The sequence below is a fragment of the Dipteris shenzhenensis genome, chromosome 11 (genome assembly GCF_047967505.1).
Source record: "Dipteris shenzhenensis isolate YYH24624 ecotype China chromosome 11, Dip_SZ_1.0, whole genome shotgun sequence".
NCBI classification, from domain to species: domain Eukaryota; kingdom Viridiplantae; phylum Streptophyta; class Polypodiopsida; order Gleicheniales; family Dipteridaceae; genus Dipteris; species Dipteris shenzhenensis.
In genome coordinates, this window is record NC_141606.1 from 79773 (window position 1) to 223951 (window position 144179).

The following is a 144179-nucleotide window of genomic DNA, read 5'->3' on the forward strand; positions in this document are numbered from 1 at the left end:
TTTCATGATAGAGCAAATCACTCATGCCATCGAAACATGCAGTACGTTGTTCTAAGAGCTCCAATTTGATTATTGTTTACGTTCTACATAATCTTTAGTGTTGATACCCATATAATAAAGGTTTGTTTTTTTCTAGGTGATGAAAGTTCCATTTCAATACTTAGTGATTTCATTTTTGCACATTATGGCAACAAAGGTGATAGAGAAGAATCAGAAATCTACAAGGAGATTGATGTGAGTATTTTATGTTTGTGATACTTCGTATTTGCTCTACAAATTCTCCTTATGAGTGCGGGGTAATGATTATATTTGTTTTCTTTTCACCCATCAAATCTAAACAAGATGAATGCTCATAAAGCATTCAAAAGGCCTACCTCAAATGCGTAGCTTGGAAGAGAGAGAGAGAGAGAGAGAGAGAGAGAGAGACGACTTCAATGTGCATGAAGGAGAAGAGGGGGAGAGAGAGAGAGAGAGGGGGGGGGAGGGGGGCTGGGCTTGCCTTCAAATAGAAAGAGAGAGAAAGAGGGAGGAATAAGTGGAGATAATCAATCATAAAAAACTAAAAACACACAAATGGACCAATTAACAATTCACAATAAAAACTTTAAAAATTTCTGAATTTTGCCCATCTCAAAACTGAAGCCTTCACTAAGGCTACCTATGGCAGGCCAAAAACATACATCATAGAGAGCGTAATGACTTACCTACTTACGTAAACTTGTATATATATATATATATAGACACATGCATATGCACTCATATGTAAGCGCACATGTTTACATTTACACATGCATGGACACACATGTACATAATATATATAGACTCCCATGCACACACACATCTATCTACCACTACCACATACCTAGGTATCTATGTGTATATATGAAAATATAAATATAGATGTATGTATGTATGTGTTTTAAGAGAAAGAGAGGGGGTGGCAAGGGAAAGAGAAGCTAGAAGAATGGAAGATAAGTGAAAAGGAATGAGAGATGGGAAGGAAGAGTACGAGAAAGTAAGAAAAACATAGAAAAAAGGAAGAGAGATGTAGTGAAAGTGGAAAAGAGATGGAGGGAATAAGGAGGACAGAGAGAGAAACAAAAAGGAAGGGTGAGGAAGAGGGAGAAGCAACAAAGGAGAGAGAAGATAGAAGGAGATGAGCGGGCATAGTAGGATTGAAAGGGGAAATGGGGTTCATTGAGGATGTGACATTGACACAAGAAGGGAGGTTGAGAAGAAGAGCTATAGAGTTAGAGATATAGAGTTAGAGAGTAACAGTTGGGCGCATCACCTTATATTGTGCCTCTATAATGTCCCAAATCCCATGCCAACTCGAACATATATCCCAAACCCAAATTGAAAGCTAAAGTATGTATAAGAAAGTTTCTGTTTTTACAATCATCCTTACCCAAAGGAATTTTGTCCTCAAAATTGTAACATCAAAAGCCCCTCTTAATCCAAAAATGGTGCAGCCAAATCCTTGCCTAGAAAAGATGAATGTCAAGATGTCATAGCTCCTACAAGATGCTAGAATCTTTCCTTGTCATTGTCTTCATCAAAAACAACTCCCTAAGCTGGCTTACTTTTATACACATTATCTGAAGCTCCTCTAGTAGGTGAGGAGGTGGACGCATGGATTCCAAAATGAAACAGATCCAGCGCTAACTGTAGCTGATTTAGGCTAAATGGACATTCTTAGCCTAGACCTTCTGAATCTTTAGAACAAAATGAGCAATTCAGTAAGGAAGGCCTTAGCGTAGGCTAGAGCATTTCCATTCATTAGCTTAGAGTTCATTGCTGAAAGGAACAGAGAGGTACCTTTTAGAGTCGGGGGAAAAGTAAGCCAGGGGCTGGACTTAAACAGAGACTTGTGAGGGGTTGCACAAGGATAGTCAATGGTTATTTCCTTAATTGAATTACAGCTTGAGCAGTAAGCTCTTCCGTTCAATTGTGATTTGGCATTACAATGGTGTTGGGTCACTAATGAAGTACAAATGGGACAGCCATTCCTTTTATAGAATGAAGGCAGGCTGTCCTACAATGTGTATATGGGATAATACCCAACTAAACTAGCCTCTTTTGTTACAGTTCTCCCCTCCCAAAGAAATTTTGTCCTCAAATTTTGAGTAATCACTAGAATAGAAAAGGGAAGACAGTGAAAAAAATAGATGGCACTGGATCATCTCGATGCAGCAATGATGATGCCAACACCTTACAAAAACTGCATCAACTGAGTAGGTCTGGGTACTGCTCCACAACAGACGAGGGCTGCCAAGTGAAGGCACATGGTGGAGAGGGAGAGAGAGAGAGAGGGTAGGCTAGGGAGAGAGATAATGATACTCAAAGAGAGACATAATGAAATGGAAATGAAATAGCAAGAGCAATGAACAAAATGAAAGTACTCACATATAGACCAAAGAGCTTATACCTTGATACTTGATTGATTTGACACTAGACAAGTACAGCTCTCATATAGAGCACACACACACATATGAACACCAATGCATATGGGATAACTCCCAATGTGACACTTGGCATCCATAGGACACACTAGACTAGAACTCACTAGAACACACCAAACTAACTCGACTCCATTTCTTAACAGCCGCCCATGGAGGAAAGGTGAGTGACTATTGGAATGGAACCAACAACATGACAATGACAATCATTGAACTGTGCAATGACGGTCTAGAACTAGACATGGCTCCCATGCTAACTCAAAGGCAAGTGAGAATGGCTCAGAGCTCATCAAGCATGGATGTATGACCAACTCAGATTTTATGCTCTAGCTGAGATAGCATGACCTCGGAAAGGTCGGTGGGCATTTTCCCTTAGAGGACCGACTTCTGTAATATTTTATGTGCATAAATAAAATGTTCAAGGGAAGTAACTGCCAAGGTCCTAGGTGAGGGTGTATTGGCATCGACTAGGTGGTTCTGAGTGCTAAGGCCTAGGTGCACCTAAATGTGTAAAAATGCCAAGGGGCAAATGTATTAATTGTGCCCCAAGAGAGGGGTAAATGGTGTACCAAGTTACAGGTCTAGAATGATGACATGTGGCAGGAGGGAACCATCTAGGGAACCGAGGGCTTGTGGATAAGCATGAAGGAAATAAAAGTTACGTATCTTTTGTACATATGATCCATGAGATAGGCTGGGAGGATATTCAGTACGCCAACGCCTTTGAATTTGAATCCGTGAATATTCAAAACGAAGGAGAGATTAGTTATGGTTCGTTTCATTTGGTATCAGAGCTTGTAGGTTTGACGAAGAGGGAAGAACTCTTGAAAGAGTCGCAGGGCCTGGGCCTCCCTGGTGGTCCGACAACTGTTGGTGGGATCGTCACGTTATTTTGGTGACCCCTTTCGATGCATCCTCTGGCAGGAAACGCAAGGCTGCGGTTTTGCAAAATGAGGAAATAGGTTTTGGAGCTTGTGATCACCCTGTGCATAAATTTTTGCGCAAAGAAGGGCACGTAGGTCGCTTCACTTGTTGGAGAAAAACGAAGGAGAGGACGATGCTTTTTTGTCCTTTGCAAGAGCTTATCCTTTTTTAATCACCAAGTTGACCAAGGCATCTGAAATTCAGAGTTACCCGACGGAGATAGTGCCGAGGCTTTTATTCCTGGGTGATCTGAATCATGCGAAGGCTGAGAAGCGGTTGAAGGATTTTCAGATTTCTCAAGCATAGCGATGGATGATGCACGGGCAGCGGTATGGTCATATGGGTGACTCGTCGACGATGCGTGGTTGACGGGTCCCCCGCTTCCAAATTCACGCCGAGGCCTTCAAGTCATCTAGCAGCTACTCAGAGCAGTAGATAGCGTATCATTCCGAGACAGAGAGCAGGCTTTGAGACATCTACGTTACGTGGATATTTCAGGGAGCAGTGTGAAATTAGAGACCGTGTATTAGTGCTCTAATTTTTATTTACCCTCTGTTCACCAAACCAGAGCCAGTTAGTCCAGTTAGTGTAACTAGTCAGTTATCCATCTAATTACTGGGGGGGGGGGGGGGGGAAAGAGAGAGTTTTTTGGCCACCAGTTTCCACTTATCTGCTGTCAGTTAATTTCCTGTCAGAAAGACAGAGTTTTGCAGAAATCTAGAGACTTGCAAAAGGCTTTGGCAGAAGAAGGAAGTCCAGGTGATTTGCGCTACGTGGAGCATCCAGGGAGCATTTTTTTTTCCCTTCTATACAACTTTTCAGTTGCAGTCTATTATTCCTGTACAGCAAAAGGGGAATTCGAAGTGTGATATACTTTTGGGGTTTTGACGTACGGAAAGAAGTTGAAAGAAAAATAATAATAATAATAAAATAAATAAAAATTTTGTATTTTCCCTTTTGAAAGAATGGAGACAGAGGGACAAGATTCCAGGGTAAATCCTGGTGAATCTAGAGCGTGATCTATGCAAGAAATGTCTCATCATACAACACCTACTCTGGTGGGTAGGATTTCTGTATTAGAAGATGCTTTACAGTAGATCATGAACCAGCAGCTTCAAGTGAATGCTGGTCAAAATGAAATTAGGGAGATGGTGCAAGCCTTGTCGGCTAGACCATCCAGAAATGAAAAGGGCAAAGCTCCAGCAGAGCCAGAGCCCAGTATACACTCATCAAAACGTGCAAAGGTCAAGGTACCTAATATTGCTAATTATAGACCGAAAAAGTACGCTGGTCGGATGACCGAGCGCAGTTCTGATGTGATCGAGGTTTGGTTACACAAGTGGGAAGAAGCCTTCACCATTTGTGAAATCAGAGCTGATTTAAAGAAAATCCGCGAGACCACTCACCTGTTTATTGAGGCAGCGGATAGATGGTGGATAAAGCAACAGAAAGATCAAGTTGCCCCTACCACCTGGGAAGGGTTTAAAGATGAATTTAAGAAACACTTTCTTCCACCTGACGAAGAGTCCCGAGCTTGGGATGCTTATAGAAACCTTCGCCAGAGGAATTTGTCAGTGGCAGAGTACACTGACAAGTTCAGGGAATGTGTTATGAAGATAATAGACCCTCTCCCTATGTCGGTTCAGTTAAAAGACTATATCTATGGACTGAACGACAAGATTAAAATGGAAGTTCGGGCTAAATATGTGACTTTATTAGATGAATCTATTGCAGTAGCCCTGAACTATGAGGATGCCAGAGGCAGATCTAGTGGATTTGTGTAGGCAGGGACTCAGCATGAGCACCCGAGGAAAGGGGGATTTCAAAGGAAATGGACTTCAAAGACAAGTGTCTCGCAGCCAAGTGGCCAAACCAAGCAGGTGAAGCCAGTTGAGGGACCAGCAAAGACAAGTACCGCTGTTGGGGTGAAAACGAAAGTAACTCCAATGGCAGCCCGGGCTTGGTCAAAGTCCTCGTTGACCCTTGAACAAAAAGAGAAAGCTAGAAAAAAAGGATTGTGCTTCGGCTGCCTTCAACGACATCAGTGGAAAGATTGTCCACTAAACAAAGACCGTCGCACGGCCAACATGATAATATCTGAATGCGACACGAAAATGCAAGAGAGTCCCAATGCGGAACATATGCAGATGCAATTAACGGGACCTTCTCATAGGTTAGTACCTGTGTTGTTAAGTGTGTCTATTACTAAGTTAGTAAGTGGTGCACCTGATAATATCCTTTCAAAGCCCGCAGCAACGGGGTATACGGTTTTCGATGAGCCCGAGTTGATTAAAATGAAAGGGCAAGTAGCCAGTCATGGTGTGATTGTGTCGTTTGACTCAACGTCAACACACAATGTAATCAACTCGAAGCTTATTAAGAGGCTCAAGTTAAAAACTAGTCCGTCTGACTATGCTTATACGGTCAGGATGGTTGGCGGATGTTAGTTCTCGCAAGTGCTAGCATCTCCCGCATCTGAACCACAAAGTTCGCGGCACTAGGCACTTTCTGAGGTACTCCAACTATAGTTGGATTCGCTGGCCTATAACCATAGTTTAGCTCAAACGGACTGAACCCTGTAGAGGAATGTTTTCTATCATTATAGGCAAACTCCAACAATGGCAACCATTTGTCCCATGTATGTTGCCTCCAAGCATATCCTCTAAAATCTGGTTGATTCTTTCTGTCTGACCATCCGTTTCTGGATGATCCCCACTACTCATTCCCAACTCAGTCCTTAGTGTCTCAAATACCGTAGTCCAAAAATGACCGGTAAATTTGACATCCCTGTCTGATACTATGGATTTGGGTAATCCATGCAGACGAAATATATGTCTAATAAACAAATCCGCCACTTGTGGGGCACTAACAGACTCTCTAGTTGGAATGAAGTGATCCATCTTGGTAAGACGATCAACCACCACAAGGATAGAATCATATCCACCTTGTGTCGTAGGCAGTCCTACAATAAAGTCCATGGAAATGCTCTCCCACTTACTTAGTGGTATCTCCAAGGGCTGTAAAAGGCCGGGTGGCTTCACCCGTTCTGCCTTACTTACCTGACACGAAAAACAACGTGTCACATATTCATGAATATGCTTTTTCATCTTTAGCCAAAAGAAATCTCGCTTCACGAGATCATATGTCTTCTCGACTCCTGGATGTCCTGCACATGGGCTGTCATGGCACTGTCGAATGACTCTCTGCCTGAGATCATTCTGGTTAGGTACTACTATCTTGCCATTTCTTTTCAGCATACCATCCCTTATGGCATATCTTGCATACGTTTGGCCTTTTCTGGATGCCAGGTCATCATTTTCGTTTTTCCCGGGTTTTAATACATGAGCCTTAGGCCATAGGCTCTGGACAAACTCGTCCACCTTTTGAGTTTCTATAATCTCGGCCATTAGAGCACTCTCTAATACCATGAAACTCATGTTATGCATAACGCGTGACAACGCATCAGCAACTTTATTATCTTTTCCTCTTCGGTACCGAATCGTCAAATTAAACTCCTGCATGAGTTCTGCTGGGCGAGCCAAGGAGGGTGGGGTGGAGAGGAGTAGGGAGAAGTGCAGCAGTACCAAGATGGGTTGGAGAGGAGAAAGGCGGGGTGGAGAGGAGCAGGGCGGGGTGCAGCAACAGCAAGACGGGGTGGAGAGGAGCAAAGCGGGTGGAAGAGAGCAGGGTGAAGTGCAGCAGCAGCAAGGTGGATTGGAGAGGAGCAGGGCAGTGTGGAGAGGAGCAGGGAGAAGGGTAGCAATAGCAAGGCAAGGCGGAGAGAGCAAGGCGGGGTGGAGAGAGAAAGAGAGAGAGAGGGAGAGATCCCCTGCACGTAGTTTCCTGCTCTACCTTCATCAAGGGATCACCCCCCTGGAAATTGGAATGTTACTGGGAGAGCTCACCTATGCTCTAAGAGTAGACTCAACTTTGTATACTGAAGGAGGAGGGGGAATATGCATGTGCACCTCAAGTGCGTGTTGTGCCTAGCACTTTCTTCCTATTCTTGAAAATTGAGGGGATTGGATTATTCTAACCTTCTATGCTATCATATGATGTAAGAAGGAAAATTGCTGAAAGTGGGAGATGGGTATGACACGTAGCCAGAGAGAGCAAGAGAAAGCGAATGTCTTTGGGGAGAGGTTGGAAGATCTGTAGTCCGGGCTTTGAAAAGAGGAGAATGGGCATCACATAGAGGGAAACTGAGGGTGTTGCTACTCTAACTGGCTGCTGATTGGAGATGTAAGGACCAATTACAAGGCTTGTACAGTTTGCCTGCGCTTGTCAGCCAAAAGGCCATGGGGATATCAAGCTCCCTCCCATGACATCAATACTAAGGGGGGAGGGGATCCCTTCTAGTTGCTGCATCAGTGTACATGGAGGAGGGAGCCACCTCCTGAGTTGCTGCACATGTCAATGCAGTATAGTGTCTCAAGTTAGGCACTGATTATCTGAGGATGGACATAGCACACTACGCCTTAGTTAAGGTTTTCATGTATTGCATAATTTGTGTGCTGATACGCCCAAGTAACGAATAAGAGTTAATGAAACAAAAACCCTAGAAAAATGGCACTCACTTTTCATCAAATGGTCAATGCTTTGTTTGTGAGCTGATAATACATTCACATCATGCTTCAAGAAAAGTACACACTTGCACACAGCTGTGAACTCCTGTACAAAATCTCCACTATCAAACCAATTATGTTCCAGGATCTAGCAAAACTATGGTATTCATCATTCTTTGCCAAAATATGACATGATGTGAATTTGACGAGAGGCTAGTTTGCTTTTCAGTATGTTACAAACCTTCAATATTTTTTCTAATGGTTACTATTAACTATCAGGATGAAGAGGGCCTGTTTTCCAAGTCTCATACTAGAGAGGAAGCTGAAAAGAACTTGCTCGAGATGGGGTACAAGTCAAATGAGGTGGCTCATGCCATCAACTTCTGTGGTTAAAGAATCTTACCCAGCTATCTTCTCTGATGTTTATCTAAGTCAGCATACGAGTGCTTAAATAGGATCTAAATTTCGATATTCTTTTGGCGTTGATGCATGTATCTCACTTGACTAGGACATGGGGAGCCATTACTTGTGCTTATAGACTTTATTGAGGCATACCGTGAAGATCATCATGAACAATGCAGATTGATGAATATCCTTGCTAATCAAGATCAAGTCGGTGTAATAATTTCTGAACTGCTACTTATTTTGTTTGAACACATTTATTATTTTCCCTTTAAAGCTAGGCATCCTTGGCCAAATTGATCATTCCAAGCTTTAGTGAAAATCACTCATTAATGTTGTGGATTTGGACTGCACATGAATACGTATGCATTAGGTCTGAGGGTCCTATCCAAAATAGGGGAATCCATTGTTCTTCTTTAAAACATGTCTTGACTCGAAATTTGGAGAGCCTAGTTTGCGTTTAATGTGTGACAAACCTTCTGTTAGGATTATTACCTCTCACTCTTACTATACATTATCAGGATGAAGAGTGCAAGTCTCAAGCTGGAGATCAGGCTGAAAAGAATTTGCTGGAGATGGGATACAAACCATTTGAGGTGGCTCATGCTGTCAACTCGTGTGGTTAGAAGATCTTACCCGCTTATCTTTTCTAATGATGCTTAATTTGTTATACGGGTCATTAAATGGCAATCTGATTTGATTTCCTTTTGGCATTGATGCATGATCCTCACTGGAATCATATAAGTACAGATAAAGGAGAGCCATTACCGGTACTCATAGATTTTATTGAGGCATATCGTCAAAATCGTCTTGAACGAGGAAGATTAATTCACCATCCTGGTAATCAAGATCAGGTTGGTAAATTTCTGAAGGGCACATTTTAAGTGCATGCAAAGGCTAAAGATGAGAGCTTGATTCAAAAGAGTGAATTTTCCATGAGAATTGACTTCAAATTCAAGTGCCATTGCTTATAAAATTAGCTTAAGAATGCAGGAGAGAGCTGATGTGTACACACAAGTGGCTCCATTTTGGAGCCACATGTCATGCAAGGGACACGAGAAAAAGAGGTTGAAAATTGATGAAGATAGCATACCCAGCCCTACCACTTCATCTAATTCATTTGAGGATGATTATGATGCCATCCCACTGGGGTACCAAGAATGGATGGCAGATTCTGCAAAGGAGTATGACATGCCTTTGGAAAGCAAGAGGTCAAGGGACATTTCAACAGTTTCATGCATGGTGTCAAGAAAAATGAAAGGATTTGGATTACCAGGAGCTCCTATTTTGCAGAATAGAAAGTTGAACCCCTTGATGCTAGGTCCACCATTCTTTTATTTTGAGAATGTTGCATTCATGCCCAGGTCAGCATGGGACACCATCAAAAGGCATTTCAATGGAATTGACCCAGAATTTGTTGATTCGAAATACTTCTCAGCTTGCTGTAGACCAAGAGGTTATGTTCATAACCTGCCTATTGATGGAAGAAAGTTGATAGAACCAATGCCAGCCATGACAATCCAGGATGCTCTTCCACAAATTAGGAAATATTGGCCATCATGGGACATCAGGGAAAAGTTTAACTGTATCACAACAAGCAGGGCATCCAATACAATCTGTAGTGATGTAAGTACCGTGATCGCTAGATATGGAGATTGTTATTTGCCAATGAATGAACAGAAATCAATACTTAGGTTGTGTAGAAGATGGAACTTGGTGTGGGTAGGGCCAGGCCAAGTAGCCCCGTTAGAGCCTCAAGAGATAGAAACACTCCTTGGTTTTGATCAAGATCACACACGAGGTGCCTCTAGTATGGGAGACAGATATCATGCTTTGGCAAACTCATTTCAAATCAGTACTGTGGCTTACCACTTGTCAGTATTAAAGCCCCTGTACCCCGATGGAATAAATGTTCTTTCTTTGTTTTCTGGAATTGGAGGTGCTGAAGTAGCTTTACATAAAGCTGGCATTTTCTTGAAAACAGTTGTCACGGTGGAGTTGAATGAGAGGCGTAGAAGTGTGATTGAGAGCTGGTGGAGAAAAACAAACCAAAGAGGAAACCTTATACATAAAGAAGACGTGCGGGATCTGACTACTGATGTTCTTTCTTCCCTTATTGGAGATATTGGTGGCTTTGATCTGATTATAGGAGGAAGCCCTTGCAACAATCTATCAGGCCTTAATCGAGTTAGTAGAGATGGCTTGAATGGAGAAGATTCTTCTCTTTTTTACGAGTTTCCCCGAATACTCAACATAGTGAAACAGATACAATAAGACAATAAATACTTTGTTTTGCCTCTATAATTGACCATGGAACTATTCTGATAATGTTCAAAAAGTTCTATTTTTTAAATTTTACTGAATTTGTTTTGGTATATGCAAATGGAATCTTTGTGAAACGTTTCTAACCTCTATACTTCAATAGTGGAAGTATATTAGTCCCAGCAATTGTGGTTTGAGGGTTAAAAGAACTCTTCTGCATGGATCAAAAGAATCAATTTATGTTATTTCTTCCCCCTTTCTAAACGTGACTGAAATCGCCCTTCTTTTAATCTTATGAATAATTAAAGGAAAAGCTCAGCAGCTCCTCTCCCACCCTCTAGCTCCTCGTCTAGCTCTTCTCCCTCCCTCTAGTTGTCCCGTCTACCTCCTCCTTCTCCCCCTCCCTCTCCCCTTAGCTTCTCCCTTCCAGCTACCCCTTGTTTCCAGCTGCATCTGTTGTTTTGAACCAGGCCAGGAGTCGCGACCAAGCTCACCATCATTTTGTGATTCCTGCTGCATTTTTGCTGCCAGCTCCTACACTAGCTTAAAGTCTGTGACAGCTGAAACTTGGTGGGAGAGGTTGCATGTGCAAGATGCCAAAATAAAGAGGTTGTATAGATGGTGATACTGGTTAAGGCCCTCACATATAAGGGAATTAGCCAACTGGGAGAAAGTGTTTGGAATCTGGTGAGCTGAGCGGCTGGAGACCACAAATTGTATTCAGAGCAGTGTTTGACAGGAAAGTGTGACTACAGCCCACCATTCCTCTAAGTGGAGGGCTGGAAGGATGAGTTAAATAATTAACCCTAGTGAAAATTTTAATTGTGGGTGGTGCTTTAGGTGACATGTCATAGTGGGCGGCTAAGTTAAGTTAAATTCTATTGTGGGGGTTAAGTTTAGTTTAATATTTTGAAATGTAGTCACTTGATGTTTGAGGGGGCACTTTTCATCTTTTAATGTGGTTGCATCAAACTATAGGATTAAATCTCTATCGACCTCAGACCTTTACGTTAAAGAAGGAGGCTCCTTCATGATTAGCTAACAAAGGAGATAGCACAACAAGTGGAGATTCAAATTCCTCTCCCAAAAATCCTTGCAAGAGTATAGTCTACCTTTCAAGCTCGAGTGCTTTCAAGTTAAAGCCCTTAGGAATTTCAGTTAGTCACATTCAATTTCTTCACAGCTCCCATTCGATTGCATGAAGACTGGGGGGGTCTAGGTGCCAACAAATGTTCATTGCTTTGATTGAGATGTTCCATTGAGGGGACATCTTGGTTAAAAGAGGGCTCTCTTCTTTTATTGGGAGCCCCCATAGGACATGTTTGCACCGTAGAGAAGAGCTCGGTGGTCTCCTATTGAATTTTTCAAGCTGGTTCCTCGATCTTTCCCACCAGGTCACTTTGTGGTCCAATAAATTTGAGATGTATTGATCAATCTGAATATTCGGGATGATCATTTAGCAAGAGGGTAATCAATCTACTAGGCTTATCTCCCAAGTGCCCAAGGCCAAGAGGGTTTGATTCTGTCAAGATTTCCTTCTGGAAAATCTCTCTCCATTGAGGTATCTTAATTGGACCATGTTGTTTTGGCCGACATTAATCACCTGTATTGGCTCTTGCCAATGGCAGTGAAATATGTTAGGGAATAGCTCATGCCAAGAGTAAAAAAAGAGGAGTATGTCTCATTCCTTGATCTAGAAGTTGAGAGCTTTCCTATCATGATATTTCTTTTGCTACTTCTTATTGGCTAGAGCATTTAGGTAGGCCCATTCCCTTTGTTCAAGAGCAGATTGTGATTTAATCCCTACCTCGGCTCTCCGAGATTGTGTTGCAAGGCCACTCTGAGGGCCATGATCTCCATCTTAATAGGGATTATATGCTCCATACCATAGATTAAGAAGTAGAGAGAGAATCCAATGGCCTTCTTGTATGTGATATTCTAGGTCATTATGGCCCTCAAGACTTTCTAATCCTAGCTTGAAGGGTGGGAGCATAAGATCAAATGGAGGATTTGATCGGAGCTCTTTAGTCCATTTGATTTAGGTTATAGGGTGTGAGCACAGTGGACAATAGGGAAGTGACCGATTATCCCTTTGATGAGGTCATTCATAAAATGGGTGCTTCTTTCTATTACGATCTTGTTCGGGGGCCCAAAACCAATAGATGTCTCGATCTACCAAGAATTTAGCCACGATTATTGCACCATCCTTATAGGCAACATTCAAAGACAAATTGCAACTAAGGGGTTCATTCCTTAGTTCATAGGCAAACTCTTGTAGGATCACAATCCTACATCATCAGTCTACCAAGAGGCTTACATTTGTTAAGCATGAGGCAATATGCCTCATTCTCTATAAATATCACTACCTTCATTCTTAGAATATAGTCTCTAAGCTTTTGGGTAGACAATATTAGTATCAAGAATAGACTTTCAACATGGGCATAGCAGATCTCTACGAGAAGCAAAGCTTGTTTCAAATGACCAAGGGGTGGTGTAGCTTATCCTCATGCAATTGCAAAAGGCAAGATGCCAAATGTTTTGGCCCCTGCAAATTGGGAAAGATATAGAACTCTTGATTGTAGTCCACTGGGGTGAGAATGGGAGCCCTATGAGCATCCACTTTGTTTCCTCAAAGGCTCCCTCTTGCTTCAGGTCCCACTCATAGTTTTGATCTTTTTTCAAGACCTTGACCAAGGGTAGATTGCGGGCTACATAATTCAGAGTGAATCTTTAGTAATACTCTACTCTATCATGAGGAAGCTATAGAGTATCACATGTCCTAAAAGTGCCCTGTAGGGTAGCCAAAGAAGCAGTTCTTAGGTTTATAGCCATGGAGTGCTCTCTACGATTAACAAAGACATCATATAACTTCTTTGTTTGAGGAGGTACGGTTGTTCCTAGCATCAAGTTGTCCATGAAGTCTTTTAGAACTTTGTAGAGCAAATTTCCAAAAGGAGTCATTCATGAAGCACTAATACGTGCCCGAGACATTCCAAAAGAAGTCAGTCATGAAGCACTAATAGGCATGACTCCTAAGGATACAGATGTTGAGAGTGCTCTCAATGGAAGCAAGAATGGAAGAGGGAGAGAGAGAGATAGAGAGCCACACAAGTTTTGGTGGGTGCAGAACCACCCTAATCTTCTTTTTCATTCATTTATATATGTGTTTGAGTATTGTACATAACCGGGGTAAAGGCACAATGACCTTTAACCCCCACAACCTCCCACTTAAAGGACAATGTGCCTTTAAGGGAGAACAACCAGTGAGCATACTATCCAATGCCCATCAATACACGACAATACTCAAACCGCTGACTAGGTAGACTCTTCATCAGCATATCTGCAGGGTTATCATCTGTATGAACCTTGATAAGCTCTATGCGCTTGTCCTCAAGTACCTCCCTGATGAAATGGTACCTAACCTCAATGTGTTTGGTCTTAGCATGAAAGACCGGATTCTGTGCTAGCTGAATAGCACTCATGGAATCACTATGCAATGTCGGTACACCTGTACGAATCCCCAAATCTCCCACTAGCCGATCAAGCCATATAGCCTCCTTGCAACCCTCTGTGGCTGCAACATACTCAGCCTTTGTGGTAGACAAAGCAACGCACTTCTGTGCGCGAGACATCCACGACACTGCACCACCTGCAAAGGTGAACACATAACCAGAAGTGGATCTCCTACTATCCACATGCCCTGCATAGTCTAAATCTGTGTACCCAAGTACACGCATGTCTCCTTTACCAAAGCAAATGCACATCTCCTTGGTACCCTTCATGTACCTCATGATGCACTTAACTGCCTCCCAATGCCTCTTTCCTGGATTAGCCATATACCGGCTAACAACTCCCACTGCAAATGCAATGTCTGGTCTAGTAGCTATCATAGCATACATAAGACTCCCAACTGTTGATGCATAAGGAACCTTGGCCATCATGGCCCTCTCCTCATCTGATTTGGGACTATCTGTATGACTCAGTTTCACATATGGAGGCAATGGAGTACTCACTGCCTTCCCCTCCTCCATATTGAAACGCTGCAATACTTTTGTAACATACTCTTTTTGTGAAAGCCAAAGGAGTTTCCTACTCCGATCATGCGTGATGCGCATACCAAGAATATGACCTGCAAGTCCCAAATCCTTCATATCAAAGGCCTCATGCAACTTGGCCTTTAATGCATCTAGCTCATAAGTATTCTTGCTAGCCAATAGCATATCATCCACATATAGTGCCAAGATTATCAGGCTATTATCCTTAGCCCTTTTAGTGTAGAGGCAGTGATCAATTTCACTCCTCCTAAAATCCTGGGACCGAATGAAAGCATCAAATTTCTGATACCATTCTCTAGGCGCTTGCTTAAGACCATAGAGACTCTTCTTTAGCTTGCAAACTAAATGCTCTTTGCCCTTTTCTTCAAAGCCTTCCGGCTGCACCATGTAAATTTCCTCATGCAAATCCCCATGAAAGAAAGCTGTCTTGACATCCATTTGCATAAGCTCCATATCCTCTACTGCCACTAGTCCAAGCATGCATCTAAGTGTGGTCATCTTCACAACCGGAGAGAATATCTCATCAAAGTCCACACCCTTCTCTTGCTTGAACCCTTTAGCAACCAAACGGGCCTTGTACCTAGGCACATCATCACCTGTGACCTTCATTTTGTAGACCCATTTACATGGCAATGCTTTCTTTCCATGTGGCAAAGAAACCAAGTCCCAAGTCTTATTCTTCATAAGTGAACTCATCTCTGATTGCATAGCATACTCCCACTTGCGTTGATCCTCATGCATCATAGCCTCTCTGTAGCAAGAAGGCTCCCCGCAATCAGTAAGCATCACATAGTCTACCCCTGGAACAAACCTATCAGGCGGTCTAGACACTCTAGATGATCTTCTCAATGGCATTTCAGCTTGCTGTCCCACCTGCATATATCAGCCACATTTGGCTCATCATTTCCACCAATGGATGATCCATCATCTACCCTTGATTGTATACCTGTGGGAGTACTTGGTGATACCATTTCTTGTACATTTGGTGCATGGACAGCTTGTTGTCTATCAACATATGCAGGTGGATTCACATCCTGGAAAGTGATTCTCCTCATTTCCACATCCCTCATGGGTGCCTTATGCATCTTCTTCTCATTGAAGACCACATCATGGCTGCGTATGATCTTCTTTGCTTCTGGATCCCAGAGACGATAGCCCATCTCTCCACTTTCACCATAACCCAGAAAGATGCATTTCCTAGACTTAGGATCTAGCTTCTTTCGAAGCTCTTTTGGCACATGTGCATATGCCTCACACCCAAATATACACAAATGAGAGTAAGAGGGCTTCTTGCCACTCCATGCCTCTTCAGGAATACCACCATCCAAACTCTTACTAGGTGATCTATTGATCACATGCACTGCAGTCTTCATTGCCTCAGCCCAAAAACCACCAGAAAGACTTGCATTGGAAAGCATGCATTGCAATCTTTCTTGAATGGTACGGTTCATCTTTTCTGCAACTGGATTTGGCTCTGGAGTTCCCTTCCCCCTGAACTGTGACCTACCCCTTTGCACATTTAAGGCTGCATCCTGCTTGTTGCCATCCATAGACTTCCGTCTAATCTCCTCGGCCAACAAGCTACCCACAACATCATCAAATTTCAGTACTCCACCAGGTGCAGAGTTACTGACAGCTGTACGGAAGGTATCCCATGAGGATGGCAATGAACATAAGAGAAATATTGCCTTAGTCTCCGCATCAAAATTCATTTTTTGAGCCTGAAGCTGGCTGAAAATAATATTAAATTCATTCAAGTGAGAAGCAATGGAGACCCCTTCCTTCATCTGCAGCTCAAACAACCTCTTCATGAGGTAAACTTTATTAGAGGCAGTTTCCTTCTCATAAGTGGCACACAGTTTCTTCCACAAATCTTCCGTAGTCTGCTCATTTACTACTGTGAAATAAACTGACTCTGCAAGATGAAGTCTAATAGTAGACTTTGCTAATGCATCCAACTCATTCCAATCATCCTCAGACATATTTGCAGGCTTAGCTTCAATCCCTGCCAAGGGTTTAATCTGCTTCTTTTGAATAAGCACATCCCTTATTTGTTCTTTCCACAAAGAAAAGTTTGTCCCATCAAACTTTTTAATGTTGAAAAACTCCTTTTCAGACATGGAAGAGGATGCCATGATGCAAATAAAGAAAAATCCCAAATGCTAGTGCCTCAAGAGAGAATCACACCAAATACCAGGTGCACTTAAATATGTATGCCACAATAGAGTGAAATATCACCAAAATTCAAAGCTCAAAGCATCAAAAGATCTGTGCATATACTATGCATCTATATGAGCAAATCTGGCCCAAAAGAAAATGCCAATAAGTGCCAAATGACTCAAGCATAAACACTATCCACTGGCATATGCATCAATAATATCTCATCCAAGAGAGCATAGCACTATCAGTGCATCACCTACAATGTGTCAAAGCTGTCCCTCAGCATAAAATAGCATCCATGTGCAAAGCGTCCATAAAAAATAGCATCCCACAAGGCAATTTGGGCCTATCAGCGCATCCAATAAGGACCGCAATGCATCCAAATGGCCTATAAATCATCCACTGCAACCCAATGCATACCACGAACGAGCGCACACTACTCAAACTGCAACCAGAGTGATCTGCATAAGGTATACTCAAGAAATCATAGTCCCACGATAATGACCGCTACTGAAAATAGAACCTGAGATGCCTCAAAACATGAGCGCCATTGCATAATCGGACTCAGCAAGAAAATCTGCAAATATCTCTCTTCTGCCAGAACTCCAAAATCCCAACCGATGAGTGAGAAATGGGAGTCAACACTTATCCACTGCCATGTGGCATAAATCTAAGGTTTCAAAACCTTAGAATGAAAAATGCATAACAGAGAGACGAAATCGAATACACAAAGATCTATAACTCTGAAAATCCTCCACCGAATTGCGCAAGAACTGACAAGTAGGGGTTTTTGGGCATCCGGAATGCAATGGGACAGACGTTTTTGGAAACCATGGTCTCAATCACTGGGTCCAACACACGGACTGAAAAACGTTTTTGAAAACAAAGCTGTTTGTAAACTCCACCAGATTGCGAATGATGAGCAACATAGAAGTCTTAGAACCTCCTGAGTCCACTGGAACTGACAGATCTGCAAATGGTTGCTCCAAACTTGAGTTCCAACACCCGGGCAAAAAACGCAGGAACTGACACAGTGAGTCAGAAATCCAATGAAATGATCCCATATTCAAGAATGAAGGTGTTTCCAAGCTCCTGAAGTGAAGTGGACACCAAAAGCAAGCAATAGTTGCCTCTACAAGTCAATATGGAGTCTCTGTCATCGAACGGAACAGGGAAAAGCTCAAAAAACGACTTTTTCTTTGAAACCACTTAACAGGCTCTCAAAACCACTTTGCAAAGCCAAAGTGACTTTTCCAAAGGCTCCTCCAAGATCTCTGCGCACTCGGATGCAAGTAAAGTCATCCACAAAGCTTCCCACAAAGCTTCTCCTTCCTCCCATAAAGCTACTGAGCTTCCAAGCATTCACGCACGCTCAGCTAGATCACCCGGGCTCTGATACCAGTTGAGAGTGCTCTCAACGAAAGCAAGAATGGAAGAGGGAGAGACAGAGACAGAGAGCCACACAAGTTTTGGTGGGTGCAGAACCACCCTAATCTTCTTTTTCATTCATTTATATATGTGTTTGAGTATTGTACATAACCGGGGTAAAGGCACAATGACCTTTAACCCCCACAGATATTTGATTGTACTCCAGAAAACAATCCATGAAGTTGTAGAGTTCTTTACCATAATTTGATCAATGAAGGGTATTGGATAGGAATCAAGAATAGCTCTCGATAGTCCACACATGCTTTAACTCATTTCTATGGTACTACTACCACCATGGAGCATCGTTTGGGCACATCCATTGGAGAAACTAATATAACCTCTAACCATTTCTTGATCTTATGTAGCAAACCACTTGGAGTTTATTATCCAATCTCCTGTAGGGTTGCACGATTGACTTAACATTGGGTACTAAGGAAACTTGATCTTCCACCAATAATGGGTGGAGCAATTTGAGTTCCATATATGACCACACAAAAATATCAATGTATCAACACACAAGTCGACTAGTTGCTTTGCATACCGAAACCCAATCCAGACCCAATTTAAATATTCTTGGGCTCCTAGATTGTGCCCATGTCTATCATTCAAACATGTGCATCTTAGCATATGAGATCCTTATCATGCAGTGTATTAAAGGTCATTTCTTCCATCTCTTCTTGGAAGATGTAGTAGACATCACATTGAGCCTAGAACCAATGGAGGAGGCTTCAATGCCTTCCTCTCCCTTTGTTAACTCAAACTTGGATTCACCGACTCTTTCAAAGCCTAGCATTTCCATATAAAGGTTAAGGATGATCTGTTTGTTCCTCTTCCAAACATGAGCCTCTCAAGGAGGACTAGGTATTGAGCTTATATTCCTTCCATTTGGAGCACATGGAGATGTGCCCAATTATCATTAGAGCAACGTCATCCATATGCGATAAGATAGGAGTCCCAATTTTTCAAACATTACACATCAAAAAAACCTCTGCATTGATTGGTGAATGTTTGGAGAAAACATCATAGTCTGTAACATTGTCATGGACACTTCCACTTGTGCTAAATCTTCAACAATGTTGTTCAGATGAAATCTAGGAGAGACTTTCTCTTATATTGCCATTTGGGCTTCCTATTCTAAAATTAAAGGGGATATGTTGTGACTATTTTCTTCTTCTAACTATGACTGGAGGATCCCCTACATGATTCTCATTCAGTTCCTAATTGAAGGGTATAATTTTGGGCACTGGGCCCTACATATTGTTTCTTGAATCAGACTCCATAGAGTCTTCTTTGGATTCTAGCAACGAAATTGGTTGTGGTTTTGGAACTCAAAGTACCTAGCAAGATCTTGACCTAATCCAATCATCAAGACTATGTAATAAGTCCTACTCATTAGAGTTTGTCTCTCATATTGACATTTGGGCTTCTTATTCTAGAATTAAAGGGGGTATGTTGTGACAATTTTCTTCTTCTAACTATGACCGGAGGATCCCCTACATGATACTCATTCAGTTCCTAACTGAAGGGTATAATTTTGGGCACTAGGCCCTACATATTGTTTCTCTAATCAGACTCCATATAGTCCTCTTTGGATTCTAACAACGAAATCGGTTGTGGGCTTGGAACTCAAAGTACCTAGCAAGATCTTGACCTAGAGAGGAAGTGGTTGAATTTTGACTTTGTGGCCAGACTATGTAATAAGTCCTACTCATTAGAGTTTGTTTTTACATGGTAGCTTCTAAACATTTTGAATTGAGAACCCTATATTCAAGCTAGATATGACCTTTGTGTAGGATTAAACAAAACCTATATACCCTTTTGCTTTTCAATCTGAGAGCAAGTTAGAACATATATGTCAGATTCTCAATCAAGTGTGATGGGTTCACATGCCATACATTGTGGGTGTTGTGGGTGCATTTGACTTGATAAGACATTCTTGGCATTCTCCTTGCCTTTTTCTATGACATGCACACGGTCTTAGAGGAAAAACTAATGTTTGTGTGAGTGATCAAACCCGGTCAGCATTGTGTAGCTTCTTCCTAGTCCCCAACAACCTTAACATGGAAGTGAAAGCTGAATTGCAAAACAAGGAGCTGGAAGATGCAGAGATGGCAAGGATCAAGAGTCGACAACTATGGTTAACCGTGGAGGACTACCCCTTGAAGGCTTTTTTCCAAGCAGTCAAGCGAAAATAGACTAGGGACAAGATCGACTGGGTAATAGATGTGCATCGTAGGATTGTTACTGAATACTAGTACATTGCAAATACATTTCTTCAAGAATTGGTGGACATACTCAGCAAGAATGAAGATTGGTCAAAAAGTGTGAATTCTATTATGGATGGCCTTGTCCCATGGGTCTCAAGCTATCAAAGAGCTATCTTAGCGAGACCATTCACAATGGTCAACTTGGAAGAATCCCTTAATACTATGGAGGATGACAAAGCCCCCTTCATGTACCTCATGATGCACTTAACCACTACCTCCCAATGCCTCTTTCCTAGATTAGCCATATACCGGCTAACAACTCCCATTACAAATGTAATATCTGGTCTAGTAGCTATCATAGCATACATAAGACTCCCAACCACTGATGCAAAAGGAACCTTGGTCATCATGACCCTCTCCTCATCTGATTTGGGACTATCTGCCTGACTCAGTTTCACATATGGAGGCAATGGAGTACTTAATGCCTCCGCCCCCATATTGAAACGCTGCAACTCTTTTGTAACATACTCCTCCTGTGAAAGCCAAAGGAGTTTTCTACTCTAGTAACGCATGGTGTGCATACCAAGAATATGACCTGCATGTCCCAAATCCTTCATGTCAAAGGCCTCATGCAACTTGGCCTTCAATGCATCGAGCTCATAAGTGTTCTTGCTAGCCAATAGCATATCATCCACATAAAGTGCCAGGAGTATTAGGCTATTATCCTTAGCCCTTTTAGTGTAGAGGCAATGATCAATCTCATTTCTTCTGAAACCCTGGGACTGAATGAAAGCATCAAACTTCTAATACCATTCTCTAGGTGCTTGCTTAAGGCCATAGAGACTCTTTTTCAGCTTGCAAACCAAATGCTCTTTGTCCTTTTCTTCAAAGCCTTCCGGTTGTACCATGTAAATTTCCTCATGCAAGAAAGTTGTCTTGACATCCATCTGCATATGCTCCATATCCTCTGCTACCACAAGTCCAAGTATACATCTAAGTGTGGTCATCTTCACAAAACCGGAGAGAAGATCTCATCAAAGTACACACCCTTCTCTTCCTTGAACCCTTTAGCAACCAAACGGGCCTTGTACTTAGGCACATCATCACCTGTGACCATCTTGTAGACCCATTTACATGACAATGCTTTCTTTCCATGTAGCAAAGAAACCAAGTCCCAAGTCTTATTTTTCATGAGTGAATTCATCTTTTATTGCATAGCACACTCCCACTTGTGCTGATCCTCGCGCATTAGAGCCTCTCTGTAGCAAGAAGGCTCCCCACAATCAGTAAGCATCACATAGTCTGCCCTTGGAACAAATCTCTCAGGTGCGGTCTAGACACTCTAGATGATCTTCTCAAGGGCATTTCAACTTGTTGTCCCACCTGTATATTAGCCACATTTGGCTCATCATTTCCACCAATAGATGATCCATCATTTGCCCTTGATTATGTACGTGGGAGTACCTGGTGGCACCATTTCCTGCACATTTGGTGCATGGACAACTTGCTGTCAATCAACATATTCGGGTGGATTCACATCCTGGAAAGTGATTCTTCTCATTTCCACATCCCTCATGGGTGTCTTATGCATCTTCTTTGCATTGAAGGCCACATCATGGCTTCATATGATCTTCTTTGCTTCTGGATCCCAGAGACGATAGCCCATCTCTCCACTTTCACCATAACCCAAAAAGATACATTTTCTAGACTTAGGATCTAGCTTCTTCCAAAGCTCTTTTGGCACACGTGCATATGCCTCACACCCAAATATACACAAATGAGAGTAAGAGGGCTTCTTGCCCCTCTTTAGGAATAGTACACTTTTGAATGATTAGTTGCTTACATGTATGTGTAGAATAAAATTTTTATTTCTTTGAATAAATTATTACATCTTATATACATGCAACATAGTGCTTGTAATGATTTAATGATCTCATTGAAAATTTTAATTCTATATTTCCTTAGTCTCATATTCAAGCTTGGAATGTGTACTACTGCTTGGAGCCCAATTATGTCAAACTCCATTAAGTAATGCATAAATTATGGGTCATGCAAGTTGCCTACATACAAAAAATGTCCGAAACCTCACAAAAAGTCGCTACACCCAAGCTTACATTCACCCATATTTACATCACTGCGAGAGCGGCTTAGTATAGATGTGGAGCTATGTACATCACTGTGAGAGTGGCTCCAAGCCTCACTTGTAGGATATTTCTAGATGAGGAAAACTCAAGAAAGCCAGAGAAATATTGATGTGAAATGGATGCTTTACCCGAGCTCAAAAGGATATCCTACAACGAAATTGGAATCGTCTCTGAGCTACCGATTTAGCTCTTCTTAGACTTAAATTTCTTTCTTCTCCTTGACACCTTTATCAAGCCTTGAGGTTTCTTGTCTTTCAGCGAGGAAATGAATTTCGACACTGCCCTGATGAATCAATTTTGGGGGCTCGCCATTGACCTATCCGTAAGCTCTATATGTTGCTCTTTGCATCTTGACAATTTCTATGACTTTGCAGGGGTCTTGCCTAACACAAATGAATATGTCTATGAGGTGGATATTAGATTTCTTCTTCCCCTTGATGTTTTTGGAAGGTTTTTTTCTATTGATGACACAATTGTTTCTTCCGCTGGTGGGCTGCTGGTGGCTACTTCTACGGATTTCTTTTTCCTCCACGATACTTTGTCCGAGGGTAGAGGGTTTATGTCTGACTTATGATGAATCTATATTGTCTGGGGATTTCTTTTTCCTCTATGACTTTTTCTCTGAAGCCAGAGGGTTTATGGCTATCGATAATGAATCTATATCCCTGTAGTTTGATTTTTTTTCAGGTAGGTGATGCTGTTCATTAAGCTTTCTATTACCTTGTGGATTTCTTTCTCCAATATTGGCAACGTGATGGAACGTGCACATGTGGGAGTGAGAAACGATGAGTAAACGAGAGCTAGATCCCAGTAACCAGGACTGTGAACCAAAAGATGGGATAACATGGATGGAATCAGATATCATGGACATTTTCCGTCCATCTTTTATCTTTTGCTTCACAAATTTTTCATCTTCTTCACAAAACTTGTTGCGCATCCCACCCTTGTCATATATCGCAATGCCTAATCCTGCTATCCGTGTTTCTTCCTATCTTCCCTTGCCCTTGCCCATTTCTTTTGCTTGCATTGCACCTGTGCATCATATTAACCCAGGTGGAAGCCCTTACTCTCATCATACTACCAGTTACATACTTTCTCCATTACCAATGATAATGGCCTTCAAGCCTTCAACTAGCCTTGCATTCATGAATGCTAAAGAAGAGGTAGATTGCACCTGAGTATCACTGTAGGGATATCAATCATTGCTACTTCTCTCATCGAAGCTGGCATGACTTCAGTGGTGCAAGGTTCGATTGAACCAGAGGTGCAAAATCATGCGCTAGAAGTGGGAGAATGATGATGCAAGCTATTGCATGATGGATCACGGAAAGTGCTCTAGCCTCAGTAGATGTGAGAGCTAGAAGACCTCGCAATATCCAGAGGATGCATCAAGGACTGGTTGGTGAGTATCTGCTCGATCCATGATTCTCCAAAGTTTATGGTCTAGACAACTCTCATCTTTGCGATCTCGGTGGGAATTCCTCGTCTTCTCTTTTTCATACTCTTGGGAATCTTTGTGGTGCCCCTAGTACTTTTGCTTGTTGTTGTGTGGTCGCTTACGGATTTAGGCGAAGGACATCATTTGGCCTTAAACACAGGATGAGGAAAATAGAGATGTCAAACTCTTACAATGGAATAGATTCTTGACAATGGAATAAATCTCAAGAGCCTTGATGGACAATCTGATGCTATGCTCAATGTACTACATCCGATTCTCCAATCAAAAATCACCAACCAAAGGCATAGACCATTCTAATCATTGCAGATGAAAATATGAGAGCATTATCTTACATCCTTGACATGAATAAAGATGCAATACTCCTATAGGGCTCACTTAGATCCTTCAACGCCAATCATGAAGTTTGGGCATATTCATGCTCATCATGGCCATATGCATTCTGAAGGCCTAGGGTGGTGAACAAGGCTCTTGAAATTCAACATGTGTGCAAATTCACATGTGCAAATACATTCGTGTCTATATTTGCATGTGCAAATACATTCATGACTATAGTTCAGGGGCACTAGGAGGATGAATAATCCATGTCTGTACAATACTTTGATAAAGGTATCATTGGCTATAAACCGACCTATAACAATCGGAGGGTAAGAAATCCATGTCCCTATAATAGTTTCTAAAGATATCATTAGCTATAAACCCATGTTATAGGCCCGTCATCAAAATGAAGAAGTGACTTGCAAGACTAAGATATCTAGTTCGATGGTGACTATCTAGTTCAATGGCAAATAGTTGACCTGTTCCAATGGATGCTCTTAGTTCAAGTGAATCTAGATTAATAGCCTCCCAATGATTTGCATATTTGGTGAAAACAATAGCTAGCTCTTGGCTCTTTCTTTGTGCATGGCCCATAGGGAGTGGCTTGTGACCTGAACTTCAAATTGAAGACCAAAGAGCTTCAAGGCCTACTCCTCTATCCTAAAAGCAACGTATGTGAATCCCCAAAATGTGCGTAAGGAGTTCCCACCACCACCCACATGCCATTTTTGGAAGATTAATATGACCTTTAATGCATAACGTAGTTCTCAGGAACCTACATGTAGTCCAAGGGCCCATGCATCAAACTTTGCATAGAGTTTCGATATGGGCAAAAGAAGGCAAAAAAGTAGAAATGAGAAATGTCAAAGTATAGTGAATGATGAACCTCCCTTGAAGCGGGATGTAGTGGAAGGGAAGGAATAAGGGTGGGTTTCAATGCAATTTGACAGAATCTGAGAGAAAGGTTTGGCAAGAGGGGATTGAGAGGACAACTTGGAAGGACAAATATGCTATCAAGGTGCTTGCTAAGGGAAGTTGGGGGATTTTTGGGGAGGAAAGACCCTTGGTGGCAAGCATACAAAATTGGGGTTTTTGCTCTCCGAGAAGAGATAACTAGGCCAGACTTTGCTCCTTGCCAAGTTTTGCTGATAAGTTGGAATTGATCTCATCCTTGTCCTTTGTATTTGATGTGCACACTTCTTTTCATTCTTGGATGTCTACCCACTCCTCGTATCGTGCATGTTACAAACACCCTTAGAGGCAACCATTAGGTTTGGAACATGGGAGGGATTGTGTGGTGAAGGGGTGGTTCAACTTCCTTGCTTACAAGGGGGCATCTAAGGAGCAGAGTGCAAGCCTTGGCCAAGTGGCCAAACTCTATGCATTAGAATTGTTGTCCTTGCAAGCTTGGCATAAAAGGAAGTGAGTGCAAGCCTTGGTAAATTGGTTAAACTCTATGCATCATAACTTCATCCACAAGCTTGCAACATCTACCCTTTGGCATAACTCTCCTTCAATCAAAATCCCCAACAATTTCTGATGGGAGTGAGTCAAAGTCCTCTACCACTAGGCATAATTGTCGGAGGTCAACATATCCTAATGTCACTCTAGTTAGAAAGGGCCTTGCTTGTGGCTATGCCTACTTGGAGAGAGGTTAGGATAGGGTATAGAGAGAGGGCCTTATTGTGGGTGTGCCCGACCCCCATGAGGGTAGAGTAGGGTAGGGTGTAGATCTACCCACCTGTATGCTTTAGCCCAAACCTATGGTCCTTTATGGGCAGAGGTGGGCCGACCTATTGGTTGGCCACCTATTCCTTCTAGTTTGGTTCATAAGCACGAGTCAACCCCTATGTGGCTCTTGTATAGCCCCTTTACAAGGCATGATGGGGTTGGAACCTTGGACCAATCCCAATCGGGGCATGTTAAAGGGGCTACAACCCTTATAGGGCTACCTTGTAGCCCTTTTGTAGGGTTGTGTAGGTCGATTAGTGGAGCCCCTAGTCAAGCTAGGCATAGTGGGGGAGTAGCCCCTTTATAGGGCCATGTAGCAGAAGCCCTTGGAGGCTAGTAGGTGGGTCAGCCCACCCTAATTGCTAGTTAACCCTAGACCCATGGGTTAGCTCTATTGCTACAACTAAAAGAGGAAATGGCTGTGGCTATATATAGGCCACCCTCCTTTTCTTTCAAGTTATCTCAGTGTGGTGCCTCTTGCAGAGGCTTGAGCATCTCTGATTGGAGCAGTTTAGCCTATCTATAGTAGAGGTTATTGACAAAATATGAAGAGGGGAGAGGAGAAGAGTGGAGATGAGGAGAGAGGGCACAGCTAGAGAGCACACCACAAATGACTAACTGTACACTAGATTTAGTTGAAAAAATAGAATATATACAAACCCTTTTAGGGTTAGGGTTAGGGGATCTAACCCTTTTCTTTATAGCACTCTATAAGGTTAGTGCTATGCACATATGATCACGTGATGGTGCTATGCACACATGATCACATGATGTTGAGCGTGAACTCTCAACACCTTCCCTCAAGATCAACATCATGATGTAGGCCTTCCCTCAAGATGATGATTCTAGGGAATCGAAGAAGGACTGAGCATTACATTCCATCACACCTCTTTAATGGGAATGTCCTTCCTCTGCGTCAAACCAAGAGCTAGTCGGTGTTTCTCGAATAGCTCTTTACCGAGTGGTTTGGTAAAGATGTCTGCAACATTTTCTTTGCTATCACAATGGTGCAGAGTGTGATGTCACCAAGTAACACTCTTTCTCTGATGAAGTGCTCTGTGACATCTGTTAGAACATGAAGTCAAGTTGAGTGTTCTAGTGTGTACTAGAAACTAGTATTTGTGTGAGAGTGCCACGTGTCATATTGGGAATTATCCCATATACACTAGGTACTTTAGTTTGTGTGTGCACTCTTTAAGAGTGTTGTACTTCCTTGTGTCAAATCATAGGAGTCAACATCTACATCAAGCTTTCCATCATGTGAGTACTTTGGTTATCTTTGCTTTGCTCTAGCATTTTCATTATGTCTTTCCATTCCATTCTTGCACCTTCATGTGGTATCAGAGCCAGGTCCCCTTCCTCCTTGCCTTCCAAGGAATTGAGTTGAGAGAGGCCAGAAAGGGAAGCTTCTCTCTCTCTCTCTCCTTGGAAGGCTTCCCTTCCCATACCCCTTCATGTGGAGCTGGAGCTTCCCTGTGGTCTTCATTAACATGTAGCTGCCCACGATTTCCCTCTTCATTTGCCATCTTCTCCTCCAAATCTGGCCGCCCCCCTCGTGTTTGCTGCCCGCCACCTCTTCTCACTTACCTCGCCATTCTCTTGCTGCTGCCCGCCACCTCTTCTCACTTACCTCGCCATTCTCTTGCTGCTGCCCGCCTCTACATCAAGCTGCCACTACCCTGCTGCTACCGGCCTCTACATCATGTCGCTCCTATTTGTCCCTGATGCTGCTCAAAATCTGCGCCAAGTTCTGTCCCATCCTTCAGCAACTGTCTAGCGGTTACTTCATTCTTCATGGCCATCATTTGTTGCTATAGTTCTGCCCCGTCATTTGTTTCCAATTCAGCACACCAACTGTTGCTAAATTCTGAGTAAAAGTGCGCCCCATTCTCCTGCATCTTCCCATGAATACTCACGTTGCCATTGACAAGTTCAATGGCCAAGGATTCCACACCTGGCAAATGAAGATCAAGTTCCACTTGATGAAGTACAATCTGTGGAATCTGGTCAAGGGAACTTCTTCATCAAAAGAGAGGGAAAAGGAGCCTCAACGTCTCGAGCAAGCATTCGCAATCATTGCATTGGGTCTTGGAGACAATTATCTGCATCACATTGCCAATCTTGAAGATCCTGCTGAAGCTTGGGCTGTGCTTGACCACTTATTTGGTGCAAGTAGCAAGCATTCTAAGCTGTCACTCAAGATTGAGTTCTTTGAGTTAGAGCTGACATCTGGAGCACCTCTTGATGCTCACATCAACAAAATGAGAAGTCTCATGAACCAGTTGGCTTCGGTTGATTCACCGGTGATAGAAGATGATTCTATGGCAGTGCTTCTCAAAAGCATGCCAAAAGAATACGACAACCTGGTAACCACGCTGAAATATGGTCCTAATCCTTCATTTGAAGGAATCATAAGTGCATTGCAGGAAGAGGAAAGGAAGAAAGAGAAACAGAAGGATGAGGGAGAACTAGCTTTGGCAACCAAGTTCAAAAGGATGAATTTTAAAGCTTGTAAACATTGTGGCAAAAACAATCATGATGAGAAAGATTGCTTTCGCATCAAGCCATGTGGGATTTGTGGCAAGAATGGCCACTCTGAAAGTAACTGTTTCTCAAAGAAAAATTCAGCAAATATGGTGGAGGACACAAGTAATGAAAAAGCATATATGGTAGATGATAAAGATTTTTGTTTCTAGGGTTCCTTGCCTGGATCATGTTTCCAAAAAGGATTTTGTAAACCTGTTGCAACCGCTATGAGTATGCAAAGGTATCTTGTCTTAATCTGTTTGACCTCTTAGAGGTATCTATTATGTTTTGTGTGTTTATCCTGGTATATCCCATATTATGTACCTACCCAAGGATGTCCAACTTGCATGAGAGACTAGAGCCGTGGATTCATCCTTGACCAGAGACCCTGGCATGAGAGACCATGAGCCTATGATTTATCCTTGCAGTATGAGGCATTTCCTTAAGGGGGGATTTGTTGGGAATATCAAGGAGCTGCATTTTTTTATGGACTCATGCTATCACTCACCTTTCCTTCATGGGGGGGTGTTAGAACATGAAGTCAAGTTGAGTGTTCTAGTGTGTACTAGGAACTAGTATTTGTGTGAGAGTGCCACGTGTCATATTTAGAATTATCCCATATACACTAGGTACTTTAGTTTGTGTGTGCACTCTATAAGAGTGTTGTACTTCCTTGTGTCAAATCATAGGAAGCAACATCTACATCAAGCTTTCCATCATGTGAGTACTTTGGTTATCTTTGCTTTGCTCTAGCATTTTCATTATGTCTTTCCATTCCATTCTTGCACCTTCAACATCAATGTGCTTTGTCCTGGAGTGATATACTGGATTTTTGGCCAATGCTTGAGCCGATTCATTATCACAGTATATTGTTGGCTTTGACTCATCAAAGTAATCTATTTCTGACAATAGTCCTCTGAGCCATATAGCCTCATATGCACTTGTAGTGAGTGCTCTATATTCTACTTCAGTCGAAGACAAAGAAACAGTTGGCTGTTTATTTGACAACCATGATATAGCACCTTAACCAAGGAAAAATGCATATCCCTGTGTCGATCTCCTGATCTCATGATCTCTGGCATAGTCACTGTCACAGTATCCATGCAACCGTGGATGACTTCCTCTGTATTCTATCCCAAACTATCTTGTACCTCGGATGTATCTCAAGACTCTTTTGGCTACATTCCACTGAGACTGTTTTGGATTTGCCATAAACTGTGCTAGTGAGCTTACTGCATAATAAATATCTGGCCGTGTGATTGTCAGATATATAAGAGATCTGATGAGCTGCCTGTAGTATTTGTCATTGACTGTAGGCTTTTTTGAATCTTTAGTAAGTTTCAAACTCTGTTCCATGGGAGTGGCTGCAATCTTGCAATCTGCCATATGAAATTTCTTCACGAGACTATCAACATACTTGAGCTGACTCATGAATGTGCCATCTGAATCTCTTCAGAACTCAATTCCAAGACAATAGTGTATAAGTCCAAGATCTTTCATGTCAAACTCTGCAGATAAGTCTTGTTTCAATTTTCTAATGAAGCTATCCTTGCTTCCTGTCACACTCAGATCATCTACGTACAAAAGTGCAATAGTAATGTCTTCCCCTTGAACTTTGTAGTAGAGAGTATGATCTGCATTAGACTTCATGTATCCCAGATCAGCAAAATACTTGTCCATTCTACTGTACCAACTTTTGGGTGCTTGTTTTAAGCCGTAGAGACTTTTCTTGAGATGGCAAACCTTTTTCTCCTTTCCTGGTTCAAATAACCTGCGGGTTGTTGCATGTAGACTTCCTCGTCTAGATAACCATTGAGAAATGCATTCTTGACATCGAGCTGATACACATTCCATTTACTGAGCGTCGCTAGTTATATCAAAAACCGTATGGAATCCATCTTTGCAACTGGAGCATAAGTCTCATCATAGTCTTGACCATATTGTTGTGCAAATCCTTTTGCAACTCATCTGGATTTATATCTTTGAATATTGCCATCTGGATTGTACTTCACTTTGTATACCCATTTGTTTGCTATGTCCTTCTTTCCTAGTGGAAGGTTGCATAATTCCCAAGTATTATTCTTATACAAAGCTTCCATTTCTTAATTCATAGCAGTTTGCCATTCTGGCTTGTCTACTCTGTCTTCAAAGTACACTGGCTCTTCTGTAGCCATGATGGTAGTCATAAGAGCATAGTTGGTGGTTTCCACCTGAATTGCTTTGCCTTTCTGAGCATATGTGAATCTGGCTGGTGGTTTGCTTTCCCTAGTAGACCATCTGAGCTGCTGTGGCTCTGCTTGGGGTGTTGCTGGCAATTCTTACTTTTCTTCATCAACATGTTCTATAGATGACTGTGAAGTTGATGCTTCTATCTCCTGTGTAGGTGAGGTTTTTCATTCTGATTCCTCATCAAAGATTACATCTCTGGAGATAATGACTTTGCGGTTGATGGGATCATACAATTTGTATGCTTTGCTTTCTACACTGTAGCCAACCATGATGCATTTGCGTGACTTCGCAGCGATGATCATCATGTATGTGGGCATATGCTATGCAACCAAATATGCGGAGATGCCCAATGCGTGGCTTATGTCCAGTGAATGCTTCATAAGGAGTCATACCCTGTATCGGTTCGGTAGGAAGCCGATTAAGCAAGTAGTTAGCTGTAGCTATTGCTTCTGCACAATATTGATTCGGAAGATGCTTTTGACGAAGCATTGCTCTAGCACTGTCTGCTAAAGTCCCATTCTTCCTTTCAGCTATTGCATTCTGCTGAGGAGTATCTGCACATGTGAATTGTCTTTGTATGCCATGATTTTTGCAAAAGTTCATGAATGCTGAAGACGTATTCACCTCCTCTATCTGATCTCATGACCTTGATCTTTCTGCCTGTCTGGTTTTCTACCATGGCTTTGAATTCTTGAAATCTGGAAAACACTTCAGATTTCTCTTTCAGAAAGTAGACCCAACAATATCTGCCGTAGTCATCGATGAAGGTCAAGTAATAAAGTGAACCATTAATGCTGCGGGTCTGGGCATAACCCCATACATCTGTATGAATTAAATCAAGAATACCTCGTGCACGAGTGGTACTTCTAACAAAGTTGGTTCGCTTTTGTTTGCCGAAGCAGCATGCTTCACAAACCTTTCCAAGAAATCGTAGCTTCGGAATCCCAATTACCATATTCTGATTCCTTAGATCTAATAAGTACTTGAAATTGACATGACCATATCTCTTGTGCCATTTTGTAGATAGTGGCATCTGTTGCATTTGAGCTGACATGGCATGCTTATCTAGTATTGTAGCTAGCATTCTGTATAAGTGTCCTTCCTTGATACCTTTTGCTACTAGCTGACATCTTTTGGATTTGTCTCTGATAGTGCATTCATCCTCGTCGAAGATGACTTTGTAATTGTGTTCCGTTATTTGACCTACTGACAAAAGGTTCTTGCTGAGCTTCGGAACATAGAGCACATCTTTGACTAATCCTTTTGTACCAGTGAAATTGTTCATAGGGATAACACCTGTCCCTTGAACTGGATTCGGTGTATTATCTGCTGTGTAGATGACATTTTTCTGTCCTTCTAATGGCTTCATTTCTGTGAACCATTCCATATGAGATGATGCACCGCTGTCGATGTACCAAGGATCGTGTTCCACTTGGTCGCGACTTGATAGCTGAAATCCTCTTTGGGATTGAAATCAGTGTCTAGGTGCATTGTATCAGTCTGATGCAATTCCTCACTTGCAAGAAACATATTTCCATGTTCATTTGCAAAATGACTATGACTAGAATGTCCACCATGATGATTTCCTCTTCCTCAAGAATTCCCTCGATTACTGCTGGATTGACTGCCTTGGTCGTACTGCTTCTTGCAGCAATCTCTTTCATAGTGTCCAAACTTGTGACAGTAGTCGCACTGAATGTTTGACACATTGGTGGATGCATTCCCTCATCCTTGGAATCTTCCTCAATTGGAATGATTTCCTCTTTGCTGATTCTGATTTTGCTGAGGATGATGCTGATGCTGATGTTGATGTTGATGTTGACTTTGATTTTGTTGATGATGACCACTTTTCTGGTCTGATCTACCTCTGTTTCTACCTTTGCCTCTACTTCTGTGTGAAGCTGTGAATGCTGATCATTAGAATGACCTTTACATGCTTGAATGGCCTGAGTCCTGAGTTCTTCACCAAGTAGAACTGACTGAAGTTCTTCTAGTGTTGGAATTTGTTGGATGGCAATACTCTGGACTAGATTCTCGTATCCTTCTCCTAGTCCATTCAGGATTACTTGAACCATTTCTATGGGATTCATAGTCTCTCCTATTGCTGCAAGTTGATTGTTGTAGTCTTTGATGCGGAGTACATAAGCATGACCGGTTTCACTGTTGTTGTAGAAACTCTGGCTGATCTGGTTTCTCAGGGTGAGAATCCTGGATGTGTTCTTGGACTCGTAGAGAGCTGCAAACATATCCCATGCTTCTTTTGATGTCTTGACTGTGTTGAGCTATCCTAGCATGACACCTTGCACATTCTGCTTAATCAAGTGATAGGCATACTTATCTTTCTTATCCCATTCTGCTTGAGCTCGGGCAATGACAAGATCTACTACTGGTGCGGAAACTGTTTGTATAGTTGTAGATCCCGATGTAGATCCCATTGCTGGTGCTATGACAACAGATGGAGTAGAGCTACTGGTAGCTGGATCAGCCAATGGTGTAGGTGTAGACCCATCGACATACTCCCATTTGTCCTGAAGCACAAGAATGGTCTCCATTCGGTATTTCCATGTACCGTAATTGGAGTTGTCTAACTTAGTAGATGCCTCCAGATTGAGGTTGCTAGTCGACATGGTGCAAGAAATATACTCAGAAGTGTCTTGAAGATCTCTGTATGAATCAACTGCAAATACACTGAATATGCCAAGTGAAATCTCTGTACCATTGGTGAAGATAGAACTGCAATATATAAAATCTGATCTGTATTACAAGGCTTGTGGCAATGATGCTAGGAATAGCCAAGAGGCTTTACAAGGCTGAAATGATGTGCACGATGCCGTGAGATAGCCAAATAGGCTTTACAATGGTAACATGTGTGTGTGAAATCAAGTGCTATCTGCCCACTGGATTAATCTGCAGTGCCTCTGAACTCTGAAGTCTGCTCACTGAACTGATGAACGTAAGGTTTCACGTAATGTAATGGACTGACTTCGAGTAGGTACTAGTCGGGAATTTCGGGCATGGCTTGGATTGGCAACTTGGGGAAATTCAAAGCATCCCCTCTATGGCGATCTAGTCTACTCTGATCTAGATCTAAACCAACCGTCGATCGATGAAAGAACAGTAAATAATTCCTTTTCTTTTGTTCTTTTTAAGTGCTGGGTCACATGCGTCGATGTAGAGGCAAATGTGCGTGAAGGAAGTGGTTTTGTCGGCGAGGCTCAAATGTGAGTGTAACTTGCACTGAAATGTGCATGTGATGTGATAAGCGCGTAGAGCATGAAAAAATGAGCGATTTTCCTTTTTGGAGCGCCCTCAAATTGTTCCTGGATCAAGAGATATGACTTGATCTAGGTGGAGGGGCAAAAGGAGTGCAAATGGTGCTCAATGATGATGTGTCACTGTGAGTCTCATGCAGTGATGCTGTGGCACTGTGCTTAGCAAGAGGTGTGCCTGTGAAGCTCTATGCTGAGGTGGTAGGAGTGTGCACATGCAGTGTGTGCACAGTGTGCCTGGCAAGAGACTGTGCCTGTAGAGGGTCAATGCTGACTGGATTGCTGAGGTGGTAGTGCTGAGGTAGCATAGATGATGTCAGCAAGGTGACATGGCAATGCTGATGTGGAAGCAATGATGTGGCAACTGATGTGGCAATGATGACGTGTCAGTTGACGTGGCAATCGGTGGTGACATGGTAGGATGATGTGGCACTCAATGGTGACATGGCAGATAAGGTCTACCACGTGGTTGGTCCTTGACCAAGCCCTGGTGTGGTGACCCTGAGGATAAGGTTGACCAGGGTAACTGCCACGTGTCGTAAGGACAACGATCGAAATCTTTTGAGATTCTGACGAAATCTCAAAGATTCCGTCTTCTTCTTCGTTGGAGCTTGTTCGAGAGCACGGCTGGAGCTCGTTGACAATAAGTCCTTGCTCGCTATTCGGATGCTGCTGGTCGATGGCTTGCACTATGCAAGCCTAAGCTTTGTGTGGAGAAGCATGTGTTGGAGCCGCTTTGTTCGTCGCATTGATTGCGGGGAGCTTAGTGGCTGGATCGTCGATGGGCTGCAGGTCGTCAAAGATGGAGGAGCTGCGCCTCTTGATGCTCGCTTTACAAGGGGGCCTTGGAGTGTCAAGTACCGTAGCGCTTTGGAGTTTGGAGCTTACATTTGGAGTTTACATCGGGAGTCATGGCTGTTGTCTCATGGTGGCTGCTTGGAGAGGTGGCCGATCGTCGTTAATGGAGACGTAGAGTTCGTTGCTAGTCGTCGAAGGCCGTTGGAACTAGCTCGAGGAGGAAGGCTACGGTCAACACCACAGACCTCTCAACATGACCGATCTTGCCAAGCTCAACAATGGAGCTATCGGAGCTGGTGGCACGGCTGCATGCAGGCTGCACTGAATAGAGCCTCTCTATGGAGGTCCAGTTCGTTGATGAGAAAGTCGCTGCTGGAGACTTGTTCGGTGGCGCAGGAGGCTACAACTACTGTAGGGAGGCGACGGTGGTGAGCTTTGTGTATTTTGGAGCCTGTGTGCTGTGTTGAAGAGGCTTGCGGGTCGCTTTAGAAGTCTATGGTCATGGCAGCCCATTTGAAGGAGTCGCATCGAATGGCTGCTGCATAGGAGAAGTCGAGGAAGTTGTGTAAGTTGCAAGCTTTGGTCGTTGGAGACTGAAGGTAGTCTTGGAGCGCCAGTGGCTCGTAGTTGGAGAGGTCCGTCGTGATTCTAAAAATCTTGGTGGTTGACTATGCTTGGAAGTCACAGTTATAGAGGCGAATCTGCAAAAAGTGTTGTAGGCTCCCTTTGTTGGAGCTACCATGAGTGGTTCCTCAAGAAGAGTGGTTCCTCTTTCATCCAAAATTCTCTCAAGGAAAAAAAAAGGAACTCTCAAAGAGTTCTCTCTCAAAAAATGACAGAAATATCTTTCTCAACCTCTAAAGATCAAATGACAGAAATCTGAAGAACTCTCCCTCACAAAAGGATCTCTCAAACTCGCAAAGAAACAATGAAGCGAATGGAAGGACATTAACGAAAATCTCTCAATCTCTCATGGACGAAATTCTCTCAAATGGACGGAATTCTTTCATCAAAGAAGAAGTTCTCTCACCGGAAGTGGACTCTCACGGAGAACACTCAATCTCACAATCTCTCTCACACTCTCAAGAATCACAATGCCTCAGCGGAAGGCAAGGGTGCTCTGATACCATGACAAAATATGAAGAGGGGAGAGGAGAAGAGTGGAGATGAGGAGAGAGGGCACAGCTAGAGAGCACACCACAAATGACTAACTGTACACTAGATTTAGTTGAAAAAATAGAATATATACAAACCCTTTTAGGGTTAGGGTTAGGGGATCTAACCCTTTCCTTTATAGCACTCTATAAGGTTAGTGCTCTGCACATATGATTACGTGATGGTGCTATGCACACATGATCACATGATGTTGAGCGTGAACTCTCAATAGTTATTCCCACCACTTGGGGGGCTTTCTTGAGATCACTTGCAGTTCTCTCATCTCTCTCTCTCTCCTTTCTTGTTTGGTGTGTGTGAGGTTGGATATATATATATATCTCTCTCTCTTCATTTCTATTTAGTTCCACTATAGGTCTCAGATGGTATCAAAGCCATAGTTGGCTAGAGACCCAAGATGTGGAGGGAGTCTTGAGCTAGCACATAGAGAGGAGGCTTAGGGATGTTATTTAGAGGTATTCATGAGGAGGATTGTGTAAGGTGTGGATTTTTTGGGAGTCAAGGAAGGTACGCAGACTTTGAAGGGCGAGGTTTTCTCAAGCGCAAGACAACAAGATGTGAAGGTCTTAAAGGCTCATAGCCTCTTCATCACCATATCTAGCCCCTTCTCCCCTTCTTTCTGTCCATCCCCTTCTCTCCTTCTATCCCATCCACCCTCTCTTCTTAGTTTCATTCCCTCTTCACTCCAACATGTCAACCCTGGACTCAATTATTGTGTTTGGTGGATCGTGATGGAGTCTTTGCTATAATCATATGGTTTGGAAGACTTTGTTTTGGTGGGAGTTGCCAGACCTGACCCCTTGCATCCAACCTTAGCATCCTTGAGAAGAAGGCGAAGTCCATGTCTCAACTCTGGGGCCATTTCAATGCAAGGTTAAGGTTGTTTATCTTTGTTAATTGTACTCTTAAAGTGATTAATCACATGAAACACATGATAGTGGCCAAGAGTATCTGGAACCACATGGCATCTCTATACAATTGAAGCTCTCCCATGAAGAGGGTTTCCCTAGAAGTCCATATGAGATTGTTGGATCCCAAGACGTCTTCATTGATGTGGTAGCTTCAACTAGTTACAAGAACTTCAGTAGGAGATCCTCCAAGCGGGGAAGTGGATCTATTATAAGGACATGGCTACAACTCTACTTCCCTAGTTATCCTCTCAGTATGGTGCCTTCTAGTCATCCTTGATAACCAATGGAAGGATGAATGCATTAACTTGGGAGGAACTAGTCCCAATGGTACCTGACTAGAAGGAGAGATTTGTAGATCGTACCTATGAGAGTCAGCCTGAGGCTTTGGTAGCCCAGCAGAAAGGATGGAGGCTGATGATAGCTGAGGAACTCAAGGCATCACATACATATAACTGATGTGGCCAAAAATGTCACTATTGCTAGCAATGTCCTCAAACGAATAGTGAGGGGACCAGTACCCACCACCAAGACGAAAGTGTCACCATCACTACGACGTATACTTTAGTCTTCTAGTAGCACGTGATAGGATGTGCTACTAGCAGGCTTTTAGGTCCTGGTGTAGGAGTGCTTGCTTGTTTGTGGCAGCAATACCTACAAGACAGGTGTAGTGGTGATGGAATCTCTAATTGAGGTAGGCTTTCAGGCAAGACCTCGAGCCACGAGGAATTGTTCCCACTGACTCAGGTGGCATTATGTTACCAGTATGTATTTTTTTTGGATGTTATGACCTAGAAGATCTAGAGGGGGTCTTCTAGTGTTTTGTTGTAACTATTGTTTAATGAGCTACTAGAGATTCAGATGGGACAACAGATTGTCAGTGTGGGAATCCACACATGGTTGATTGATCCTTGTGAGTTGTTGTATGCCCATCATCATTGGAGCACTAAGGTTCATCGATTTGGTGACAATGTACCACTTTGGATGTGAGAGGGGGCTGTATAGATCTAAGATACAGGTGCCCAAGCAAGGAAGCAGACCTTGCACTAGGGGCAGTATCAATTGGATTATTGTTTCAGTACATTCTATTGGAGTTATGTACTAGCACCAGTAGTTGAATTGTTGTACCATATGACTTGTACTACTAGTACTGGCTAGAGGAGTGTATCTCGGACCTATGGCCTAGGAGCAATTGTTTCAAGTTTTCAAATAGATAGTTATCATGCTTTGCATTCATGCCTGGGCATTGAAAGATATGGTTATGCTTCTATAATGCATGATGTAATGCATGGGCATTGGAATAGATGGGTCAATAAAGCCCATGTGTAACCTTGTTGTTTTCACATCATAGAGACCTCATTAAATACAAAAGCTATTAGAGGAAGATTCATACATGGAAAAATTTTTGGAAGGTCATTAATGGTGTGTCAAGCAAGCTTTACGTATTGGTAGAATTTTCATAGTGAATATTGAGATCAACAAAGCTAAGCTATAGACTTTTATTTGGTTAATTTTACTACATAAAAGGAGTAGATTGATGAGGATCTTCTTGATGATTGGAAAAATGTCATCAATAAGGGATCTTATATCATGAAGGGGATGTTTTACAAACAAACAAAACTACTCTTCCTTTAGACTCCTCACTAATGAGCCTATAGACCACATACTTCCCACCTTTTGTATTGTATAAGACACCCATGGAGGGAATCACAAAAGAAGGCAAATATTTTCAATCACTCTAGAAACCTGAGGCCATATATTAACATTATGCCCTTTGATATTGACAAGTAATTTCTTGCATTGAATGGAAATGATATTTGTATTTTATATGATTCTACTTATTTTGCTGACTTATAACTTGATATTGTGCTACCAATTATTATAGCCCTTTCCTTTGTTGATCTATAACCTGACAATTATTATATTGCTTTTCTTTTTTTAAATCTATAACTTGCTATTATTTTAGCAATTATTACAGTGCTTTTCCTTTGTCGATTTATAACGTTCTAGTGTTATAAACTTATAGCATACATAATCATTATAGCAACTTGAGATATTAGTAAGACTTGTAACTACATTGACACTACTAATTGGCACTATAGTTGTAATCTTGTATTACAATAGAGAGAATAAACTCGTACAATGCTAACTGATAACTCTACCAATTCAACTAATAAGTAATGCATGCAATCATTATAAACTTATTACAACATACATAGTACAAATATCTAGGCTATTAGAATACATAATCATTGTAGTACCCTAAGTGATTAGTAAGACTTGTAAGTTGTAACTGCATTGAGACTTGTAAACCTATACATAATCATTGTAGTAGCCTAAGTGATTAGTAAGACTTGTAACTGCATTGAGATTGTTAAACCTATATTGTAGCAAGGAGAGAAAACCTAGTATTGACATTGCTAACTAGCACTACAACTGATAAGTAACACCTACAATGATGCTACTAGCTAGCACAACAATTGATAAGAAAAACCTAAGAGTTAAATAAGTGATAACTTACTTTGAACTAGATGCTATCTATCTCCTTCATTTTACACCAAACCATCTTATCTTATTAAGTGTTATAAGCAAATGGGTGGAAAAGAGAAAACAATAAGCACGAAGCAATTTGCATTGATGGACAAAGATTTACAATGAACTTGTAACAGATGGAGATTGTTTGATTGATTGTGGTACATGGTCTGGATCCACTATGCCTCATTAATTCTATAACCCTAGTTCTTTATTTTCATATAAATTAGATGGGGATTCTTAGTTGTCGCCAAAATGGTTGCAAGGTTTTTGGGGCCATTCATCCTGAGTTCCGGATGCATGGTAGCAAATTTTAGGGTTTTGTGTGTGTGTGTTGATTCGGCTGTGCTTTCCAAGCTCCATATATTAGCTAGTTTTTATGTGTATTGGTTGGGGCCGAGCTGTCTAACTTCTACACGTTATCTGATTTTCAAATCTAATGAGATCTAGGCTGAGCTGTGTAAGTTCCACATGTTAGCCAATTTTTGGGTCTACTAGTCCAAGCTGAACTTTCTAAATTTTGGATGTTAGCTGGTGTTTGATTGTATTTGTCTAGACCGAGCTTTCTAGGTTCCATAATGAGCGAAAATTGTTTAGAATTCCTCGGCATTCTAGGCCTCTGCTAGGGTAATCATGGACAAGAATGGTATGTCTACATCCAAGATGCAGTGATTGAAGTGGGGAGCGAGCTAGCTAGCTAGCTTGGTCTAATCACCATGATGCCTTGGACGTAACTTGCCTGAGATCTGAGTTGTTAGCATAGCTTCGCTATAATACAAAGAAAGTCAGATGCCTGAGATCTGAGTTGTTAGCATAGCCTGGCTATGATACAAAGAAAGGTCAGAGAGACATTTCACACAAGGTAGCCTGTGCTAAGGCAGCATTATAAGAGTTCAGCATGTCCATATGGGCACCATTGGTAACTATAATGTCCAAAAATAGGAAAACCAAATTAATTACTAGTATGTCCACGCCGCTGATGCTAGAAAAATACAAAAAACAAATTATTAGCTCTCCTCCCATAGATGTGATTATCATTAAGCTAAGGCAGATAGGAATCACTTGATTAAGGTAAGCAAAAGAATTAAAAAATTGTCGATTGCTTTCCCTCCCTAGATATTTCTAGCTCCTTTTGGCCCTACTCCCCTTTGCCTTTCTTCCACTCCTCCAACATCTTATTCTTGCAGTAGACCTCTCTAGACGATGTCATAGTTATTCATGAAGGTGCAATCTCACATCTCGCCTCGATCTAGAATCTATGGAAATGAGGTTTCCAGCTAACCCATAGTGATTCGTACTACATTGGGAAATGTAGATTTCTAGGTATGATGGTGCCCAACATAAAAAATAAGGGGGAGCACCATTTTGGAAGAGTAGGTTAATGAGCCAATCTTTACCCTTGTAGAATTACCATATTAGCTCTGCTGCCATTTTCAAGGCAAACTTATCAAATTCGAGGCTCTAGTAAATATTATCAAATTTATCAATTTTGAAGCTCTAAATATTAGACCATCCAATGTGGAGTGAAATTGGGCTCTATAATCGCCATTGGGCTAAAATTTGCCCCTTATTTAGTTCTCATGCCGATGCAAATTGTCCTTGCTCAAATGGAGGAAATGCTCCCTACATACATATTGGCTCTATGCTCTTAAAAATTTCATAACTTTCATATTACAATTTATATGAACATGATTATATTTTTTGTTTTCTACCTAAAAAGTTCACATGCCAAAAATCCAATTTTGCATTGTATTTTGATAGTTGACTAATCAAGTGGAAATTATTAAGCTAAGACTTATACTTAATTAAAGAGACCTAATATAACCTAATCTAACTTTAACCTAACCTAACCTCATACTTCCCCAACCCTCCCTCTCACCTCGCCATCTTGCCCTCTCTAGTAGGCTGCCTTGACAACCATCAATATTCAAGAAAAGCAATGCGCTAAGTCTTCAAGAGGAAGCTAATGCGCCTCAACCTTAGTTTGGTGCAGTAGTAAAACCAAAGGACCAGGTTTTTTGCGAGCAAGGTTTTTCCTTTTTGTTGTATTGAAATTGAAAGTGCCAATAATGCTCCCATACGGGGTGACCAAGATAGAATCCTTAGGGCTTGAACTTAGGACCCACACACATACACACACACACGTTTTAGCCGCTTGGTCCAAACGATGTTGCCTTTTGCGAGAGCAAGTTACATTGGTGCATTCCCGCACTGCAACTTGCAAGCAGACAACCCAAAAGAGCCCACACCACCAAAATTCCCAATCATCTCGTGCGGAAAAAGCATGAATCATGATGTGGCTTAGCCTTAAATGAGATCGCAACTCAGCATAGGAGAGCAAGCTTCTTTCATGTTATTCCTTGTACAACTCCTTTCGCCTAGTGATCCATTGGGTTGATCTGAAGAATCCACTAGTAAAACCACCTTTGTGTATAATAGAACATATCACCCTTCTTGCGACTCATCGATGTGAGTACTTGAGCAGATATTGACGAGCCTCCCAAGAGTAGTACTTTTCGAAAAAGAACGATTGAGTGGATTGCACCAACTCCAAAAGATTAGCCATATTATAGACTAGATGAAAAAGATGATCTCTAGGTTGATAGGAAAAACAAACCTCTGTGTTGAGATCTAGCAACCATTTTGAGATGAGGGAAGGTGTGGAATTGAAGGTACCAACATCGTCAGCTAGACGCATGTGCTCCACAAGGCTCAATCTGGCAGTGAAGGGATGCAAACCCAACAACCTCCTTTTGGACAAGCAAGCATATGACATGTAGGACTTGGTCGATCTAGATATGATGGAAGAGGAAAGTCTCTATCTCTCTCATTCTCTTTAGTCCCCAAATCCCTCTTTCTCCTTGGCTCCTATGGCAATGGTAGAGTTGACAAGAACAAAGCTAGGTTCTCTTGCGCTCTCTCTCTCTCTCTCGCTCTGGCAATCATGAGAGAGCAATCATAGAGATGGAGCTGAGCAAGCCCTTCTCTCTCCCCTCTCAAGCTATGGAAAGGACTAAAGCTGGAGCTACGGCTATAGCCATGGCTAAAGATGCTAGAAACATGAGGCTCGGGAGCGAATCAAAGCCCTGTTCCATGCTTTTCCTTCAAGGAAACAAGGAGACGTCTTTTGAGACAGACAATGAAATGCTTGCAAACAAAAATATGGTGGAGGAGTGGAAAAAAGGCGAGGAGGAGCAGAGCCAGAAGGAGCTTGACACATCTAAGGAGGGAAAGCTACCTACAATTAATCGATTCTTTCGCTTACCATAATCACATGATTCCCATTTGCCTAGGCTTAACATTAATCAAATCTATGGGAGGAATGGCTAATAATAAATTTGTTTTTTTAAATTTTCAACATTAGGGGGGACACACTTGGTCATATGTGGTTGCAAGGGATACCCTTGTCCTACAGACGTATATGCCATGTTGGTAGATGATCTAATAATGAGTCCCCTATTATGCCAATGCAACAAGGAAACATCAAGTTACGACCATACACGATTGATATGGACACCATGCAATTGAAACCATCTTGAGACTTGTTTACTAGCATGGCTCATCTCCCTTAGCTCAAACCTACATAAACTATGAGAGGCCCTCAATGGTAGTCTCCCTCAACATGCATCTATCCAACATAACTGTTTAATTTGGTCTAGATATGTAATGGTCTAAAATAAGGCTTCTATGTGGAGTCGTCTCACTACATATTGTGCTCGGACAATGCCCTATAATACATCTTTCCAAAAATATACATTGGCAATCATGCTATATTCATATGAAACTTGCTTTATGGTATTACTATCCATTCAATTTGTGGCCAAGATTGACAAGGTTACTTTTCAATTGTGTTTGCCTCACTAAGACAGCTTGTAAGACTCCTAATCACATAAGCAACCCAATGTTAATTACAATGAAATTCTAGTTTTACCAATAAGATCCTTGCAATAGACATGGTGTAAGCAAATATCTTTCAACCTTTCGCATTATATAACTAGATGAATATGACTCATTTATCTCAATATCCTCATCACCTCCACTTGTATGTCATGATTTTTGCACATAATCCATCTCCGTGTCAATTCCAATTCCATACAATCGCTTTAGTGATGGAGAGAATGTCCAAAGGCTTGTAACCACTTCATTTTCCATTCAATATATTTATTTTTGAACAAATTATTTTTGCATATGCTAATAACATCTACAAGAGTTGAATAATTTAACCTCCTCTCATCCCATACGACTACATATCCTCATAGGGCTCTTAGCATGTCTATCAACATTTCTCATCTTTGCCGTGAGGCTAGCTCTACGCACCATAAGCACTAGATTATTTTAACACCATTTCACTTTAATACAATGAGTCACCTAGGTAGAATAGTGGGAGCTACTGCATGCCCTGCCGCTGATTCACGTTTGGGTTGATCAACAACAAGCTTCATTAGATATTCAAACTCCAATAGCATCAAATCACCCTCCTTCATGTCATAGGTCATCTTCATGTGAACTTCAATAACTTGAAACTAGTTTAGATTGTGAAATTCACCTTGTGTCATGCTTCTAAATCAAAACCATGACACTGGTTTTCACTAGCTCATTTTCAGATTGAATCCCAAGTTATGAATCACGAGTTGTATGGTGTACTTAAAATGGAGGCGATTGGTTAGAAGATTTAATGGATATCATAATTCAACTTAATATATATTTTGTTCCATCTTGAAAATTTTACAAAGTTTTGATATGGCACATCCTATGACTATTGAAATCAATATTTTGGGCATTCTACATACTTATTGCAAACCCTTGGACTCCATTCAAAGCTTATTATTGCATACGCACCTTTATATCTCTAATGTAATAAGCAAAATTGCAGCAAGGATTCAACCCCTTACCTTTTACTACATCAATGGTTCTTTTTTGCTCAAAATCCTACCTTGATTGCCATAATGTGAATGTCTATTCCAACGTTCAATTTTAGTTACGCAAATTACTATCTATTGAGTCTTTAATAGATTTCCAAAGGCTTCTACTACCCTGGTTCTAGCATAGTGATGGTGAACATTTACATTTTAAGAGACCAACATGGCAAGATCTTTATGACTCCAAGACTCACCCATGACATAGCATAATTACCCCTAAAACTCCTTGTTGTCAACCCTGGCACATTCCAAAGCTAAAGAAATCAAAAACCTGAGCACATAACGAGAAGTATGTCCAATGCAAAGAAAGCCTTAAACCACTCACATGAATATATAAGTGGATCTAAGAAGTGTTGTGGAGTGTGAACTCCTCGCAACTCAAATTCTATTCATAGACCTAAAACTTTCTCCATTGATATGGCAGTAACTTGAGCGTGTTACTGCGATTTGCTCACTATTCCGATTGATCTGCCCATTATCAAACCTTTATGCGCCGGTAGCTCACTAACGCTATCAGTGCACTAAAGAAGATTTGAGCCTCTAACATTAGCGGTAGCTTCAATTTAGCTATCAGTGCTTTTGGGAGTGTGGGGATGAATTAATCAACCCCCACCCCAAAATAAAGAAATTCAACAAGACTTGATCGATATGAGCACTTGAGACCCTCTTCAATGTAGATATCTACTCAGATTTTGTCAAGTCCAGCTTCAAAATTGTATGATAAAGTTCTAAAGGAATATACTATCACCAACACTTCAGCCTCACTAAAATGGGCATATCATTTAGATCGACTGCCCAGAAATCACACAAAGACCTGCATGAGCTTTCGCCCATGACATAAAAGTGTAGCACTCCTGCTTTATATGATGGGGTAAATATACAGTCGCCAACACTTCAGCCTTGCCAAAATGGGCATATCATTTGGATCGATGGTCAAAAAATCATACAACAATCTGCATTAAGCCTTCATCCTGAAATGGAAAGTGTAGCACTCCTGCTTATATACCAATTTACATAAGATCAGGACTTTTGCATCTATGAACGCACCTCATACAGCTCCTATTACAAGACCTGATTCGCAAACATATCATGACATCACAGACTTGTGAAACTTTGGAAACTACCAGCCTGCATGATACAAAAGCAGCAAGTTCTACTGTCACTACGCTCTGACATGTAAAAGAATCTCTCCATTAACTGAGAAGGCTCATCAGCCATAAATATGGAAAGGCCTTATGACCAATTACCATTTTCTAACGGCGGTATCTGTACCGCTTGAAATTAAAATACACATGCAAGATACCCCTCTCAAATGTGCACTTGAAGCCTTTCTTATGAGAATATTCCCATTCTTTATTAACAATACGGAAAGCCTGCAGGTGCACAAAGAACAAGTAACATCAGTGATTTTCACTCAGTACTGGAAACCACATCACAAGCTAGCGACTAAGGAATCCAAGAAGAGTGCAATGAAAACTGACGAGATTTAGACACATACAATATCTTCATAAGGAGGCCCAGCATGAAAACGAATTAGGCATGTCTCTCCATTACTTCCATCTTTCTCTATGTAATAGATTGGAGCCTTAATCTTATCGACAAGATCAGGATAGAAAATGTTGAACTTATAGCCTTGCACTATTTTCGGTGGAGGGTTGTCATGATCATAATGTGTCTGATTATACTTGTTCCACTCATATCCAGTGTGAACACGGTTAAAGTATTTTGGTTTCCTCGGCCGATACTTGTCATGCCACCAGTAAACCTGCATGAAGAAGATTTCAACGAGAAATTGCTTGCTTCTCAATCTCAAGTAAAACTAAGGGACGCACAAGCAAAACGTGAAGGAACACAAAAATCACCTGTGATTCAAGGTTAACCTCAGCGCCGGAACCAAGAATAGCATCCCCTTCTTCCATACCTCCCATAGCTTTCAAAACCAGATCCTTCTCATGTATTGTAAGTTCCATGTTTTCATCATCTGCTGCACCAGACCCTGTAGCAGCCTCTTGCAACCTGCGTTGTTGCTCTTCCAACACCTCAGCCCGTTTACGTTCCTGTTCCATACAAAAACATATTCATGTGCTCACACAGTACTTTACCACAGTTCCACCAATTTTCACAAACCTCAAAACCATTTTACATACCAGGTCGGCTTTGTCACCCTCTGGATCTACAACTTCTTCTCCCTCATAATCATGAACCAGCTCAGGTGAAAATGATCCTGGCTTATCTTCAGCCTCTTCTGCTGAAACCAGATCTGGTGAATATGGCCTTATCTCTGCAAATGTGATAGCAATTAGTGGCAATACACGTATGAACACATATCCAGCACATACGCGAGAGAGAGAAGAAGAAGAAGAATGTATTACCGTCCTCTGGGGGCCGAAATACCAACCCATGGGACCCATAAAAGTCACGATACAAGTGTCTCCTTCCTTTTATGGAAGGGGGGGAGAACAATTATTTTGAAATACATTGAGTAATACAACATTCACGATATTTAAGAACCTTGGCAATATAGTTACCCAGAGTGGCTATATGGCTATGTGAGAGCAAGCTTGCTAGGGTGTCATGTTCCTCTGTAATATTGTTAAAGTCCCTCCTTATGCAGGCATACCGTGTGCATGTAAGGAGGACATGTTCTCTGTCTCTACTTGTTCTTGGTCACACAGCTTGCAAAATCTTTGTTCCCTTGAGACATCTCCCCAAGCACCTTTCTCTATCTCCAAAGTGTGTGATCGGGTGCGGATGAGTGCAATGCTTCTCCTTGCATTTGCAGGTATGGGCATAGTTATGTATTTTTGTGCATTTTCTTCCTCCTTGGAGTAGGAGTCCCAATAAATGGGATTGACATGCGTACAATAGTACTCATACTTAGCCCTTTTTTCAGCTGATTGCCATTTTTGCTGCAATATTTCCAACAAAGCTTTATGAAATGCCTTCTCATCCATTTCCCCGGATGACATCTCCAGGTAGGATGTTACTCTCCATCTTTGGAACCATCTCTGAATGTCTTGCCACCAACCAGATGATAGCGTCTTGCTTTTGTTTGTCTTTTGAGGCCTTTTACTTGCTTCCCATGCTTTCATTGGTAATCTCTGCGACCCCATGGACTTGAACTTCTTTATGTATTTGAAAACCCTTCGTAGTGCTCTCAGTTCAATGGGCCTTGTACCAGTCTCAATAAGCATGATTGAGTATGGTGTAGTAATTTTAACTCCCAGATGCCGTCTTAGAAATGATTTCTGTATTTTTTCAATATCATTCCATTTTGATGCTGAGATGGTACCTCCCCATACTTCTACTGCATATAGGACTGTTTGCACCACATAAGCATCCAATAAAATCCGTCTGATGCTCCATCTCTTAGTGTCACTATTTCTGCAATCATTTTCAAAATGATAATATTTTCCCCACCCGGCATCAATCCTTGAAAGACTTTGAAAGAGAGAGAGAGAGAGAGAGAGAGAGAGAGAGAGAGAGAGAGAATTATTAAAGTCTTTGAAAGATTGAAGGGTGTATTTGAAAGACTGAAGGGTCAGTCTGACAGTGAAAAGAACCAGATACAATGTTAAGAATGGGTGGAGCCACTAAGCAGGCATCCTTGCCCAAGACAAATACAAACACTGCATATCTCTGAACCCATGGATATTAAAGTGAAAGAAATAAAGTTAACTATCTACAAGAGGCCAAATTGGCCTATGAGGCCGAAGAGTTACATGAATGTCTCATCATGGAAAGAAGAAACACGGAAACTAGACTGAGCTAGGTACAATGTAGGAACTGAAACTAATAACCCCAAACAAGCTCCTTGTGATTAGAGGCAGCTGATGGAGTGCATTGGGGCAGTCCAAGGCAGCAGTGAGGAGGCCTCCTAGATCCTCCAGGTTGGCGCCTATGAGAAAGTAGCCTGATGCCACTGTAAAATATGCCAGATCTGGATTTCTCTCTGATCGTGCATTCATCTCCATCGAAGATGACTTGATAGTTGTGTTCCGTCATTTGACCTACTGAAAAGAGGTTCTTGCTGAGCTTCGGAACATAGAGTATATCTGTCACCAATCCTTTTGTACCTCTGAAATTGTTCATAGGAACAATGCTTTTCCCTTGAGTTGGATTCGGTGTATTATCTGCTGTGTAGATGACATTCTTCTGTCCTTATAATGGTTTCATCTATGTGAACCATTACTTATTCTTTGTCATATGAGATGATGCGCTGATGTCAACATGCCAAGGATCCTGATCTACTTGGTCGACTTGATAACTGTATTCCCCTTTCGCATTACAATCTATGTCAAGATACATTGTTTCAGTCTTCTGCATATCCTTGCTTGCAAGGAACATGTTCTTAGGTTCATTGGCATAATGATTGTGATCCTTTGTCGTGGGGGCTGGGGTCCCCTGGCACGCTGGATGGTAGAGGATCGCTCCAGTGTGACACCTCGTTGTATGTCTTGGTGGAACCCCTCTCCCTAGTGCTAGTGCATCTACAGGATCGTATTCATCTCAAAGTCCCACCTATTAGAGGTGATGAGATTGCGCCTAATTGAGTTCCAAAAAAAAGGCTTGAAGGAAGACAAATACATGTGGAAGTTGCTTAATGTAAAGGGGGACTTGCACTGATTAACACGTGACTTGGGGGACATTAGTCCCATATACAATGTTGTGAATCAATAAACCTTGAATATAATGCCCTGAAAGAAGTCAATCCTCTCATCCCAACTAGCCCTTTTTGGGACTCGAGGAGGCTTGCATGGCTAGAAGGCAGATGTTTGGGACCCTCCATACCTGAAGCACCCTTAGCATCCACTTGGCACCCGAACATGGTATCAGAGCAAGTGAAGCCATTGAAAATTCAACGGACGGCAAATTGTGTCCTATTTATGTTCACGACGGATTGTGCATTGTAAATTATTTATGTTCGCTGCGCATTTAACATGCTTGGTTTTTGAGAATTCGTATAGAAGGACCATTAGTCATTTCCAGGTTCTGACATTAGTAAAGCTCAGCAAGCGCAGCTTATCATTGTATTGGGCCAATGACAGAAGTTGGCCTCCTATATGTTGTTTAGGGCTTTATTTAGTTCTAGATTGTTAGGGAAATTCAAAGTAAAGGAGTATTGTGCATGTGGGCTTGCAGGTGTGCGCCTGCGTGTATCTCGTAAGTGTGTCATAGTAAAGGAACTCGCTCCTAGGACTAGATATTATCATTTCTGCGATGGAGACTTCATCTCCTTTGTATGGCTTCTAATTCTTTATTAGGTTGTATCCCTAATGCATATTTAAAGGCTCGTATGCTAATGTTAATCCACAGCTTGCGCAATATGTAGCCTCTTGTGCATTTCTTCTTATCTAAGTTTCACTTTGTCTCTCCCTGACCTCTACCTGACATGTCTTGCTTCTATACTATCCTGTTCAGCCATGTTGTTGCCTAAAGTGACCTAGACCTTCCAGCAACTCCTTGCTTGCTCGTGCCTCCTCTGTCTACTGCCCTATCTATACACCCTCAACTTTGGCCCCTAGTGTTGATCTGCCCTGCCAATAGATCAAAGTCCCAGTTGTAGGTACTTCTGGAACTATTGCACGATGATGGCAAGCAAAGTTCCACACTCATGTTGGGAGCATGTTAGAAATATTAATCTCTATGGTAGTGGATGATGTAAAATTAAAGGCACTTGTTTCCTTTATAAGGCTTTTCCCCCTAAAGTTGAGTTTGTGGGTGAGTAGTTAGCCACCACACATGTTTTGACCCTAGTTAGGGTCCATCCTAGGTTTTTTGTCTCTAGCGTTGTACTTCATTCTTGTTGCCGCTCGTTGCTTCTATGCCAATGGATTGCCATTTGCTCTTGCGCGGTCTCCATATTTCACGGGCATGGTAAGTGCAATTGCTTCATTTGGAAGGGGATATAAACCTCCAAACTATGAGAAGCTCTGTACGTCTCTTTTGGACAAGGAGAGAGCAAGGGTGTCAAGGAGCCTATCCACGGTTGAATCTACTTGGCCATACTATGGATGCTCTATTGTTTCTGATGGCTGGACCAACACTGCAAGGAGACCTCTTCTAAACATTATGGTTTGCAGTGCACGAGGAATCGTATTCAAGAGATCCATAGATACCAGTGGAGATGCAAAAACAGAAGAATACATTGCAGCTGCATTAAAAGAGACTATCTTGGAGGTGGGTGCTGAACATGTAGTTCAAGTTGTTACTAATAATGCCTCGAACTGCAAGCTAGCTGGTCATCTTGTGGAGCAAGAGTTCAAACATGCCTTTTGGACCCCTTGTGCTGCCCATTGTTTGAACTTGTTGCTGAAGGATCTCTCAGCCCTGGCATGGATGGAGCTGGCAATCTGCCATGGCAAGGAGGTGCAGCAATTCATCTCCAATCATGAGGCACCGAGGGCTATGCTGTCCAAATTTTCAAAATTGAAATTGTTAAAGCCCGGTGATACTAGATTCGCATCAAACTTCATTATGCTCCACCGCTTGGTAAAAGTAAAGGCGGGCTTGAAGCAAATGGTTGTCAGCCAAGATTGGGATGATTGAAGAGGTCGAAATGATGATGGCATTGTCCCCCATTTCTCTTGGACCCTTTTTTTTTTTTTTGGAAGTTGAAAAAAAAAAAGAAAAAAAAAGTAGTAGCGAAGGTGACGAGCGGGCTGAGGCGGGAGCGGGCTGAGGTGGTGAGGCTGAGCGGAGGGGAAGCAGAGTGGATGAGGGGTGGCTGAGGGGGGGAGGCTGAGCAGAGGGGCTAGCGCACGAGGCTAAGCGGAGGGGAGGCAGAGCGGGTGAGGGGTGGCTAGCGGAGAGGTTGAGCGGAGGGGAGGCACAGAGAGAGAGAGAGAGAGAGAGAGAGAGAGAGGCCAGTGTGAGATGCTATGAGCACACAAGGAGATGTATCAGGCTGCCATTTCAGGAAGAGCACAAGCAGCAATGCCAAAATTGGAGAACAACATTTGATGCCAGTGTAGAGATTTGCAAGGAGGCTTTGAGGAAATTGTGGACGCCTTTGCATGTGAAAGATGGTGAGTTCCTTCACCTTGAGAATTCGTTGGAATTAGTCCAAGACCAACCATTAGAGTATGCGGGCTAATCATGGGTATGCTAAATATATAAGCTTGTATGAGGCTAGTGCTATAGACTTGGCCAGCCCCTATCTCTACCTCATCCTCAACTCCTGCTATAGTTTCAGTTTCGGTTTCAGCTCCAGCCTCATCTCCCTCTATCTCTATCTCTACTTCGACTTCAACCCCCGCTTCAGGCTCAGCTCTAGTTCCAATCTCAGCTCCCTGTACATCTACGATCAGTGACATACTTATGCCCATGGCGCCGGTTGTTGTTCCCTTCCCCTCCTCTCCTGTTACAACTCTCGCACAGCTTATGACCCCTACATCGGAGGTGTCATACACTGTTCCACATTACGCTTCACTCTCCCCTCTCCCTCTCAGTCAACCCACGCTCCCACACCCCGTTGGGACTGCCTCATCCATTCCATTGTCATCTCCGTTCCTTACCCAGTTCACCCAGCCACCATCCAGTTTCCGGACTCAGTCCCACATTTGCATGCCATAGTCACCACAGTTTCAGCACGGACATGGGTGGGCTGATACACCAAAGGCCCGTGAGACCTTGCTCATGGAGATACATAGTTTCCGTGAGCATGAGATGGAGCTGAGACTCGCTTCGCACGGGAGCAGGTCTGCTTCAACCAGGAGCAGAGCCGCATCATACAGGAGCAAGCTAGGGCCATTCGGGAGCAGGCGGGTCTTATTCAGAGACTCAGACATGATATCATGCAGCTCCGACAGGAGGTCACAGCCATACACTCTCTCCCAGGGAGTACCCCGGTGGTCGAGGCACAGATTGCGAGCATGCAATCTGCTATTGAGGAGACTTCAAGATGGGTTGACGTGGCCAAATGGGAACCCGCAAGGGTAACCGTTTTGGCTACCCTCATGGAGCAGCAGCAGAGAGCCAGTAAGGCTCTCAACATCAGAGTACGAGGGATCCCACGCACTGAGGCTACACCGATGGTAGATGCAAATGCATTCGTGGCCGCTACCCTGGGTGTGGCTGAGCACAGGATAGAGACGGCATGGCGGGTGGGGAGAGATCCCAACCAAGAGCAACCCCTAATCATACGGTCCCATGACACTCAGGCACGACTTTCAGCTCTACGACACAGGTCAGTCCTTCGAGATCAGCCAGCGATCTCTATGGATGAGGACCTCACACCTCTACAGGATGAGGACCTCACACCTCTAGAGGTGCTCTTTGCTGCAGCAGCGGGATCAGGCTCGGAAGGAGGGGAAGTGGGCAGTGGTACGAGAGGGAACGAGAGGGACGACTTCTTACAGGCCCCCGTAGGGCACTTGTCCCCTCCCCTACATAGGGAAGCGGGGTCTCTGAGACTCAGATATCCGAGACCCTGTCATGCACCCTTTGGAACTGTAATGGTACCTTATGGTCAGAACCAAAGAACTTCTCGGAATCCCATGCAGGCCACAACATAGTCTTTTATACAGACACATCAGCGCGCCCTCTTCCAATAGTCAGCGGGTATACATGGGAGTCTGCCTACAGAGATGAGACGAGGGGTACAAGAGGAGTTCGAGATTCAGGTGGAGTTGCAGTCCTTTTCAGATCCACACTTCGGGGGACCATTTCAGAAGAGCAGAGAGATACACATTCCAAATTTCTTTGGATCCAGATTTGACACATGGACAGCCGGGATCTGTTTGTCACAGTTTGCTACTTCCACCTTGAGACCTCCCACTTTGCCAGAGATACTAAGGTGATGATGAGACATCCCCATTTGCTGCCCTTTATCATTCCATCGTTGACTTCTCTAGCCGCGGAGAAGTCCTTCTAGTGGGGGACTTCAACGCAAGGACAAGGGCCCGTCGGGTACCACTTCTTGACTTCAGAGATGATTCCACTCTACTGCCAAATATTGACCTTGAGGAGGCACGTATGCTACGGGTTTCAGCTCATAGGCGAGGTCCATTCTCATCTTATGGGCAGTCCCTATTAGACCTTGGCAGGATATGTGATCTCATTATCTATAATGCTCTTGACAGATGGCTTGCTTCAGGTGGTTTCACATGCTTTCCACATGGGGGGGGGCTCCAGTGTTGTTGATTACATCATGGGATCCCCTGTCTTCACATCTCACATTACTTACTTCACTGTAGCACCTCTCCCTCCAGGGGCTGATCATACATACCTGTTCTTTAGCATCTCCACCTCCCTTCACACAGCACCTTCCACCCCACTCAATGATTACTCCACCTACCAGGATATATGCTTTGATCGGGATCACTCACCTTCTTACTCTAGCCGTCTGTGCATACCTCTCGCTTATATTGACTTAATACCCCTTTTAGAGGATCGTGCTGCCCTTGTCACCCGCTCACTACACGAGGCTGCCATTCACACTTTCCCCCACACCACCCGCTCCACCCGGCCCACAACCTCCTCGAACCGTACCCTGTAATAGTTGGTATGATGATAAGTGTAAGGCTTTACGCCGTCAACTCAGATTCAAAACCAAAAACAGTCTTCCGAGCGCACCAGATACGCTATGTGAATACCGTAGACTGGTACGGAGGAAGAAACTAGACTTCGTTCGTCGGAACGAGAAGAAGCTACTGAACATTTTGTTTAGTAACAACTCTAAGCACTTCTGGCGGAGATTTCTAGAAGGACGGTCCCCTCCGCTACTCACTTACACTCAGATCTGGTTTGATTATACACGCACACTTTATGACATCCCAAATCAACCAGTCCCTAACCTCTCACACATGCCTCGTCCCACATCCTGCACCCTCTTTACTAGAGGAGGGGTAAAGGATGCCGTAATGAAACTTCATAATGGCGGAGCGAAGGATCATGAGGGGCTATGCACTGAGTTCATTGCATATGAGATTAACCTCCTAGTCCCGATCTTAGCAAAGCTGTTTAATGAAGCTGTCTGTTTGGGATTTCCACACACTTGGACCATTAACACTATCTCACCCATCCACAAGGCAGGGGATCCCATGAGCCCCGAGAACTATAGGACCATTATGATTGGACATGTCATGTCCAAGATTTATGCATCAGTACTTGACTCCGAGGTTAGCAGACTTGGAGAGTGTCGAGGACTTAGAGCAGCAGGACAAGCCAGATTCTGGCGTGATCATGGAACCATGGACCACATCCTCACACTCAAATGTATCATCCAAGAGGAGAGGTTACAAAAGTAGAGGGTTTATTGTTGCTTTGTGGATTTCCGCAAGGCATTTGACACGGTTCCGAGAGCCCGCCTCATACGGCGCCTACAAGACTTGGGCTATGACAAGGAGATCATTTGGGCTGTCATGGCACTTTACGAGAGAGTTTCTGGTAGAGTTCGGGCACGATCCGGGTGGACAGACGAGATCATGACCACCATCGAGGTCAAACAAGGATGTCCTTTGTCGCCTACCTTGTTTGGCCTCTACATTTACGAGCTTGAGATAGTGATGCAGACACAGGGGGGTGTAGGTTGCTCTCTTGCTGGCACGTTGATCCAGATTCTGCTCTATGCAGATGACATGGCTCTCTTGTCCTCCTCAACAGAGGGGCTTCAAAGACACCTAGACGCACTACAGTCCTTTTGTGAGTCTCATGATTTGAAGGTCAACTTGGATAAAACCAAGGTCATGATCTTCAATACATCTCGAGCCATCATGCCTCAGGAGCAATTCTCATTTGCGGGGTCATCTGTTGAGATAGTTTCATCATACACTTATCTTGGGGTTATCTTCTCCGGACCCAGCTTCACTATGAGACCCGCGATGCGGGCACGCTTGAGTAGAGGATATGCTTCATTGGCCAGACTAAAGAGGCAGTGCTAGTACAATAGGGGAAATCAATCACGAATTTACATCAGACATAAGGTAGAAGCCCATATAGTGTACGCAAGACGAGAAGGCAACACACAAGAGCAAGAAAAAGAATGGGGCAAAGGACTGTTGAAGGGCTACGCTCTCGCAAAGCGTAGGTACAAAGCTTACGGGCCGAAACACAGAGGAAGGGGAGGCGACTCGTGAGGCATTTGGCATTTCGGAAATGACATCCCACCAGTGCCTCAACGCAATCATTAGTTGGCACGCACAAAGGCACTACAACTCTTTTCCCGGGCCCGCCGTCCTCAGATTTAAATCCCCCTTGAATCCCATATTGTTAAAACGAGTACAATGATCGGTCTACGACATGTTAAAAGCCCCCCTCTACTGAGTCTCCAGGTGGGGTCTTGAAATGTCTTTAATTTCAAGAAATAAACTTTCAAGTTTCTAGACCCCTCCATCATAGGCGCCGCTTGGGTCTATGCTCAGTTTACTCAGCGATTTAGCTAGGTGAGCGGCTATGTTGACGAGGGGCAAAGCATCTGCATAACCCCCCCCACACGTACACACGCACACACACAGGCACTAAAATATCTCTCTCTCTACGTGTGTGTGTGTGTGTGTGTGTGCACGCGTGCTAAACATCCATATGCACAGATATTTTACACTTATCACATAGATAATCTCTCTCTCTCTCTCTCTCTCTCTCTCTCTCACCAGATCATTCAGGCTGAGTTTGGGTCACCCCCTTTACAGCTAGATGCTGCATTTCAAGTCATCACATATCTGTACCGAGTTAGGGAATATGGGGATCATACCTCGGGGCGTAGCAGGCTACCATGGATAGCTCTATTCTCTTCTATGGCACTTGCAACAGGAGGAAACCAGAGCTGCTGGTATGCACGTACAGAGAGATGGTTTGAGTGGTTGGGGCTCCACATGGATAGACTACCTCCCTTCCAGTATAGCATGGATGCTCCGTTTTCTCCCCTCTTATCACACGAGGTCAACCAGGTTATCCATGAGGATCCACTACAGCTACACACATTTCGGACCTGGTTGGGACCGAGTGAACTCCCAGTGAAGCTTAGCTTCTATAGAGATCGCTTCTTACATATCACAGTGGAGGGTTTCATTGACCCACCGGGATACACGCATATTCACCTACCCCACTCACTGAGGATCTCTCTTCAGCAGTTCCAGGTCTCTTCACACAGACTTCGCATCAAGAGCGGCAGAGCCAAGCGACTACCCAGGGAGAGGCGCATATGCACACTATGTGACATGCAGGAGGTTGAGACAGAGGAGCATTTCATCTTCAGGTGTCCTGTGTACTATGAGATCCGAGGGCGTTTCCACTGCCTCTTCAAGGATAGTTATGGGATTTTGGCCTGTTTCCTCTCCTACCCCCACCAGCGGTGTTTGGCAGGTTTCATTCATGAGGCACTTAGACACCGTGAGAGGATACTTCGAGCACGGGACAGGAGCAAACTTTTTCCTCCACTGATCCCTCTCAAAGCTCTATCACGGAGTTCTTTCAACTAGATCACATGGACCCCCACGAGACGAGGCCTCGACATGACCGTGACCTGGAGCCTGTGACCCGACAGCTCAAACAAAGGGTCGACACACAGATCACACTTGGGGACATCCCCTCCTTGTTTAGAGTCGAAGCCCGACCGACGGGGGTCACAATAGCCCTGGTCAGACGCAGAGCTACGACCAGGAGACGTGCCAGGACCGCACCTCTGAGTGGCCGACAACACTCTATTGCCGACTTCATGCCTCCACTGCCTCATCCATCCTGATATCTTGCTGTTGCCGATGATGATGATGAGATTGATGGCGATGCTAAGACTAATATATAGTCGACCATCGACATGACTATGTTGTACTTAGGACTTCGTACTGCCATTCTGCATTTTTGCATTTTGCATTGGTATGGACACTCGTTTAGTAGCTCCACTACCACAGCTTGTTGTAACAGAATTTTCACAAACTCATAGACCCATCGGTCTTCCGAAGACTTTAATAAACTTTCTTTCTCTCTCTCTCTCTCTCTCTCTTTGCCCACCTCTCTCTCTCTCTCTCTCTCTCTCTCCAGACTGGCTGATATGCTACATAGCGGGTCACCCCCAGCTTTAGGAACGTTTGTCTATAAGCTTTTCAAGCACAGGAACTCACCTAAGACATAAAGGTAGTTTCTCTTAATACCCTCCCCTCCAAGGGAGGAGTCTTTGTGTACGAGGATTTTGTATTGCTCAGGTCCCATAGGCCGATTTTTTGGTCTTCAGAGGACGATAATATATTCTTCTTCTTCTTCTTCTTCTCTCTCTCTCTCTCTCTCTCTCCCCCCTCTCTCTATTTCTATCTCTCTGTCACTTCTCTCTCTCTCTCTCTCTCTCTCTCTCTCTCTCTCTCTCTCCACCCCCCCTCTTACTCTCTCACTGGCCTCTCCTCTCTCTCGCTCTCTCGCTCTCTCCCCCCTCCCCCCCCCTCTTACCTCCTCTGTTTCTCCTCCTCTCTGTTTTTCTCACTTCCGCTCCTCTCTCTCTCCTCTCACTTCTCTCTCTTCTCTAATATATATATATATATAATAAAATATTTTATAATATTATATTATATAATAGAAGATATTATACAATATCTTATTTAATATAATATTTTAATAAATATTAAGTAATATATAATAGATTGTCTTCATCTCGAGGAGGGGGTGTTTATATATATATATATATATATATAATGAGAGGAAAACATATAATTTAATATATTATATTATATTATAGTAAATATTAAATAATACATATTTTAAATAATCTCTCTCTCTCTCTCTCTCTCTCTCTCTCTTCTTTCTCTCTCTCTCTCTCTCTCTCTCTCTCTCTCTCTCTCTCCTCTCCCTATCTCTCTCTCTAGACTCTCTCTCTCTCTCTCTCTCTCTCTCTCTACACTCTCCTCTCTCTCCTTGCGCGTCAGACTGTGTCTCTCTCTCCTTGCGCATCAGACTGTGAGGAGCGCACCCACGTGTCGTCTCCTCATCACGCCATCATCATTAACCTTTACTGGTAATTGGACCGCGCACCATCCTCGCGTAGCTTGCTCAGCCTTGCTGTGACCTGTCTGCCACCACCAATTCCCTGCGCTCTCCTCCGGGTCCTCCTCTCGTGGAGCCACGGCACAGCAGTCTGTCCCGCATGCATTTGTCTGGACTCTGCACTGTCTGCAGTCTGCCACTCAGTCCGTGGCTTTGTGCGACTCATCGCAGTCTGTGCGACCGCGCCGACGCTCCCCACACCTCGTTGCCCGCGCTGCAGGATTTACTCCCGAACCCTGCTCAGTGCTCTCTACCAAGTCCTGACCCCCTCACGTGCCGGCCAATGCTATGCTGCCATGTGGCAATTAGAAGCCACCCAATGTGGCCCTCTGAGTCCGCTCGCTGCTCTCTGCCACCCAAGCCTCTGTCAGCAACGCCAACTACTGTACATCTGCCTCCACGTGCCACTCAAGGAACCTCCACCGTTGGACACGTGGCCTTGTGAACCTCCAGTCCATCCCGAGCCTCCAGTCCCTCCCAAACCTCCCTCTACTCCCTCCCGAACCTCTCTCCTTTTCCAAACCTCCAAATTCCTGCCACGTCGGCAGGTCTGGTATTTGTCTCCTTAAAGAATAGTAAGAAGACTGCACTCTTGAACGTGGGACTCCTGGAGGTGGTTTGTGTCTCTTAACCCATGGGTTTTGTGGTAGTTGGCAAGAAAGACGAGGTTTGCAAGTTGAAGGCCTTGTATGGCTTGAAGCAAGCTCCGAGAGCCTGGTATGCAAAAATTGATGCCTTTTTTTCCAGCGAGGCAATGCAGAATAGTCCAAATGAGAGCACCCTCAATGTCAAAAAAAAAGGGAGTGATTTAGTCATTATTGTTTTATATGTCGATGACATGCTACTCACGGGTACAAATGCTGCAAAAATTGCAGATTTCAAGGCTGAATTGCAGAAGGTGTTTGAAATGTCTAATTTGGGACTGCTACATTGGCATTCAATTTGTGCAAGATGACAAAGGCATTGGTTGTTGCAGTCCAAATACATTGGGAAACTGCTTGAATGGTTCATTATTCAGAATTGCAAGCTCGTTTCAACTCCTGTGGATCCAGGGCTGCATGATGCCAATAACTGTTTGATGCCACCATTTACAGCCACGCTGAGGGATGCGTCAGCTTCATGTTCTCTTGAACTCTTGCTTTCTTTCCAACAAAGCACAACCCAGAAGTTCCTCTATTTTTTAAGTAGCAATGAGGTCGAATTTCTCAAGATCCAAAAAAAGACAAATCAAGGATTGTGCCACTTTGAATTATTTCTTGATGTTGGTGGCCGCTGCCCTGCACTCCCACCTGGGACTTCTGGGAGCACAATCCAGAAGTTCCTCTATCATTTGAGTAGGGATGAGGTTGGATTTTTCAAGATCCAGACAACTTTGGGTTATTTCTTGCTGCAAGAGGGTGACCTCCCATCACTGCTACCCTGCACTCCCATGCCCTGCCCTACAATGTCTTTGCCCTAGCATAGGGAGCGTCTTCTCTTTGGTGCACATCTCTCTTGTGCGCTGCTCTCTTTCACATAGCATGGATGGTGTTTCTGTGGCCCCACCTGCTTGGGATCCAATTTAGAGCTTCAACATCAAACCACCAAATCTTGAGGTAGCATCTAGCAATGCAAACATCTGTTGCATTCTATACCTTGGGTCATACATCAGAGGCTTTGTCATCAGCAAAGAAGGGCATCGAGGGGAGTTCAACCATCCTGTCACAAGTCGACCAGCCCATCGTCTTCCTTCCGAGCCTTGTTAATGGACAATAGGACCTCTCTTCGGGGTTCATGTTCCTGGTTGGAGGCATGAGAATCATATAGTTGGACCTTACCATGAATTAAAACCAGGCCAAGAGCAGGAAAATTCAATGTAAAAGAAGTATTTTATGTATGTGTATGTATCTCAAGGGAACCCCTTCTGAAGCAAGTGAGTCTTGGTATAGGAACTAGCTCTTACGACTAGATATTATTATTTGTGTGAGGGAGGCTTCATCTCCTTTGTGTGGCTTGTAAAGCCTCATAGGCTCTATCCCTAATGCTTATTTAAAGGCCTGTATTCTTATGTTAATCAGCTCTTGTGCATTCCTTCCTAGTTAAGATTCATCTTGTCTCTCCCTCTGTGTGCTTCAGATTTATCATAGATAGATCTACGCCAGCTTTGTGTGTCTCTTTTACACACTTTTGTATATGCTACTCTCTCCATTGTGCGTGCTTCATCAATGAAAGACAGCTTTTTCCCCATTCTTCGCATTATTTTCTCTATTGTGCCTTCCAACAACCCATCAACACCACGCTTTGCAAGATACAATTCTAATATCTCATTCTTATTACCACGAAAAAAGCAAAATAGCTCAATCATATTATAATTGAATGCTGGAAAAAAATAAAAATACCATCAAGCCCTCCATGCAATTGCTCAGACTCATCATCATCATCGTGAATTGATTGTTTCTCTTGGTCTTCCAGTTCTTGAAATCTATTCAAGTGTTTCCGCAAAAGATCCGCATGTATTTCTTTGAGACGTGCCTGTAGAGAGAGAAAATCCCATTGCACTATATAAATACCTTAGGTGTCAGCTCAAATGTTAGTAAACAAATACAATCTAACTCTATCAAACTACAAACACACAAAAAGTTCATGATTTTCTCTCAAACAATACAGCTATTTAGAAAGATGTAGGAGTGAGTTCCTTACATAACAATTAGCCTATTAGGTGGGGCAAGAACCTAGCTGACCTATTTACAAAATTAGGAGGAAGCTTGTACGATAACAACAAAAACAATAGGAATTTAAGACACTCTCATAGAATTGCATTAAAAACGAAACTTGTATGATAACAACAAAGACAATAAGAACTTGTTTTTTTTCCAAGAAAGGAACCTTCTATTAAAGCTTGAAAGACTTCATACCAGACAACAGCCCCAAAGGTGCTGAGTATGGAAAAAACTAGAAAAAGGCTAAAAGGAAAACCGGCGAAACCCAGCTCACTGCCTAGGGGATCTCTGGTACTCGGGCTAACAGCCAAGTGGGGGGACTATACAACTAGTGAATCCCTCGTGGAGGGAAAATGTAAAAAACTCCTGTAGGCCAAGCCTTGTAGAATCGAGCACGCCTCGCGACAGTCACCCTAGAGCCTAGGATCCCAAGTGGAGCAGAGGGTGTAAATGATATCCTACCAGATGGCGACCGATGTAGCCGAGAGTGGAACCAGATGCTTACCCATCACCAGACTGCAGCGAGCAACCCAAATGTTCCACGCAGTGATACATACCAAGCCGTGGAAAGAAGGATCTGGTTTGCCACTAAGGCACGACCTGCTAGGGTAAGTTTGGCTGAGCTCCATTAAAGAAGCTTGTGCCAAACACTCTCAAGGACCGGGGCGATCTGTTGCTCTGCTGTAATGTCAATACCAACCTAGCATCCGAGGTATCTCCCCGTCTAGCCCCGCAGTATCCATCTCAAGCCAAAGTCGCTCCCCCACTCACAAATCTCTTGTGTCTCCTCAAATCCTGTATGGACTTTGTCTAGTTGATCCGCGCACCCGAGGCCTCACAGTAGATAGCTAAGGCTCCCCTGACTCTCTCCACACTCGCTGTGGTGGCCCTCTACATATAAAGCCGTGTCATCTGCAAACTCAAGAGTCCAGTAGCTGCTCCTCCTGCCTAATTAGGAGCCTCAACCTTGTGAGGCCCGCCACCTGTGATCTCAAGTAGTAGCCCAAAGCCTCCGCCGCAAACAAGAAGAGGAAGGGAGCGAGGGAGCAGCCCTAGCGGACCGAGTGAGAGAGAGGAAAGCCCTCGCCCGTGTGTCCTCCGATAAGCATCTGGCTAGAGCTCCCCACATAAAGCGCAGAAACTCCTCTGACCCATGTCTGAGAAACCCAATCTCCGCATAGTACCCTCCAGGAAGAACCACTCAACCCTGTCGTAGGCCTTCTCAAAATCCAAGAGGACGGCCAACGGCTATGACTCCTCTCTGAACCAATCCACTGTCTCCCAGAACGTGAAGATGTTGTCCAAGATGTTTTGCTCCTGGACGAACCTGCTGGTCTGTGTGTAGTGAATGATGTCAGTAAGATGAGGCCGTGACCGCAAACTCAAGACCTTGGCGAGGATCTTGTATGCAGTATCAAGCAAAGTGATCGGTCTCCACTGCTGGATATCTGACCTATCTCCCCCTTTCACGTTCAAATAAATCCACCCCCTGCTCAGAGACTGAGGGAGGGAGCCCGTGGCAAAAATCTCTCAGCAAGCTAGTCCAAAAGGGGTGGAGATGATCTCCTAGAAATTCCTAAAGAAGGCCGGAGTCACGCCATCCTCTCCAGGACACTTCTAGTTTGGGAGAGCCTTGAGGGATTCCCACAGCTCCTCCTCCGTGAAGGCTGCTGCACAAATCTTGCGAGACTACCATCAGAACGTGATCCCAAACTACCTCCCGGATCACAAGACCAACTGAAGTCATCCTCTCTGTCTGAAAGAGCTAGCTGTAAAAACATGTGGTCAGGTCTGAAATCTCCTATGGGTTAGTGTGTATGATGCCCTCTGGATCTCGAAGACGCTGCAGCTGTGTGCCTGTCGATCGAGACCTAGTGGTCTGAAAAAACTGCTTCATCATCCTATCCCCCTGTTTTAACCACCGGGCCCGGGTAGAATGATAGGAGAACTCAGCCCGCCGAGTCTGTGTCCTGAAGCTCAAGGCAAGCGCTCTCAAACCTATCCCTAAGCCACTGAGATCTTGGGTCCTACTCCCAATGCCGCTCTATGGAGGCGAGGTCTCTCCTCAATGCCCGCTCGAGCTCCTGAAGAGTTCTCCTCCGCCTGAGGGCAGAAGCCTGCAACTCCTCACTGCTCCTCTGGATCGCATCGGCCACCCACAAAGCCCAGCCCTCACACGGTGTCGTCTCCAACTGCTGCCAAATCCTTGCCATGACCTGCTGAATCTCCTTGTCTTGTAGGAGGTCCTCCGAAATGCGGCACCCCTTTTGGGGAAGACCTCTACGAGGCTGCTCTAAGTAAAATACTACTAGAGAGTGGTCTGATATCGTGGTACCTGCCAAAATCCCATAGAGCCGCCTCTATGTAGTGCCCAATCCCCGACGTAGAAGCGGTCTAGTCTCTCAAGCAGTCCATCACGTCTCCTCTGTCCGAAAGAGAAAAGGGTTGGAGGTGGGGAGGGAGTAGGGGCAACCACAAGACCCCCCTGCTGATCAAGCTCGCCGAGGCTCTGGACTCGCTCCTCCTCAGCCGCTGCTGGGCTAACGTTTGCAGCTTCTGCCATTGCAACGTCGGGAGCTCCCGAGTGCGGACGCTGAATCTCCATCACGGGAGGATCCTCTGGCTGGGCAGTGACCCCTTCCGCTGGGGGAGGTGGATCTCCACATAAGGACTCCTGCTACTCCTCCTCCTCAGGTGCCTCTCGAAAAGCCTCATATCTCTCTCTCTCTATGTCTAGCCCTCTGCCTGCGATGCTTGTGGGCATGTTTGCTTGGTTTCTTTTTCTTTTTAACATGGGTCCAGTCCCCTTCTGAGGGGGTCACCCAGGGTGTCTGAGACTCCGGTTCCTCTTGTCTGGGTGGGTGCTGAGCTCTGGCCTACTAACTCTGCCTGCTTTGCGGGAGTGGGGAGGGAGGAGCTCGGCCTTGGCCACGGGGGCAATCTCTCGCTGGGTGACCCATCTATCTGCAACAAAGATATTGGCCTGGTAAACCAGAAATCTCCACTCGCTGGCGAAGTGTGCCCCCTTCGAGGGTCTCTAGAAGAATCAACTCTAGGAGGGACTCTGGGCTCTCAACCACCAGTCTGATCTTGGGGATCCCGTCATCTATTACCACTGAAGCAGCCGAATCTGGTGGAGACTCGAGAACGGTGCCAAATGCCCGACCAATGGAGGGGAGGATGGCTCGATACTCCTTTGGGATCCCTGGGAAGCGGAGCATAACCGAAAAACAAGGAACATGATGTGTCGTGTCCATGTCCTCCACACTGTAAAGCCGTGGTACCAAGGAAAGAGGTACACAAGATGCGGACCAAGGAGGATGGGGCTCTGCTCCACAGTGTCGAGGCAGTGTCAAGGGTTCTCAACTGGATGAGGAATACGTCTCTTCCATAGATGGTGACCTCCTGAATGTTGTCACCCTCTAGTGCCAAGATCGCCTTGTCCTGGAGGGACTAAACTGCTTGTTGTACTTGTTGCTTATCGGCTGGGAAAAGAAGAACCTAACGGCTGTGGGATTCGAGGGTGCTGCAATAGAGCCCCTCTTGCCAGACCAAGGGTCACCACCAAGATTTTCTTTCGCTGAACAAGCACAAATGCTCCCGCTGCAAGGAGGAAGAAGATAAAAAAGGGAGGGTGAGGCGAAAAGATATAAGAGGAGGTGGACACGAGGTGAGGCGGGTGCGGACGAGGGCAGGCTAAGGGAAGGAGGAAGAAGGCAGGGAAGGAGGCGGGAGAAGGAAGAGGGGCGGCTGGGGATGGTGGGAAAGAGGAGGCGAAGAGATGGGGTGAGAGAGGTGGAGAGGGCGGGGGGAAGGCAAGGAAGACGAGAAGGCACTAGGGGGGCAGCGGAAGGAGCGGGGGGACGACGGGATGCGAAAGAGGGAAAGGCGACGGGAGGAAGAAGAGAAGGCAAGGGGAGGCGGAAGAAGTGGTGGGGGGGCGGAAGAGCAGGCTAGGGAGAGGAGGCGGGGACGGAGGGGAAGGGGAGAAGAGCCAGCGGAGGAGAAGGCGGAAGGGGACGGGGAGCGGACGGCAGAGAAGGCGAAGGGGTGGGCGAGATGACGGGGGGGAGGCAGAGAGGGCTACAGACGGGCGGAGATGGCGAGGCAACGGCAGCAGCTCCGTCAAGGAGGATTTCCGAACCTAAGCAGGACTTTATGATACATAGGACAATAAGAACTTACGAAACTCTGATAGAATTTCATTAACAAATGTAATTTCTTTCGAGGGATCCTAAAAAAATTGCTTCTACATTAGCAAAACCCATAACTATCAGTTGTCAATCATCTCAAGAACACCAAGATACAAGTTGGCATTGATAGATTGTTGCCACCATCAGAAGCAAACCAATCAAAAGAAGATTCCAAATATGAAGGGTATCACAACGACCATGCGATCACTACCTGACCAAAGCAATGATGCACGAAACAAGGCTATGTGCTTTGGTGATAGTTAAGAACATGGTATTATGTGATAAGAAGAACAATCCATTTCACATCTCCGGTGCACATTGAAGCAATGAATTGATATTCAAGTGTTGTGTATACATATTTTTCTTTCCAATATTCTTGCATTGCAATTGCTATTGCATTGTTCCAAAGCTGTACAAAAGTGCTTAACTTTCCAATACCCTTGCATTGCAATTCTCGGGATTTAAGGTTCAAATGTTTCCATCTTACTACATTGCTATCTCGGTATCTACCCATGTGATCTGCAATAGATAAGCCGCTTCTAGAACATGCATGTACACATATGCTACAAGTACATAATTATTAGAGACTTCCTCAACTTGAACCTTTGCATGCATGTGTCCTTTGGAAGGAAGAACATGAATGAAGTTTGAGCTAGATCTTTTTTCTTCGTGTTCCATAGTATCACATTGCCAATGGCACCAACTTTTCTACGTACTAACCTCATAATTGGAAACTAGCGTACTAGTCATGGAGAGAGTATTATAGTGAAAACTCAATGGAGCACTTTCAAAAACTTCACCTTTTCTAGAAAAGATAGCATGGGAATGCAAAAAACTAAGAGCCATGGGCTTGGCAGGGCTTGAGTGGTGAGTCTATACATCATCTACACATATCTAGCTTTGCAAACAGAGCTTTGACACAATTGGAAAAGGTTTTTGGCAAAATAATACAGAATTTGAAACCTTTAATTCAAGCGTCGTCGTTTGAACAGAGCCATGGGCTTGGCAGTCTTTGCAAACATAGCTTTGTGTCGGCTTTGACACAATTCAAAAGCTTTTTGGCAGAAGAATGCTGAATTTGAAAATTCACTTGACGCATCGCTGTTTGATTCGAAACATTTTCAACCTCTAAAATGTGTCTTAGTGAAACTATTATACGTGTTAGAGAAAAGAGATCGCTTGCTACAACCAACCCTAGAGCAGCGGGATAAGGAAAGTCTTGAGATCTTAGAACAAAAACTTAACGCCAACCAACTTCATGTGCTTATAGAGAGAACACGAGAGAATACACACAGATGTTCAGCCAAACATATTGTGAACAAAAAGAAAACTTGGAAGCGGTGAAGATAATGGGAGCAAGCTGAACTCTAGATTGCAAGATTAAGAATGCAAGTACAAGAGCTGCCCAACATGACAAAACCCTAGGGTGGCACCCAACAAGGGTTAATAAACCACATATACTAACAGCAACTCCAATTAGGGGAATAACGAGAAAAAAATGCACCTAACCCTTCTAGCTAATAAATGCATTGGTCATTGCCTTAATAATACATTATTTCTAACACCCTCCTACAGTGAAAATGTCCTCGTGTACAAGGAGTCTCAATATCACCAAATGGAAGTAAGCCCAAAGCTTTGCGGAAAGCCTTAAACTTTTCTCTGAAGAGGGGTGAAAATATCTACAACATTCTGAAGTGTACGACATAAGGCCAAATCGATCTCTCTTGCATGTTACCTCTCTCTAACATGATGATAATGAATCTCAATGTGTTTCGTGCGTGTATCAAACATAGGATTCCATGCCACTGCAATAGCACTCTGATTGTCAATGAATATTGGAGGAGATGGTTGCTCAAACATCCCCTAACCAGGTCTATTAAACATCAGATCCAGGTAGGGTAGAACTCCTACCAAAGTCCAAACAAACCACGGGAAGCACCCGTAAACAACCTATAAGGGTTGGAGCTAGCAGCTCACCTCCCAGCCATAGGCTCAATACGTCGAGCCACCCCTAAGCCTGAGGTCTAGATCACCGCAGAGAGCCATCTAGCCTCTAAGTCCACACATGCACCCTACCACATGCCCTTTCCTCTAGCTGGTGCTCCTAGGCTAAAAGGTCTACGTCCAGAAGAGCACACTCCTCAGACCCCTTTTAATGAACCCCAGGCCTATACTTATAGGCCAGATCTCAGCTATCTTTAGCCGTAAGCCTTTGCTTTAGCATGCACGCCTAAAGTAACTTTACTTTACTTTGTGGCCATGCTTTGCTAAATATAGCTCGACCATGCCTTGCCTTTAGCAGGCCAGCACAATCTACAGGATCTAGACCTCACCCATGCTGGCCCTAGTCACCACCCTGGGTTATTCTTAACCCCGGGTCAGACCACGCTCTAACCTGAGATCTTATCCAAAATCCCAAGTTAGTTTTGCCTTGGCTTTGGTTAAGCCTAGGCCCTAGTCAGTCCAGTCAGGGACGTAACATTCTCCTTCCCATAAAATAGATTTATGCTGTCATAAATCTAGATAGGAGAGTCAAATCAATGATTTTTAGACCATACTTCTCAGTCTAATGCCAAATCCCAAATGGTGGTATCTGTAAGGTTCCTTTCAAAGGACTTTGAAATCCACGCAGTTACCCTTCCAAGATCCCATGTTATTCTGGCCTTGGCTTTGGTTAAGCCTAGGCCCTATTAGTCCAATCATGGACATAATCAACTGCAGTAGTGAAAGCTGCCCTGTACTGAGCTTGACAAGATGAGGTTGCCACCATGGATTGTTTCTTGCTCAACCATGAGATGCACGAACACAAGAAGCTCCAAAACTGTCCCAACACCTGCAGCAAACATACGCTGAGGTCTGGCACCTAGAGAGACTGCCACCACATGGGCAGCAATCAAACCTATGCCTGGGGCAGCCACATGGGCCACCAAACCTACCAGAGCTGGTTGTCCCACGGTCCTCCATCTGGGAACATGTTCTGACCTATATGAGGCCTTGCACTGGCTCCTGCCAGCCCATCTGGCCACTGCATGGTACCAGGGCCTACACAGGCGTGCACAGCAACCGAAGTGGCCACAGTTCTGCACCAGATCCGCTGCCCTCTAGATGGGCCCCTGGCTGGGCATCCTTCAGCCCCACAGCCAGCCCAGAAAATGGACAGGAGCAGACTGGGTCGGCAGACCCTCGTCTGTGTTTTTACAGACTGGCCAAAAGGGGGAAGGGGGGGGGGGCGCAGTGCACATACCTACAGTGAGTAGGAGAGTGCATGTTGGTGCAGGAGGGAGCAGCATGCAGAGCTCACCCTAGAGCAACTCCCCCTACCTGTCCACGTGGCACAGTCAACACCCAACATCCTGTAGGTGTCAAGACCCATTGCTCTCCTCATTCGGGAGCTCACAAGTGGGGCATTGACCCTATACTTCCAACATACCAATGGTTTAGCACAGATCACAGCACCAGCTGCTGACCTCTCACTATGACATTTGCAACAGATCGCAAGAAAAAGACATAAAAGCCAGGCCAACTTTTTCTGAGTGCCTGCAATGTTATACATTTTAATTCACCAATATAGTAAACCGAACGCATTGATACTAATGAGTGACAGACGACTTGCCAAAAACTTCCACTCAAACTCAATTAGAGAGCATCCTCACGTATAAATTTGTATTAGAAGTTGTTCATGATCCGAATAACTATATATATACAGGAATCTATTCCATATCTCAATTAATCAACGTGCACACCAAAACAGACGACAATATGCTAAGCTTCCAAAATCCCAACCTACCCACCTTTGCTTTAAATATATGTAGTCTTTTCAGGACGGCCTCCCAATATTCAACCACCTTAGCAGTCCCTGAACGCATTTCTGCCTCAATTTGCTTCTGCATTGACTCAAGCTGGTCAAAACTTTTTCCCTGAAGCAGATTCTTTACTTCGATTTCAACGCTTGTATGCAGCCCCATTTCTTCCGCTACTAACTCTGCAGGAGGCTCCTCGCCTCGGACTCGAGCACGGTCAAGTGCATCCCTTTTGCGAGCTTCTGCTATTTCCCAATCACAGACCACCATCATCGCCTGTTTACGAGAGCATAGTTCCAACAAATTTGAATAATCACTGCATTGAACGATTTACAGTTTTGCATCACAGCAAACAAGAGGGGGAAATCTTGAACATGTAACAAAAGAAAAGAGTTCTCAAGTCAAAGTTGAAAGAATCCAACCTCCCAAAACTCCACATGTGTCGGAGTTGCACGATCTAGCTCCATGTGCATCTTAATGTCTTGCCTCAGCTCTTCCATCTCTTTTACGGTCAGACCCTGCAGCTCATTGTTTTAGTGAATGAAAAAATACTTCTATTTCCAAACCAAAAGCAATAGCTAATGTCTACACGAAGAAAGAAAGAAAGAAAGAAATTTTATTAGTCTTCGGAAGACCGATGGGTCTATGAGACTGAAAGAAAACCTGATACAAATCACAGTAAGGGTGGAGCTACTGAAACGAACATCATCACCCGTGCTAAACCCTAAGTCTGATCATACATAATCAAATACATCTAAATGTAAAAATGAAAAGAAAAGAAAAGGACTGGAGCGGAGCGGAATCCTCCGTATGTCGTCACCCTGGCCAGTGCATAGCCGGTGATGGGACGCTAGGTGTGCCGTGCATCTCGGTCTCCTGGACGAGGCTCGACACAAGACCAGAGCCACCGGAGGTCCCCATAGTGATCTGTGTCCCCCCTCGATGTCTCCTGTGTTGTGTTGCGATCGTCGGGTCGGGATCTTTGTCACGTCTGCGGCTAGAGACTGGACGATCAATGTCACTCGATGGGAAGAACTCTCTGATCCTGCTCTGAGAGGTGTCTGATGATGTGGCCAAGCCTCGTCGCCTGAGTAAGTACTCTCTGTGTCGGACCCCCTCGTGAATGAAAGCCGCGAGGCATCTCTGATCTGGGTAGGCGAGGAATCTGGAAAGGAGCCCGGAGCCGTCTCTAAAGAGGCAGTGGTAGCGACCTCGAATCTCGTAGTACACTGGGCACCTAAAAATAAAATGCTCCTCCGACTCAACCTCCTGACAGTCGCACAATATGCATAAGCGATGCTCCCTAGGAATCCCCTCTGCTCTGCCGCTCTCTATGCGGAGACGGTGTGATGATACCCGAAACTGTCCTATGGAGATCCGTAGTGAGTGAGGCATATGAAGCTCAGTGTACCCCGGTGGTGTGATGAATCCCTCCTCCGAAATACGAAGACAGTAATCTCTGTAGAAACTCAGCTTCACTAGGAGCTCCCTCAGCTCCAACCAGGTCCTAAAGGTGTGTAGCTGCAGGAGATCCTCTCGAATGACTTGGTTGGTGTGTGGCCCAATCGGGATGGTGGGTGGGAGTACCGGAGGGGCATCTAAACTGTACTGAAAAGGAGGTATCCTATCAATGTGGAACCCTAGTCTCACAAACCATCTGTGAGACTAGGGTTCCACAGAAGGAATGAAAAAGGACCAACCCAGTTTATAAGCTTTTTCATTTCCTTTCAAAGGGAAGCCATTTTTGTAAATCGAACATGAAATGTTGATACAAAGGCCAAGCAAGAGTAGACACAAATACTGGATCTACTTGCAGATAGCCTATATCAAAATCTTTCATGAATGAACCTTGAAAAAAACACAGAACATGGTGTTAAACTTGCTCCGGCCCTGCTATCTAGAAGTGTCTAGTGCATTATTTGCCCTGTGAAATGGAATCTTCCATTCTCAACCTTTAAGTCTAACGATCTTACAAGAATCAGGGCAGAAGAATAAGCCCAATGTTACAAGGTGTCGTGCGACACCGGAGTTATATTAGCAGTTTGAAATTACATATGGTCCTATCATCCCTACCTGATAAAATTCAAGCTCAAACTATCAGATAACCAAAGATTGATGTCAGGCTTTAGGGTGGAATGAAAAGGTTATCCAACCTGGTAACATAATAGGTCGACTTCCAACAAAACTCAAATATGTCTGGCCAAATCTGTCCTGAACCTCAAGACCAATAAGGCCCCCAAACAACATACCACATGAAAACAGGAGGGCGATGGATAGCCGACAGCTGAAGCCTCTATGCAATGTGATAAACAGAACTTCTTCCAAGATCTTGAGTTTTGACAGAGAACTCTTTAAGGTGTATAAAAGCTAGGAAGAGCTTCCGCTCAGAACTTCTTCCAAGATCTTGAGTCTTGACAGAGAACTCTTTAAGGTGTATAAAAGCTAGGAAGAGCTTCCGCACTTATGGTTTTACTAGACTGCAATTACAAATCAATCCAAATGATTTTATCCAAGTGATCTCACACTTGACTTTCATTCATGTGAGTTCTTAACCAAGATCAAGGTCTTGAGGAAGACATAAGCTTCGAAACTCATGGTCTTCCTGAGTCATTGGCTAGATTAAGGTAGCTCCTTCGTCATGCCTTGAGCGCATGGGTATGTTTGAAACAACTAAGAAAGGAATGACTGGTTGAGTGGCAGTTGTGAGAGAGAGCATCTTGATATGCATTGAATTTGATTCCTAAGGTATCACGGGTTGCAGAAATCAACCAAGAAGGGAAATTTTGGTTGAGTGGCAATGGTGCAAATTCATTGTAATTTTATCATGGCGCACAATTTTCTATCAGGGAATGCAAGATCAATTTCTCTATATGGCAGTGAAACTGCTCAAAATTAGGGCATGATAACTATTAGCATCTGCACAACTTGGTGCAGGATTGACTGTCTTGAAACTTAGACAGGAACAGGCACTCCCAGTGCACAAGTAGATTCAATTCACCATTCATCCACATGTAGCATTGCAGTTCCCTGGTGATGGGAGCAATTTTGATCCACCATAAATGGTGTGCCAAAACTAAATAGACTTGTACACCACAAGCAGGCAGATAAGACCAATTGAGACTTTTTCCCATGCTGACAAGATGGAAAGATAGTTTCAAACCGAAAACATACTAGCCCAAACAATCAATAGAAATAAGTCACAATGAGTCCTTCCACATTGATGAGATAGAATCAATCAGTCAACAAAGGAAATTTTAGTTATATGTTACAGCATCCATCATTATATTTGACTTTGTCCACAGTGCATGTCCTCTTTTCTCCACTGCCCATTTTCCAAGGCCATTGCAACCAACACTGCTTCTAACACAGTGACTGAAAATGAATACATAGAATCATTAAAAAATACAGACCTTGTAGATCTTGTAAGGCTCGTTGATTTCCACATCAAAATCTTCAGACAGATTGAGATTCTTTGATAGCACATCAATAGGTTTTGCCCTCCCTTCCTTGAGCCGTATTTCTGATCGCACTTTGCTTTGCTGAAAGTGAAACTGCACATAATATCACAAGAAGGTAACATAATTAACATATGTAAAGCTCCACTGTATGCAGTGAACCATACTTCTCAAAATTTGTTATGACATTCCAGTGCACAATTGTGAGCCGCCTTGTCCCCCCCCCAATGAAAAAAAGTCAAAAGGAAAAAGGGGGGGGGGGAGGGTCATAGGGGGACTTATTGTGAGTGTCAGTCCCAAAAAATGCAAAATCCTCAACACAATAGTTCCATAGGGAATGTAAAAGTTAAAGTGCATGCTTGAATCAAGACATCAACAACACTCATTCATCCCACTACATTGACTGTCTGATTTCAACCATGTCCCTATTCAGCTGCATTGCTGCATTTCTATTACAATAGAACTCCCTTCGTGGCCAATAGGAATTGAGGAGAACGAACACGCACGCACGCACGCGCGCGCACACACACATGCGCACGCGCACTTTGTATGCACAGAGGTGCGTCATGTGTAAGCAGACATAATGTGTCCATACGTTTGCCTTTGTACACCCGCCGCACACACGCAGAGACATACGTATGCATGCATATGTGTGCACTCTGTGTGTGTGTGTACGGGGGAGAGAGTGCAATGGAGCTATCCGCCTCCGTGCAGCCAGCCCCGTCTTCTGCCCGTACAGTCCTCGTCCGTACAGTCCCCCGCTACACCCCTACTGTCTGCCCCGTCTTCCGTACAGCTGCCATCAGCAGTACGGATATCCGTACAATCTTCGCTCGATTTGCCTTCCGTACCATCGCCCGTACAATCTCCTGTTGAGCCTCCCATACCTTCTGCGTGTTTTGCAACCCTCCCGTACAGTCCGTTGTCCCTGCTGTACAGACAGTACGGTCGACCGCACAGCCTGTACAGATGACCGTACAGTCTTCTGCGCAGCCACCTCCCCCTTTTGTCTTTTCCGCTTTGACACCTCCTTCTGCCCCTGCTCCTACTCGTGTGTTTCTTCGCCGAAAGCATGGTGGTCTGCCTGCCTCTCCTCTTATCAAATCGGCAAAGCTGGATGGATCTGATGGCCCTTCTTCTTCACTCCAGCTGGATCTTCTTCGCCAATTGAGCTCTGCCTCTGTCACAGAAGTTCCTTCATCGAGTTTCCCGCTTGTTTGCTCCATGGATTCTGCCCTTTTGGTCTCTGGTCTTCGACAGGCTCAACAATTTGGAGTCTGCCTCTACTTCATGGGCAGGGTTTTATCTTCAACTCAGCTCCGTCATTGGGCTGATGTTGCAGTGGGTCTGAATTCTATTTCTTCCTTTGTCTTTCTAGGCAAAGGATTTTACTATGCCCAGTGCTCGCTCTTCGACTGAGGTGGTAGAGCGCCTTGTTAATGATGCTGGTGTCCTTGGAGGGGGTTTCTTTGCTTATGTTATGCCCTAGGATCCACTTTTTGATCCTTCTGCAACACTTCTGACTCACTGTCCAGTTTGGATCACTCTCAAAGCGCTGCCTGTGCCTCTTTTTCAGCATCTTCCAACTCTTGCAGCTTTTTTGGGAAGGCCTCTCCATTTTCCGAGACAGGATTTCTTGCAACCCTCTCGTGATGTTTGTCTTTGCATTCTGTGGGATATGACGCAGCCCGTGCCATCCACTCTGGATCTTGATTTGGGATTTGCTCATCCGCTGCGCATCGGGCTCCATTTTGCATCTTTCCCCACACCATGTTATCGGTGCCGACAGGTTGGCCATTTTGCACGCGCTTGCCCTTCCATATCGAGGCCCATACCACCTGCTCCTTCTTCAGCTGTCAAGGTTACTCTCCCTTCTCCGGTTTCTGCTATGACTTCTTTGGTGAAGTCCTCTACTGCTCCAAAGCACTACTGGAGGAAGGTTGATAAATCACATGCAAATCTTCCTCTTGCTGAAGAAGCTCAGGATTGCACTCTGTTTGAGCACCATTAGTTTTCTTCTACTCAAGATATGGATGTAACCATTGCAGAGGGCAAGTTACAGGATGATACACATGTTATTTCTCAGAATACTGCCCCTGCTCCTATTCAGATTGATCCTCCGAATGAAGCTCAAATGCAAAATCTTATTTCATCAGATGTAGCTTCTTTATCGGAAGACACAGATGTTGAGTTAGCTTCTATGCCTTTGATGCCTGCGCCAGAGTTTTCTTCTGTCAGGGATGCAAAAGTACCTTTTTTATTGGAATCTTTCCATCCTATGCTACAACAGGTTTTTGACCCTTTGATTCAAAAATTTCGGGTACCAGCCTATATCAAGAAGAATCATAAGGGCAAAAAACAGCTTGTTTTTATTGATGGTGTAGTTTCATCACTGCATCAGTTTTTACAGAGCAACAATTTGAAGCTGGAGGATGCTGTGTTTGATTCTCCTCCAGCTTGATATGTAACTTTTTACTTGGTTACCTCATGACTTTTGCTCTGAGGTTTTACTTGTAAAAACTTTTTCCTTGTACTTATTGGTGGGTTTTTACCTCTTTTTGAGGTTTCCCACACAGAAATATAAAGATTTCACTAAAAAAAGTGTGTGCGCGGGGGGGACGGGAGGGGGGGCACACACATACGCCTTGTTTGAACTTTGCTATGTCTGTGCACACGTACATACATACACAAACAAGACTTTCCTAAGGCTCCAAAATGTCCAATCTTGGGGGCAGAGAGCGAGAGAGAAAGACAGAAAGAAAGTTTAATAATACCTTTGAAAGACCAAAGGGTCTATGAGACTGAAGAAAAACCAAATACGATAAAAGCTAAGGGGTGGGGCCACTAAAGCGGGCATCCACACCTAAGGCTGATGTCTAATATGAGAATATCAATATCGCTGGTGTATCAACCCATCAGGTGGACAATGATGCAGCTATATGTTGGATGAGAGTACTCCAAGCTACCCCTGTGGTTCAGAGTAATTATTGAGGGAAATATTGGACATCACATGGCAGCCATGGCCATCTGTAAAATAATTTTAGAAATATATCTCTATTACGGGGAGGGGACACCACATTGTCTCTGTGGTAGTGTATTGTCCATGAGAACCAAAAAACAAAAGGAGGAGGAAGGGGGGATAGAAAAATAATAGAGAGTGACATACATATACACCTTCTTTGAACTTCAATATGTGTGTGCACACATGCATACATACAAACACAAGACTTTCCTAAGACCTCAACATGCCCAATCTAACAAATATTTGCAAAACAACCCATAAGCTCTATTCATAGAGATTATTAAATAAGCAGGATACCATTCAGCAAGAAACAGGACCTCAAAGTCCTTAAATGGTAGGTTATGACGACATGAGAAAATGGGCCCAAATTGTCTGACAACAACGTGTTTACCTCGTCTTCCTTTTTCTCCCAGTCCTGAAATTCTGCTCTTGCTCGCTCTCTTGCAAGCATTGCCTAGAATCACAAAAAGCATAGAGTCCAACATTCGATATTCAGCATCATAAAGAAACAGGTTGCTTGAAAGAACATGTAGATAGCATTGATAACTCCAAAAACATTGAAATTTCCTTATCTTGGAGATTTTCACAAAGCACAATTACACGATCATATAAATAAAATCCCCCACCATTTCTTCCTCATGCTGGGCCTTCTCAATTGCTCTTTCTTCTCTTCTTTTTTTGACTTTTTCAATTTCAGCCTGTAAACATATTCCACGAGTTACTATAAATGTTTTTCCTTTAGAAAAATCCACGATCTGAGAAGCAACTTCATTCGAATCGAGATGGAGATGGATAGTCTGTAATTCATAAAAAGCATCCACATCAAAGTTCCAAACTTCTGGAAAAACTTTATATACCTGTGTAAGACTAGAATAAATCAATCATACAAATTTAGATTTTTTGTTGTTCTAAAGTCCAAAGATCTACACAAAAAATAAAAGAGAAAACGAAAGAGAAGAAAAAAGAGGTAACAGAAACTTTTTGAAAAACGAAAGGAAGACATACTTAGCAAGAAGGGATGGACACACAAGTAGAGAATTACTATACATCACTCTTGGCTATTTTTGAGCCCTCACACCTCTTCCACACACGCACACACAGACATATCAAACCCTCTCTATCACATGTCCAACCCTCCTACATACATTAAACACTACATACATTATATGTGCCATGCATATGTCTATTATCTCAAAATAAACATCTCCACGGGATACTTATGCCCTAACCCTTAGCAACCTAAGTGGCACCAATACCCTTCAACACTAGAGCACTGCATTAATTTAAATAGACTGCAATTTACAGCATAAATAGAAAAAGTGTATTTCCATGTCTCGATAGATGGCCTTGAAAGGATAGGGCTGAACGTTGGCACATATGTGTGTGAGCGTACATGCATACATAAACACATATGTACGTATGTATTTACGTCGTATGTACATAAATACATATCTATCTATCTGTGTGTGTGTGTGTGTGTGTGTGCGTGTGTGCGTGTGTGCATATATATGTAGGTATATATGTATGTATGTATGTACGTACGTACATACGTACACATACATGTGTACTCACATGGGCATGCATGCATATACATACATATAGATATATACATATGTATGTACTATACATGTGCGTGTGTGTGTGTGCGCTTGTACACACATGCACGCGCACACATAAATGTATGTATGTATGTATGTATGTATGTATGTCATACGTATGCGTACTTAGATGTCACTATAGCCCTTATCAGACGCAAACCTATGATCAGGAGATGACATAGGACCACGTCTGCGGGCAGCCGCCAGCACTCTCTCTCTGACTTTATGCCCTCACTACCTCATCCCCCTCGACGCTCTAATGATGAGGATGTTAGTGCTATGTAGGCGATCATCATTCTAACATGACTATGTAGCACTCAGCACTTATCATTCTAACATGACTACGTAGCACTCGGCACTTATCATTTGCATTCTGCATTGGAGTGGATGCTCTTTCAGTAGTTCCACCCCCACAGCATGTTTGTATTAGGATTTTTCACAGTCTCATAGACCCATGGGTCTTTCAAAGACTTTAATAAACTCTCTCTCTCTCTCTCTCTCTCTCTCTCTCTCTCTCTCTCTCTCTCTCAGCCTCTCCCGCTAGCCCCTCCCTCAACCTCTCTCTCCCGCTAGCCCCTCCACTCAGCCTCTCCACCTCAGCCTCCCTCAACCGCTCAGCCTCCCCGCCTCAGCCTCCCTCACCCGCTCAGCCACCAGCTGCAGCCGCCAACAGCAGCCAGCAGTCGCCACCACTAGAAGTCACCGTCCACCTCAACAACGGACACGTAACCCCAGGGTTTGGGCTGAGCCCCAAAACCCAACCCTGGGGGTTAGTTACAGCAAGGGGCGCCTGAATATATGCAGGCCACTATGGATGGGGATGCCAAGACACCTGTGGCCTTCCCCATGATCAAGAAACTTGTCTCGACCCCGACAAAAGCACTATATTCCTCCGTTGCAACTCTCCCCTCGCCTCCCCCCTATGTGTTTGCAAAGACGCCATCCCCATATGCAAAGAACTATCTACAACAGAAGAGAATGGTAAGCATGATAGACCCACAAGAGCATATTTATTACTTACAGCAGGAAATCCGTGAGCTCAAGCTCAGACTTGCAGCTTTAGAGAGGCAAACACATGCATGGGAAGCACAAGGAAAACAGGAAATTATTCATGAGGTACTGCAGATACACAATACAGCAGCACCCACACCACAAATGGTGACTAAAGTCCAGGACCTGGTCACAAGTCAGCTCCAATCAGTAAAACAGGAAATTACAGCAACACTGGACACTAAAGTTAGCACATCGAATGTGTATGAAGAAGTACAAGAACAGGAAAAGAGGGTGGCTAATACATGACTTGTACACATAGAGGGGCTACTAGAGGGCTGGTTTGAAGGAACTCAAAAGGAAAAACTGGAAAATATCATGGAAAGAACCCCACTACTAGAATGGGATGCTGAAGACGTAATAGTTGTCTTACAAGAGGGGACGCAAGGCTCAAGCCAAAGTAAGCTTCCAGAACAAGATGAAAAGAAGCAAGATTCTTAAGCAAACCAATAAGCTGAAAGGCACTGAAATATGGATAGCAGAGGAGCTCACCCCAACTCAGCTCAAAATGAAGGCCACTAAATTGGCTAAAGTGAAGGATGCTTGAAAGGAAGGAAAATGGGCTGCTTACAGAGATGGAAAAGCACTTATAAGAGTGGATTTTCCACAGTGTTTGGCTTCCCTGCTAATAACCACTGCTGCCTCAAAAAGCATATTTAAATGCCTTTCACTTCTTTTCATGCAGCAATATCTGAATATTCTCTCGCTCACGCTCACGCTCCCTTGCTCAGCCCCTCGCTCACGCTCACGCTCACGCACCTGCTCTCTCGCTGCCTCTACGCTCACGCTCTCCCGCTCAGCTCTCCGCAGCTCTCAGCCTCTTGCTCCACGCTAACCCCTCGCTCCCCTCAACCACCCCTCGCTCCCCGCTCAGGCACCCCTCGCTCCCCGCTACCCCCTCACTCAGCCACCTCCCTCCCTCCTTTTCCGCTCATCCACCGCCCCCCCCCCTTCTCTGCTCCCCTCGCCACCTTTTTTTTCTTTTCTTTTCTTTTGGAACTTCCCCAAAAAAAAAAGAAACCACAACCACCTTTTGTTTTTTTTTAAAATCCTCGCCATCTTAGCCTCTCCTCCTTCTCCACCTCTTGGCTGCCTCTCCACTTCAGGCTTCCGCCCTACCTCTCCACCACCTCGCACTAAACGTGCCTCCCATTATGGGGGGGAACCGGTTTTCTCGCTCCCGGCTGAACACTAACACTAAGATTTGCACCCACACCCCAAGAGAAATGGGGGACAAAGCCAAGAAAGACGAAAATAACAACAACAACAAAAAAAAGCAACGACACAACTGAATTTGGAGGATGTGAACACACGTTACAACCGAAGTGGACTCGGGGTAGACAGCAAGGCAAAGGTAGGACCCGCCTCAGCTTCTTCAGCCTCTATCTCTACCTCGACCTCAACCTCAACCTCAACCTCAACTCCCGCTACAGTGTCAGTTTCGTTTTCAGCTCCCTCTATCTCTGTCTCTACTTTGACTTCAGTCCCCGCTTCAAGCCCAGCTCTAGTTCCAGTCTCAGCTCCATCTACATCTACGATCATTGACATACTCATGCCCATGGCGGCCGTTGTTGTTCCCTTTCCCTCTTCTCTTGTTACAGCTCTCGCACAGCTTATGACCCCTACTTTGGAGGTGTCATACACTGTGCCGCATTATGCTTCACTCTCCCCTCTCCCTCTCAGTCAACCCACCCTCCCACACCCCATTGGGACTGCCTCATCCATTCCACTGTCGTCTCCGTTCCTCACTCAGCCACCGTCCAGTTTCTGGACTCAGTCCCACTCTTTCATGCCACAGTCACCACAGTTTCAGCATGGACATGGGTGGACTGATACACCAGAGGCCCGTGAGACCCTACTCACGGAGATACATAGTTTCTGTGAGCGTGAGATGGAGCTGGCTCACTTCGCACGAGAGCAGGTCCACTTCAACCAGGATCAGAGCCGCATCATACATGAGCAGGCTAGGGCCATTCGGGAGCAAGCGGGTCTTATTCAGGGACTCAGACAGGATATCATGCAGCTCCGTCAAGAGGTCACAGCCATACACACTGCCCCAGGGAGTACCCCGGTGGTCGAGGCACAGATTGCGAGCATGCAATCTGCTATTGAGGAGACTTCCAGATGGGTTGACGTGGCCAAACGAGAACCCGCAAGGATCACCGTTTCGGCTACCCTCATGGAGCAGCAGCAGAGAGCCAGTAAGGCTCTAACAACAGAGTGCGCGAGATCCCACGCACTGAGGCTACACCGATGGTAGATGCGACTGCGTTCGTGACCGCTACCCTGGGTGTGACTGAGCACAGGATAGAGAGGGCATGGCAAGTGGGGAGAGATCCCAACCGAGAGCAACTCTTGATCATACGATTTCATGACACTCAGGCACGACTTTCAACTCTACGACGCAGGTCAGTCCTTCGAGATCAGCCAGCGATCTCTATGGATGAGGACCTCACACCTCTACAGGTTGAGGAGAGGCGCTCTTTGCTACAGCAGCGGGATCAGGCCCGGAAGGAGGGGAAGTGGACAGTGGTACGAAAGGGACGACTTCTTACAGGCCCCCGTAGGACACCTGTCCCCTCCCCTACATAGGGAAGCGGGGTCTATGAGACTCAGATATCCGAGACCCTGTCTTGCACCATTTGGAACTGTAATGGTACCTTATGGTCAGAACCAGGGAACTTCTCGGAATCCTATACAGGCCACGACATAGTCTTCTATACACACATCAAAATCCAGAGCGCCCTCTTCCAATAGTCAACGGATATACATGGGAGTCTGCCTACAAAGATGAGACGAGGGGTATAGGAGGAGTTCGAGGTTCAGGTGGAGTTGCAGTCCTTTTCAGATCCACACTTCGGGGGATCATTTCAGTAGAGCAGAGAGATACACATTCCAGATTTCTTTGGATCCGGATACAACACATGAACAGCCAGGATCTGTTTGTCACAGTTTGCTACTTCCCCCCAAAGACCTCCCACTTTGCCAGAGATATTCAAGGTGATGATGAGACATCCCCATTTGCTGCCCTTTATCAGTCCATCATTGACTTCTCTAGCCGCGGAGAAGTCCTTCTAGTGGGGAACTTCAACGCGAGGACAAGGGCCCGTCAGGTACCACTTCTTGATTTCAGAGATGATTCCACTCTACTGGCACATGTTGACCTTGAGGAGGCAGGTATGCTACGGGTTTCGGCTGACAGGCGAGGTCCATTCTCATCCTATGGGCATGCCCTATTAGACCTAGGCAGGATACATGATCTCATTATCTATAATGGTCTTGACAGATAGTCAGCTTCAGGTGGTTTCACATGCTTTCCACATGGGGGGGGCTCCAGTGTTGTTGATTACATCATGGGATCCCATGTCTTCACATCTCGCATTACTGACTTCACTGTAGCACCTCTCCCCCCAGGGGCTGATCATACATACCTTTTCTTTCGCATCTCCACCTCCCTTCGCACAGCACCTTCCACCCCACTCAGTGCTTACTCCACTTACCACGATATACGCTTTGATCGGGATCACTCACCTTCTTACTCTGGCCGTCTGTACATACTTCTCGCTTATATTGACTTCATATCCCTTTTAGAGGATCGTGCTGCCCTTATCACCCGCTCACTACACGAGGCTGCCATTCACGCTTTTCCCCACACCACCCGCTCCACCTGCCCACCACCCCTTGGAACCGTACCCTGTAATAGTTGGTACGATGATGAGTGTAAGGCCTTACGCCGTCAACTCAAATTTGAAACCAAAAACAGTCTTCCGAGCGCACCAGATACGCTACATGAATACCGTAGACTGGTACGAAGGAAGAAACTAGACTTCGTTCGTCGAAACGAGGAAGAGCTACTGAACATTTTCTTTAGTAACAACTCTAAGGACTTCTGGTGGAGATTTCTAGAAGGACGGTCCCCTCCGCCACTCACTGACACCTAGATCTGGTTTGATTATGCACGCACACTTTATGACATCCCAAATCAACCAGTCCCTAGCCTCTCACACATGCCTCGTCCCACATCCTGCACCCTCTTCACTAGAGGAGGGGTAAAGGATGCTGTAATGAAACTTCATAATGGCCAAGTGAAGGATCATGAGGGACTATGCACTGAGTTCATTGCATATGGGATTAACCTCCTAGCCCCGATCTTAGCAAAGCTTTTTAATGAAACGGTTTGTTTGGGATTTCCACACACTTGGACCATTAACACTATCTCACCCATCCACAAGGCAGGGGATCCCATGAGACCGGAGAACTACAGGACCTGATTGGACATGTCATGTCCAAGATTTATGCATCAGTACTTGACTCCGAGGTTAGCTGACTTGCAGAGTGTTGAGGACTCAGAGCAGCAGGACAGGCCGGATTCCGACGTGATCATGGAACCATGGACCACATTCTGACGCTCAGATGTATCATCGAGGAGGCAAGGTCACGCAAGCAGAGGGTTTATTGTTGCTTTGTGGATTTTAGCAAGGCATTTGACACGGTCCCGAGAGCCCGCCTCATACGGTGCCTACAGGACTTGGGTTATGACCAGAAGATCATTTGGGCTGTCATGGCACTTTACGAGAGAGTTTCTGGCAGAGTTCGGGCAGGATCCAGATGGACAGACGAGATCATGAGTACTATCGGGGTCTAACAAGGATGTCCTTTGTCGCCTACCTTGTTTGGCCTCTACATTGACGAGCTTGAGATAGTGATGCAGACACAGCGGGGTGTAGGTTGCTCTCTTGCGGGCACGCTGATCCAGATTTTGCTCTATGCAAATGACGTGGCTCTCTTGTCTTCCTCAGCAGAGGGGCTTCAAAGACACCTAGACGCACTACAGTCCTTTTGTGAGTCTCATGATTTGAAGGTCAACCTGAGTAAAACCAAGGTCATGATCTCAAATACATCTCGAGCCATCATGCGTCAAGAGCAGTTGACATTTACGGGGTCATCTGTTGAGATAGTTTCATCATACACTTACCTTGGGGTTATCTTCTCCGGACCGAGCTTCACTATGAGACCCGCGATGCAGGCACGCTTGAGTAGAGGGTATGCCTCATTGGCCAAGCTAGAGAGGTAGTGCTTCTGCTCACACTTTCAGGATTCACGCACCAAGGGGTTGCTTTTTGACTCCTTGGCTCACCCACCGGGGATGTACGGCAGCCCTTGTTGGAGACCAGACTTGTCGGATACAGAGTGGGCCCGTGTGGAGCGGCTACAGGTTCTCATGCTATCACGGATAATTCGTGGTAAGTCATCCGTTCCTCACCAGATCATTCAGGCTGAGTTTGGGTCACCCCCTTTACAGCTAGATGTTGCATTTCAGGTCATCACATATCTGTACTGAGTTAAAGAATATGGGGATTATACCTCAAGGCGTAGCAGGCTACCATGGATAGCTCTATCCTCTTCTATGGCACTTGTAGCAGGAGGAGATCAGAGGTGCTGGTATGCATGTACAGAGAGATGGTTTGAGCGACTGGGGCTCCACATGGATAGACTACCTCGCTTCTAGTATAGCATGGATGCTCCGTTCTCTCCCCTCTTATCACACGAGGTCAACCAGGTTATCCGTGAGGATCTACTACAGCTACACACTTTTCGGACCTGGTTGGAACCGAGTGAACTCCCAGTGAAGCTTAGCTTCTACAGAGATCACTTCTTACATATCACAGCGGAGGGTTTCATTGACCCACCAGGATACACACAGATTCACCTACCCCACTCGATGAGGATCTCTCTTGGGCAGTTCCGGGTCTCTTCACACAGACTTCGCATCGAGAGCGGCAGAGCAGAGCGACTACCCAAGGAGCAGCGCATATGCACACTATGTGACATACAGGAGCTTGAGACAGAGGAGCATTTCATCTTCAGGTGTCCTGTGTACTATGAGATCCGAGGACGTTTCCACTGCCTCTTCAGAGATAGTTATGGGATTTTAGCCCATTTCCTCTCCTACCCAGACCAGCGGTGTTTGGCAGGTTTCATTCATGAGGCACTTAGACACCGCGAGAGGATACTCCAAGCACGGAGACAGGAGCAGACTTCTTCCTCGGTTGATCCCTCTCAGAGCTCTATCACGGAGTTCTTTCAGCTAGATCACATGGACCCCAACGAGACGAGGCCTCGACATGACCGTGACCCGAAGCCTGTGACCCGACAGCTCAGACAGAGGGTCGACACACATAGCACACTTGGAGACATCCCCTCCTTGTTTAGAGTCGGAGCCCGACCGACGGGGGTCAGAGTAGCCCTGGTTAGACGCAGAGCTACGACCAGGAGATGTGCCAGGACCGCACCTCTGAGTGGCCGACAGCACTCTATTGCCGACTTCATGCCTCCGCTGCCTCATCCATCCTGATATCTTGTTGTTGCTGGGGATGATGATGATATTGATGATGATGCTGAGATTGATATATAGTCGACCATCGACATGACTATGTTGTACTTAGGACTTAGTACTGCCATTCTGCATTTTTGCATTTTGTGCATTTTGCATTTTGCATTGGTATGGACGCTCGTTTAGTAGCTCCACTATCACAGCTCGTTGTATCAGGATTTTCACACTCTCATAGACCCATCGGTCTTCCGAAGACTTTAATAAACTTTCTTTCTTTCTTTCTTTCTTTCTTTCTTTCTTTCTCACCCACCTGTCATCATGTTGCTCAAAAGCAATAAGAATTGTCTGATGTACATCTCCACAATGGAACTTGCCCCAAGCGATAGAAGATCATAACTAGAATGTTCTGGCTCATTCACAAGATTGTCACACAACATTCAAAGTTCCGCTCTTGTTGCCAAAAGATTGCTAAAAAAAGAGTTCGAATGGTTGTGACAGGCTGCCTAGGCTCTAATCTAATATCACTGTTTCAGAGACAGCAAGCCCTGAAAGTGTAAGATGGACATAAGAGAGAAGGAGAGGGACTCTTAATGATTGCAAAATTGCAAATATCAGACTGAAATATATTTTATTCGGCCTATGCATTCTAAAACCGTGCTCCATATGCACATCAGCCCTAAAACTTGAAATACATTTGCATTTCACATGAATAATCTACGGGGCTGTCCATGATAAGAGAGGAACCCTTTGGTTACACCTGAGAGAATTAGAAATAGGTATCCGAAGCAACATGCCATGATGAAGAATTTTAATCATTATTTGTTAAATTGGAAGGTAAATCCAAAAGTAGCTCTCTGAATATTATCATTGCAGTACCATATAACACAAATGTGTAGACAAGACTTCCAAAACATGCAAGTGACAGCACTACTCAAGCTTTTGAACTGAAAGTTCAAAAAGCTGCACCCCATTAGCCAACCCTCTGAAACATAGTATTGCAAACCTGACAAGCACATAAACACATTGTATGATTAACGCATCCAAGGATAGGAAATATAGCAAAATATGTAGGATGCATACCAAACGTTCCTTCTGGCGTTTCTTCTCAGCTTTCAATGAAACTTCTGTTGGTAACACACACTGAGAGAGGTCACGTTCAATCTTTTTTCTCCATATAAATCTGACAAGAGGAAGAAGTTCATTCAGAACAAAGTTTAACTCAAACTGTACGTATCACATAAAGCAGCACTCTGCCATCTCACTAGTCATAGTTCACCTTTCGTGGTGAATTACTTCTAAAACTGTTTCTGCTTTTCAAAGTGCCAATGACATAGTCACATGTATATACACTTTCAAAAGGCTGCATTTTATCCAACTTACAATTTGAAAAGCTGAAAAACAAAGATAAAACAGAAAAAAAAGAGCATCGCGTGAAAATTCAGCATAACCAACTTTGTGTTCTCACTGACAAGGGTATTTCTTGTGGCCATTAATGCAGACATAAACAGAAATCGCAAGTAATGATTCCACATCAACAGCGTAATGGAATACATATTTCCCAACATGACAGTTAAGGACAGCTTCATCAAGATCAATAATAACAGCAGCCACTATTCCACTCCCTGAGAGAGTGGTATCAGAAGAGAGACTGTGAAGACGGAAGGTAAAAGGATGTCAGGAGGATAAATTTCACACTCACAGACCCAACCCATACATTGGCAAAAAACGTTATGTGCCTTACTTCTCAGTCAAGTTGGAATCTCCAAACGGATTGCTGTCATTAGAATATCCACCAGGCGCTTGAGCCTTCAATTTCCTTGCAACTTTTATAGCCTGTTCCATCCAAACCAAAGCCACCATATAAGTTTAGTTTTTAAGATCAGAAACATGGAGATGCTTAGAATACTGGAAGAAAACGTATAAAGTAGGTGGTCTGTGGGTGACTATATCACGAACAGTACTTTAAAAAATAATTAACAAAGATGATATGTAACAGTACTCGTATATATGTACACTCGAACATAAGGCTGAACCTTACAAAAAAATTTTAAAAAAATGACGAATGAAACAACAATGGAAGAGACATGAAACAAAAGAAAAACAAGTAAGTATGCACAGATGTGCTTTTTCATATTTACCCAAGCCTAGCTGCCATTTCGATTCTGAAAAATGCCATAATCTCGAGTAAATCTAGTGCTTACTAAGCTATGAATCTAACCGAAGAAGAGGAGAAGACGAATTGCAAGATCAGGAGAGAGAGAGAGAGAGAGATTTAACGTCTTTGGAAGGCCTCACACGCCTCTAAGACAAAATGCAAACCAAAAAAGGGTAAACACCAACATCAGTTAAAGGCTGAGAGTCTTTTAGAAGAATTGCAAGAGAGAGAGAGAGAGAGAGAAAGAAAGAAAATTATATATTTTAACGTCCACAGAAGGCCTCGTGGGCCTATGGGACAAAATGCAAAATACACCAAAAGGCAAAAGAACTCATACAAGCCACAAAGGGCTGGATGTGCTATCCGAAGTAGGCTCAGAGCTGGAGCTGGAACTCAGAGAGAGAGAGAGAGAGAGAGATGTATTAACGTCTTCAGGAGGTCTTGCGGGCCTATGAGACAACGTACAATCAACAAAAGGAACTCATACAACCCGCTATGGACTGAGGCAAACGGCTTGCTAGGCCCTTTTTGAGTGATATACTAAGAAACTCAAAGCTAGCACTCAAAACACAAAAGCTCAGAAAACCTAAGATGACATCTATGATCTTGGTGCCATGGCAGCTCTCTGATGTGATGCAGATGTCGCATTTTTGCATCTATCGCACTGTAGTGGAGGGTGTGGTCTCCGTGACCTCTGTATCCGGTGAGCCATATCAAGAGTGATATATCTAGATAAATCCATGAGCATGCCCAAACACGTCCTCTAAAAACACAACATAGTGCAATTTCAATCTCATGATAGTCACTCATAAGGCTGAAACCATAAACTCCATCACGCATAGGGACTAACTACTATGGCATCCCACTGCTGTCTTCAGCGCCCAACAGTGGTTGTAGACCATAGTCTAACATATGCTCTCACACATACAAATCCACACACCCACACATGCTTGAGCATCCATTTATACAAAGGTCTTCATACAACGTTTCTGTTGGCACTCCGGAGGTGAAGGGCAAACTCAGCCGTGACAAAGGCTAGCATTAAAGGAGAAGGCTAATCAAAAAGTAGTCGACATTCTCTTCATTCAAGCTACAACTGCTTGTGAAGACTATACAATTTCATTTTAGTCTCTCCCAAATGAGCATCCAAGCAAACAATGCTTAGATCATGTAGCTGATAGGGCAACGCACTGCTTAAGATAGAAAGAATTTAACGCAATACCAACAGGCTGCAACATGGACGAAAACTTCACAAGGTGAAATTTGCATGTCCGCTAATACGGAAAACGCATATTCTAGATGAATGCAGGAACATGCCCAAACTCGTCCTATAAAAACACAACATCGTGCAGTTTCAATCTCATGATAGTCACTCATAAACCTAGATGAATCCAGGAACATTCCCAAACTCATCCTCTAAAAACACAACATAGTGCAGTTTCAATCTCACGATGTGCGAGATATTTTCCAGCCATGGAAGGACATCAAAGTAATGAGACACCTATGTTGGATTACTGTTTTATTGAGATGGAGGACGAGGCTACATCGGAGATTATTCCTCGTAGACCTCATGACCTGCTACGAGAGATGGATTCCTTGATGGATAAACTCTGGGCAGCTCTTCACTACTATAAAACCCCTCAGTACCAGAAATATATTGAAGAAGGCTCATGCTGTTCTAAATGTAGACAGCTTGTTTTAGAGTCTTTATACCGCTTCCGTGCTATTGAGAAGCGATGAAGAGGTTGACATCCTCAGTCTTGACCGACACCCAATAATTTTTTGATCGACCGGATCTTTTGAACCACGTTTGGTTCAAGATGTTTCCCAATTTTGTATGAATTGTAAACTGTTTTGTTATTAAATTGACCAGGTTTTGGTTAATTTGGGTTTGATTTGTAACTAGTGGCATCTATAATATGATGGTTTTTTTCAAATTATACTTTTCTTGCATATATCTTGAAGTTTTTTAGATATATGGTACATTGATGGTGCCCAAGTATTTGTTACATATTAGACCGGATTTAACAAAGGCAATTGGATTTCCCTTTCTCGAATCTTGGTGCGTAGATTCCTGTTTGGTTTCTATTTGAAGTTTTGATCTCGATGTGATTGTGAGTTATTGCGTTTCTTCGAGTCACCATTTATGAAGGTTCTTATTGATTAGACCAGGATGAGCCTTGATGGATACCTTCTTTGAATCGTGTCCAAAGGCGGGGTCATTCTGATTCTCACTCTTTTAGTCCGAGGTCATGGATAGTCAGGATTCAAGAGTTGTAAGGGATACTATCTACTGGGTTTTCTTCTTTGACCTATTAGTTGGGGTATTGTAACACAAGGGGGTGATATAATCACATTAAGAAAAGGATTGAGAACGGATTTGCCACCCTGACTCAATCTGAGATCATCCGAGTTGAAGAGGGATTGGCTACCTGATTCACTCATATTGTCCACCGAGTTTCTTTATGTGTAGTATACTGTCACAGGGGCGTGAAATTCAAAGTACTTTAATATACTACAAGACCGTGACAACTTTGGTTTTAAAAGTCCAAGCGTGGGCTTAATAATGTGTAATTAAACGCGGCATGGTGCCTAGCACATAAGCGTAATTAATCCCTAGGCCCAAAGGCATTCCAAGGAATTAAAAGAGTGGTTGTTGGGAAATGATGATGTGGCATTTTTAATGGGCCCCCTAGAGGGCCATGTACCTTCAGTGGCCCCCCTAGAGTTCCAGGTGGCTCTAGTGCCTTCTACATGCTCCTTTGCCATTCCTGGACCTTCCTGAGCCTTCTAAACGTCACATGTGTGGTTTTCTCTCTCATCTTCTCCCTTTGTTGAGATTTTGGACTGGTTTTTCAGCCTCCTTCAGCTGAATTCCGTTTTTCTTCATAACTCCTCACCCGTTTGGATTCCTCGACTTCCGTTTGGCCCGATGGCTTCCCCTCTACCTCCCCTTCGTAGTGATGCTTTTCCCTCCGTGGGTTTGGTAGAACGGGCAGAGCTGAGCACTTCTTTTGCTGGTCGAATTTGCAAAAGTGGCTTTTTCCGGACTTTTTTTCTTCTACCGCCTCCTAGGCCTCTCCTCTTGCAAAGCTACAGCTTTCTGTTGAATTTCGAGTGGTCCGACGCGCTAATTGACTGGTTTTTCTCAGTTTTGGAGGACTTTCCGGCGATGAAACTTCTCCAAAACCTTCTCAATGCATTCCTCTCTGAAGCACGCTTCTTTTGAGCCCAAGAACTCCCACTTCTTCACGACAGAAGTGCTTCTTTTCGCATTTTTCAGTGGAATTCTTGCTGGTTGGCTGTAAATGCTCTTTCTTCATGCCTTTGCACTCCTCTTTGGCTGAGAATGCAATTGGGCATTGGCTACTATGTCCTCTTGGCGATTGAGGACTTGGTTCGAGTTTTCAGGGCTTGGTGAGTTGTGATTTTGCTACTGCAATTTCTTTTTTCCATAAGCTATTGGTTGGCCTCGTGTGCCGCCTCTTTCTTGGCTCACAGGTGCCTAGGCAGTGCTACATGAGTCATTCTTTGGTTGGGTACTTTGCTGATTTTATTTTGGAGCTTTGAAAAGCTTTGTGAATGCCATCTGGAAACCACTCAAAGAGAGTGCAGCTAGGGTGTAGTGTGATTGCATCTGGACAGCCAATGGAATTGCACTCGGAAAAGAGAATGCCTTTGGGTTGAGCCTATGGGTTAAGTGCATTTATGTGATGGTGTTCTATGCTTGAAAGCCTTGTGAAGGCTTAGTGAATTGGGGCTGCGTGCTCAGTTGCAAAGAAGGTCTCCCAGATGCAACTTGTAATCATTTCACTGTGAAATATAAAGAAATACCGAAAGGGGCGCCACGGTGTTTGGGGCCAATCGGGTGCACTTGTCTATGTCTGTTGAGCAAGGACATTCTAGCCTCCATCCCTTTTTCAGTGGTTTTGTTTGTGAACAAATGGGTAAATGCCAAATGGTGATTATGCAATGGTTAATGGTTGTGATATATGCTTTGTGAGCTGTAAATAAGTGCTGAAGTGATTAAAGGTTTAGTTCCACTGCCCTCTGAGTGATTAGAGGCCGGTTTCATTGGTTCCATTGCATGGATACCACACACTCTTTCTCAAGAGGTGGGCCTCGGTAGTTTGGTGGAAGGATATCTTTGCTGCACTTTTTGACAGCTGAATATTACAACCATGAACATGGTGAGTACCCATGAGCAAGAGAGCTCCACAACTCCTCAAAGGAGAAGGCAGGAAAGCCTTAATGGTCCAGCTAGTGTATAGCTGCAGGGAGCACAACAAATGCCTTTTGAGCAGGCCACACATGAAGCTACAACTGAGCTCAACGGTGATACTAGTTCTAGCAATGAGTCAGATGATGCTACTATGTTGAATGCACAGCTTGCAAGTGCAGTGACTGCTTTGACTCAACTGGCTCAAAATTTGGCTCAGATTGTGCAAACAAATGCCAAGAAGAAGAAGAAATCAAGAAAGCACAAGCACGGAAAGAGTGAGTACACACATGCATCAACTTCTCATGGCGGACCGCACACTCATGCATCAGTTTCCCATAAGGGACAGCCAAAAATGACTCAGAAAGTGACTTCCAAGAGAGAGGAATCGCCCAAAAGAGCACTTGAGAAAGAGGTACAAAAAGTACATCCAGTGCAACAGTATGAGCAGCCAGCACAAGGCCTTGGTTTGGGTACTTCTACTCCTCAAAATAATAATGTGCAGTCCATAAATGTGGCTCAACCACCTCAACCATATTTGAGACAGCAACCTGAATATTTTGGTACAGATTCTATCTTTGATGCTATGTTGATTTCACCGCCAATTGGGCATAGAAAACAAGCCATGTATGACAATGTGGGAATGCAGCCAGGCATGCAAGCCACAGCATATGCTCCCATGCCTAATGTTCAGCCAAGCATGGCTCTCCCTAGTGAAGGGAATGCTGCAAATATACAGCCATCTTTGGGACAGCCAATATCAAATGTATATAAAGAATTTAAGGATGGTGGTTCTCATGTCAAGTTTGATACATATAATGGAGTACAGGACAGGTACAAAGCCCTCACATTCCTTCAACAGTTTGATGCTGCATTTCTTGGGGGTTTGTTTACAGAAGCATCCAAGATGAGGAAGGTTGCCACATTTTTGAAAGGCAATGCACTTAAGTGGTACACCAACCTTATGCTTCATGGAGATGCACCTGCTACTTGGCTGGAATTTAAGCAAGTGTTCTCTTCTACTTGGCTTACTCCAACTTTTGAAGTTGAAGTACTTTCACACTGGCATGACTTGTCATACAAACTTTGCAAGAATCTTGATGATTACACCAAGAGGTTTTGGGATGTTTTGCTGCCATTGAGCTCTTACAGGCATGTTTCTTTGAAAGAACAAATAGAGAGGTACTGTTGTGGATTGCCTAGTGAGCTACGTGATTATTGCATCAAAACCAAGGTGGGTTCTGTGACTCAATTAATTGAGAATGCAAGGACAGCATATGCATGGATGCAGGAGAAGAATTTGGGCTTTATGGACAGCAAGAAAGAAGATAACAAACGGGCTGCCAAACACCAGGATAAGGACATCAAATCTGAAAATAAAAATTATGGCAAACGACCATTTCAAAAGGGAGGAAAAGCCCAATTCAAAGCTGGTCAAAGGCGTGGACAGCCTAATAAACAGCCCCGTACCAAGTTATCTGATGAAGAGAAAAAGTCACTCAAGGAGCAAAACAAATGTTTTATATGCAAAGGAGAGGGACACCGCTCTTATGATTGCCCATTCAAGAAAAGAGACAGGTCAGATGATGATAAGAATGGTGATAAACAGGCTGATCGGAAGGGCAAAAAGCCTAAATATTCTGCAGGACTTCTTCCATATGTGATTGGGAGTTTGCCACATGCACATGATGAAGAGGAAATGAAAAAGACTGAGATGTGCAAAGCATGGGGAAAAATCAGAAATCAGAATTGTTTGTTTTTCTTTGATTCTGGGGCAAAGGCAAATTTCATAACTCCTGATATGGCAGGAAGGCTTGGCATCGAGCCTGAGGAAATGGGGCCATCCGGCATGTGTGATATGGCCAACCCTGAACTCAACACACCTGTCACTCCTATCATTGGCAAGTTGAGGATGCATATCCAGGGATATCAAGATGCAGAGGACTTCTACATTATGCCTTTGCCAGAGTGTGATGCTTTGCTTGGGATGCCTTGGATGTACAGGGTGGGGGCTGATGTGCAGATGAGAAACAAGAAGATTTCTTTAACTCATAGAGGCAAAAATCATGTACTTGATGTAAAGTTGAAAGGGGAGTCCATCCATGTAGTTTCAGCTTCTTGTATTTCCAATGTAATAAAGCGTCATATTTCAACGTACTTGATTTTTGTCAAAGAGGACAGCCAACTAGTTCAGGAAGACTCTACTCTTTCTGCTTTAGATAGAGAAAGGGCTGCTTTTATTTCAGATTTTCAGGATTGTTTCTCAGATGCACTTCCTCAAGAATTACCTCCCAAGAGGCCCGAGGATCATCAAATTGATATAATTCCAGGAAGCTCACCGCCTAATATACCTCCCTATCGTGTCAGTAAGGCACAACAGGAAGAGATAATGTCACAAGTGAAGGAACTCTTGGAAAAGGAATTAATACAGCCAAGTAATTCTCCTTACTGTTCCCCTGTGTTCCTTGTGCAAAAGAAGGATGGCAGTTGGAGAATGTGTATTGATTATAGGGCTTTGAATAAAGTCACAATTAAGAACCGTTTTCCAATTCCACGCATTGATGATATATTGGATCGGTTGGAAGGTTCCTCAATGTTCAGTCGTATTGACCTTAAAAGTATATACCATCAGATAAGGATACGGCCTGAAGATGTCTACAAGACTGCCTTCCGCACTTCATTTGGCTTATATGAGTTCCTTGTGATGCCTTTTGGTTTGACTAATGCACCTGCCACTTTCAATAGAATGATGGACAGAATTTTTAGAGCACACAGAAAGTTTGTGGGCACTTTCTTCGATGACATCATTGTGTTCTCTAAAAATGAGCAGGAGCACAGGAAACACCTCACTATTGTGTTTAAAGAGTTGAAAAGACACAAGCTATTAATAAACACCAAGAAAAGTGAGTTCTTTATGCATGAGATTCATTTTCTCGGTCATATAGTGTCAAAGGATGGAGTCAAGATGGATCCTGCAAAAGTTGAGGCCATAAGGAGTTGGCCAATTTTGAAAAATCTGCATGAAGTCAGAAGCTTTCTTGGGTTGTGTTCATACTATCGGAGGTTTATAAAGTACTTTGCAGAAATTGCTTCTCCCTTGCATGCTTTACAAAAGAAAGCTGTACCGTTTCGGTGGGGACCAAAGGAAAATGCAGCTTTTGAAGAGCTGAAGCAAAAATTGTGTTCTGAACCCGTTATTATCTTGCCAGATCTTGCAAAACCCTTCGCTGTAACTTGTGATGCATGTGGGAACAGCATAGGAGGCACTTTGATGCAGGATGGCAGAGTGGTTGCATATGAGAGTAGAGTTCTCAAAGATGCTGAATTGTACTTGCAGACATACGAGAAGGAAATGTTAGCAGTGATACATGCTTTGACCACATGGAAACATTACCTTCTTGGAGCTGATTTTTATGTGCAAACAGATCATCAGTCACTTAGATATTTTCTCACGCAGAGAAAATTATCTGAAAAGCACATGAGATGGGCTAACTTCCTCTCAATGTTTCATTTTCAAATTGAACATGTGCCGGGTAACAAAAATGTCGTGGCTGATGCACTTTCCAGGAAACCACAGCCTGAAGCAGTCTCCAAGAAACCCATTGTTTCGGCACTGAGCATTGCTTACAACAATGTGTTAGATGTGATGAAAGATCAGTATGTTAATGATGCTGATTTTTCAACTATTTATGAACAGCTTTCTGATGGTCAAAGGCATGATCACTATATGTTGAAAGAGGGTTTCATTTTGATGCATGGACGACTCTGTGTCACTGATCAGATGCGACAGAAAGTCATAATGGAAAGTCATGCTCCTCCATATGCAGGACATAGGGGAATTACAGCAACAATTACAGCAGTGGAGCAATACTTTTATTGGCCATCTTTGAGGAAAGATGTGGAAGAATATGTGAGAACATGCGTGGTTTGTCAGAAAGTAAAGTTTGACAGGCAGAAGGTACCTGGGTTGTTACACCCTTTGCCAATTTCGGATAGACCATGGCAAAGCATAGCTATGCATTTTGTGTTTGATCTTCCATGTACTCCTACTGGACATGATGGATTGTGGACAATAATTTGCAGGTTTAGCAAACAAGCCCACTTTGTGCCAGTAAGAAAGAAAATTACAGCAGATCAAATGGCCAAATTGTTTTTGCAGCATGTCTTCAAGTATCATGGGATGCCTGAATCCATAATCAGTGATAGAGATCCGAGGATGACCAGCCTCTTTTGGAGAGGACTATTTGAAAATATGGGCACTACGCTGAGTTTTTCATCATCTTTTCACCCTCAGTCTGATGGACAATCGGAGCAGGAAAACTCTACCATCTTGGATATGTTTAAATGCTATGTCTCAGACCACAAAAGCAAATGGGAGCATTATTTGCCTTTGCTGGAATATGCTTACAATAATACGGTGCACACATCCACAGGTAAAGCACCTTTTGAAATAGTGGAAGGTGCCAAGAAGATACCTCCCATTATGCATACAAAAGAGAAAATCTTCGAAGCTGATCGTTTTGTGGAAAGCCTAAAGAAGTCAAGACAAGCAGAAAAGAGCAGCAGATAAGCACCGCAGGGAATTGGTATTCACAGAAGGTGATTGGGTTTTGCTGCGTTTTCAGAAGGCAAGGTTGAAAAATAAGAAAGGCAAGGAAAGGTTGTACATAAAGCTGAACATGCGTTACTATGGTCCTTTCCAGGTTTCTGAAAAGATAAACGAGGTAGCTTACAGGCTGAAGTTGCTCCCGCATTGGAAGATACATAATGCCTTTCACGTGAGTTTATTAAAGCAATATCATGGAGATATTCCCGAGGATGTACCTGATGAGGTGCAGCCTGAAGTGGAAGAACAGGATGAACTTCTGGTCCCAGAGCAAATTCTGGCACACAGAGATAAAAAGCTCAAGGGTAAAGTTATCCGTCGCTACTTGGTAAAATTTCAAAATTACCCATCACTTGATGCGAAATGGATGGAGGAAGGTGAACTGGCAGATTCACCTGGGATATTGCAGCTTTACCTTGATGCTTTCCAATTAGAGCCGACTGTGGTCCGGGCTCCTACAGGTAGTTCAGCAGAGCGAGCGTCTGGAGCATTACCTGATGTTCGAGAGGGGGGTAGCACCTCCACTCCCTCAGTACAGACGGGCTCACTGTGATTTCATGAGGTCGCTTGATGACACTGTATGTTTCATCCGAGATACTAAGCTGACAGTATTTCTGCTGTGAGACTTCATGATATTGATGCATCTTGACTATTGATCGCTTAGGATCACATAGATTTTAAGCAATATATATGGATGGATGCATGCCTCTCCTAGCCATATTTTCATTGTCTCTGTATACTATAGCTGCGGCTTTCTTGTATACTCTTTTATGCTATATTTCATGCTCGCTCCTGTGTTTTGGGGCAGCAAACTGTTGTTTGCTGTTTCAAGAGAGGAGTATGTCACGGGGGCGTGAAATTCATAGTACTTTAATGTACTACAAGACCGTGATAAAAGTCCAAGCGTGGGCTTAATAATGTGTAATTAAACGCGGCATGGTGCCTAGCACATAAGCGTAATTAATCCCTAGGCCCAAAGGCATTCCAAGGACTTAAAAGAGTGGTTGTTGGGAAATGATGATGTGGCATTTTCAATGGGCCCCCTAGAGGGCCATGTACCTTCAGTGGCCCCCCTAGAGTTCCAGGTGGCTCTAGTGCCTTCTACATGCTCCTTTGCCATTCCTGGACCTTCCTAGGCCTTCTAAACTTCACATGTGTGGTTTTCTCTCTCATCTTCTCCCTTTGTTGAGATTTTGGACTGGTTTTTCAGCCTCCTTCAGCTGAATTCCGTTTTTCTTCATAACTCCTCACCCGTTTGGATTCCTCGACTTCTGTTTGGCCCGATGGCTTCCCCTCTGCCTCCCCTTCGTAGTGATATGCTTTTCCCTCCGTGCGTTTGGTAGAACGGGCAGAGCTGAGCATTTCTTTTGCTGGTCGAATTTGCAAAAGTGGCTTTTTCTGGACCTTTTTTCTTCTACCGCCTCCTGGGCCTCTCCTCTTGCAAAGCTACAGCTTTCTGTTGAATTTCGAGTGGTCCGAAGCGCTGGTTGACTGGTTTTTCTCAGTTTTGGAGGACTTTCCGGCGATGAAACTTCTCCAAAACGTTCTCAATGCATTCCTCTCTGAAGCACGCTTCTTTTGAGCCCAAGAACTCCCACTTCTTCGCCACAGAAGTGCTTCTTTTCGCATTTTTCAGTGGAATTCTTGCTGGTTGGCTCTTGTAAATGCTCTTTCTTCATGCCTTTGCACTCCTCTTTGGCTGAGAATGCAATTGGGCATTGGCTGAGATGCAACTTGTAATCATTTCACTGTGAAATATAAAGAAATACCGAAAGGGGCGCCACGGTGTTTGGGGCCAATCGGGTGCACTTGTCTATGTCTGTTGAGCAGGGGCATTCTAGCCTCCATCCCTTTTTCAGTGGTTTTGTTTGTGAACAAATGGGTAAATGCCAAATGGTGATTATGCAATGGTTAATGGTTGTGATATATGCTTTGTGAGCTGTAAATAAGTGCTGAAGTGATTAAAGGTTTAGTTCCACTACCCTCTGAGTGATTAGAGGCCGGTTTCATATACTTTGGTGGTATGGGACACTAAGGTATGTTACATTTAAGATTCTCTGATGTGGTGGTATAATCCAGCGTGAAATAATACCCAAGGACCTCTAGGGTGAAGTACAAGTAGGCTGAATTGATTTGGGAGCAACCTGATTAGATTTTTTTTTTACGAGGGCTGACTAAGATTCTTTACCCTGAGAGAAGCCATGTATTTTTTGGGTTCAACCCTGGAGCTCCATAGTCTAGAATCAATCTCAGGGAGGGTTACCACATATCTTCTGATGATGGTATGTCGGTGCCTTGTTTGGAACTTGATGTTCCTAGATAAGAGATCCTAAGAACTCGATGATCCTGTGATCAAAGCGGTTTATTGTGCACAAGTTTATACAGGATATTCGATAGTGGATCTTGTTTTAAGAGATTTCGGATTGTATATTTCCGAAATCTTGTTTTAAGAGATTTCGGATTGTATATTTCGGATTGTATATTCGATAGTGGATCTTGTTTTAAGAGATTTCGGATTGTATATTTCCGTAGTCTTTGGATCACATAGGATGCTATTCCTATGATGGTTGACTATATTCATGTCTAGAATAGTACCATTGATTGGATATAGCCAACTGAATTTTTACTGATTATCCTCATGTAGGGGCATTTCGAGGATAGATCAAGGGGACCATATCTTTGGTCGGGATTTTGCCCATTGATACTTCCATAGAGATTCTTCCATTATGAGTTATGAACGGATACCTAATTGTTCTGCGATGGAAAGTCTGTCGTGTATTTCAACCCAAGAATTTGAATTACAAGGGTATTCTGTTGAGGGATTTCCTAAATACTAAGTAATTCAGGACATTAGGATTGATAGAAATTGCAACCCAAAAATTGACCTCAAGGGGTTCAATTGATGGGGTTGTTCGAACAATGATTCCTCGATCTCAACCTAAGATTTTGAGTTCAAGGATACTCAATAGACAAGGTTGATAGAATCATTTACCTACAGGTACAGAGTTTACCATGCTGATGTACGGAGATGTCAACGGAACTAACTCTGTGGATTCAGGCGTTACTTGATTTCTGGAGGAGGATACTGGATGATACGTAACCTTGTTTGAATTGAGAGATTTACTTTCCTTGGGTTGGTTATCAAAGCTTGTGGCTTTGGCCTTAGATTCTCTTTGATTTGAATCTCATGGAAAGTATAGCACACTCAAACAGATAGTCACAGTATAGTTATTGGCATTGACTCATCTTCACAGAGAGTTTTCGGGCTTTCTAGTGAACTCAAGAGTGAGTTCTTAGAGGAAGGGGAGTATGTCATGTGCATGGTGTACCTAGGGTTGGATATCAAGTTAACGTGGGTTACGGGATAGCATATGGATGGCTATTTTTAGCCGAGATCGCTATATATAGAGATTGATTCATATATAGTGCTCGCTTTATATCGAGGGAGCTATTCATAGCATTGTGCTCTCTATAGCGGGTTTCCTTCTATATAGAGGGAGGGCCAGTGCTATTGTGTAGATCAGTTGAGCGCTCCTCAACTGATGGATGGGGCTTGGACCCAGGCCGGGACTCTGGCCATCTACATGGCGGATCATAGGTGGTGTATCAAAGGTCCTCTGGACGGGCTCAGGTGGTATGGGACGCCTAGGTTAGATACGGGCCTATGGATGAGTCGAGCTGTAGCCCACGTGCTTGGGGGTGTTCGGGAGGATCGAGGCACCTGCGCTATGATTCTGGTTGTATCGAGGACGAGATTCTAGGTCAGTAATAGGGTTTGATCCTGCGAGGTCGTGTCACATACCCACTGAAGTCATTAGCGCCCAACAGTGGGTGTACGCCATAGTATAAAAATATGCTCTCACACATACAAATCCACACACTCACATACTTGAACATCCTTTTATACAAAATCTTTGTACTGAGTTTCTGTCGGCACTCCGGAGGTGAAGGGCAAACTCAGCCATGATGAAGGCTAGCACTAAAGGAGAAGGCTAATCAAAAAGTAGTCCAAAATCTCTTCATTGAAGCTACAACTACTTGTGAAGTCTAAACGATTTTATTTTAGTCTCTCCAAAATGAGCATCTAAATCTAGCTAGGCCTGGCAGTGGAGCAACGCATGACAATGTTGCAAACATCTTCACCAAAGCACTTCCACGTGAGAAGTTTGAAACATTTCGTAGTGCCCTAAACTTATCTCCTTTTGGTGATTGATCACTACCTTGTACACCACATTGGCACTGCAGGGGGGTGTTAGAATTATTATCATATTCTAGCCAGTGGCCAATGTATCGTAATAAGTAGGTTAGGGGCACTTTTTCCTCTATGAGGTTTTTCCCCCTAACCACAGTCTAATCCCTAACTACGGTTAGTGGATAAGATAGGGTTTTGTCACTTAGACAAAACCCCTCACTTCTTTTTTGTACTCACTTCATTTCAGCCCACTATTCAGTACACTTACGTTCAGCTCGCTCTCTCTCTCACTCTTGCTCTCCTTTTGTTCACACAAGAATGATCTCCAACGTGAGCATATGTCTCCTTCTCTTATGCTTATGCTTATGCATAAGACTCCTCTTATGCATAACCATAAGCATGAGCATAAGAGAAGAAGACATATGCTCATGCTTATGCTTATGCATGAGCATAAGAGAAGTAGACATATGCTTATGTCTCCTCTTTACTTTCCCTCTTCTTCTCTCTTTCTTTCCCTAGCACTTCTGCTCCATGACGACCTGAAGAGCGGCTTGTTCCAGCCCATTTCTGAGCCCAAAACCCTAAATTGCGCTTTTCAAGAATTTTGCCTCATTTTGGGTGAATTTGTTGGGGCTTTTATGGTCTGAAGCTTCCCTAATATTGCTAGAACACTATGCTCTAGGAAATTTTGAAAAGCCCCAATTTTCTGCAAACCCTAATTTGGCAGCAACCCTAACCCAAAAATTTAGGGCTTTTCTGTCCTGTGTCTTCCTTTGGCATAATTAAAGCTTCTACCATGTAAAATTTGGGCCTTTTTTTGCAAAATTTGAGTAAACATTGTAAGGGATTTAGACACTGGCTGTAATAACAGCTAAGACCTTCCCACCAATGGATAGCATAAAAAACTCCTCGTTCCTCGAGAAATTCTTAGGGAGCAATTTCCCAACTTGGCAGACAAAACTCAGGCTTCTTCTTATGCGAGAAGGCATATGGAATATCACCAATGGCAAGGAGCCAAAACCCCAAAGTGATGATGCTAGAATCAGTTGGTGGGAGAACCAAAATGATAAAGCAATGGCTATCATTGGCCTAGCTTTAGCTGACAACCTTATCCACCATGTGAATTTTGATAAGACTGCAAATGACGTTTGGGAAAAATTAGAGAATTTGTTTGGAAATAAGATCAATAATTCCAAAGTATTTCTCAAACAAAAACTCTTTAATCTCAAGATGAAGGAAACTGAAACCCTCAATCAACACTTGAGCAATCTTGGGTCAATTCTCCAACAATTATCCGAGCCATTGTTGAAGATGATGATCAAGTTGCAGTACTTCTCTCACGACAATGAGATCCTTGCTGTCCTAAGAGTCAGCCGCAATATGAGCTTTAAGGATATGGTAGCTCATCTCATTGATGAGGACCCTAGGCTTACAGAGAAAGCAGAATCTTCCTTTGAATCTGGCAAAGCATTCTTTCTCAAGAATATATGTAATTATTGTCAGAAGCTTGGCCATCCAGAGGATCGTTGCTTCAAGAAGATGGCAAAGGTACAAGCCAAAGAACATGCCAATCTGGTTGCGGAGCAGAGTGAGGACGAAGACGATGAAGCTACACCTTCTCGACCTGAGGAACAAGCCTGCACTGCTGCTGTTTTTGGTCTATCCCTCCATGAGGTGATAGATGAAGAGTGGGCTTTCTAAAGTCATGTGTGTTAGGTACTCTACCTTGGGTAGTCCCCCTAAAATGATGTAATAATTTGTCATTTTGTGTGCCTTGTCCTATAAAAGGCTCCACTTATTTCCATGTACCCAGTTAGGAGATAGGGGGGTTGTTATGTCTTTCCTTTATCAAGCCTGGCCGAGTTCCAGGATGTTGGTGTACTCCCTAGACCTATGAGTTGGTCATGCATCCATGCTCAGATTTGAGTCTCTGATCACGTTGACACCTAACCCATGAGAGTGCTTGGTTCAACCTCTAAATTATCCTCAGCTGTTAGCCTCTGAGATTGTCTGGGATGCACAATCTGGATGATGTCATAGTTTCTCACCCTAGCTCCGAAGGGGGGTTTGTTGGAATCGGAGTCCTAGTGTGTGTGGTCCTAGAGTCCTAGGAGGGTCCTACACTTGTGTGAGTGTGAAGAGTCTTGAGGCAACTTGTGCCACCTCATGTGGTAGGTGTGATTCCCCTAGATTATAGGATCTAGATTCTCTTGTGTGTGACCTCATCTATGAGGTGTCAGTGTGGGAAGATAAGGCTTGCCCAGCCTATAAAAGAGGCTATTGTAGGAAAAAGCAAGAACTAGAAACTAGAAAACTAGAATAAGAACAAGATTGAAAGACAAAGAGTTACCTTGTAGATGAGTGTAGACAAGACACAAGCTAGATAGATTGCAATGATGTGACCCATGAATATATGGGCCAAAGTACAAGACATAAAGCAAGAGTGCTTATGGGATAATTGTAGAGGTGCCACATGGCACACACTCAAGACACAAAGACTAGACTAGACTAGACAAATGTAGACTAGGGAAATAGTACACTTAGTGTGCACTTATCTCCAACACCCTCCTTAAGTGGACACTAGGAGGAAGACAGAAAGACAAGACTAGAAGACAGACATAAAGATTGATAGACTGAGAGACAAGATAGAAGACATGACAGACAAAGATCCTGAGACACCCCTCCTCCAGTGATATCCTCATATGGGTCCACAAGGGTAGGGACAAGATGGATCTAAAACAAAACACAGTCAGATTGATAAACAAATAGACAGACAGACAAGACTAGATAGACAGAAGACTGACTGTAGACAAACAGATAGACCTTGGAGATATTCCCTCCTCAGGTCCAAAAGCAGAATGAGTAAGACACTAGAACCCCTTGACCTACATCATCGGTGGTCAAAGTGGTAGACAAGAAATATGAAGTAATCAGAAAGCCCACTTCTCATCATGTGAGGAATGAACAGCAAGATCTGCTCATGGAGATGTTGCAGCAACATGGGCTGAGGTAGATGCAGGGGCTAATGTAGAGGGTTTGGAGTAGCAGTCGTTCTCCCACTGATTATCACGGCCACAAATGGTGCATGGATGAGCCTTGAAACATTCCTTCTCCATATGATTACTTTTGCCACAATAGGTGCAAGGCTTTCTTACCTTAGAACTTCCTTTCTTTGCTAAAAATGCAGTGTCAGTTACCTTTCGTTGTTGAGTTCTTTCTTCCTCTTGGAGAGCATTGATGATAACTTCAAGAGTAGGATTATTGTGATACTTGAAGGTAGTGACAAGAGTAGCATAGGTGTCAGGTAAGCTTTTGACAAGCACAGCAATAGCAATATCTTCGGAGATGGAGGACTTCACTGATGCAAGCTGAACCATAAGACTGCGAAGATAATTGACATGAGAGGCTATAGTAGCTCCTTCCTGCATATGTAGATCAAAGAATGAGATCATAAGTGCAATCTTAGAGTTTTTGGATCGGGGTCCAAAAAGGGTATCCAAGGTGATCCATGCTTGAGAAGCAGACTGTATGTCGGAGATGTGATGAATGTAATCATCTCCAAGACCGAGCAAAATGATAGCATAGGCTTTGTCATTCTTGGCAGTAACAACTTGCTCAATGTTGGAATCTTCGGGAGCAGCACGGTGAACAACGTCCCAAAGATCTTCTTTCATAAGATGGCACTTGATTTTGATTTGCCAAGTATGAAAGTTGGACCCATTGAATTTGTCAATAGACATGAGAGAATGAGTAGAAGAGGCCATGTGGGAAGGTCTTACCTCTTGCTAAGATGCAAGGGCAGTGTCTATTCCCTTACAATATTGCAAAAATGAATGAAAGAAGAGATCCAAGAAGCCGGCTCGCTCACCACTTGTCAAGGCCATAGCATGTGACAGCCCATCGAAGCATGAGGAACCAGCAAAAAAGATTGCTCAGCAAACTGAAAGAGGCAATGCACAGTACCTTAATCCCAGGCAGAGACAGAGGCGCAGAAAGGGGCGCGGTCCAAGAGGTGCAGGCAGCGCGAGCTCCAAAGCAATGCCGTAGGGAGGACGTGGGCAGCTCTCAGGCGATCTCCGTGGTTCGCAGCAACAAGACCTTGAGCTTAAGCATCAAGGGAGAAGATGGCGCAGATCACGAACAGCAGCTGGAGAGGTGCGGCCTGTTGAAAGAGGTGAGCGTGCAGATCTGGCAGAGAGCGAAACTGCGCAGCAATGGTGCGCAGATCTGGCAGAGATGGCGCATTGAGCGCAGCAGATCTGGCAGCGCAATGGCGTGCAGATCTGGCGCGCAGATCTGGCAAAGAGATGGCGGGGCAGAAAGAGGCGGGCAGATCTGCAACGGCAACCTGAACAGGAACGGCAGCAGCAACGTGGAGAAGACGGGCAGAAGATGGAGATGGCGGCGCAGAGAGTGGCCGGGCAGACAGAAGCAGCCCGTTTCAAAGATGATGGCGACCAGCTGAGCGGGGCAGAAATCTGAGAAGAGGCGGCTATGGCTATAGCAGACTGAGGGGAGAGAAGAGGGATCTACATGGCTCTGATACCATGTAGGAAAAAGCAAGAACTAGAAACTAGAAAACTAGAATAAGAACAAGATTGAAAGACAAAGAGTTACCTTGTAGATGAGTGTAGACAAGACACAAGCTAGATAGATTGCAATGATGTGATCCACGAATATATGGGCCAAAGTACAAGACATAAAGCAAGAGTGCTTATGGGATAATTGTAGAGGTGCCACATGGCACACACTCAAGACACAAAGACTAGACTAGACTAGACTAGACTAGACTAATGTAGACTAGGAAAATAGTACACTTAGTGTGCACTTATCTCCAACAGCTATGTACTTGCTGTGATAACACAATCTATCAACATCAGTTCGTGCCTCAGATCTTGTCTCTCACCCTCTCTCCATTTTTAACAGTCCCGCCCTGGAAAGGAGCAATTTACACAGTTACCAAGGCATTTAGCCAAGGCTAGGGGAAGGTTAGAAGACTGGCTTGCTTTACCTAACCCAAACACAGCCCTTATCAAGACCTAACCAGCCTAGGCCTGTAAGCAGCCCTTTATCTAGCAAATGAACCTGACAATGTGCCATGTTAAAGTCCACAAACTACTATAGATATACATTGATACTACAGGTATCTCACGCAGGCACACCCACACAAAAGCTCTCACTCCCTAATGTACAAACAAAAGATGACCAGACTTTTAGCAAGGGGAGTTCACTTTAGAGGCTTTCGACGCAACCTGTCAAAAAGAAGGGATCAAGAGATTGTTGGCTATTGCACATACATGCTAGCAAAATGGGATAGCAAACTGGGGGCAATAAAATACTTTAGTAGGTCCGTATATATAGGTCGGGCAGGTTCTGGACAGGATCGGCCTGTCTGGAGACCTAATCGGTAACCCTCCCCACTGTCTATAAATAGGCGCCTACTCAGCACCCTTCCCAACAGCCACTGAAGCCCCTCAAGGCCCTTCAGACTGAAAGAGTGTGACCACAGTTTCTCTTCTATATCTCTCAACATAAGCAATCTCCCTTGATTGCTATATTGCCTAGAACCTTTTCGCTGCATGTGTTCAGCTCATTCCCCTACTCAATTGGCAAACAGTATACTGAAGATCTAGCCGTGTGTGACACAAATATATCAGCATCCAACAGCCTGCTGGTGGATAGTGACATCACCCTTGCGAGAAGGAGGGTGACTCAGTTTCAATCAAGTGCGTTCAGTGTTCTGGTCTACTGAAAATTGAGTTTAGTTGACTTTGATGACAGCAGAGATGTCAACCGCTACAGCCTCTTCAGCCCTTGCTCTCCCTTCCTCCTCCCCCGGTTTTCTCTCATTCACTATCCCTAACTTTGGAGAATCTGGGAAACTGGATGGGACCAACTACCAAATCTAGAAAGTGAAGATTGAAGTCATTTAGTGGCTCGGAAGCTATGGAAACTGACAATGGGAGTGGAGGCGAAGCCAAAGGACATGGTGGATAGGCAAGGGAAGATACTCATGGCAGTAGACAGAGAGGAGCTCGAAGCTTGGGAAGACAGAGATGTCCATGCCCTAGCATTAATCATAGGGACTACGGCGGACTCTGTTCTTCCACATATCCAGATGGCCGAGACGTCAGTAGAGGCGTGGGTCAATCTGAAGGATCTGTACGAGACTAACAATACCTCCCGGATTTTCTTCTTCAGCATCAACTCTATAATCTTAATAAAGAAGAAGGACATACGGTACATAGCCACTTAACGAAGGTCAAGGTGGTGAGGGATCAATTGGCGGCCATTTCTTCAAATCTCGGACGCAGATTGCTAGAAGGTGATGGATAGCGAGTACCTGCTTGAGAACTCAGCGAGAGTTCATGGTCCAGGTTATCTCGAGATATTCATTGGTTGTAGACCTTGCCAAAGGAACGGGTTGAAACAGACCCCCAGAGCATGGTGCCTGGAAGACTCCAGGTTGTTCACGCATTATGAGGGGGACAACTGGAAGATCATGACGGCTGGATTGCTCGAGTTCGAAGGCAGGAACGTGACTGAAGATGGTGGTGCCAGAAGGTGCTACCTGATGAAAAGCCAAGAAAAGATTTTGACATCGAAAATTTCTAGAGGACTACGACCGGGAAGTAATCGGAGCATCGTCATCGACGTGTTGGCATTGGGCCTGGATGTGTCGGTGAGAGGGGGTGTCGGAATGGTCACCTCCCCATCTGTAAGCCCCCATATGAGGAGAGCATGGAGGACGAAGACCTGGAAATATTGGGGCTGCCACATGGGCAGCACATGAGCTGCCATGTGGGCAGCTGTCAAGGCAAAGGGCAGGCCATGGACCTGCAATTGGACGCGCAGCATGGCAACCTGTTTGGGCAGGCTTGTGCGCAGGGGTATTGCCTGCAGCAGGTCCTGAACAGGGCGCGGACCTGTACGGCTGCAGTACGGCTGCATGGCGGGGGTCTGGGGGCAGGTATGAAGCCTGCAAGAGGGCCGTCTAGCAGCAGCCCAAAAGGGCCTAGCTAGGGCCCTTATATAGGACTGGTTGGACCAGCCAACCAGGTCGGCCAGCAAACAGTCTGGTTGGCTAGGATGAGGCTGGCTGGTCGGTCCATTCAAGGGGGCCTTGAGCCCTATAAAAGGAGGGCTTCCATGCCCTCATTCATCATCACTTGGAGCATCCCTCAACCAGCAGATAGGAGCAGCAGCAGGACCTACCTTGGGCCTACATTCAGGAGGTGAAGGTGACCCAGAACAAGCTGCAGACTAAGCTAGAGGTGCTGCCCACCTCGGCTGGCTTCCGGACAGCAAGGTGGAAGGGTTCTAGACAGAGAGTCTACATATGCTCGAGGTGGAGCACGCGGGCTCACAGATCTAGAAGTGCTTGGCATCTAGTAGGAGAACCTATTGGTATTGCATCCTGTCCTACTTTGTGGATGGACGGAAATATAAAGAGTTTCTTCTATATTTGTCACTGAGCATTGTCTATATACTGGCTTGCACATCTATGCACATAAGTTAAGAAGTTTGTGATTCCACACCCCACACGCACACTGTGTGAGCTCCTGGGCATTACTATCAGTCTTCTGCTGTGCGTACCCTCTGTTGGGTCATTTCTAACACCCTTCTATCCCATCCATCTTCTCTTTCAATTCATCATCCTCTTCACTCAGACATGGTGACTTTGTCCGAGATGGCAGAGAACAAGACTAGAATTCCAATGTTGCCCACGTTCCCGGTTGACCGGCAAGTTGATGGGCTCAATTATGGCGTTTGGCGGGTGATGATGGAATCTGTGTTACGGTCATACGACATGGCAGATTTCATCTTGGTAAGTATTGCCCGACCAGATTCCCTGGCAAAGGACCTTAGCATCCTGGCTCGGAAGGAGGCCGAGACTGTCCCAACTGTGGGACCGTGTTAATGCCAAGGTAAGATCGTTCATCTTTCTTAACTGTCACTCCTCAGATGATTAATTATGTGAAGCACATGACGGTGCCCAAATATATGGGAGAATTTTATAACCGAACCTCTCCCATGAAAAGGGTCTCACAGGAGGTCCAGATGAGGTGGTTGGATCCCAACAAGTCTTCATCGATGCGGGACCACATGCTGGAGTAATGTATCAGTACCAGCAGTTGGATTGTTGTACCAATTGACCATTACTAGACCAGAGGAGTGTACCTAGCACCTGTGGCCTAAAAGCAACAATTCCAAGTTTCCAGTGATCGTGCTAAGGCGGTTTGTGCCACGAGGGGCTTCTTCGACAGTACATGTAGCAATCTTCAACAGTGGAGCATCACACAACAGATTCCTCCAATTTTTCAGCGGCACACCCAGCTCCCTGGCGTCTCTATTCCATCCAAGAGCTGAGAGGAGGTGTTGGAGGTCGACATCTCCTAATGTCAACTAGAGAGAGGGCCTTGCTTGTGGGTGTGCCCGCCCAGTGAGCGAGGATAGCGTAGAGTGAAGGCATGTGTTGTGGGTGTGTCCGCCCCTCGTGAGAGTAGGCTAGAGTGATTGTTCAGTGCCATGGAAGTTCCCAGGCGGGGTACTGGGGTATGTGGGCAGGTATGCCCTGTAGGCACCTCTTAGAGCCCCATTCATGGGCTATGGAGCAGAGAGTGGGCCAACCTACTGGTCGGCCACCTTAGTGGCTTCAGCCCTCCTTGGGCACTGGGCTTAAGCCCTATGTACAGGGTTGTGTGCAGCCCTCCTGGTGGGTCGGCCCACCTGGCCAAGTCGGCATGTCTTTCTAACATGAAAGGCATTGTGAATCCTCCAATTCTCTAGGAGTGCCAACCTGTATGCAACCTCATTAATCTCTTCAGTAACCCGGAAAGGGCCATAGTATCTGGGAGATAACTTTGCATACACCTTTTGCTTGCCCTTTAACTTGCAGAGCCTAGCTTTCTCTAACTTAAAAAGCACCCAATCCGCTTCCTTGAGATCTAATTGTCTCCTATGCTTTATCTACAGCCTTCTTATGAAATTCTTGAGACCTTTCGATTGCTGTCGGACTTGCATGAAAGCTGTCTGGAGGTCTCTGACAAACTAATCAGCTGCAAATATTTCATCTTTGGTTCTCAGGATAGGTGGCAAAATCACCTTCCCATCGATGACCTCAAAGGGGGCTTTCCCTATGGAGCTATAAGCTATATTATTGTATGCAAACTCAACCAATGGTAGGTACTTTTCCCAATCTGAACTTTGATCAGCCACATATCATTTCAATAAATCCAGCACCGTAGAATTTGCTACCTAGCTTCCCTATCAAGGGAGTAACTGGCACTTTCCAATGAGTCCTGCCCAACTCCTCTGTCTTTATCCCCAACCTCAAGGCTAAATCCTCTCATATGAGGTTATCTGTAGCCCCACGATCAAACAATATAAGCGCCTACTGGTCTCTGATCTTGCCCCAAGATAGCAGCAACACTCTTTCCTCTGGGTTTGTCACTCGGCCCAAAATGTCCAGAATCCTCCAACCATCGGCTTTTGTTGTCCTGGTGGCTTTCTCCACTCCCTAGAACCCAAAGGTTTCTCGGGGCACCAGGCAGCAACATGCCCTTCCTTCCCACACCTGAAACATTTCCCCTCTTTGCGAAAAATGGCTATCTGCTAAGGGGAAAACTGGGGTTTGCCCTTGAAGGCTTTTGGCGCTTTGTTTCCCCTTGGCTTCTGAGGCTGAAATTCCCTCTTCTGAACCTTGGGAAACTCCTTTTTCTCTAATTGAAGTGTGGCTGGGTTTTTCTTGTCTGTTGTCCCGGCATAAAGAGAAGGCACTGTGCTGGATCTTGCATATTCATTAAACTCGCCACAGTGGCTGCGTGCATGATATCCTGTATGCCCTTTAAGTTGCTCGGTACTAACCACAACCTGAACCTTTGGCATGAGCCCAAACCTGTACTTTCTTACCTGGGTCTTCTTTGAGACCTTCTTGAAGGAAGTGATTTGCAAAAATTTCTGGTTGCAAGCCTCTATTGTATCTCCTTCATCCATATGCAAGCTGTCCCAGGCGAGAAGGACATAGTCTTTGAACTGCTTGGGCATAAAATGTTTGTAGAAGGATTTCTTGAAGCCCTTCCACTATCTTGGAGCAGTGCTGGCTGTAGTCTGTGCGCTCCTGTGAGAAGATGGAGAGTGAGAGAGAGCAAGAGAGTGAGAGCTGGAGAGCTGAAAGCTTGAAAGCTGAGTTGCAAATAGAAGAGTGTAAAGAGTACAACTCAATGAGTGAGAGATAAGGTTTTGTCCTATTGACAAAACCTTAGTAGTCACTAACCATAGTTAGTGAACTAACTGCGGTTAGGGGGAAAAACCTCTTAAAGAGGGAAAAGTGCCCCTAACTAGCTTATTAAATTACATTGGTCACTGCTGAATTATATCTATAATTCTAACACCCCCCTGCAGTGCCAATGTCATGTACAAGGCTGATCAATCACCAAACGGATATAAGTTCAGGGCACTGCGAAATGCCTCAAACTTTTCACGTGGTAGTGCTTTGGTGAAAATATCTGCAACGTTGTCATGTGTGGACACAAAGATCATACTGATCTCTCCTGCATGCAACTTCTCTCTGACGTAGTGATAGTGAACCTCAATGTGCTTCGTGCGAGCATGAAACACTGGATTCTTTGCCACTGCAATGGCACTCTAACTATCAGTGAGAATTGGAGAAGGACCCTCCAAAGACAGATGAAGATCAGCAAATAGACGTCGCAGCCAGACACATTCAACTGTTGCTGTGAAAGCTGCCCTGTACTCAACTTCACATGATGAGGTAGCCACTGTAGATTGTTTCTTGCTCAGCCAGGAAATGCAAGATTTACCCAAAAAGAAACAATTGCCACTAGTGGACTGCCTAGTATCATAATCACCAGCCCAATCTGAATCACTGTAGGCATGCATCTGCAAGTCACCCCCCCTGGGAAATAGCAAGCCAAAAGACTTCGTGCCCTGCAAATAACGGAAGATGCGCTTAACTGCCTGCCAATGCATAGTTTTTGGGCTGTGCATGTACCTGCTCACCTGAGATACTGCAAACTGAATATCAGGTCTAGTGTTGCAGAGATATATGAGGCATCCAACAGCCTGACTGTAAAGTGTGGCATCAACTAATTCTCCTGCATCATGCATTGTGAGTTTCAGCCCCGGCTCCATGGGAGTGGCTATGGGCTTACAATCATGCATGTTAAATCTGTCCAACAGTTTCTGAACATACTTGACTGAGACATAACAGTGCCATGTCTCTCATGAGAGAACTGGATCCCCAAATAAAAGTGAAGCAGCCCCAAATCTGACATGTCAAAGTTGGTCTGCAAATCAACTTTGAAATCTGCAATTTTGTCTTCATTGGACCCTGTGAGCAGTAAGTCATCGACCATCGACATAAAGAAGGATGACTAAAATTCCCCCCCATCCATCTTGATGTAGAGGGTGCTCTCAGTAGGACTATTGTGCAGCCCCTTGCTGGTCAAAAAGGCATGGATCTTGGCATACCATGCACGAGGAGCCTGTTTCAGCCCATATAAAGCTTTGTTGAGCTTGCATACTTGAAGTGCATTAGCTGTAATTTCAAAGCCTGGAGGTTGTTTGACATACACCTCTTCCAGCAAGTCCCCATTTAAAAAGGCTGTTTTTATGTCCAACTGATGAACATTCCACTCAAAATGTGCAGCCATTGCAATAACTAATCGGATGGTGGTCATCCGAGATGTAGGAGCGAATGTCTCCTCATAATCTATGCCCTTTTTCTGAGCATAGCCTTTAGCAACCAGCCTTGCCTTATATCTGTCAATGGAGCCATCTGGCTTCCGTTTGACCTTGAAAACCCATCGTGTGCCAATGGCATGTTTACCCGGTGGCAAGTCTACAACATCCCAAGTCTGATTTTTTTCAATGGACTGCAACTCATCGTGCATAGCATTCATCCAATGCACATTGTCCTTTGCCTCTTCGAATGTGGCAGGCTCCTCCTCATCAAGAAGAGTACCTGCATATGCTGATTCCACTGAATTAGCACCTTCCATGTGCCTTGCTGCACTGCGAGTTCTGCCAGGTAACGGAGCATCAATTTTACTCTCCCTGAGAGTCTGTAACAGCCAGTTTGGGACTGTTTTTGCTGCATGTATGTCTGCAATTTCTTGATGCACCACCTGTTCCACTGCCTGTGGAGGGGGCAAGACATCCTGTGGCAGAACTAAAGCATCCGGAGGTGGCTGTAAATTCTGATTTGCATCAGAAATATCAGCAGGGGAACCCAAGGCAATGGGTAGCAACCCCTCAAAGACATCCTCTGAAGAAGAAGGCATTTGAAATTCAGCCTGAGTGTGAGCTGAATTTTCAGCAAATATCACATCTCTACTGACCATGATCTTGCGTGTAGCACAATTGTAGAGACGGTACCCCTTGCTTTCTGCACTGTACCCAACAAATATGCACTTAATGGCTTTATCAGACAACTTGTGCCTAAATTCAACTGGCACATGAGCATAAGCAAGGCATCCAAAGACTCGGAAGTGATCCACTGAAGGCTTTCTATCATTCTAGACCTCATAAGGAGTTTTTGTTTTTAAAGCCTTAGTGGGAGCCCGATTCAAAATGTAATTGACACACATCAAACCCTCAAGCCTGAATTTGTGAGGCATGTGTTTGCTTTTCAGCATACATCTGTCCATTTCCATGAGAGTTCTATTTTTCCTCTCAGCTTTGCCATTTTGCTGAGGGTCAGCTGACTGTGAGCTGATGCACAATACCCTTGCCTTTCAGAAAAGCATCAAATTCTGCAGACAAGTATTCCCCACCTCTATCTGTGCGTAATGTCTGTATCTTGAGTCCGGTTTCATTTTCAACCATGGCTGAAAAGTGTTTAAACACCGTGAACACTTCTGATTTGCGTTTCAGCCCAAAAACCCAAGTGAAATTGGAGTAATCATCCATAAATGTAACGAAGTAGAGATGACCACCCAACGATGGAGTCCTCATGGGACCACAGACATCACTGTGTATAAGCTGTAATTTGCGGACAGCTTTAACTGAACCATCCTTCTTGAAGGGGAATCTATGCATCTTGCCTAAAATGCACCCTTCACAGGCATGTGGAGGAGGTATCTCAAGAGGTGGCAATGCATCAACCATGGAATACTTCTGAAGTGTCATCAAGCTGTTGTAATGCATGTGGCCATATCAGGCATGCCATAATTCTGCATTCTGCATGGCAGCTGTAGGGGTAGAAACTGCAAGAGCATGGGCTGCTCTTTTCTCAAAAAGATCAAGCTGAAAAAGCCCACGCAGCAGAGTATCCGATAATCTTAAGGCATAGTCTATCTCGGACGGCAAATTTGTCATCCTCAAAGATGACCTGAAATCCAGCTCTGTTAAGAGTGGACACTGAAAGAAGATTTCGGTTATGCCAGGCACATAAAAGACATCTGAAAGTCTGAAAATTGAGCCATCAATGGCAGTGAGCTCAACATCTCCTGTGCCACGTACTGAATATGATGAGTTGTTGGCACAAGTGACTTTCTTACCAACGGGAGGTGGATGCAAGGAAGTAAAAAGACACTTCCTAGAAGTGATGTGTTTGAATGCACCGCTGTCAAAATACCAAGTGTTCAGTGTTTCATTGACACTGAAAGCAGATGCATCCGTAGAAGAGTCATAACTGCAAGTCAAAAATGCATGGTCGCTTGCTAGGCTCCTTATGGCTTGGGTGTTCAACCCCCTCTTAGTACCTACAACAATTAATTAAAGCGTACATAGCCATGGCACCCATTCATTGTTAGGGCTTTTGAATGCAAATAAATTCTAGATTAATCCTAGTCTCTGTGGGTATCCCCACCAAGCAAACATGTGCACATAAAAAACCAACTCTGTGGTTGACCAAAGCCAACTCTTCTAGCCATAATTAAGGACTTTGACCAGGGGGTCATGGCGCTTGAATGCCAGGACTCTCCAACCAGAGCCAAGTCTTGTTGACCGAAGTCAACTCTTTCTGATCGGAGTCAGAGGTTCTTTGGTTAACCACAGTTAAACCTCTTGGCATACGCCAAGTCTTCCTAATCGGGGTTAGGCTTACTTAACCGAGGTTAAGTATCTTTGACCGAAGTCAATACTTTGACCAATTAAATATAGCTTTTTGAACATAATTAAAATAAAGTACTCATTGATTATGATCAATAAATGGTCAACTAGAACTTTGACTTTGGAGTATTTACAACTTGGTGACAGTCGCGATGGGAAACTTTACTCTTAACCTTTCGTTCTTTGAGTGCCAATGTCTGTTCTGGTACCAGAATCTCATCCTATTCCTCAACTTCAAGTTGTTCCTCTAAAGGCGTATCCTATGGCACATCACCCTGGAACGGTTCAACAAGCTCACATGAAAGGCATTATGTATCCTCCAATGATCCGGTAGCTTCAACCTGTAGGCTACATCATTTACCTTCCGCAAGACTTGGAAAGGCACATAATAACGCATATTCAGCTTAGTGTACAACCTTTCCTTACCCTTCTTGTTCTTGAGTCTTGCTTTCTAAAAGCACAAGAGAACCCAATCACCCTCTTTAAAAACCAGCTCGTGTCTATGGCGATCAGCCGCTCTCATTTGCTTCCTCTGAATACCAACTTCACTTTCTTGCAAGCCTCATCCGAATTCTCCACGTACCAATCAGCTTCAAAGATCTTATCCTTGGTGTGCAAAATGGGTGGAACTTTCCCTCCACCTTCAACAATCTCGAAAGGTTCTTTACCTGTAGCATATGCACTGTATTCTTGTAAGCCAACTTTGTCAGTGGCAAATACTGCTCCCATTTTGCTCTATGCTCTAAAACATAGCACTTCAAAAGATCCAAAGCCATAGAGTCAGCTTCCTCCAACTGTCCATCTGTCTGTGGATGAAAAGAGGATGAGAACTTAAGAGTGCTACCCATATTTTCAAAAAGTCCCCTTCAGAAAAGACTCGTCATATGCAGATCCTTGTCACTAATGATAGAATGTGGCATACCATGATACTTGAAGATGTTGTACAGAAACAACTTTGACATTTGGTCTGCTGAAATCTTCCTCCTCACTGGAATGAAGTGGGCCTATTTGCTAAAGCTGCAAATTATGGTCCAAATCCCATCATGACCACTCGCTGTACAAGGAAGATCAAAAATAAAGTCCAGGGCTATGCTCTGCCACGGTCTATCTGGAATAGGCAGAGGATGCAGCAACCCAAGCGCCTTCTAGACAAGTAATGCATGTCCTGACAAATGCCTCAACATCCTGTCTCAAAGCTAGCCAGTAAAAGAAGTGCTCAACAGCCTTCACCGTGGCATCAATACCTCTATGCCTGCATACGGTGGAGCATTACTTTCCGTAAGTACCTTTGGCCTCAACTGCTTTGTAACACACAAGCGTCCATCATGCATCATATTACCCATGCTCTGTGCGCTTTTTCCATTCCTTTAGAGGGTTTGACCACTCCACATCCCATAGGTGGCATCCAAAACATTCCCATAGGATTTCCCATGCCTCCTTGCATCCCTGGCTGCATCCCAATGTTTCCATACATCATATTAGGCATTCTAGCCTGCATCATGTTTGGCATGCAAGGTTGCATCATGTTTGGCACTCCAGCCAGCATTCCTCCAAGCATCTGTCCCTAGAAACCCTGCATACAAGGCTGAGACCATTGGGAAGTTTCCAGCCATACCCATGCCTTCATTATGCTGTCCAACCATGACCTGGAACACCGAACCTCCCCCGAAATAACCTGGATACATTGTGGACTGAGGGAAAACTTGCTGTCCGAAATTAAAATACTGAAAATTACTGCCTTGGTCATTCATCCCGATGCCGGAGCCAAAAACAGATTCTTGCATAAGAACCTATGGCATAATATTCAACTGTCCATTACCTGGCTGAGCTGCTGCGAGCACTGGACTGCTGCCTGTGTGCTTTCTTCTTTTTCTTCTTATCCTTCTTCGGAGGATTAAGAAGTTTCTGAATACGAGGATTCTGAGTGAGCTGAGTAAACATATGCTCGCCAACTGCGCTCTCAGCATGGCATCTCCCTCGTCTTCTTCCTCCTCCTCAAACTGAACAAGAGTTTCTTCCTGATCCGGTTGTCCAAAGACTTACTACCCATAAGTTTGCAGTCCAAAAGCTTGTTGCCCGAAAACATGTTGCCCAAAAGGTTGCTGTTCCTGAAATTGCTCCTCATCCTGAGAATATTCATCCCCAAGGGATTCTTGTTCTTGAGATTCTTGTGACTCTTCCTACTCTGAGCCCAGAATAGACTGCGACCTCTCACGATGAGACATATTCGCTGAATTTACTTGGCTGTAATTACTTCCAGCTACCTGTGCTAGCCCAGCCACAACCACAACCACGGGCTCGCCTCTTGAGAAAGATGGTGGGATCCTCGGTGATGGAACACAAGCCTGGCAGACGAAATTATCAGCAACAGCCATGGAGAGGTGAAAATTAGCAAATCGACTTCCTTCTCACACCCCTTTGTCCCCTGGCAGCCCAATCCCGGAACGCAAGGTGAATCTGGTAGTAATCTGGCACCCTGGAAAGATGCAACAGGATTTCGACCTGTTTTGGTGGCCCTGGACAGCTCCAAACAAGTGCAAATTCTGCAAAAACTCTGTGTGCTGACCCTGGGAAGGATCTGAAAGCAATAAAACTGGTAAACATCAAGTATGACAGCCCCGGAAGGCCCCTCGGCAAGTGCAACTCAGGATCTTGCCCAGTCTGGAAGCAAATCGGCCTGCTTGAGAGCTCAAAACAGCCCTGAGAAGTTGCGAAACTGATGGTGCCTCGCCTAAAGGGCTTTTGGAAGAAGTAAGAATCAATCCTGGGGCCTCTGGAAGGCGCCGACAGCAGGTATGTAGCAAAAACCGAACTCATCTGGCGTCTTTCGTTTTTGAGCTTCTGGCAGCCCTGGCAGCCCACACACTGCCCTAGTAGTACCCCTAGAGCACTCTCCCAGCTGACTTGCCTCTCCCTGTTCTTATGTGGTCCAGAAACAAGCCTCAAAACAAATTTTGCCTTTTCTGCTTGCTTTCCAAGCCAACTAGCCAAACGTGGCTCATGGAGCTATTTTTACTGAAAGGGATTTTTACTCCTCTCTAACCCACTTGCCCCTTGCCCTTGGCCCTAGGAATTAATGCACTGGGTTAGCCTTTTTACCACTCTAGGGCTTGGGCTGTCACACGTAAATTCTAATAATTAGAATCACGCCCCCGTGACAGTGCGTGCATCTATCTTGCAAGGGTTCTGCTAAGCAATCTCTTCATTCTAACACAAGGACAATCCCAAGTGGTAAAAAGCCATGAGAGGAGTATGACAATATCATACAAAACAAGACTTACAAATTGGTACAGTTACCACCAAGAAAAACTTCCATCAATAACAAATGGGTCTACTAAATAAGATAAAGAGTGATGGAAGTGTGGAAAAGTATCAAGCTAGGCTTGTTGCAAAGAAATACGCCCAGAAAGAAAGCATCGACTATGATGACACCTTTGCACTAGTAGCCAAAAACGACACTATCAGATTGATAGTTACACTTGGTACTCAATATGGCTGGCCTCTTTATCAAACCCACTCTAAATGCTTAAAAAGGAGGTGTATTTAAACATTTACAGGTTAGCCATAGCTAACCTGTACAATGCTATCCTCTATCCACATGCCACATGCTTTCGTAGGCTAGCACGTAACGTCCCAACCATAAGTCCGTGCAATGCAATCTTCAACATAGTCCATGTCACCTTCAGTGTTGACCATGTCATCTTCAGTGTGACCATATCACCTAAGACCTTCCATGTGGTTTGTCATCTTGAGTATGACTTTGCCATGGTTTACCTTTTTACTGTCTCAATATGGTCTCAATTAAAACATCTACAATATGGTGATGGATCTTCAGTATCCATAATAGTCATATCCAATGCCAGGACGTTGGAAGCTAGTGCATGGGGTGAACTCACATCAGTGACATTACGAGTCGTTTGACCTGGCTTTGGGGGTGAGACTTGGTGTGTTGGGCAATGATCCAAGGCTTGATGAGAGCAGAGCAAGATCACGTAGTTTTTAACAATGAGGAGGATGTGATCTTTGAGTGTTAGAATTAGCCCCCTAATCACTCATATGCACATTAATAAGGGCGCCTAAGAGATGGTTTTAGTTTGGGTCAATTTTGAGTTATCTAGGAGCCTAGCAAGCCTAAGAGCATATTTGTGGCCTACATGTTTAATTACTTGTGTGCATCGGTAGAAGGGTCATGGGACCAAAAATATTTTAAAATATATAATTAAAAATTAAAGTTATGACTTGAATACTATTCTAATCTACAGTACCTCATTAAATATTAAAAGTTCGGATCTCATGAATTAGAAATTCATTTTCCTGACTTGCTTTAGTGATTTCCTAGATTTCGGAGCTTTCAACTGCGGAGAGGGGAAATTTGTGATTGGTTTTTGGAGCTTCGTTGGGTTTCTTGCAACCGCTTTTTCTTCCAGGCCGTTCTCTCTCCCAGTACTTTCACAGAAAGAGAAGAGGCACAGCAGCAGAACATCTTCCAGATAAATTGCAACTCTCCTCGCCCAAGCGCTGATATTGTGGGCCACTCCTGCTTGCAATTTCTGATTTGTTTGCTCTTGCTTTTGCTTGGCTGAAAACTCTCTCAAATTCTGCTTCAACCCTATTATTTACATATTTCCAAGCTGTAGATTTCAGCTAGTTCTTGAATTGCAATTTGATTTCAAGCTGCTTTCCCAGCTCAGCACTCCTGAAGGTAGTTTTCTAACTATTTTCTTATTTCTAACTATTTTATCCAGATTCTAATGGCTATGTTAGGTTTGAAAATATTGAGTTCGCAAAATATTCTAACTTCTCTAGATCCGGCTTGCAGTTGAGTAGTATAACTAACTGTGTCTAATCTGAAGTTTCTGTGTTTCGAAATTTGAGAAACAGGTTGGTACCGGTACAGTGAACTCACAGATCTCAGCCATGGTATTTTGCTGAGACTGGGTTCTACGTAGAGGCTTTTTGGACCTTTCTTCACCTGGACATTTTTTCAAAGACTGCCAGTAGGTACTTCAAGTTCTCATACCCCATTTTTCTTTACATGGAAGACCATTGTAATATTCTGGATATATACATGTTATAGGACTTCTAGGTTTTCCTTGGGTTCTGTCCAAGAATCTGGACCGCTTTTGTAATTAAAGCCTTGCATTATTGGAATAAAGAAATATCCTTAGGATTAGCCCAGGTAGGGGGTGTACCTCAGCCACACCCCATCGAGTGCCGGTGTCTTTCCTTTTCTCTACCCTATCTCTTGTGTGAACTTTTTAATGAAATGTGTGTAACTGTTAATTCCTATTTAATGGCTATTTGAACGCGCCTCTGTCACTTCTCAAGTTGAAAGCGTTTTTATTTACTGAAACCGCTGGAATAAATGTGTGCGCCCCCAAAGGAGGCTTTATACCTTAAGCTGCTACTTCACAAAATCAGTTACAATGCGAGACGAAGCAACTGCTGAAAGCCTTGAGCTACGCATCATTCACCCATTAACTCAAAGAGAATTTTGGCTGTCCGTACCGCAGCCTAGTTCATTTGATGTTAAAGCGAGATGACATTGTTTTTCTTGTTCCTCTATACCGAGGGGAATCTAATCCAGTTGGAACTGCCCAGAGAACACTATCACTGCAAAACTCTACCTTCTTAACCCTTGCTAGCAACAGCATAAAAAATTGAACTGTAGGAAGTGCCTCGTACATAAATAACATTAAAATCTAGAATAATGCACTGCTGGAAGCTACCGTAGTACGTATTGCCTGATAGGAACCACAGTACGTCTGAGGATGACCAGCCCCTAGCTCACCCTTGCCCCAATAAATTGTGTGATTATCATCAAAACCTCGGTACCGTTAACAATTCTCATGATAGCAAAGCCCAAAAGCTCATTTAAAAACGTACCTTCTTCTGAGCTTTTTTAGCAAGGTATTCCATTATTTCGGCATCCGCAGGGATCTTTCTTCGAGAGGGGCTACCAGCGGTATCTGTCCCACTACCTTCGTCATCGGTCGAGGTCTTGTGGCGCATTCTTTCGCTCCGATCTGAGGAACGATGACTCCCCTTCTTAATCGAGTGGGATGCACCCCTATGATTATATCTCTGCTCCTCTTCTTCCTCATCCTCGTCCGAGCTGCTGTGCTTTCCTTTTCGTCGGTGCCCGCGATGTGGGTCATTAGACTTGCCCATGTCGGAGAAGCTCCACGTTTTCAGATATTGAATGACTATATGTGAGTCAAGATCCCCTTCCCAAAATGTGTCTTCCGCCCCCCGGCCCCGCCCCACCGCAACTTCCAAGCTGATATTATATTTGATCCCAAAGGTTTGTATTATCAAAACGTGGACCCATGCTAAAGGGTTATGTATACATTCAAGCTTCCACTTCGAGGAATCACACTTCTTCAACTTTCATAATACTCCTTCTCGTTAAGAATTGCTCCTCCATCCACATCATCCACCCCCATTGTAATACCTGTTTATATGTTGCAAAATGAATTCGCACCAGTTAGTACAATCCTTATTAGCTCCTAAATTTTAAGCCTAGGCATTCCTTTGCCGATTCCAATTATTTATCAGCTAGTTCCAGTTGTTTCCTTGTTGGTTCCAATTATTTCTCTACGGAATGTATGCCACCTGTTGTGCCACATTGGGTTCTAGAGCTACTTGGTTTGTCCTAGTTTCTGGAGTACATTGAGCTTGTGGGCATTTTGATAGACTTTGATGGGGTGTTATTTGTGAAAGATCTGGCATCCCAATTTCGAAATTACTTTTGACAATTTTTTGTCGATGTGCTTTTGTTGGATTTATGCTTCTATTTCTTGGGATTTTAAAGCTCCTTTCTTTGCTTTTGCTTCTTTTGTTTCTTCTTCTTTTTCTTCTTATCTTCAATCATTGTTGGATGTTTCACTCTCAGAATCTGAGTCTTCATCCAATTATAAAATTGGATTGCTCCATATTAAAATCTAGATCACTCCCAGAATGGGAATCATTTTGTTTGATTTTCTTTTAGATGTTCCACATATCCTTTTGTCTTGTTTTCTTTGCAAAGTTCATGAGGTCAGGATCCCTGATCCACTATCTACACTACAAAATTTAGGCTAGATTCCTTTACATGTTCAATTGTAGATATTTTTGCCAACCATGTGTTGAGATTTCAAAAATTTTGAGCATAAACTTACACTAGAAGTATTTTGTATCTTAACTCCCTCAACTTCTTCGGACATTGTTTGGAGTCTTCATCTTGTAAAAACGTGCCAAGAATGATGTTTTTAGAGTGTTCTAATCTATGAAATGAGCAACTCCATAGGGGATAAACCAATTCATGGACTTTCTACTCAATATGCTAGTAGTAAATTACTGCATTTTGAATTATGTTGCATGGCTTTCTGGGCCTCCTATTTTGCAACCATTGAACTCAACAAATCTGCACTTCAAACTTATTGCATTAGCATTCATTATGGGAAGAACACCTTCTGGAGGTATAGGTAGGGTGACTTCTTGTGGTTTGATAGGTGGTACTTGAAACCCTTGAGTCACCAGATGGAAAGATTATCATCCACAATAGGTAGATTCCCTAACAAATTCTGTTGCTAATTCTGTTCTTGCTGTTTTTGTCTCACCAGTGGTGTTCTTGGACTTCTTTTTTGAGGTGTTCTTATTGGTCTTGGGCTGCTCTGTTTGCAACTATATAGTTCATCTTCATCAAATGTTGGTTTTAGATCTTTTGGTTTTGATTCCAATGGCTTTGGTTGTAAATTCACTTGTCTAGCTTCCCCTTCTAGAGATGGCCAAACCATAATTGGCAATTAGCTAACCAATGCAATAGCTCATGCAAAAGACCAATCCTTGAATGCATATTACTTGGTTTTGTATTATTTCAAGTGATTGAACCCTTCTTCGATCGGCCATCTTCACTTGAAAAGGTCCTTGATCCAATTTGGATAAAACCATTCATTTGTACATGAATTGTGGTAGCATGTTGACCTCGAATCTACCATCTAAAAACACATCAAATAGATCTTGGGCATGAAATTGTACCTTCAAAGTCAACACTATGATTCACCATCATTCCATTCTACATGGTGTGTGGTTGGTTTAGCCAAACACTGTATCTACTAAATCACTTTTTGTCAATAGCCCATTCACCAATTTCTTTTAGAATTCCATATCATCTGCAATAGTTGGTCTACTATAATTTATATTTGTGCCTCTAATGTCGTATCCAATTTCACTAGGCAAACCATGGTTCAAGGTAGTTCGAGTCAAACACGATTCGGATGCATCCAAAATCACTATTTGCAGCAAAAAGAATAAGCTAAGACTGGAGACAATCTCGAAAGTCATTTTGAAGAAGGCAGTGCATCCATGATAATCAATCAAGGAGTCAATATGGGGACAAATTTGGATGATGATAAGGATCGGTGGTTCTTAGATGTGAATCCATCTATCACCCTGATGTCTGAAGTTGATGCAAGCCAAATCTTTCAGTGGTATGCACATGAAGAACAAAATCCAATGGGGGTGTATGCTGTATCTACATCCAGTCCAGATTAGAAACATAGAAAATAGGGGAATAGATACCAGATTCAAAATCTGAACTAGATACCAATGAATTTTCTCATCACCAGAAATGAAATGATGTCATCACTAAAGTAGCTTTTGAAGACCAAATATTAAGAACTTCTTGAGTCAAAGAGGATGATCTCAAAGAAGTGATTCTAAGTATGGAAGAGAACTCAACAATTGCTAAGATTAGCATTCATGCAGAGGGTCAATTTTAGATTGAGTTGATCACATTGTTAAAAAATTTGCTGATATTTTTGCATGGGAGGACATTAATATGAAGTGAGGCAAATTGAGCGTGTGTGTACACAGGATTAATTTAAAAAAGGATGATACTCCTATAATCCAGGAGAGGTATAAGATGAACCCAAATTTTGCAAAATAGGTTAAGCATAAAATTAACAAGCTATTAAAGGTGGATTTCATCTAGCCACTTAAAAAATTAACCTAGCTTTCCCGAATTATCATTGTTTAAAAGAAAATGGAAAGGTTTAGATTTGGTTGGATCACCCAAAATTGAAAGCCATAATAATAACGAATTTATTTCCACTCCAAGTCTACGATACCCTTTTGGATGTTGTCACTTGGCACAAATTTTATAATTTAGCTGTTATAATCAGATCTAGATGGGAGAAGAGTTTGAAGATGAAATAACATTTATGGATAGAAGGGGGGTATTTGCCAGTCACATGATGGGGTTCGAACTAAAGAATGCAGCTCCAACTTTTCAAAGTTGGATTCAAAAACTGATGGGGTTTGAATTGAAAAACACACCTCCCATTTCTAACCACTTTTACAAGTATTCTTAGATAACTCTATTGTCTTTAAGAAAAAGAAAAGATCATATTGACCAGCCTAGGTTGTGTATTGACAAATGCAGATATTCATGGCTTAGCCTAAATCTCATAAAATGTGTGTTCATAGTACATAGAGGAGTGCTGTTAGGAAATATTATTTTTATAGAAGGGATGGAAATTGATTTTTGAAAGATAGAAGCTATTTAAAATGCAAAAGTACCTTGCAACCTAAAAGAACTAATATGGTTCATAGGGCAATTGAAGTGGCAAAATCACTTTCTGAGGTATTTGTTCCACATTTGCCAACCACTCATGCAATTTACTAGGAAGAAAATTTCATATGTTGGGCACAGGAATAGGAGAAAACATTCCCATTGTATAAAAATATGTTGAGTGTAGCTCCGATATTGCAACCACCAAAGTAGGAGTTAGAGTTTTATTTATTATTGATGCATCTAACATAGCATACCAGTATTGATGCAGAAATGACAAAAATCATGGTACCAGCCAGTTTATTATGCAAGCCATAATTTGACTTCGGTGGAACAAAATTATTTTAGTATCTTGGAAATCAAGGACAAAGGAAAAAAAGAAGCATATGGGATAGGATGTAGAAGAAAAAATAAGAATACTGCAACCAATTATATCGCACATATAGGACTTTTTAAAGAGATTACTAAGGAGGAAGTAGAAGGAGATGTTGGTATCAACATTCAAGCATCCATAAAGAATGGAGATGTTACAGGAGTGAATGAAGATGGCACCCAAGCAACAAGTGATGACGAATTGGATCTTCAAACGATCAAATGTTAGGATCATCCATTTGTACCTAAGTCATTATAAAGGCAGAATTAAATGATTGAAAATTCCGTGACAGAATCCTTTGTATAAAGACTCATCCAGAGCAATATTTCTTGTAAATATATGATTTAAATGTATAATTTCAAGCATAGCTATTGCTATTTTTGGATAATAAAAGAGTCTTCAATGTCTCTTCTCTACTGATTTAATTAATGTTTCTATCTCGTAGTCGCTCTCTCTAGTTCTCTTGCAACCATGACAAATGCATCACAGCATGTGATACCTTATTTTAAACAAATAAAGCAAACCAAGGAACGGGAAATTATTTATGTTAAGTGAGCTAGCTTGTGAGGAAAAACAAGGACTTGCATGAAGCTTCGTGGTAGAAATCAAAACTTGTTCATGCTCCAAGAAAGCCTAAGGAACACAAAGTGAGCAGGGGCAAATATCCAAGAAAGGGAAAGATGCATGGATGGGAAGAAGCCAAGATAGATATGATGAGAAAAAAAAGTTAAGAAGCAGAAAGCTTAAAAGTGATAGTCACAAATTGCCATGAGAATTTTTTGCATAGTTCAGATAGGACACAGGTGTGTGCTATGTACTTTATCTGGGATTTACCAGTTGGGGGAAGTGAAATTTACTAGTGCAAAGCTTTAAATGCAAAAGCAAATTTTGGAAAAAATCCACGATCGTGTTTTGTTGCCTTAAGTTGTACACATCACCTACATGTGTCCCTTAAACAAGTGCAAAGGGATCAAAATGGCTGATAAAAGCAAAAGGAAAAATGGCTCACTAGTAGGTTTGATGTTGTGGATTAAGATATAAAACCACCATTTGGCATGCTTGTGAACCTCATTGCAAGATAGTGACTCAAAAAGAAACCAATGAAAAATGATAAACAATGTTGGATTTATTTAGAGAGCATTGTACACGTATCAATTGAGCTTTTTCTAATGTATCCATTTATGGGTGAACTAAGCTACAAATATCATCAAATATCAAACTTTAGTAAGACTACAATGCAGTAGCTCCACAAGTGTGGAGTACTATTTTTCAACAAGCTTACCTTTCCAACCAGATTAGAAAATGTTATGAGCAGTGCCCTCATATGTATGCATACAATTGCAGCACAATAGTAGACACCCCCTAAACCATAGCAAAGGTTATCAATTGGTCATGTCCTTTGGTTCATGAAACGCACAAGTAGTGCACTTTCAAATGAATAATTGGTTCCATATATGTGTAGGATGATTATTTGAAGTTTTTAGAATATTTAATATTTCATGTATAGTCCAAGGGGCATGCTTCATAGAAATTATAGCATTTGAAATAGTTTTATGATCTCATTCAAGATGCCGATTGTGTAATGTTTTGATCTCAAATTCAAGCTCATAATATGTAGATTAATTTAGACATCAAGTTCGTTGAATCCCGTCTAGGAAAGCATAGGTTATGAATCGAGCAAGTTACCCATATATAATATATTCCCTAAACCTCATAAAAAATGGCTACACCCAATCATGCAGCAAAGAGATCTAGAGGAAAAGGCTAGGAGGGCAAGAAGGAGAAATGAAAAGGTTGGAAGGGAAAAAGAGGAAAAGGATGGAAGGAAAAGAGAGCAAGAGAGAAAAAGGAAGGGCAAGAGATCTAGAGGCTAAGGAAGGGAACAAGTCAAAAAGAAAAATAAAAGGCAAGAGAAAAGAGGCAACATATGCTAAAGCCAAGAGGCAAGAGGAAATTGAAGGACAAGGGCAAGTGGTCAAAGCAAAGTGGCATGGAATGGTGGAAAATGATGAATATAATGTGTTGATTTTAAGTTTAAAAGCTACAATACAAGTGCTAAACATTGCTACCAGAGTCATTCTATGACCTAAACCATATGACTTCATTAGCATGGCTTTTAAAAAAACATTTAATATATGTCATATAACGATGCTCTTTGGTCTTTTCTTTTTTAAGGTGTCATTAGCCTCCATTTTTTTTAGTAAATTCATAGTAGTGAATTAAACTTGCAAGAAAGAAAGACAAGGTTTTTAAAGTTCGAGAAATGGAAGAAACTCACATGAAGTAATACAATAGTACTTAACAAAGAGCATAAAATTTGGACACACTACCAAGGACAAATATCAAGGACTATACAAATATTAGAAAACACAAATGCATAAATGTAAGTAATACTTGTAATTTAGTCTTAAATTTCCTAAAGGTGTCTTATAATAAACACCATATTAAGGAATTTGAGAATTTTCATGTAGTTTGGGAATTCCTAATATGGTCTAGATTTGGCCACATGGTCAAATCTTAAGCCCTAACTTGAAAGTGGAATCTATCCTAAACACTATATTAGGGACCTTCCATGCCCCACTTTCAAGTTAAAGGTTAAGATTTAGCCACCTGGTCTAATGTTAACCAATAATTTGAAATTGGGACTTGGGAAATTCCTGAATTCTCCAATATAGTGTCTATTTGAGAATTTCCTACAGAATAAAAAGTCTTTTTTAAAGGGCACAACCTGCATACACTGGATTGACATGTTCAAACTTAACGAGATGTGCTTATGCATGTGCAACATATGTATAGTAGCCAGTAAAAGAATGGTTCAACTTATTTCTTAGCAAGATTGTTAATTGAGCATATTGCACCTTGGTGTGCTAGTACTTGATTCAAAGTGTGTTTCTTAAATTTCCCTGATATGGCTTATGTTGCTCAATCCAGATGCATGCACTACTAGTCGAAAGTTTCATTAGAGTAGGTGGGGTTTATATTCCCCTCCTCCCCTTTGTTTAGAACTTTAAGCTTGCCTCTTTTGTGAAATGTAATGTTTTCTCGTAGGCTTACAAGAAAAGGGAGGGTTAGATTTAAATGGAATAAGAACGACTCGTTGCTAAAAAGCAAAAGGTTTTGTAAAAGTGTCTAAACTTTGGTAGATGTTTCATAGAGAATATTTAACGTTTGGGAGGTGGAATTAACGAAAAGAAAAATGTCAAGAGTTTTATGTGATTATCTCTCTTGAGACATAATAAAAAGCATTTTTTTAATGGTAGGTAGCCTAGGGGGAAGTTTGAGTTTTTTGAGCTCTCCTTGAGTCACGTGTAGCATTATCAACCCTTGATCGTGGTTGATAGTAAGGCTAGAGAGTTTCCTAAAAAAGCTTCTTCCAAAGGTCTAAAATTGTAGTAATTCATGTTTTTTGTTTGGCAGATATTTTCTAGCGTGATTCAAATTGATCAATTCAATGCAACCACTCAGGTTTTGCCGAGAGAGAGAGAGGCAAGCACAAGCTCCATCTATCTCTCAGAGGTACTATCTCTCTCTTCATTAGCATTTGTAGATTCACAAAAAACTTTACACTTCAAAAGTCCAAGCTTGAGTTTCAAATTTTCATGGCAGAATAGGCAATTCACAGGTGGGTGGAGGTCAATGAATTTGCAACCAAGGAGAGCAGACAATGTGGGTATGACAAGGAGCCGAGAGGCAGCAGATCTGAAGCAAGGGACTTTGGTGCAGGCCTTGGAGTGTAAGTCAAGCGCTTCCCCATTGAAAGGGTTGACAAAATCACAAGCCCATGCTCCGATTGCAAGCTCCCAATGCCTTGATTGAAAAAATTATGCAAATTTTGTAGCAGGAAAGGAATGGTTGGATTGCGAGCTATTAGGTTTCACCAATCAAAGGCAATTGCCTTACTTGGAGTGTTCCTGAGGACTTGGTTGATCTCAACAATTTGACGATCCTCGATGTGTCTGCAAATGAACTGAGTGGAAACATTGCATGCAGGCTCAAGAATTTGTGCAGATTACAAGGCCTTAATCTTGGTTATGGAAGAGCGAGTAGCAGACAGGGGAGAAGAGGAGGGATGATCATATGCATTCAAAGAATCCTCGAAGGGGGGGAAAGGTGGAGAAGGCAGGAGGCTTGGGGAATCCATGAGGAGGTGGAGCTAGAGGTTCTCCAAGGCTAGCCTCATGACAGGTAGATGGAAGGATGGAATATCATCGAGTCATTCTTGTCAAAGTCTTTCCTTCTCGTTTGGTCCATAGACCCATCATAGGTGCATTCTCCAAGCGAGCAGGGAGTTCTCAAGAAGAGTAATTTTGAAAAGCAAATCTTCAAATTTTGGCATTCCATTTAGTAGATCTACATGGGTTAACAATGAGGCACGGTAATTTCAAAACTCCACATGAGAGAGTTCGCCCAAGTAAGAACTTCATGGTTTAGAGCACCGAAACAAAGAGAATGGGTGAAGGAGACTGCATAGGAAATATTGGGCAAGTAGTCCATTGTTGTACGTGGTAGACAATGGGAACATGAAATATATAGAGGAAAAACAAGAGTCAAAGTTTCCTTCCATAGGACTCAAATTTCCTATTGAGGGAGCAATGACCAAAATGAAATCCGAGTCAAGGAAGGACCTCTTGTGAAAGGTACTTTTAGTCCTCGAAAGAGGCCAATAGCCAAGATGACAACTAAAGACTCTATAGGGAGAAGGGGCGAGGGGGACTTTGCTGAAGAGATGAGTGAAAATCTAGTATCGAATTTTACTGACGTGTATCGCCGAAGGGGGAAAAAACCGGCAATTGAAATTTGGCTACTCCCATGAATTTTGAATTTCCACATGTCCTGCCCATCAAATCTTGGAAGATTAAGTACTTGCAATGCCCCCGCCTTGCAAACGCCTTGCAAACCGCATGCACCTCGACGTGACCTTGTGCAGACTTTGGTTTGCCATTGTCTTCTTTCAGGTAAGTTGTCTTCTATTCTTTGCTTGCCTCACAAGCTAGCTTCTGTCTATTTTGGTTTGGCATTATCGTCTTTCACTGATTGTTGCCATGGCAACATGCAGCTTGCCATGAAGCAAACAGAGGCTGCGAGATAGAAAAGCTGAAAAGCTTGGTTAGGGCACAAGGAACAGAAGACTCCTTGTAGAGTAGCAATAGGAAGCAGTTGTTTGCAGATGCACACATTCGATCATTACCATCAAAGTGAAGAAAACGAGCTGTGATGTCACGATTGGTGGTAGCATTCGAGGAAACAACATCAGGCCAATCAAGTAAATACCAGTCTCAAGTCTTCACAAGCTTTAGCCTACACCCTAAAGTTCATAGAGTGATAACCCTACCAACACCTTGTATTTTCGTGCCAAAACGTCACCACTATTGTAATGACTTCTGTACTTAGGATGTCTCTCCTTTTCTTGCGTTCTATTGAAGCCCATAGACTACTCAAATTGGGATGATCAAGCATTTCTTCCACTCTATATTTATCTCTCGAGAGTTTCTCTAAATAACAAGGACATCTATAGAAAGCAGACGAGATGCAAGATGTTTGATGAGCACATCATACACATGCTTGATAAAATACAGGTCAATGGTTGCCTAAACCATACCAGTGGTTGTTTTTATTGAGCTTTGGGATAGTTTACGTGTTTCATTTCTTGATACAACGTAGGTTAGTGGTTGCCTAAACTAGCTTGGTGGTTATTTGTGATTGAGCTTTGGGATAGTTTACTAGGCTGGCCTAGACTTAATGTGATTGTCCTAAACCAGCCCTGTGGTTGGAATATCATGCAACCGTGTGGCTAGTTCAGCTCAAACACTAGAACCAGCTTGGCTTGGACTTAATGTGATTGTCCTAAACCAACTTGGTGGTTGGAACATCATGCAATCATGGTTGGGTCAGCTCAAACACCAGTTATGTGATTGTCCTAAACCAGCCCAGTGGTTGTCTAGAATATCATGCAACCGTGTGGCTGGTTCAACTCAAACACCAGAACCAGGATGGTTTGGACTTAATGTGATTGTCCTAAACCATCTTGGTGGTTGGAACATCATGCAATCGTGGTTGGGTTAGCTCAAACACTAGTTATGTGATTATCCTAAATTAGCCCAGTGGTTACAAGTGTGTGGCTGGTTCAGCTCAAACACTAGAACGAGGCTGGCTTGGACTTAATGTGATTGTCCTAAACCAACTCGATGGTTGGAACATCATGTAATCGTGATTAGGTCAGCTCAAACACCAGTTAAGGCTAGAGGAGGTAGGTATTAGTGGCTAGAGGAGGTAGGCACTGGCAAATGAAATGCATCTTTGTTGGTTTAGGATTAACTGCAACCCCTACAAAATATAACCTTTAGTAAATACCAAACAACCACCGCACTTGTTTCAGTAAATCCCAATCAATAAATCCCAAATAAGGAAAAATGTAAATCCCAAATAGTATATTAATCCCAAACAACCACCGAGCTTGTTTTAGTGACAATGACTATGCATGAGGGACCATCTAATTCATAGGTTTAGATTAGCATTCAGTCGGAATCAGACTGTAATAATAATGATTGTGCATGACGGACCATCTAATTCATAGGCTTAGATTAGCATTGAGCCAGAATCAAACTGTAATAACAATGACTTTGCATCTAGCTCATAAGCTTAGATTAGCATTCAGTCGGTTTATCAAGCTATAATAACAATAGTTTAGAATGAGAACTAGCATTAAGCTAGAGATAGACTGTAAGAACATATAAGACTGTTAGAATTACCATCTAATCTGCGGGTCATGAGCAACCATCTAATCAAAAATCATGGCTAGATGATGATGTATATATATGATCGCCTGCGCTAGGCTGGGTTACCAACAAAGCTAGGTGTATGTGCCGTCGCTCCTGCCCCCTCATGCCATTGAATTATTATGATCTTGGCTTCGATGACCAAGAAATTCTCCCATGGCAACCATCTAATCGCTCATCATGGCTAGATGATGATGTAAATGACCGCCTAGGCTAGGCTACCAACAAGCTGGGTGCATGTGCAATTGCTCCATTGACCAAGAAATCCTAGCATGGTAACCATCTAATCACACGTGATGGCTAGACGATGATGTAGATGACTGCCTACGCTAGGCTGAGCAATCAGCAAAATCCAGTGGGTGGATTGTGTGCTCTTAGCAGCGATAGGCACCCATAGTCACCAAACTGACACAAGAAACGTAGGGAAAAAGAGTGGGAGGATGGCAAGTCTAGCTATATAAAGGCCTTAAGGGCATAGAAACAATTCATCTCACCTAGGAAAATTTATCTCCTACCCCCTTCCACGCTCTCTCCAAGCCCCCTTCCACCCTATGATGATACTTCTGCTGCAACCTCGATGCCCCTTCATAATGTTGCCCAAGTCATGGGATCCATTGTTTGCCTTGGCTCTCCATATTCCTACAACACTCCACCAGCCATAGCCATGACCAAGGGAGTTGCAGGATGGGGAGCCAAGGAAAACGAGTCATCGTTGTACCATCAGGTACTGGCAGAGAACTCAATTTGGTGATGAAAATCTCATAAGTGAGCACAACCTTCGGCACTAGGGAAGGAGAACTCAACTTGGTAATAAGCTATAACACACTGAGAGCATGCATCAGTGCACTAGAGCTCACCACCAGATTGAGTTCCCTATCCACTATCGAATGTTTTGCTTGATTGAGCTCACCGCCAAGTTGAGTTCCCTCTTCCAGTGCCTTAAAAGAAGTTGCAACGAAGAAAGCAATTCCTTGATAACCATGCTAGTGCCTTGAAAGAAGTTGCTATGACAAAGGTAATTCCTTGAAAGACTTGAAAGAAAAACCTCATGACCAACCATGTTGTAGGATGGGGATCCAAGGGAAATGGGTCGTCATTGTTCTATGAGGCACTAGGAGAGAACTCAAATTGGTGTTGAGCCTCTCATAATTGCACACAACCTTCAGCAATGGGGAAGGAACGCACCTTGGTGATTAGCTCTAACACATTGAGCACATGCGTCAGTGTACTGGAGCTCGCCACACCATACTGAGTTCCCTATCCACTATCGAATGTTGTGCTCAATTGAGCTCACCTCCAAGTTGAGTTTCCTCTTCTAGTTCCTTGAAATAACTTGTTATGAAAAAGGTTATTTCAATTACGAGGTGCTCGTATTGTCCCCTACATACGAGGAGTTCCAAGAACGTCCTATCTACTACGATAGCAATACGAGGTGATCGTATTGTCCTCTGCATACAAGGCACTAGGTCAAAAGTGTAAGAAAGTGTTAACAAGGGCAAAAAGTGACACCCAATCCTGCCACAGTGGCGGTGTTGACAAGTGCTAAAAGTGTTTAAAGAAGTGTCACAAAGACAAAGTACTAGCATCTTTGTATGTAATCTCTTTTGTTAAATGTTTGCTATGGATGTGATTTATTTTGTTTCAATTTTGATGTAATACTATTCTCGCAAAAAGTATCGGAGATTTCACGAGAGTTCGGCAAGCCAAAGAAAAGGATCCTACCCCCTTTCATGCTCTCTCCAAGCCCCCTTCGACAACTATGATGAATCCTTTGCTACAACCTTGATGCCCCTTCATAATGCTACCCAAGTCATGGGATCCATTGTTTGCCTTGGCTCTCCATCCTGCAACACTCCACTAACCATAGCCTTGACCAAGGGAGTTGCAGGATGGGGAGCTAAGGGAAACGGGTCGTCATTGTTCCATCAGGCACTAGCAGAGAACTCACCTTGGTGATCGGCATTGGGGAAGGAGAACTCAACTTGGTGATAAGCTGTAACACACTGAGAGCATGCATCAATGTGCTAGAGCTCACCAACACCAGATTGAGTTCCTTGTCTGCTATCAAATATTGTGCTCGATTGAGCTCACCACCAAGTTGAGTTCTCTCTGCTAGTGCCGTGAAAGAAGTTGCTATGACGAAGGCAATTGCTTGAAAGACTTGAAAGAAAAACCTCATGACCAACCATGTTGGAAGAGGGGGAGCCAAGGAAAACAAGAATTTATTGTTCCATGAGGCACTGGGAGAGAACTCAACTTGGTGTTGAGCCTCTCGTAATTGCACACAACCTTGGGCACTGGGGAAGGAATTCAACTTGGTGATCAGCTCTAACACATTGAGAGCATGCATTAATGTGCTGGAGCTCACCACCATATTAAGTTTCCTGTCCACTGTCGAATGTTGTGCTCGATTGAGCTCACCTCCAAGTTGAGTTCCCTCTTCCAGTGCCTTGAAAGAAGTTGCTATGAGAAAGGTTATATCAATTACAAGGTGCTCGTATTGTCCCCTGCATATGAGGAGCTCCAAGAAAGTCCTACAGCCTATCTACGATAGCACTACGAGGTGCTTGTATTGTCCCCTGCATACAAGGCACCAGGTCAAAAGTCTAAGAAAGTGCTAACAAGGGCAAAAAGTGACACCCAGCCCTGCCACAGTGGTGGTGTTGACAAGTGCTAAAAGTGTTTAAAGAAGTGTCACAAAGACAAAGTGCTAGCATCTTTGTATGTAATCTCTTTTATTAGATGTTTGCTTTGGATGTAATTTATTTTGTTTTGGTTTTGATGTAATACTATTATCGCAAAAACTATCGGATACATGTAATTTCTTTTGTTTCAATTTCAATGTAGTACCATTATTGCCAAAACTATTATTGTTGTTACTTCGATAGTGAAAGTGGCTCTAAGGAAGAACAAATCGTATATTTCTACCCTTGTTTACATTTTACTACAACCATAGGGATCGTTGCACAAGAAATTATTGAAAAAGCTGCTGTTACTAAAGTGAAAATGGTTCCAATAACCAGTGCGGTGGTTTAGAATTATGATAACTCCAATAACCAGCATGATGGTTGCAAGGAAACTATACTAAATTGCAAACGTCTACATTTTCCTTAGCTTGGAACTAAAATAGCTTCAAGAACATGTGCGGTGGTTGAGAAATTGTTGCACAAGGAGTAATATGACTAAAATATCTCCAAAATAACACTATTTTCCTTGGTTTAGAACTAAAATAGCTCCAACATCTAGTGTGGTGGTTGCAGATATGGACCTTGAGGGGTTCCCTTTAGAGATTGACATGCCATGGTAGTATTCATGCCAACGTGGTCGTCTCTCCATGCCAACATCATTGCTTGAACCAACACGATGGTTAGATTGTGTTGCGCAGCGATAGATGGTGAACGTGGGCAATGACAAGTGGCAAGATAAAAGTTTTGTGTCATCGTTAGGCCAATGTGGTTATGCTCGAATCAGCACGGTGGTTTGCGCAACAAAAGATTGTATTGCACAATGATAGATGGCGAAGCTGCGCAAGCAAGCATGGCAAGGCAAAGGCTGTGTGATGTAGTCAGCACAGAGGTAGAGCAACAGTCTCTGTGCTTATGATGCATATAGTGCCATGTATTGAGGTCTGCACTATTGACTATGATAAGATTGTGTCTCATTATTATACCAATGCACCTTCATGACGGGAAAATTTTCGACGAGAGTGCGGGTCCACGCAAAATTTAAATATTCATCCAAAAACGCATCACATCACGAATCCAAAATGGCTCTGCAAATAGTTTCGCAATTAGCTACATTCAAGCAAACGTTGACCTTGAAAGACTCTTTTATAGGAAAGAAAGGTTTAGCATTAATCAAAGTTACTTTGGTTTCACAAAGGAATTCTGAGTGACAAGGTGCATCCTTATGGAATCAAAATCTGCTTTAAGTAACTATATTCTGAGGAACGTGAGGCGGTTGTTTAAGGGATACATGATATACCTTTGAAAGTGATGTACCTTTAAAAATTTAAACTTGGACCTGGTGCAGATGTCAATTTCCACCAACAAGATTGATCTCATTATCTTTGCATGTTTAGCTTATTCTTGACAATATTTAATTTCAAGTCATGTGACAATGGGAAAGCTATGCAAATTCGAATAGCAACAATGGGAAAGCTATGATATACCTTTGAAAGTGATGCACCTTTAAAAATTTAAACTTGAACTTGGTGTAGATGTCAATTTCCACCAACAAGATTGATCTCATTATCTTTGCATGTTTAGCTTATTCTTGACAATATTTAATCTCAAGTCATGTTACAATGGGAAAGCTATGCAAATTCGAATAGCGACATATTAGATGGCAATCACAAGAAATCCCCTATTGTTGAAAGGTGTAGTTATGATGGACTTAGGGTGTGGAACATGAATATTAAGGTGTCAAATGTTTAACTCTTTCATCTTTGGTACTCTAGACATGTAAAGATTAGGAGAGCTAGCCCCAAGCTACTTTCTTAGCTTGATGGTTCAAGTTTGTTTGTAGCAACAAAGCTGGAGCAAAGAAAGTATTAGCAGTCGCTCGTGGTGACTTTATCGACATTTGATCTCCTTTTGATTATGATTATGACTATTGACATTCAGGCAATATTCCAGTATCTTATCCATTCGTGAAACTTATTCTCGATGTTAATATTCTCAGCACCAAGGGAAGGGCCCGTTCTCTCAGATTACAACTCTTTGGGAAAGGAAGCACGCCACCTCCCTATCCACACTATGTGTGGTTATAATTATATATTATATATATATATTTTTTCAATTGCTTGTCCATTCAAAATTGCTTGTTTTCAATCAAATTTCTTACAACATGCCTCTCTTTTGATGCATGTCATTGATGCGAGGGAGCAAGGAAATCTAAGCTGGATGCAAGATCGAAGGATGACGACACCTTTATTCAAATGGTTGTAGTCCATGTGACAATATTGTATACACCTCAACCACGATAAGTTATTGTATCACCTTATTCATGTATTTGTTGAACTTTAGCTTCTAAAATATGGACATCACGAAATCAATAATAAATCACCACCCTTGACATTTGTTGGGAAGATCAAGTCCTTACGGACCCTGTATCGTGTCTCATGTCCACCATTTTACTCATTTGCTTTTTTCCTTAAAATTTTGATAAAATGCTAGGATTCAGGTACAATTTTGAGATAGTAGTTATGTGCTCCACAATGGAAAGACTCCCTACCGCAAATCTAGTTTTCCCAAAAAAGTCCAGACTTGCAATTAATAGTTTGGATGGCAAAGATTGGCAAGTATACGGTTTGTAGATTGTAGAAGTGGTAGCCTTTTGAAAGAGCTACTAGTATACGGTTTGCCTTTTGAAAGAGCTACTAGTCTTTGAGACGAGAGTTGGCTAGGGGGACATATGAACTTGCACGAGCGGATGGCTCTATGAATTTATTATGTGCAGCTCTATGCTCCTCCTCCCACTAATAATTATAATAATACCCAGGAGCATAACTAGATTTTTCAACGCATGCTGCACTTCTGAATCAATGCATTGGTGTATGCCCTTGGAAGCGAGAGCGACCTCTTTACGTGCTCGATCGATCCTGGTCTGGAAAACCCAGGGAGAATATTAATATGTGGCTGTCTGTAATACTGTATCAGTAATGGGTGCGGCACCTGCTTAGCGCAATTGAAGGTGCCTTCCCCGAAGCAGCCCCAATATTACATGCATTGCCCCAAAATTCCACGGACGTTCCCCCCCCCTCCTGATCTAGCTGTATCTCAGCACTCTCGTCGTCTATAATTTCGTTGAGATTGGGCGTATAGTGTGGACTCTGGCGACTATAGGAGTCGAATACCGATGATGACAGGTCTGATGACTGAAGGGCTTGAAACATGTTGCAGCCCACATACTCTTCGGAGTCGTTATAATGTGACTCTGCTTCTCTTGCGGATGTGTAGTGCGTCATCTCTAGTTGGGTACTTATTGGTGATGGGAGCAAGTCTAATTCCCCCATACGTTGCAGATGTGTGGGGAACAGATCTTTGAAATTTAGACCAGCTTGATTCGTCTCCATGCTTAAATCCACCGATTCTTCTCCTAACTCCACCGATTCTTCGCCTCCTACTTCGACTATTGGCTCACGGCCAACTGACGTCTTCTCAAGCATCTGGCGGAACAGATTGGATTGTAGCAGAAGGCTCAATGCCGTCGGCGAAGAAGAAGATTTCGGCTGCATTGCCTGCATCGAGGGCACATTCTGCGTTGCATTGAGCATGTTGGTTCTTAAAGAAGGCGAGGAAAAGTTCAGATAATTTGAGTCGAAGCTCCATTTCTGTCCGTGTAGCTGATCTCTAGTACTGCTGCTATTAGGTGTCGGCTGAGCGTCGAAGGCGCTGAGCGCGGAGCGCGACTCTTGCGCATGGGGCCGTGTCTTTTTGTCGACCTGATTGCTCCCGCCCATCTGACCAGGGCGAAGCCACCTGATGTAGCGGCTGAGGTCGAAGTTTGTAACGGCATTCAATCCCCTGTACTCGATAGCTGCCATGTCGTATGCCGCTGCTGCCTCCTCCTGGGTGCCTAGGGATCGTAACGCACATATGAGGATGACTTCTTACTAAGGTTTGCATGGACTGGCAACTACCAATCCTTCAATTAGCTGGGATACAGCTCCCAGCTCGGACTCGGACGAATACTTACTGTATGTTCCAAGATACAAGTATTTGTTGCCGAAAACCCGCCCAATACGAGCCTCCCAACGGCCATTGTGGTGGTGCCTGCAGTTGAAGCAGGATGATGGTATGTTACAATCCCAGCATTTTAAAAGTTAAGCACTCTACAAAGCGCAGCTTGATGTACACAGGGGACATACCTTGCTACTCCTCTGTATTTCGATACCCCTCTCGAGAAGCCGCTACTTTTCCTGCACTGACCCACCCAAATTAGTACTTCTCCCTTGGAACACATTTGACTCCAAGACAAGGAAATAAGGAACTATTACTCCACCTCCTCACCTTCGCAGAGAGGCAAGGTACTCCTCTCGGGATACCATCTGCATTTCTTCAATGTCTTTCTCGTAATCGTTCACCTACATGGGACCGTATTCAACCGAACGGTTATACGATGACGGCGTGGACGTTGCAACTTGCAACATCTTAGACCGAATCCACAAAATCTTTTTTTCTAAAACTCACCGGAAAATTCGTCACAGTTGAGGCCCCCCAGTACTTCAAGGCGGCCAAATCATAAGCCCTGGCTGCTGATTCTTCTTCATCGTAAGCTCCTGTGGGGGCAACAAATCAAATTAGCGCCATTAACATCAATCTTTTGCCCTCTTTTTAGACCTTATAAAGCAAGAAGCCTGATGGATTGCTTTCCAGGGAAGCACCACTGTCGTCGGCATGTGCTCTAGACTACCATGCTACGCCCCTATATTGTGCATTCATTTCGATTGAACCGTGGTATTGACAAGCGACCCTCAAATAATCATAAGCCCTTAAGTTTTTCGTAAGCAATTGTATATAATGGAAGGATTCGCTTTCTAACTGATAAGAATAAATACATCATGTACTGACAACAGTCATCAATAAAAGAACCTACCGAGATAAACTTTAGCACACCATGATCGAAATAGGACGGGAAGAAACCCAGCAGCCATTTGCAAACGATAGCAAAGTTTGTTAGCAACTTGGTTCGTTACCTCTAGCAATTCCTTTTAGTAAAATTCGAGTAAGAACAGCAGAATTAAAGCGATAACAGATTTGTGAACGACAGACCTTGCTTTCCTTTCTTCTTCTGAGTGGGGTTCCACGTGCTCTTGTCCCATAGATGGGCTTCATAACGGCCCGTCCATCTATGCCTGCACTCGAAAAGGCATCCGATAGTGAGAATATAAATGTCAATTATGTAGCGCGTATGCAACTACGGACAGGTTCTACCTTGTGACGCCTCGATAGATAGAACTTCTCTTTCCAGGTGGACAAGGAGGGATCTTGCTTATGCGGTCTTTTGCTAAGGAGCTCTTCTCTTTCCTTGTCCTTTTGACCGGCCTTGCCTGCCCACAAGCATCTGTCGAGGCTGCGATATCGCTATTAATATTCTCATTATGATCTTCCGCTCCCTTGGCATGTGGTGTCAGTGGCTCTATCTTGAACATTGTGAAAGGTGCCCCACAATAGAGCTCTTACAGTGGTGAGCTGATGCAGAACGATGGCAACAAATCAGGTCTAGATGGGATTAATGAAGCAATGCAGTGAAGATACGAATGCGACTTCAAAGGTCAACGGCAATATGGAAGGAGTCTGCAATGACGTAAAATCAGGCCGGCCGTCGCGTAAGGAAGAGAGATTTGTAGGAAACGTGTAGCTACGTCTCGAAAGGCGTTGGGTACCAGGCGAGTTATGCAGCTATGGCTGCTAGAGCATACATCTATATAACGCAATAGTGAGCTAAACATGCTGGCAACACGATTGGAGATAGCAACAAATGCCAAACAGGGTACGACAGCAAAAGGATAAGAGGTTGGCGTTTGTGAAATTGGAAGGTGGGATGGAAGAAGGCAGGCAAGTTGTTTGTTTGCGAGGGGGAAGCGGTGAAGGGACCGAGGGGAGGGAGCAAGGCGACGGGGGGGGACATAGGGCGACCCGCCGTGAATTGACCACATCCGCGGGCGACCCTGCCCAAGTGCCTTTTCACATGTCCTATTCTTCACTGCATTTGCTCGTTACTCTCTACCTCAATATCTAATTCTGAGACACAGCTCCTCGCTCATGTCATTTGCATAACGTGAGGGACCATTTGTTTCCACGAGGCTTGGCAATCTCCGCCCCTTAGAACTTATATCTTCTAATTACTTCTTAGTGTTAGTTTTTCTTTTCCCCAAAGAATACTTATTAGTGTTAGTTAGTAGAGGATACACTTTCTAGAAGGGTACTAGTATCCTTGCATTTGATCTTTTTGCCCTTCCTTTCTTCTTCATGGGCCTTCTTTTAATCCACTTTGGCAAAGGCCAAATCCCTTCTACAAACATTCAGATATCAAAATCTAAAATGTTACGCATGATAAGAAGATAATATTACAATGTCATAACCTCTGGCAACAATAAGGTGCACTCTTAAAATCCTAAACACTAAAGAGATGAAAAGCTGAAGGAATGATGTGGTCTTGCTCAATGAAAAGGGAGTCATCTGGGTAATACTATGAACTCACATATATTTTGGAATGGCTACACCTATTCAAGACGCTCTACTTTTCATATGAATGTTTGACCATCATCATAAGAACTTTCTACCTTGCCACCAAATGCAACATTTAATGATGGCATGCTAGCAATGTGTTTTCGATGGGTATCAAAATAGGAAAGCACAACATAGCAAGGTGAGCAAATAGGAACATAAAAAAGTCTACTCTATGGACAATTAGAGATCCATATCATTAAAAACTATTCTAAACTTACCACTCATGCAAACATTAAGAGGCAAGCCAAGCTGCATGGACAAAGTAAACATGGTATAGTCGAGAGCTTTCATTTCTTATAATCACATTGAACCACATATTAGGCTTGCCAACGTGTTGGTAGGATTAAATGCACCCATGAATAAATGCAAATATGCACCCTCAAGTGTCACCCCACCCTCCCCCTCCTGCCTGTACATGCACATGCACGTGCACACGCACGCACACACACGCGCGTGCACACACACATAAAAAATAATTTTGATAAGTAAATGTATCTCTCTCTCTCTCTCTCTCACACACACACACACACACACACACACACACACACACACACACACACATACTTCCCCAACCATGAATTATTCTTTTATGTACCCCTCGTGAAATCTCCCATTTACACTCTCTTTTTAACCACACCACACACAAAGCACACTAATCCTCCCATACCTCCTCTAATCCCTTCTCAACCCATTGAAACTCTCTTTTTAACCACCCCACACACCAAGCACACTAATCCTCCCATACCTCTTCTAATCCCTTCTTAACCCATGTACACTCTCTTTTTAACCACCCCACATACCAAGCACACTAATCCTCCCATACCTCCTCTAATCCCTACTCAACCCATGCACTCATTCGCTCCTTAAGTTCCACTTGTGACTTATTTTTTTTTAATTATCTAAGAATCCATATGGTTGTCTATATTCTTAGGTAAAGCGATAACAAGCCAGGGAAACATGCATTATCTATCTACCCAATCGTAACTATGATGTTCTAACACCTAGAACTTGTTTGGATGGTGGCAGATAAGTGGACCTTGACCTCAAAACTTGGACTGCTTGAGGATTCGACATCTTTTTTCAATATTGTGTTTGTTAAACTCAATATTATTGAAAATTCTTAATTTTGGTGGAAATTTTTGCAAACTCTAATTTTTACATTTTTCAATTTAGATGTCTCAAATTCTAGTCTTATAAAGAATAAATGTCTCAAATGTTTTTTCCTTTTTTAAATTTTATCCAATTGACGAGTAACCTGACCCGTCTACGACGGGCTAGTGACCCGCTCCGCCGGGTCTCAAGATGCTAAAATGTCTGAAACCAGCAACATATTCTAACAAAAAAAAAATGTCTATGACATAGTACTTCAAAATATTACATCCGAAAGTAAAACCAGAGAACTCATTGATATGTCCAAATACACATCCCCATACAATGTCATAACTAAACATACAAAACCTACAATAGACACACAAACATCCCTAAAGGGAAAAGTCCGCGGCCATGTACTATAGGGAAAAGCTTGCGTCAACCATGTTCTTCACATCCACCATGTCCAAAAAAATAATTCTGTATGACAGAGTAGTTCAAAATATCACATCCAAAAGTGTAGACAGATGTCTGAACATGCAATAGCTACATCAAAGTACTGATTGGTATATCGAAATACACAGCCGCAAAATAAAGTCATAACTGAACATACAAAATCTACAATAGACACACAAACATCCCTAAGGGAAAAGTCTACGGCCATGTACTGCACGGAAAAGCTTGCGACGGCCATTCACTCCACGTCCACCATGTCCACCGCGTCCACCATGGCTACGAACATACAAACGAAGTACCAGCATCACATAGAAAGATAATTGAGGAACTATAATTATTGAGCCATAAAACTTTTATACATGTATGTTGGTAAAACCCAACTCATTCTTTAGAGTACTTACTCAAACGCAAAGGGCTGTCAACAATGCTCACATAGGTGTACGTGTAGTCCCCATTTTGCCCTCGATAGAAAAAATCGTGTCTCCTCATGTCGAATGGGAGTTTAAGGTTGGTCGGAATGAATGTTATCCTTCGAATAAACGTTCTATCACCAGCATTGGTACCAGTAATGATTTCAGCTTCTAACACTTTCGTGTGAAACTCTTTCCAAATACATATCCGCAAACAAAGTCATAACTGAACATACAAAATCTACAATAGACACACAAACATCCCTAAAGGGAAAAGTCTGCGGCCATGTACTATAGGGAAAAAGCCTGCGCCGACCATGTACTCCACATCTGCCATGTCCAAAAAATTTTTTCTCTATGACAGAGTACTTCAAAAATATCACATCCAAAAGTGCAATCACATGTCTGAACATGCAATAGCTACATCAAACAACTGATTGATATATATCCAAATACACAGCCGCAAATAAAGTCATAACTGAACATACAAAATCTACATCCCTAAGGGAAAAGTCTGCGGCCATGTACTGTAGGGAAAAGCCTGCGACATTCGCCACATCCACCATGGCTATGAAAATACAACGGGGTACCAACAATTGTATCTGGGCCAGCATCACACAGAAAGATAATTTGGGAACTATAATTATTGAGCCGGCAATCTAGAACAGTGTAATATCCCAAATGGACTCGTCCATCCAAACGGTTATGGGCGTGGAGTTTCATTAGAAACCTTGAATCACGAACAATCCTAAAAGACAAACAATACCATGTTTTCTCACTCACATATAATCGAAAAAAAACCTTTTGTTTTAACAAAAAAATAAAGCAACAAACAATGTACATGATTCTTACCCAAGGTAGCTCTCGAGCTCAAGCAAATCCAACAACAATTGCATGCTCTCTAGAGATCCCCAGCTCGCAGGATCTGCAATTTTCTAAAAGTGAGTGACTATACCATTAAACATGTCAACATAAAACATGGTTGTCAAGCAACTATGTACCGTGCACCTGTGCTCCTGTCGTCTCCTCATGTCGAATGGAAGTTTAAGGTTGGTCGGAATGAATGTTATCCTTCGAATAAACATTGTATCACCAGCATTGGTACCAATAATGATTTCAGCTTCTAATACTCTCGTGTGAAACTCTTTTGAGTAACCTGACTCATCTACGACGGGCTAGCGACCCGCTCTGCTGGGTCTTAAGATGCTAAAATGTCTGAATCCAGTAACATATTCTAACAAAAAAAAAATATCTATGACATAGTACTTCAAAATATTACATCCAAAAGTGAAACCAAAGAACTCATTGATATGTCCAAATACACATCTGCATACAAAAATCATAACTGAACATACAAAATCTACAGTAGACACACAAACATCCTTAAAGGGAAAAGTCTGCGGCCATGCACTATAGGGAAAAGCCTGTGCCGGCCATGTACTCCACATCGGCCACGTCCAAAATAAACTTCTCTATGACATAGTACTTCAAAAAATATCACATCCAAAAGTGCAGTCACATGTCTGAACATGCAATAGCTACATCAAAGAACTGATTGATATATCCAAATACACAACCGCAAAATAAAGTCATAACTGAACATACAAAATCTACAATACACACACAAACATCCCTAAGGGAAAAGTCTGCGGCCATGTACTGCAGGGAAAAGCCTGCGACGGCCACTCATTGTACGTCCACCACGTCCGCCGTGTCCACCGCGGCTACGAACATACAACGGAGAACCAACAATCGTATTTGGACCAGCATCACATAGAAAGATAATTTAGGAACTATAATTATTGAGCCATAAAAGTTTTATATATGTATGTTGGTAAAACCCAACTCATTCTTTAGAGTACTTACTCAGACGCAAAGGGCTGTCAACAACGCTGAGAAAGGTATACGTGTAGTCCCCATTTTGCCCTCGATAGAAAATTCGTGTCCGCACACATTCATAGTATCCTAGCCAGCGAACAGTGATGGTCTGTGGTCCATCACCCCTATGAAGCCGGCAAGCCAAGAGAGCGTAATATCCCAAATGGACTCGTCCATCCGAAGGATTGTGGACGTGGAGATTCATTAGAAACCTTGACTCAGGAATACTCCTAAAAGACAAACAATAGCATGTTTTCCCACTCAAATATAATCCAAAAAAACTTTTGTTTTAACAAAAATAAAGCATTAAATAATGTACACAGTTCTTACCCAAGGTAGCTCTCCAGCTCAAGCAAATCCAACAACAGTTGCACGCTCTCCAGAGATCCCCAGCCCGGAGGATCTACAATTTTCTAAAAAGTGAGTGACTATACTATTAAATGTGTCAACATAAAACATGGTTGTCAAGCAACTATGTACCTTGCACCTGTGCTCTTGTTTCGGTGACAAACGTGAATTGCCTAGACATCCTATCACATTGCAAAAAAAGAATGAACATGTCAATCTACATATACT

The 144179-nt window shown here is 43.4% G+C and overlaps 3 protein-coding genes across 6 annotated transcripts; 2 read left to right on the forward strand and 1 right to left on the reverse strand.

Annotated features, from left to right (window-relative positions):
- The first annotated feature begins 8206 nt into the window (after window positions 1-8206).
- Window positions 8207-10658, forward strand: LOC147896442 (DNA (cytosine-5)-methyltransferase DRM2-like). 3 transcript variants are annotated; one of them, XM_087381780.1, is made up of 3 exons: window positions 8207-8311; window positions 8457-8560; window positions 9344-10658. In XM_087381780.1, the coding sequence occupies exons 2-3, from the start codon at window positions 8534-8536 to the stop codon at window positions 10622-10624; spliced, it is 1308 nt and encodes a 435-aa protein (XP_087237906.1). In that variant the 5' UTR covers window positions 8207-8311; window positions 8457-8533; the 3' UTR covers window positions 10625-10658. The 3 variants fall into 3 exon arrangements, with proteins under 3 accessions (XP_087237906.1, XP_087237904.1, XP_087237905.1); XM_087381778.1 differs by having other exon boundaries at window positions 8217-8336; XM_087381779.1 differs by having other exon boundaries at window positions 8273-8333.
- Window positions 10659-44847: 34189 nt separating this feature from the next.
- Window positions 44848-120030, reverse strand: LOC147896443 (cactus-binding carboxy-terminal, cactin). Of its 2 annotated transcripts, XM_087381466.1 has the most exons (14): window positions 119719-120030; window positions 86326-86417; window positions 85665-85764; window positions 76229-76300; window positions 75994-76056; window positions 72536-72676; window positions 69548-69643; window positions 69117-69401; window positions 60812-60944; window positions 46613-46746; window positions 46328-46522; window positions 45964-46230; window positions 45713-45838; window positions 44848-45536 (listed from the first exon to the last, which is right to left on the reverse strand). In XM_087381466.1, the coding sequence occupies exons 1-13, from the start codon at window positions 120001-120003 to the stop codon at window positions 45719-45721; spliced, it is 1983 nt and encodes a 660-aa protein (XP_087237592.1). In that variant the 5' UTR covers window positions 120004-120030; the 3' UTR covers window positions 44848-45536; window positions 45713-45718. The 2 variants fall into 2 exon arrangements, with proteins under 2 accessions (XP_087237592.1, XP_087237591.1); XM_087381465.1 differs by having other exon boundaries at window positions 44848-45838.
- Window positions 47577-51014, forward strand: LOC147896444 (uncharacterized). Its single transcript, XM_087381314.1, has 2 exons — window positions 47577-47715; window positions 50254-51014. Exons 1-2 carry the CDS (start codon window positions 47577-47579, stop codon window positions 51012-51014), a joined length of 900 nt encoding a protein of 299 aa, XP_087237440.1.
- Window positions 120031-144179: the final 24149 nt, after the last annotated feature.

Coding starts and splice junctions, on each gene's coding strand:
- LOC147896442 (XM_087381778.1), top strand. CDS start 8,291: ATGGGGTACAAGTCAAATGAGGTGGCTCATGCCATCAACTTCTGTG. Junction 8,337..8,456: donor TCATGCCATCAACTTCTGTG/GTTAAAGAATCT, acceptor TCACTTGACTAG/GACATGGGGAGCCATTACTT. Junction 8,561..9,343: donor TCCTTGCTAATCAAGATCAA/GTCGGTGTAATA, acceptor TTAAGAATGCAG/GAGAGAGCTGATGTGTACAC.
- LOC147896444 (XM_087381314.1), top strand. CDS start 47,577: ATGGACTTGAACTTCTTTATGTATTTGAAAACCCTTCGTAGTGCTCTC. Junction 47,716..50,253: donor CCGTCTTAGAAATGATTTCT/GTATTTTTTCAA, acceptor TTTTGTCTCTAG/CGTTGTACTTCATTCTTGTT.
- LOC147896443 (XM_087381466.1), bottom strand. CDS start 120,003: ATGGGCAAGTCTAATGACCCACATCGCGGGCACCGACGAAAAGGAAAG. Junction 72,677..75,993: donor GGGAGAAAAAGGAAGACGAG/GTAAACACGTTG, acceptor TATTATGTGCAG/TTTCACTTTCAGCAAAGCAA. Junction 46,231..46,327: donor AGGTTAACCTTGAATCACAG/GTGATTTTTGTG, acceptor TTCTTCATGCAG/GTTTACTGGTGGCATGACAA.